Here is a 143,394-nt window from a genome sequence, read left to right as displayed (position 1 = left end):
TACATAGAAGCTTAAAATTTCCACCTTAAAAGACTTTAAGGCCGAGCGGGCTACCATTGCCAGAATTTTTCCAGTGTTGCAGCCTGATAACAAATCTAAAAATGACTGTGAAGTTTACCCGGATCGTGTCTTTTGACCCCCTCCCCACTCCATCCCCTGTTGTGCCGTCCCCCCGATGATACAGCAGTCTGGGGCGGGGGGAGGAAAAATGCCGAGCGGATGGCCTCCTGTACCATCATCAGCAAGTCCAGAGGATTGGAGTCAGACAACTTGCTCAAAGAACCTGTGACAGATGAGAATGCTAAAGTCGTAAACAAGTGTACTATCAGTCCTTTTACCAATTTTACCAATCTGCTTTTACTGTCTTTCAACCCTCTAACTCCTACAAAAGAGCAGAAGGAGTCGCCGGATGAGAGCTGGGCAAAAGAACTCTGTGAAAGGTAACAGCTATAGATCATTTAGGACAGAACTATGCGGATTCTTTGAAAGGGGCAGGTATCCCACAACTCCTGGAAGAGACACTAATTGACACACTGCAACTACAGGCACGATTAGTTTCTGAAATCCTGAGGCAGTCAGCAGATCTTGCATATCAAGCTATGAGAGAGGTGTCTGAAACCAACAAAACAGCCAAATAATTTGCAACTGTTAATCAGGGTCCCAATGAGAATTACATGCAATTTATTGACTATCTTCAAGAGGCCATCAGTAAGCAGGTCGAAAACTTAGAAGCTAAGGAAGCATTGGTGTTTAAATTAGCAGTAGAGAATACTAATGTTTGCTATCAACATGTTATTTGTGAGTTTTACAGTACATATTATGTGCTCCTGTGTATTGCCTCTCTGAAAATCAAGCAGCTTGTCAGGAATGTGAGTTAATTGTTTTCAAGCAGGCCTGTGCGTTCCCCCCCCTTCCCCTCTCTCCCTCTCCCTCCCTCCCTGTTCTCAAGGTTTTTACTTGCAAGATGGGGTCAGGAATAATTGTTTTCAGTTGTGTTCCTAAAAAATCAGTATTGGGAGGTGTTTTAAAACTTGGGAAAGCACTCGGAATTATAAGGAAGGAAGATCTTGTTAAATATTGAAATCAGTGTTGGCTGCTAGGTGTCCGGAGAATAGAATCTTGTTGCAATTAATGTTGTTTTTAGGGCGAGAAGAGTGGAGCAAAGTAAATCCCTACAAGAGATCGTTAAATCATTTCAGACAGCTGAGAGAGTTAACTGATAACACACAGGTCACAGCAAACTTGTTAGATTCTGCAAGATGCTTTCCTTATTAACCTGTTTTCTTTGTGGGTATCTGTTTAAGTATGTTGCAATTTTGGTAGGTCTGTGCTATATGGTACGATAAGTTCACAGTCTGTTAAATCATGAGAATCCGTTCACTCAATATGTGCATTTTGTGATAATTCAGAAGATCATGAGTAATTTAGTTCTTTACTACTTGAATGTGATCGTAAAAACTTTTGCGTGTGGTAGCTGTTATTTTTCTCTCCAGCATGCTAGCTTTACTCCAGCATTCAGACTTGCGCAACTCTCTGACAGGCTGTCTCTCATGTCGGTGCACTAGATTTGGCTTTTTCATCTGCACATCAAGTAAAGAATCCACGTTTTGGAATAACAGTTGTAGCGCACCAGATGAGACACTGAAAACAAAACAAAGCAAAAAATCTCAGTCCGGCGGGGGTGCCGATGGGCTCCGGCGCCCCTGACCTGTTTTGTCAGGGAGACCCAGAGGTATCTCCACCTGGCTGAGCAGTGAGCGGCCCAAAGGTGCAATGCAAAAATTGAGATATTGTCTTAAATTAGTGTGACTGTGATCCATCTGCATTTTTGAACTGGGTATTTGGTTTTCACATCTGAGCTCAGTATTTTGGTTTGCATATTCATATTTGGTACCAAAAGAATCTTTTCTGGGGAGATAATTCCAAAATGGGAACCGGTTCCACTGCTAAAATTCCACCTTGCTCCCCATTAGGATGCATCCTTACATATTAGAGTAATTGCTTATATTGTTAGAAAAGCATTTAAATTGTTAAAATGCTATGATAGATGTGAATTTAGAAGAGGTTGCATTTAAAAGTTGCTAGAATATTAACTGATTTAGATTTAAGAAAATAGAATAATGGATTGATGTTTATTATACTGGTTTATACTGTTTTTTGACATGTCTAAAGTGTAAAAGGTAGATGGAGCTAAGGAATGTAACTATTGTTGAGCTACTTGAAATTGCATATAAAGTGTATTATGGCTGGAATGAAATGGGAAAACAAAAGACCAAAACATCCCAGGCCTGTGTGCAGCTCATTGTAACTGAGAAGTTTCCCGGAGCCTCCCACTTCGTACCAACCATTATGCCAGCTGCGTGACCTTGGTTATCTCTAAACTGCAGCACGAAGAGAAAGAAAAACACAAATGGAAAAACCTGGCTGCCTGCTTTTAAAGCAGTGAAAGGGGGGTTTTCTCTCCCCCCTACTGCAGCAATGTAATACTGAATGGAGCAGTCTGAGGGTGACGTTTAAAGGCATCCTTAGCAGACCCATAGTTCTAATGAAACTGGAAAATTAAACCAAAAATTTGTTGATAGACTTATTCTGTGGTAATTAGTTGTAAGAGACTTCTTAGTAAATTCACCATGCTAGTTTTTGAGGTCATGGGAGAGAACGAAAGAAAGGCCATTTTTTGAGACCAATGGAATGCCAAATTTGGAACTAAGTTTTAATACATGAATTCTTATAGTTGCCAGAAAGTCCTATACCTCTCTTAGGTTAAGATTTGTTAAGTAAATTAAGCTCAAATAACGTTTTCTGAGAATTCTGTTTAGTTGCATGGCCTACAAGAAGCTGCTGGGATGGTGCAGATCTGCTTGCTGCAAGTGAGAAATCTCCAAGGAAATTTCAAATGCTGTATTTCCACTAATATTAACAGCCAATGTTTCGATAAAGCAAATTCTACACTGATAGATCTGAAACAGGACTTCGATTCGGTAAGGGAAAACAATATCCAATAAATATGACAGCCAAAATGGAGTTAGACACTTTGAGGAATGAATTTATGACAACCTTACAGGCTGACTGCATTCGATTGGACTTGCAGATTTGTCTATAGCTACAACATAGAAACAACTTGTGGTTATTTTGGGACAGTATGATGAGATTGATAGCAACCTGATATACCGAATGTTATATACCGATTGTCACTCTGATCAAGAAAATGCAGGAAATGAATTTAAGTCTTAATAGGCCATGATCCTTTTGTCATATATGTACCATTTGTGAAATTTAATTCTGATTTTTTATTTGTAATCTATGTCTTTATAAATTGCACTAGCTGGTTTTCTTAACAGCACAGCTTTTGGCATGCCTAAATGTAAATTGCTGCAGAACCTGCAAGTCTTTAACATCAGGTCATAGGCCATACTTGTATTTGGTCTGATCTTACATACTTGCAAAGTTTTTGTTGATGATTCTGGGAAGTCTCATAAAGCTGTAGTGGTTTGGCATAAAGATAACAATTGGCATCATTCTGTAAAAATTACTGAAGGTTCCACCAATTAGCAGAACTTGGCACAGCTTTAAATTACTTAGAGCTTTTAAGGAGGAACCTCTAAATTTGATTTGTGACTTTGAGTACGTAGTCAAGATCTAACACACGTATCTGGTTCTGAACCTTTTCTTGTTTGTTTGTTTGTTTTAAAAAAAAGAAGGGGGGAAGTAGGGGAAACACCACAATACCAATTGTCAAAAGCATTGTATGTGATGAAATACTTTGCAAGTATGACCCAAAACCATGCTAAATCAGAAAGAACCTACATTAGTTATGGTCAAATCACTAGTCAATGAAAAAGGCCACATCAATCGATAACCTGGGGAAAAGGTTATGTTTGTGTCATTACAGGCCGAGGATTGAAGTGGATTCAACAAAGATTCAACAGATGCACAGGAGGGAGATAAGTTGTGAGGACTGTTTCAGATGTAAACCGTGGGTCCTCATTCAGTGTTACAGATGCTCGCAGACCTGCTGGTCTAGAAGCCTATTAGCAAGCAGGTGGTGTACCTTCTGTGGAGAATGGCAATTTGAACAATCAGCAGGAGATCCAAAAGGGTGATATTATGATTAGATAGTCAATGCATAGATAAGGTAAAATTATGAGATATCTCTACCATAGTAATCTAAGTTTAGCAACTGATAAAGTTTTAGAAGGGATATTAAGGTTAAGCTATCGATCTTTTAAATAGGTTAAGATAACTTTTAAGATATTAATTCAATTATTAGTATATGCTGATGGTATTAAGTATATTACTCTATAAACTGCGCAGTTATAGATATTTAGGAGGTTAAGAGAAAATATTGTATTAACTTGTCTGGTTATTTAGAATCTATTAAAATAGTGTGTTGATAAGGTTGTTATAGTAGAATTAAGGTTTTAAGAATAGGCAGGTAGTAGTTTGATCTTATTAAGTAAGGTTTAACTGCATTATATGTAATTGTAATTATGTTGTTAATCACGTGTTCTATGTTGCAGTATATTTCAAAAATGATGCACTGTGCGGTTCAAGGGGCCTGACTAATTCAGGAAAAGAAAGGGGGAAGTGTGCGGGGGTCTTGATAGATAAAGACCTGTTGCTGAATTAGTCAGGCTCAAAGGAATCTCAAGGCCGCTTGGAGAAGCAGAGTCTGCTGTGAGAAAGAGGGGCGTTCCTCAGTCAGCGGGGTCCTGGCGTGGCGTGAATCATCGGACATATCATCAGTGAGACTCCAGAGCACGGACAGCCCACAATACTCATTTAGCGAATCCATGCTTGGAGCAGGGACGCGTGATTAGAATATAGTTACGTATATAAGGAGACTTGTTTCTGTAATAAATGGCTTAGCGTGATTCACATTGAATCGACTGGTTTGGCTAAGTCCTTATCTCGCTCTAACAGTTGGACATAAGATACTGGTCATGGCTGTGAGTTCAGCCCTCACTGGCAGAATGTCTCACACCCTCACTGAGGAGGGCAGGGGGCTGGGAGATGGGAGCACGTTTCAGTTTCCAGATCCCAGGACAGAGCCCAAACCATCCTGCCCTTGGACTCTGGCATCCCATTTCCTGAGATGCAAAGCTGGTGGGGCTTCTGAGGATAATCATGTTAAAGACATGAATAATCCTTCAAGTGTTTGTGTAATATGTTTAGGAATGTCAGTTGTATATGCTTATATTTAAATATCTGTAAAATAGTACACTGCATCTGTGGCAGCCCCTCTGGCAATGACAATTAAATAGGTATTTGCACTATAAGGCTCCATACCTCGTCCACAAGCACACATCTAAGTGGTTCAGATGAAGGGTGGTGTGGTAAATGTCACCCTTTGTGTCCCCAGGTGATGGAAACTGCTCATGTGCCTCTGCAGAGAGTGGCAGGAGCTGGATCCCCTTCTCAGGACAGACTCCTTCCAGGAGAGACACAGACACAGGGGGAACTCCTCAGGGCTTTACAGCATTTCACTCGGCATCAGTTTTGGCATATTGGGTGCTGTCCTGTGACTGCCCTTTCTGCACAAATGATCATACAAACACAACCATTTAGTAAGACATGGTCATAAAGGGGCTGTTATGGACAAGAAAGCTCACCATGAACTCTTCAGAGAGGGAGGAAGTTTATAACAGGCACCAGGAAGAACCAAGAAGCTCGAGGCCTCTTCTGAAGAGCGGGAGGCCCCGAACAGCCACGATTGGCCATTGTAGGTGTGGGAGAGGGTCAGGGCATGTCAGGGAGAAGCAATGAGATGGCTGATGGCCTCAGTGAACCCCTCCAGCCATGTCTGAGCCCTGAAATGGAAAGCAGTTGATGTCTGCAGGTGGAGGAGGAATAGGAGGAAGATTTTCCTGGGAATATGGAAGGTAGAAAGGCCTCTCTTGGGCTAATCATTTATGGCAGTGATATTTCTATCCTCTGGGCATGGCTGTGCCTGGGAGATGGGGAATGGCTGCTGCTGGGGTGGCTGTGCTCAGTCATGGCCCATGAGCTGACCCTGCAGGTATCAAGTCCAGGGCAGCTTTGGCATATTCTCTTCATCCATGGACAAGGTTTCTAAATTCCTCCTTTGCAGCTTCCCCTGCTTCCACCTCCTGTGTGCTGCCTTTGTGCCCTGCAGCTCCATCGGTTCAGATCAGCAGCCTCATGAGATAAATGCTTCTATTCATGGGGACTTGGAGAGATCATTCTTGTGCTTGGAGCAGCCTGTCCTGTTACCCTGCTCTGTTTCTCTCTCACACTGCCAACACTTGGATGGTCCTCAGGAATCATCCATGAACCTGGTGGATCCATGAGCCTCCTGCAGTGATGGGTATGGATCCAAATAGAGGATTCAAGCAAGTGTGGGACTGGGACATTGAGGTGATCGGTGACCATTGCCGGGTGAAAGAAAGAAGCTGGATGAGTTGTGAGGAGCTCACAGACATTTCCAACTCCACAGAAAACCAGAGCCTTGCAGTTAAAGCAACAGCACTTGACATAAACACCATCCCCAAAACACAAAACACTCACATTGACCACAGGAAAAGCCTTGAAAAACATTGGAGAAAGATCTACCAGGTCCCAGGGGTCAGGGCTCAGCCATTCTGGTGATGAACAAGCATCAGGGGCTGACATGGCATCAGAGCCACCTCCACATGGCCCTCACCACCTGTGACCACTGTCTCCAAGTCTTTCCTTCACCAGCCTCCAGGGACAGGAACCTGCACTGGTTGTTTCCTTCACAGCTGTGTCAGTGATGGCCCTTCATGGGGTCCAAACACCCTCAGAAACTTGAGGTTTTTTCTGCCTTTCACTTCATTGAAGGTTTGTTCATTCTCTCTGTAGCTGCAGATCAGGATCATGGCAGCAGAGAGCTCATTAACATCTAAAATGCTCTTACAAGCCAAGGCTCTGTGCATCATTTTCCTAAAGGCTTCAAGTCTGGTGTGGATGATTAGAGAGATTTCAGGAATAGCCAAACAGAGAGCATTTCCATAACAAATAGCAATAAAGCCAAATTTCTTCTATTTCCTTCCCTGCTCACCCTCCCCTCCCTTTCCAGAACAGGTGGCATCAGCAGCCTCCAGTTCATATTGATGTGTTGCATCTCCTGATAAAGACTGAATATGTCAGAAAAGTGCGTAACTAAATCACCATGTGAGTGAGGAGACAGGCCAGGACACCTCAAGAAGAGTCACACTCCTCTGGACCAAGAGGTGAGTGTTCCTGAGAATCTCAGGTGCCACAGCACAGTGATACTTGTGTTCAGGAGCTGGTCAAGTGACCCATCTCCTGTTCTGTAACGGTGTCTGAGTTTGCTCAGGTCACCCCTGACTTGAGCCCCATCCACTGCTGGGTGTTCTCCAGACTCCTGCCTTCAGGAACCAAGTCCCAGGAGACCTTGCTGGTGAAGATGGAGGCAAAGAAGCCATGAAGAACCTCAGTCCCATCTGATTCTACTCTTATGAAGTTTAGCAGCAGGCCCACGTTCACCCTGTCTATTCTCTTACTGCAAGTGAAGCTCTGTCAGCTCATCTTGCTGCCCTTCCTGTGCAGGTATCTATTCCAGGGAAGCTTTGTCATCATCCCCACATCCATGGACAAGGTTTCTAAATTCCTCCTTTGCATCTTCCCCTGCTCCCACCTCCTGTGTGCTGCATTTTTGCCCTGGAGCTCCATCAGTGCAGAGGAACAGCCTCACGAGATAAATGCTTCTGTTCATGGGTACTTGGAGAGATCATTCTTGTGCTTGGAGCAGCCTGTCCTGTAAGGCTGATCAGATTTCCTGAACTCCTTCACCCTTCAGATCTACTTCCATGTCACCACTTTACCCACCATCCTCCAGTATGTGCAAGTCTTCTCCTCTGGATTCCACCAGCCTGTGCTCTGCTGCTGGCCTTCCTCCCTCCCCTCTGGTTCCTGGGACCCCACTGTGTCCTGGTCATGACAGCCAAGGTGGACACTGATGTTCAGATCCCTCACCAGCTCTTCCTTGTTTCCCAGTTACAGATTCAGGTGAACATCACCCATGTTGGCCCATCAGGCAGCCATGTTAAGCAGTTGGCCCAAGATCCTCTGGAGTGTTGGCACCTGCCACTTTGAATGGTCAATGAATGCCAGCTCAATTACAGTTCCCCACAGGAACCTGCTCATTGACTGGTGACTTCCTTCAGTTGCCCACAGAAGATCTTTTCCATTTCTTCTCCATGATCAAGTAGTTTGCAAGAAATAACACATTGTCACCCTGTACTGGGCTTACATGGCAAAGTCTTGGAACTGGGGATGAGTGTGGCTGTGCTACAGTTGTCACCTCTCTGAGAAGACAACAGGAGTTTGACCAATGTCAGACAGAGCCGATTTCAGCTGCTCCAAGATGGACCCACTCCTTGCCCAATCTGAGCCACTCACTGATGCTGACAGCACCTCTAGGATATTGTATTTGAGAAAGGGTAAAAAACGCTGCACAACAGCAGGTGGGAGGGAGGAGATGTGAGAGAAGAGCTCTGCAGACACCAAGGTCATATCCCATAGGACCCAAGCAGGTCCCTCAGCAGGCCAAAGCTTGCTCTCCTGAAATCCTGCTCTTGGCCTTGTGATCATCTCCCAGGAGCCTCAGCTCCACTTTCCCATCCCTGACTGTTTCATCCTGACCAACTCTTTCTGGTTTGTAAGTGTGAAGTCCCACAGGGCACCTCACCCCACTCTCTCCTCAGTCACCCGTGTTAGGAAGATGTTGTCAATGAGCTCCAAACCCTCCTGGATAGCTGGTACCTTGCAGATATTGGGATATCTCAGGTTTGCCACGAGGACACGGCCCTGGAAACATGAGGCTTCTTTCATTTGTCTGAAGGAGGCCTCATCTCATTCCTCTTCCTCATCAGTGATTCTGTACCTGATGTCCAGTCACCACAACATTGCTCACGTTGTTCTGCCCTCTCATGCTGACTCCTCAAACTTCAGCTGACACTGTCTGTCCCCAGGCAGAGCTCCACACATTCCTGCTACTCTCTCATATGAAGGGAAACTTCCCCTCAAAGTCCAGACCTCTGGCATTATGAGCACTTGACGCCAAAGGCCCCACAGTTTCTCCAGGAGATGGTATTTGTAGTGCCCTTCAACTCCTCATCCTGTTATCTTGGGAGAGAAACCCTTATCAGGATAAGCCGTCTGCATGCAAACATTAAGAGCTGAACAAATGGAGCTTCAGTCAAGGGAGAGTGCAGACCTTGAGAAAAGCTGGTGTTCGTCCATCAGAAAGCTCTAAAGATTTAAAAAAAGAAGTGACCAGTTCTGTATCAGGGTGGGACAATAACCCCGTCCATCAGGACAGAGCAGGACCTGACACGCTGAGCAGTGATCCTGAGGAGAAGGGCCTGGGCACTACAAGGTCCCCACACCAGCCCGTGGTGCACGCTCACCATGAACAAGGCAGCTGCACACGGGGCTGCGTGAGGAGGAGCGTGGGGACCCAGACACCTGCAGTTCTCATCCCAGTCGGTTCAGCGCTGGTGTGACCCACACACACGGGTGTGTGCCAGTGTGCAGCTTCCCAGTTTGGAGAAGCAGGGAGGAGCTGGAGAGTGCAGGGCTGTGCCAAGGCAGGTTCAGCACCTTGTGCACATGGTGTGGGATGCTGAGGGACCTGGGCTGCTTTGGCCCAGCAGCGCTGGGGAGGCTGCAGCAGTGCAGGAGTAACCTGAGAGTGCTTGAAGAGTGTTTTCAGGGATGGTGGAGGTTTTCTGCATAGTGGGAAAGAGCTTGAGAAAGAAATAATGGCCCAAAGTGCAGCTGGGGAGGTCCAGGCTGGACATGAGCAGAAGGAATGTGAGTGGAAGGGCAGTGCTGTGGTGGAACAGGTCAGCAGAGGGAGTCTGCATCAGCCCAAGGCTTTGTGCTTCAAGGACCAGCTGGGGAGGATGGAGAGATGTCAGCAAAGGAAGGAAGATGCTCAGACAAGAGCAAGGTGGGGCAGCAGGGGGGATGTCTCCAGCCTGCAGGGAAAGAGGTGCAGGGGATGCCACAGCACAGGACAGGCTGTCGTGGAGATGATCACGGGATGTAAAGAGGCTGAAAGCCCCACCAGACATGAGCTCCTTCTCCCCTTGGCTATGGCTGTTGTCTGCACCTCTGATGCCTGTGAGGAGACACCTTGTCCTTGCAGCACAGGGGCCTCATGGCCTCCTTGTCCCCAGCCAGGAACCTGGGAGGTGTGGGACCATAGTCCTGCCCTTGGCCTTGCACAGCCCCACATCACACTGTCCCAGGAAGGGCCCTGGACAACGTGGGAGGGACAGGATCTGACTTCCCAGGGTTGGGGGTCAGGGCTCGGCCCTTTGGTTAATGAAACACATCCAGGTTTACTGATCATCAGAGAGAACTTTACTTTGCTTTTCCTGACCTGTCATCACTGCCTCCAGTTTTCTGCTCTACCCAGACCCTGGATATTGTTTCTCAGTAGAGTCCCTCAGTGGGACCCATTAACATTACAAGAAACTCTGAAGTTTGCATCTGATTTTCACTTCTTGAGAGGTTTCTTCAACTGCCTCCAGGGTCTGAAGTTCATGGACTCAGCACCAAACCCACCAGAGGGGTCATTAAAGCGCCTTTGGCTGCTCCTGTGCTGCTGAGCTGGGCTGGGCTCCTGGGACACAGGGAGCTCATGGCAAGCGGCAGCGCTGCAGAGAGACAGCTCTGCCCAGGAGCAGCTCCTCTGCACACACAGCAGGGCTGAGGGCTCTGCCTGGGGATCTCAGGAGACGAGCAAGGCAGAGAGAGATTAAAGGTGCTCAGGACTGGGAGGATGACTGAGAGCTCACTGGACGAGAAACCTTTGCAGCCCTTGCCATGGTAAGTCTCTGGGTGCAGGGCAGTGCAGCTGTAGCTCCTGGAGGCATCTCCTGACACTGGCACAGGCACAGCTTGTGGGATCTGTAAGGACGGGGATCTTGTCAGGCAATGTGGAACACCTGTGGAACTGCCCAGGGCTGTCCTGCAGAGCAGGGTCCCTGCACCCCCGGGCTGTGCCGGGGCAGGGACTCTGCCGCCTGCCAGGGTCAGCGCTCAGCCTGCCCAGGGAGATCCCATGGCAGCAGCTGTGGGTGGAAGGAGCGACCCCCAGCAGAGCTTGTGGGGTTGAAGGGTGCTGTGTGGGTCAGGGCTGCTCTGAGCTCCAGATCACCCCACAGACATTGCAGAGGGTTCTTCTGAACAACAACATCAAGACAGCAACAGCTGTAAGGGAAGGAGTCTGTGCTTTCAGTTTTCCACTTTTCATTGTCTGGGTGTGCAGTGGGAGATGGGGATTTATTTCTCTGCTTTGGAGAAGACACTGAGACCCCAGTTCTCGTTAGGACGTGTCTGAGCTGCTCCTGAGCCCCTGCACACACAGAGCTGCCCCTGGGCAGTGCCAGGAGGTGTGAGCAGGACAGAGCTGAGCACACAGCGGGTGGGACGGGGTCTGTGACACTGACTGGCAGCAGACCCAGGGACAGAGACACAGCTGCTGGCAGCACAGACGTGGGCAGGGAGAGGGACCAGAAATGCTGGGGAGGGGATTCAGGAACCCCCCTGCAGTGCAGACACATTTCCCAGTGAAACCCCCTGGTCTCCTCTCTTCCCCAGCAGACCCTCTGCCCCAAAGCCATGGGGTCCAGGTAATGAGTCTCCACCTCAGCAGCTGGACCTCCAGGTGAAGGGTTCCTGGAACATGGTACCCAAAAATATGCTAAAAGTACTTGATCTATAGTGTCATTATGTGAGGGGCAGCAGAACACCCAGATAAGGAGAAGGTTTCACAGCATGCCTGACTACCTTCACAGTATCACAGTATCACAGTATGTTTGGGATTGGAAGGGACCTCAAAAGATCATGTAGTCCAATCACCCTGCTGGAGCAGGAACGCCTAGGTGAGGTCGCACAGGAACATGTCCAGGCGGGTTTTGAATGTCTCCAGAGAAGGAGACTCCACAACCTCCCTTGGCAGCCTGTTCCAGTGCTCTGTCACCCTTACTGAGAAGAAGTTTTTTCTCAAATTTAAGTGGAACCTCTTGTGTTCCAGCTTGATCCCATTATCCCTTGTCCTATCATTGTTTGCCACCGAGAAGAGCCTGGCTCCATCCTTGTGGCACTTACCCTTTATATGTTTATAAACATTAATAAGGTCACCCCTCAGTCTCCTCTTCTCCAAACTAAAGAGACCCAGGTCCCTCAGCCTTTCTTCGTAAGGGAGGTACTCCATTCCCTTAATCATCTTTGTTGCCCTGCGCTGTACCCTCTCCAGCAGTTCCCTGTCCTTCTTGAACTGAGGGGCCCAGAAGTGGACACAATATTCTAGATGGGGTCTCACCAGGGTGGAGTAGAGGGGAAGGAGGACCTTTCTCAATCTACTAACCACCCCCCTTCTAATACACCCGAGGATGCCATTGACCTTTCTGTCCTTGCTTTATTTTCTGGGAGCACTGAAGTGTTCTTCCCTGTCCCTGATGCTCTTGCTCTCTGAGGTTGGGGTCGGAGTGTGGGTCAGTTTTTGCTCTGACAGCAACACAGGTGGTCTTGTCCCAGAGGTGTGTTCATGGAAACTAGATGGCCAAGCTGCATTTTAAACTGTGATTAACTGTTTTTTCCCACTTGGTAGAGAGAATGACCTGAAATATCCCTCCATCAGGGAGGGGGTTTTCCATGAGAAACAGCATGTTTGTTTTCCTCAGAGAAGTCTCCTCTGACATGTCACTGTCTTTTTCCTTCTTGCACAGAACCTCATGCCCATCGGTAGCAAATGTCCAACAGCAGCTCCATCACCCAGTTCCTCCTCCTACCATTCACAGACACACGGGAGCTGCAGCTCTTGCACTTCTGGCTCTTCCTGGGCATCTACCTGGCTGCCCTCCTGGGCAACGGCCTCATCATCACCACCATAGCCTGGGACCAGCACCTCCACACCCCCATGTACTTCTTCCTGCTCAACCTTGCCCTCCTTGACCTGGGCTCCATCTCCACCACTGTCCCCAGATCTATGGCCACCTCTCTGTGGGATACCAGGGTCATTTCCTATGCAGGATGTGCTACACAACTCTTTCTGTTTTTCTTTTTAGCTTCAGCAGAATTTTACCTTCTCACCATCATGTCGTACGACCGCTATGTTGCCATCTGCAAACCCCTGCACTACGGGACCCTCCTGGGCAGCAGAGCTTGTGTCCACATGGCAGCAGCTGCCTGGGCCACTGGGTTTCTCAATGCTCTGCTGCACACGGCCAATACATTTTCATTGCCCCTGTGCAAGGGCAATGCCCTCGGCCAGTTCTTCTGTGAAATCCCCCAGATCCTCAAGCTCTCCTGCTCACATTCCTACCTCAGGGAAGTCAGACTTCTTGTGGTTTGTGCCTGTTTTTCATTTGGCTGTTTTGTGTTCATTGTGCTGTCCTATGTGCAGATCTTCAGGGCTGTTCTGAGGATCCCCTCTGAGCTGGGACGGCACAAAACTTTTTCCACCTGCCTCCCTCACCTGGCCGTGGTCTCCCTGTTTATTTGCACTGGCATGTTTGCCAACCTGAAGCCCCCCTCTATCTCTTCCCCATGGCTGGACCTGGTGGTGTCTGTTTTGTACTCGGTGGTGCCTCCAGCAGTGAACCCCCTCATCTATAGTATGAGGAACAAAGAGCTCAAAGATGCTCTGTGGAAACTATTTGCATAGTCACTACTTCAGATTAATTAGGTGCCCATTATCCCACTAGAGCACCCACAGTATCTCAGAACTATCCAGGAATGACTGTTCTTCATACATGTCTTTATTTTGCTTTGGTGCTCTTCTTCACCTGTGTTTTTTTAGTTTATACCTATGGTAATATTATTGTCACCCTCCTGCCTGTCTTTTCTTGACACAAAGACTATATGTACATATGGAGCCAGACTCCCTGTTCAGATAAAATCTATTAATAAACCAGGAAAAAATTGTCTGTCTCAGCTCCCATATCTTCACATCTCCTCCCAGATCTTTGCATCTTCTCTAGAGCTGTGGCAGCAACACCAGCATGCAGGTGGTTTTCAGGGGGCAAATGTCCAACTACCCCATGGAGGAGCAGCCCCATTGGCCCTTGGGGTATCCCCTGGCTTTCTCAGTGCTCACTCTCACTCTCTGGCACCTGTGAGTCAAGACTGCTGCTTCCCTAGAGCCATGGCCAAAGGCAGCAGCAGAATGCAGCATTATCAGTGCTGGTCTCTCCCCACATCCACATTGTCCTGCTGGGCCCTTGGATTTGTGCCACCCCTGAGGTCTGGTTTAACTTGTGACAGGCCTGTTTTCCCTACAGTGGCATCCCTGTGGCTGCAGGCAGGAGCAGGCCATGGGAACCACTTTGTCAGATCTCGTCTCCGTGCAAGAACCAACATAACTAAAAGGACTCCTCAGGACAGGCCCAGAAGTCTGGACACCTCTTCCAAAGCTGGTGTCAGGACTACACCCAAGTCCCTCAAAAGGACTTATGCTTTTTTTCTCGTCTTGATAGATTGATGGTGACAACTTGAGAGTTACAAGGTGATGTTTTAGGGACCAAAACCTCCCTTCTTGGTCATATGGCCACTCAGACTGAAACTGCTTATCTGCTTGTTGCTCTCTAACCTTTGGGGGGCTGATGGCAGATGCCACCCTGAACAGGAATCGGGACCTGCCAGGAGAGCTCGTGGGATCTCCAGGGACATTGTCCAAATCTGAGTGGGCAGTGAGTGGCGTCTCCTAAAATGAGTGAACATGCAAGGTAATTTCTCCCAGAGGAAAACGTGAACCTGAAGAGCCCATGGGCTAACAAGGATCTGCAATGTCAGGAGAGGCTGTGAACCAGAACAGACAAAGTGACATTAGACTGGACAATGATTGAGGATATTGTATTTGAAAGCCCACAGGCTGAATCTAGTGCAGCCCTCCCCTGCCCTTTGTGCCATTAGAGTCACCCCATGGTCCTGCCCAGCCTTGTCCTTGGCTCCTGAGCCCTCCGGGAAGATGGAAAGGGCTCAGCAGCAGTGATGCTCATCCAGCTGGGTCTGCTTCCCAGCCCAACCAGCATGAACAGTGCAAAGTCACCCCATGGCCCCAGGACACCACAGCCCCTCGCTCTGCAGAGCAGCATCGCCAGATCAGGGTCCTGTGGGGAGCACAGGGAGGGAACCAGGACCATCCAAAGCAGCCTGGACACCCTCACTTGGGGAAAGGGATGTCCCTGGAGAAGAGCAAGGGACCATTTCTGTGCCTGCAGGGATGAATCCAAGAGAAAGAGAAACTCTTTCTGCAGACACCCTTTTGGGGCCGGCTGCTCTGCTGCTGGACCAGGACTCTTGATCTGGGCTGGGGAGAGGGGCTGGCACTGAGGGGCACATTCCATCTGTGGTGGGGATCTGCTGGAGATGACACCAGGAGTCCTGGATTTTCACTGGTCTCCATGTCCTTGTGCCATGTCCAGATCCAGCCCTGGGGCTGTGGGGGAGTCTGAGACCCGGTCTGTGCCCCCAGCAGCCACTGTGCCCTTCAAAGGGGCTGGGGCTGTGGGGTGAGTGCCCAGAGCTCTGCATTCCCCTGCACTGGGCACGGCTGAACACACAAATATGATGGAGTGGAACATCTCCTGTGTGAGGAAAGGCTGAGGGAGTTGTGGCTCTTGAGCTTGGAGGAGACAGAGGGTCGACATCATTAATGTTTATAAATATGTGAAGGGTCAGTGTCAGGAGGATGGAGCCAGGCTCTTCTTAGTGACAATCAATGATAGGACAGGGGCAGTAGGTGCAAACTGGAACACAACCCAGGGCTGTCCTGCAGAGCAGAGTCTCTGCACCCCAGGTCTGTGCCAGGGCAGGGACTCTGCCGCCTGCCAGGGTCAGCGCTCAGCCTGCCCGGGGAGATCCCAACAACACTGAGGGTAGAAGCTGTGGGGGGAAGGAGCGACCCCCGGCAGGGCAGGGTCCTTCTGCTGCTGGGTTCTCCGTGGGTCAGGGCTGCTCACAGCTCCAGCTCACTCCACACTACTTCCAACAGGAGGTTTTAAGGATAAAGTCTATACGAGTATTACTATAAAGAGCTTTCCCAAGTCTGTCCTTTCAGTTTCCTATTCCAAGACTTTGGGATGGGGGAATGGAGGAAAGGATAAATGAAAAAGGAGCTCTCAGGTTTTAATAAGTCACTGAGACTCCTAAACCGTAACTCTGAGTGATCAGTACAGCTGCCAGAAGCCTCATAACATCCCTTCAACCCCTGCTCTGCCTATGGACAGCAGCAGCATCACCTTGGCTGAAGATATCTGGCTTAGACTGACCTGTTCTTTTTTCCAACCTACAAATCTCTGCTCTCAGCAGTGCCTGGTGGCTTTTCAGGGTAACATGGGAGTGTGATCACCATCTCAGAAAGGTGCCAGCCCAAGGCAGCTAGAGCAAGACAGAGGGACAGACCAGCTGCTCTCACTCTGCACTGACCCACAGGCATTCTCTTGCCTTGCAGGACTCGCTCTCTTCTCCCTGAGTGGAGCAGAAATGATGAGGGCTTCTGACACCCAAGAAGGCTCTCCAGGGGAGTTGCAGGATTGGACTAGGTGATCTTTCAAAGTCCCTTCCAATCCCTAGCATTATGTGATTCTGTGAAGCTGTGAAAAAAAAAAAAAAAAAAACAAACCTTTCAAATTTCATTTTACCGTCCTGTTTCCTTCTGGTGATAGTGCAGATGCTGACAGGCCATTCTTCACTAGCAGCAATTTCAGATGACAACTTTGAACCCCAGGTCTGGCCCCTGCTTCCCGTTCCCATGACCCCACTGCTGCAGAGCAGGGCTGACTCCTCGGCAGCCAGCAGGCACAGGCCCTGCTCCTCACTGCACCTCCAGCCAGCACCACCCAGGGCTCAGACATGGAGCTGAAGGAAGGTCGGGGAAAGGATAAGGAGGTGTGGAGTAGTGTGTGAGAAATGGCTTTGATTTTCCTCAGGGAAATCTCCCATAACTTGTCGCTGTCTTTTCCTTCTTGCACAGGTTTCTCATGCCCAGAGGCAGCCAATGTCCAACAGCAGCTCCATCACCCAGTTCCTCCTCCTGCCGTTCACAGACACACCGGAGCTGCAGCTCTTGCACTTTTGGCTCTTCCTGGGCATCTACCTGGCTGCCCTCCTGGGCAACGGCCTCATCATCACCACCATAGCCTGGGACCAGCACCTCCACACCCCCATGTACTTCTTCCTCCTCAACCTCTCCCTCTTCAACCTAGGATCCATCTCCACCACTGTGCCCAAAGCCATGGCCAATTACCTCTGGAACACCAGGAACAGCTCAAGGATGCCCTGTGGAAACAGATGACTGGATTTCTTCTGAAGCTATAAACTGTCTCTATATTCTTCTACATAAGAGTTATAGTCTAACTCATTGCAGGTTCATCCTGTCTGCAGTATTTTTTGTTTCTACTTGTTTTTGTTTATTATGGTAATATTTTAATTCCCTTTGTAATTCACTGCCTGCTGTTCTTTTCTTACTGAGTGGCTGTGTCAGTGAGGAATTCGTGTTCTCTGTGTTTAAGCAAAATAAAGGGCCCCTCAACATTTTTTTTCTATTGACATCCTAACTCCAAGGCCTTTTTGGAGCTGCAGGGACAGTTCCTGTGTTGGGTGGAAGGGAAAAGATCTCTCTCATGGCAGCACTGCCAGGAAGCACCAGTGCTTGGTCTTCCAGAGCTGTTCTGGTTCCACTCCCACACTCTCCTTCTCATCCCTTGTGTTGGTGCAAGGCCTGAGTGCTCTGGCAGCTTGGTCACCATCCTGCTGTGTGTCAGTCCTGTGAGTGCAGGCAGGGACAGGCAATGGGCACTTGTGTGACAGAGCTGGACTCAGAACAGCCTTTCCAGATAGAAAAGTGATCTTCTCAGGGCAGGGCCTGAAGGTTTAGGTCTTCTTCCAAAGATTCTCTCAAGAACATGCCCATGGAAGTGGCCACGAATGCATACCCCAGTTTGCAGCTGAACAGTGTGTGTGTGCAGGGCTGGCACACAGCAATGTCCTCTCACAGCCAGGCCTCCTGCCAGAGACCTGCAGGACCAGCAGAGGAGGGTCTGGGCTGTGCCCATGTGCACCGGACACCCCACAGCAGCTACTCCAGGGCATCGTCATGGACTCAACCACCATTTCCAGCACTGGACTGTCATACCAAACTGAAGAATTTGTTCCCGAATGAGTAGGTAAGAAATCCATGTTTGTAGTGTTCAGATGAGATGTGGGCATGCACATCATGTACGAGAGGTGAGATGAACCCAAGTGAGCACAAACAATATCAGCTATTCCTAGGAGTTCCATGAAGACCTGAGGGACAGACAGTGTCCCAAGGTCACTTGACCTTGGGAGTAGCAGCCATGGGAAACCACCCACTGGGATCTTCTTCCTTGAACTGAGATCCCCATGTCCATTCCTCATGACATGGGACATCTCAGATGAGTGCAGAGCAGGTGACACACCACAGGGCTGAGGTCCCTCCCAACCCTTGGGAGTGGCAACAGGAGGCCAGAGGGACACTGTGACTCCTGCCTCTGTGTGTAAAAGGGACAGAGTCTGTCTTTGAATATCCCCGGTTGCATAAGAAGTCCATGATGCCAGCTCAGATGTGGATGTCTGATGGAACCCTGACATTTCTGTGTGTGACACCAGGAACAAATCCCTGTGGACCAGTGAGATTAATCTCAGCTGCCTTGGACAGGACCACTACAAGTGTTCTTGGCTGCTGTGTCACCCTTGCCCATGATTCCAGGATTGTACTCTAAAAAGTGCCATAGAAACCGGAATGGTTCTGCAGTCCTTAGGAAACAGAGACCTCAAACCCATCTTCAAGAAGAGCAGGAATAGGAACTGGGAGAATAACAGGCAGGCCACCCTACTTGCCTCCCTGGGAAGGGGATGGGACATTTCCTCCTGCAGACATTTCCAGGAATGTGAAGAACAAGGAAGTGATTGCTGAACCAAACGGACAGGGGAAAGAAAGACGTTGTGTAAGGGCATTTGCAAGGCCTCAGACATGGTCTCCTTCTAGCCAGAGTGGTGCTGATGGAGCTCAAGTAACAGATGCTGGGTGGGAAGCTGGCTGAACCATCATGCTCAAATATCATCAGTGGGACAACATCCTCCATGCAGCCAGTTACTGGTGTCATCTCTCAGTGACCAGCACTTGGACAACACTGTTGAACATCTTTGTTCTCCCCTTCTAAGATGTAACAGACTGCACTTTCAGTGCCTTTGAGGATGATGCAAACCTGGGAGGAGGCCTTGAGCAACCTCCCCTGGTTCACCCGGCCCTGAGCAGGAAAGTGAGATGAGTGATACAACGGCACTCTGTAAACCTGAGTTATTCTGTCATTTGCCTTATAGAGGTTTCTGGAGAGAGAATAGGTAGAAGAATAGTGGGAGGGAAAAAAAAAAAAAAAAAAAAAAAAAAAAGACAGACAGAAGAGGAGCTGTAGAAGCTGTTAACATTAATACAGCAGTTCCAGTGAGGAGCTCTTTTCACTCACATTGATAGTAGGAAAAATATTTGAAAGATTTGAACAAGGTGAGGAAGCAAGATGGGTGTCTACAACCTGCAGGGAAAGAGGGGCAGGTGTAGGATGATGTAGAACACGCTTCAGTCTTGGTCAGGTCCGGGGTGCTAAGGAGGGGAATGGATGGGTGTGGTATTATGAGGTCAGTTGTGTCTCAGAAACTCATAATTGAGTCAGAAATGCGTGGCTATGACGAGTTGTCATGTCCATCCCACCTGAGAACATGACAGGACAGCAGCAGGAACATGGTCGTGTCTGTCAGAGAAACTGAAAGGCCAGCAGCAGTTGTGGGATTTAGAAGATCATGGTGAGGTTATTTGGCTTCTGTAAGGTAAAAGACCACAAGAAGCATAATGGGTTGGGTTCCCTGCTTGAAGAACAATTTTTGAGATGATTGAGTTTTCCTTAGTAGCAGAAAAAAACAAGAGAGATAAAAAATAACTCACAACGTGCAACTTGGATGATGGAGACTGGATATGAGGAGTAAGAAATGTCACTGGAAGGGCAGGGCTGTGGGGCAAGAGGTGACCCAGAGGGAGCTGAATCAGCCCATGGTTTGTGTTCCAAAGAGCAGCCGGTGAGGGTGCAGACACAGCAGTGAAGGTGCAGAAATGCTGGAGTGAGAGCAGGTGGGGAAGCGAGATGGGTGTCTGTAGCCTGCAGGGAAAGAGGGGCAGGGGTAGGACTGTATAGAACAGCCTGTGGTGGAGATGGCAAAGGGCACTGCTGAGGCTGGAAGGGACCCACAGAACCCGGGTCTCTGTCCCCTTGGCCAGGGCAGTTTTCTCTGCCACTGAGGCCCAGGAGAAGACATGTTGTCCTCATGGCACTGGGGCCTCGTTGCCTCCTTGCAGCCCCATAGGGAAGCTGGAAGTTGTTGTCCCAGTGTTGTCCTTCCCTGGGCCTTGCACACCCACATCCCACGGTCCCAGGAAGAGCCCTGAGTTGTGTGTGAGGGACGGGATCCCCCTTCCCATTGCCTGGAGCTCATGGCTTCTCCCTTCTGCTTCAGAAAGCAAACCAAGGGGTTTCTGAGCATCAGAGCTGAATAAAAGACTCAAAGGAGACCTCATGGTGGCTACAGCTTCCTCACAAGGGGAGAAGGAAGGGAAAGTTCTGTGGTCTTTTCTCTGGTGACCAGTGACAGAACATGAGGGAATGGCAGGAAGATGTGCCAGGGGAGGGTTAGTTTTACATGAGGAAAAGGTTCTTCCCCCAGAGGTGCTGGACACTGAACAGGCTCCCCAGGCAGGTGTCACGGCCCCAACCTGACAGTGTTCAAGAAGAGACTGGACAATGTCCTCAGACACATGGGATGAACTGTGGGGTGTCCTGTGCAGGGACAGGAGTTGGACTCCATGATCCTTTCGGTCCTTCCAACTCAGGACATTCTACGATTCTATGAAACACTGGGTCAAAAGTCTCTGTTTTCATTGTGCAGATGAGTTGTAAACATACACATCATGTGCATGTCCACTGTGTGCATGTGGTGAGATGAACCCAAGGGAGCACAAACGCCATCAGCTATTCCTTGGGGTGCCATAAAGGTCAGTGGGACAGAGATGGTGTTCAGGGGTCTCTTCCAACCTGCATTATTGTAGGATTCCATTAATCTTTTCCTTGGAGAGCTCTTTCATGTCAGAATAGACAGAGGAAGAAGAGAAAAAAAAATAAAGAGGCAGAAGCAGAGATGTAAAATGTCCCAGAGTAAATACAGCAGCTCCTCTGAGGAACGTTTCTCCACTCAAACCTTGATAGGAAATCTATCAGATACATTTGATGAAACCAGCTTAGTTTGATCTGCTCACACAGTGGACCACAAGGAGGGTGTTGGTGGGTACGATGTCATGTGGTCACTTGTGTCTCAGGAACTCATAGTCCAGTAGGAAGCCAATGGCTGTGGAGGGCACTGTGAGGTCACTTCTTCCTCTGCAGGGGATTGGCCAACAGCAGGAACATGGCTGGGAAAGGACTGGGAGGTCACACACACGAGACGAGCAATCGGGCCCAATCAGCATGGCTTGATAAAAGGCAGGTCCTGCTTGACCACCCTGATCTCCTTCTGTGACAAGGTGACCGGCTGAGCAGATGAGGGAAAGTATGTCATGGGGAATGAATCTGCCACACGGGCTGTGGGTGTTGTGTCCTTAGACTGCAGTAAAGTCTGTGACACCGTGTCCCACAGCATCTCCTGGAGAAGCTGCAGCTCGTGGCCTGGATGGTGTATGTGCGGTGGAGGGCTGGACCAAAAGAATTGTGGTGAACAGAGCCAAATCCAGTTGGCGTCTGCTCAAAAGTGGTGTCCCCGGGGCTCAGTATTTGACTCAGTTCTATTTAAGCTTTATCAATGATGTGGATGAGGGGATCGAGTGCACCCTCATTAAGTTTGCAGATGACACCAAGTTGGGTGGGAGTGTTGATCTGCTGGAGGGTGGGAAGGCCATGCAGAGGGATCTGGACCCACTGGATCATTGGGCTGAGGCCATTTGTATGAGGTTTGAACAGACCAAGTGCCGGGTCCTGCACTTGGGTCACAACACCCCCATGGTCCGGCGAGAGTGTCTGGAAAATTGCCTGGTGGAAAGGGATCAGGGGGTGTTGATCGACAGCAGCTGAACATGAGCCTGTGTGTGCCCAGGTGGCCAAAAAGGCCACCAGCATCCAGGCTTGTATCAGGAATGGTGTGGCCAGCAGGAGTAGCGTGATTGTGCCACTGTTCTCAGTGCTGATGAGGTCGCATCTTGAATCCTGTGTTCAGGTTTGGGCCCTTCATCATAAGAAGGACATTGAGGCACTAGAGAGAGTGCAGAGGAGGCGACGAAGCTGGTGAGGGTCTGGAGCACAAGTGTGATGAGGAGCAGGTGAGGGAACTGGTGGGTTCAGCCTGGAGAACAGGAGGCTGAGGGGAGACCTTCTCACTGTCCACAACTGCCTGAAAGGAGGTTGAACATGGAGGGGGGTGGTCTCTTCTCCCAAGTAGCAAGTGATAGGACAAGAGGAAATGGCCTCAAATTGTGCCAGGGAAGGTTCAGATTGGATATTAGGAAAAAATTCTTCCTGGAAAGGGTTGTCAGGCATTGGAACAGGCAGCTCAGGGCAGTGCGGGAGTCACCATTCCTGCAGGCGTTTATAAGATGTTTAGACGAGGTTCTTAGGGACATGGTTTAGTTCTAGATTTAGGTTGTGGTTGAACTCAATGGTCCTGAGGGTCTCTTCCAACTGAAATAATTCTATGATTCTCTATTATCAACTGGAATGTTCTCCTATCACATCTTCTAAGTGCTCTTCACATATCTGCCTCTTTACCTACAGTCCTGAAACTTATCTAATTAGATGCACAAGTGTTGAATACTAATTGTAAATGATGAAAGCACCATCACTCTATCAGTCTGGTCTGATACCTGCCAGTCCCAGGCAAACACCTCAGGTACACGGGGCCTCTCAAGGTTTGCACTTGGTGCTTATAGTGAGACCATGGAGCTAAGCCCAAAAACCTGAGAACTCCCCTCAAAACTGCAAACCAAATCCAACCAAATTAAACCAAAGCAACAACAACAAGAAGAACAAGAAACACACACTTTTTAAATCAGATGAAATAATTCAATATTTCCAATAAAATATCTGTGGAATTTCTATCCTGCTCAAATATGAATTTTCAGAATGTGTACGGACTGTGGGAGATGAAACGTTGGCCTTTCCCTGTGCTTGCAGTGCCAGAACTCTGTCTATCACTACGTGTATTTAATCCCCTGGACATCCTGGAGTTTCCACCTGTCCTTACCCAGCTCACCGTGTCTGAACTCATCTCTTCAGAAGCCTGTCTGGACATTTGCACTTTCCATTGCTCCCCAGAGGTTCTTCACCTCTCACTCTTGGCTCATTCAGAGCCTCTCAGCTCTCACTCTGCCTTGAGCTTCAGGCAGGTAAAGTCTTTCAGCAGTTGCTCTTGTACTCCCTACAGGCAACTCTTGAGTTATGGCAATGGACCTCGCTGGAAACTACTTAATTTAACCACAGAACTGAGAAACATCATTAAGTTCTATTGTGTTTTCTTTTTTTTTTTTTCTTTTTTGTTTCCTCTAATTAAAAATTCCCCGGTGCCTGTTTACATCCAGTTCTCTAAGGAAACATGAAGCAATTCCTGCGAAGAAGCTGTAACAATCAGTGCAAACTTCAGTGTGGAATCTGATGTAAAGAAATGTGCTGTAAATCCCAGGGGCAATGAGCAGAACAGGGAGTTTGGGGAGCTGGTTATAGATATCCTGCTAAAAATCTGAGCAGAGAAACATTCTTCACAGAACTGCTCTCTTTATTTGACACCTTTTAGATCTCCTCCTCTGCCTATATTTTTATTTTCTTGTTCCTCCACCTCTTCCTTCTTCCAAAACGTTTCCAAGGGAAAGATTCCTGGAATCACAGAGCAACTCAGGTGTGAACATCTTCTTGTCTCACTGTCCTGCTCAGGGCAGGGTGACCCAGGTGAGGTTGTCCAAGGCCTCTGCCCAGCTTTGCACCATCCACTAAGGAGCTGAAGGTTCACTGTGTCACATCATACAGGGGGAGAATAGAGACGTTCAACAGTGTTGGCCCAAGTGCTGGTCCCTGAGGGATCCCACTGGTAACTGGCTCTGTGGGCACTTTTACCACTGGTGACATTTGGGCTCTACGGGGGACTATAGATGCTATATAAAATGCTATATAAAAAGATGTGCTCATGCTTTTGTGACACTAGTGTATTGAAAAGTTACAATGTCATGAGTTTGCCTGTTTAAGAGTTGGGGTGTTCAGCTGGAGAAGAGAGGCTCCTGGGAGACCTTATTGCAGCGTTTCTGGACTTAAAAGGGGCCGATAAGAACAATGGGGACAGACTTTTGAGCAGGCCTTGTTGTGACAGGACAAAGGGTGATGGTTTAAACTAGAAGAGGGGAGAGTCAAGGAATGAAATGAGGAAGAGATTTTTTACCCTGAAGGTGGTAAAACACTGGGACAGGTTTCCCAGAGAGGGGGTGGATGAACCATCCCGGAGACATCCAGGCCAGGCTGGATGGGGCTCTGAGCAACCTGAGCTGCTGAAGATGTCCCTGATCGCCGAGGGGAGTTGGACCAGATGGGCTGTGAATGTCACTTCCAACTCAAATTACTTTGTGATTCTAGGATTCAGTGACAGGAAAGACTGGATGCATCGATGCTGATAACCAGAAAAGGTCTTGCCTGGCTTGTGCGAGTCAGGCCGGCAGCTTCACCCAGCAGCTCTCCCCACCCGAGTGGAGAGCTGACCCACTTCTATACAACCCACCCTGCCCCTGCCCCACAGTGCCCAGAGGATGCTGCCCAGGGCCCCAGGATGGACATTTGTGGGGGAGTATTGGGAGCACTGGGAGGTTTACTGGAAGCACTGGGGGTTTACTGGGACTTCTTGGAGGTTTACTGGGAACAATGGGGGTTGCTGGGATCACTGGAGAGGATAGTGGGGGTTACTACATACACTAGAACGATTAGTGGGGGAGTACTGGGAATACTGGGAGGGTTACTGGGAGCATGTGGGGTTGCCTGAGTGTTACTGGGAGTACTAGGTGGTTACGGGGAGCACTGGGCGGGCTACTGGGAACACTGGGGGTTTACTGGGAGTCCTTGCAGGATTACTGGGAACAATGGGGGTTGCTGTGAGCACTGGAGGGGTTAGTGGGGGCCACTGGGTGCTCTGGGGAGGTGACTGGGAACACTGGGGGTTGCTGGGGAGTTACTGGGAGCAGTAGGTGGTTACTGGGAGCACTGGGAAGGTTACTGGGAACAGAAGGTTTATTAGTGGGGGGTTTCTGGGAACACTGGGAGGGTTACTGGGCGCACTGGGGGTTTCCTGGGAGTTCTTGCAGGATTACTGGGAACATTGGGGGTTGCTGGGGCTTTACTGGGAGGGTTATTGGGAGTGTAACTGGGAACATTAGAAGGATTAGTGCGGGGTTGTCGGGAACATTGTGGGGGTTACTGGGAACATTCCAGTTGGTGGGGGTTTACTGGGAGCACTAGGTGTTTGCTGGGAGCACTGGGAGGGTTATTGGGAGCACTGAGGGTTTATTGGGAATTTTTGGAGGATTACTGGGAACAATGGGGGTTGCTGGGAGCACTGGAGGGGTTAGTGGGGGGTTACTGGGAGCACTGGGAGGGGTTACTGGGAACAGTGGGGGTTGCTGAGGGCTCACATGAAAGCACTAGGTGGTTACTGAGCACTGTGGGGGCCTGCTGGGAGCACAAGGACAGTTAGTGGGAACACTGGGGGTTAACTGGGAGTTCTTGGAGGATTACTAGGAACAATGGGGGCTGCTGGGAGCACTGAAAAGGTTAGTTGGGGTCTACTGGGAGCACTGGAGGGATTAATGGGAGGGTTACTGGGAGCACTGGAGGGGTTAGTGGGAGGGTTACTGGGAGCACTGGAGGGGTTAGTGGGAGGGTTACTGGGAGCACTGGAGGGGTTGCTGGGAGCACTGGAGGGGTTACTGGGAACACTGGAGGTGTTAGTGGGGGTTACTGGGAGCACTGGAGGGCTACTGGGAGCAGTGGAGGGGTTAGTGGGAGCATTACTGGGAGCACTGGAGGGGTTAGTGGTAGGGTTATTGGGAGCACTGGAGGGGTTAGTGGGGGTTACTGGGGGCTCTGGAGGGGTTACTGGGGGTTACTGGGGGCACTGGAGGGGTGAGTGGTAACATTACTGGGAGCACTGGAGGGGTCAGTGAGAGGGTTACTGGGAGCAGTGGAGGGGTCAGTGGGAGGGTTACTGGGAGCACTGGAAGGGTCAGTGGGAGGGTTACTGGGAGCACTGGAAGCATTAGGGTGATACTGCTGTGGGTGTCCATCACAACCCACCAGCTCAGGGTGGGGACGTTGCCGAGGCCTCTCTAGCAGCTGAGAGTGGCCTCAGTCACAGGCCTTGCTTGTCATGCGGTTTGAACTCCCCTGATGTTTCTGGAAGGACGACTCAGCCAGACACAGTCCAGGAGGTTCACCAAGTGCATCCATGGGAACTTCCTGATGCAAAGGGTGAAGGAGCTGACCAGGAGAGGAGCTGCTGGACCTCATCCTCACTAACAAGGAGGGGCTGGTTGAGGCGGTAGAGGTTGAGGGCTGCCTTGGCTGCAGTGACCATGAGATGGTGGAGTTCAGGATCTCGTGTGGCAGGAGCAGGATAGCAAGCAGAATTGCAACCCTGGATTTCAGCAGGGCAAACTTTGGCCTTTCAGGCAATTGCTGGGGGAAATCCCATGGGCAAGGCTGCTTGAAGGTAAAGGGGCCCAAGAGAGTTGGTCAGTGTTCAGGGACTGTTTCTACCGGGCACAAGATCAGAGCATCCTGACATGTAGGAAGTCAAGGAAGGGAGCCAGGAGACCTGCGTGGTTAAACAGGGAACTGCTGGGTAAGCTCAAGTGGAAGAGAAGAGTTCATAGATAATGGAAGGAGGGGCTGGCCACTTGGGGAGAATATCAGGCTGTTGTCAGAGGGTGTAGAGAGGCAACTGGGAAAGCTGAGGCCTCCTTAGAATGAAACCTGGCAAGAGGGTTCAAGGACAACAGGAAGAGCTTTTACAAATATAAGGCAGATAAAACTAACAGCAGAGGCAATGTAGGCCCATAGATGAACGAGGTGGGTGCCCTGGTGATGGAAGACACAGAGAAGGCAGAGTTACTAAATGTTCTTTGTCTCTGTCTGCTCTCCCATGGCTGTCCTGAGGAGCCCCGTACCGCTGAGGCCCCAGAGGAAGGCAGGACAATGGAGGAGTTTGCCTGGGTTGATGAGGAGCAATTAGGCACTCTGGACATCCATAAATCCATGGGTCCTGATGAGATGCACCCGCAGGTGCTGAGGGAGCTGGCTGAAGTCATTGCTCCATCATCTTTGGTAAGTCATGGGGAACAGGAGAGGTGCCTGAGGACTGGAGGGAAGCAAATGTCACTGTAGTCTTCAAAAAGGGCAAGAAAGAGGACCCGGGGAACTCTAGACCGGTCAGTCTCACCTGCATCCCTGGGAAACTGATGGAACGACTTCACCTTGGTGCCGTCTCAAGGCGTATCAGGGATAAGAGGGTCATGAGGGACAGTCAACATGGCTTCACCAAGGGGAAGTTGTGCTTGACCAACCTCATTGACTTTTATGAAGACATAACGAGGTGGATGGATGATGGCAGAGCGGTGGATGTGGTCTACCTTGACTTCAGTAAAGCCTTTGACACAGTCTCCCACAGCATTCTCACAGCTAAACTGAGGGAGTGCGGTCTGGATGATCGGGTAGTGAGGTGGACTGTGAACTGGCTGAAGGGAAGAAGCCAGAGGGTTGTGGTCAATGGGGCAGAGTCCAGTTGAGGCCTGGATCTAGTGCAGTGCCTCAGGGGGCAGTACTGGGGCCTGTACTATTCAATAAATTCATCAGTGACTTGGATGAGGAACTAGAGTGACTGTCAGCAAGTTTGCTGAAGACACCAAGCTGGGAGGAGTGGCTGACACTGGAAGCTGTGCTGCCCTCCAGAGACCTGGACAGGCTGGAGAGTTGGGTGGGGAAAATGTAACAAAATAGAACAAGGACAAGTGTAGAGTATTACATCTGGGCAAGAAGAACCCCAGGTTCCAGTGTAAGTTGGGGAAGGACCTGTTGGAGAGCAGCGTAGGGAAAGGGACCTGGGGGTCCTGGGCACAGCAGGATGACCATGAGCCAGCACTGGGCCCTTGTGGCCAGGAAGGCCAATGGTACCTGGGGTGGGTGAGAAGGGGGTGGTCAGTAGCTCAGAGAGGTTCTCCTGCCCCTCTGCTCTGCCCTGGGGAGACCACACCTGGAATATTCTCATACCAACTTTTTTTTTACTAGCAAGAATACAATGCTGGCAAGAAGTGTCTCTGCAGAGCAGACACAACTAACATTACTAATTACTTGAGGTTGTCTCAAAGGATGTGCCCCTGGAGCCCCAGGGACACCTGGAGGAGCCAGAGGAGACAGAGAAAGGGACATCAAGGGCTGCTCCTGTGCTGCTGAGCTGGGCTGGGCTCCTGGGACACAGGAAGCTCATGGCAGTGGCAGCACTGCAGAGACACAGCTCTGCCCAGGAGCAGCTCCTCTGCAAAGCGCAGCAGGGCTGAGGGCTCTGCCTGCAGCACCGAGGGCACAGGAGACAGGCAGAGAGAGGGAAATGCAGTCTGGGCTGTGAGGATGCTGAGAGTTCACTGGAAATGAAATCCTCTCAGATATGAAGCCTGTGGCTGCAGGGCATTGAATCTGCAAATCATGGTAGGATCTCAGAAAGCTGTCACATTGCAGGGCCTGCAAGAGATGTAAGTACAGCTCTCAGAGGTTCTCTGATCAGAGGAGAGGATGTGCTGCAGAGCAAGGATTGCCTTCTGCACTGTCAGAGTGACAAGATGTGAATGCTGCGTTCTCCCCAGGGTGGCTGTGGGGTATAAATGTTAATGTGAAGGCAGGGGTGCCCAGGGCTGTCCTGCAGAGCAGGGTCCCTGCACCCCAGGGCTGTGCTGGGTTGGGACTCTGCCGTCTGCCAGGGTCAGCGCTCAGCCTGCCCAGGAGAGCCCAACAACACTGAGGGGAGAAGCTGTGGGGGGAAGGAGCGGCCCCCGGCAGGGCAGGGTCCTTCTGCTGCTGGGTTCTCCGTGGGTCGGGGCTGCTCACAGCTCCAGCTCATTCCAGAATACTGACAAGAGGAGGTTTCAAGGAGAAGAAGAAGACAAAGAGTACTACAAAGATAAGGAACCTCCCTGACTCTGTGTTTTCAGTCTCCTACTCTGGGGAATGGGTGGTGATTAAGGCCGTTTTTAATTTTAAACAAATACTTGAGACACATGAACTGCAGTAGGTCTTCAAGAGAATCCTGACATGCCTTGCCTCTCCTCTGCCTATGCAGAACAAGCATCACCTTTGCTGGACACCTTACACTTAATCTGTAATCTGTTTTCCAGCCTGCAAACAGGAAGATGCCCCCAGGCAGTGCCCTGTGAACAGGCAGGATCTGTAGGGCCAGGGGGAGGGCACAGAGGGTGGGATGGTCTGTGAGCACTGACAGGGAAGAGACATGGACAGGGAAACACCTCCCAGGGGGAGAATCTCCAGGTAGCAGGGAAATGATCAGAAATGAGAGAAAACCAAACCCGGAATTGTTATGGGAGGGAGAACAGAGAAAAGTCCCTGTGATCCCTTGCACTACAGATCCCTCCTGTGAGCAGCCCCCTGGCCTCCTGTCCCACCCAGCAAAGCCTCTGCCCTCAGGGCCGGGGGCTCCAAGGCATGAAGCAGCTCCTGTGCAGCCAGAGCTCCAGTTCCTCTGCAGAGCACAGGGGCTGAGAGCAGCTGCCCGGCAGTGTTGGTGTCTGGGAGGTGGCTGCCCAGCTGGGGAAGGGTGACGCTGTCTGAGTGCCCGGCTGCCTCTGCCCTGGCCTCTCTCACACCCACCCTCACCGCACTTTCCTTCTTGCTCCCCTGCTCTGGGTCACTGCTGTCGGGATCTTGTTCTTGCTGTCAGGCTCTCTGGGGATGGCAGTTTCAGCTGCAGAGTCACAGCCTGATCTTGTGGGTCCTTTCCTGCAGGTGTGTCCATGGGCACACGTGTCCCAGCTTTGCTCTGACCTGTGGGGTGTGGGCAATGCAGTCTGTGGGGCTGGGAAATGAGCTGAGTCTCCCTCAATCAAATGCCATCATTAGGACTCTTGGCTGTCTTGATGTTTCCTTCCAAGCTGTGAGCTTCCCTCCAGGATGCAGACCTGTCCTACGGCATCTCTGTGTTATCTGAAAGGCTCATGGAGAAGCACAGAGATGCTACAACAGATAAAATGCTGTTTGGTTTGTGAAATGAGCCGTGTCTGTCCTGGGCTAAATGTGGAGTGCTGAGACCTTAGGAAAGGGTGAGACCTGTCATGGTCTGAGGTGGGTCCCTCTGCTCTCAGCAGTGCCTGGTGGCTTTTCAGGGTAACATGGCAGTGTGATCAGCATCCATCTCAGAAAGGTGCCAGCCCAGGGCAGCTGGAGCAGGACAGAGGGACAGAGCAGCTGCCCTCACTCTGCACTGACCCACAGGCATCCTCTGGTCTCTCAAGACTCGCTCTGTTCTCCCTGAGTGCAGCAGAAATGCTGAGGGTTTCTGACACCCAACAACACTTCCCAGGGTGGGAGGGGAGATGGAGTTGTAGAAACCCCAAACCTCTCCAAATCAGTTTCTCAGGCCCGGGGGTACAGATGCTGACAGTCCCTTCTGCACCAGGAGTGGTTCCATCTGACAAAGCTGAACCCCAGGACGGGCCCCTGCCCACCCAATCACACAGGGTTAGGCTGACTCCTCCGGAGCCCCTGGGCAAAGACCCTGCTCTTCATTGCACACTCATCAAGCACCGACAAGAGCTCCAGCCAGGACGTTCTCCTGGAAAAAGAAAAGTGTCTCCTTGTGTGACGGCGTGGGAGGGTCTGTGGTAAATGGCTTTGGTTTTTCCCAGAGAAGTCTCAATCTAAACCTTTTCCTCCTTGCACAGGTCCTCATGCCCACGCTGTCTGAGTGCCTGGCTGCCCCCATAGGCAAAATCAGCCAATGTCCAACAGCAGGTCCATCAGCCAGTTCCTCCTCCTGCCGTTCACAGACACATGAGAGCTGCAGCTCTTGCACTTCTGGCTCTTCCTGGGCATCTACCTGGCTGCCCTCCTGGGCAACAGCCTCATCATCACCACCATAGCCTGGGACCAGCACCTCCACACCCCCATGTACTTCTTCCTGCTCAACCTCGCCCTCCTCGACCTGGGCTCCATCTCCATCACTGTCCCCAGATCTATGGCCAACTCTCTGTGGGATACCAGGGTCATTTCCTATGCAGGATGTGCTGCCCAGGTCTTCTTTTTTTGTTTCTTGTTTCGTGCAGAGTATTCTCTTCTCACCATCATGTCCTACGACCGCTACGTTGCCATCTGCAAACCCCTGCACTACGGGACCCTCCTGGGCAGCAGAGCTTGTGTCCACATGGCAGCAGCTGCCTGGGCCACTGGGTTTCTCACTGCTCTGCTGCACACGGCCAATACATTTTCACTGCCCCTGTGCAAGGGCAATGCCCTGGACCAGTTCTTCTGTGAAATCCCCCAGATCCTCAAGCTCTCCTGCTCACACTCCTACCCCAGGGAAGCTGAGCTTCTTGTGGTTAGTCTCTTAGCAGTATTTGGGTGTTTTATTTTCATTCTTTTCTCCTATGTGCAGATCTTGAGGGCCGTGCTGAGGATCCCCTCTGAGCAGGGACGGCGCAAAGCCTTTTCCACCTGCCTCCCTCACCTGGCCGTGGTCTCCCTGTTTGTTAGCACAGGTATGTTTGCCCACCTGAAGCCCCCCTCTATCTCCTCCCCATGGCTGGACCTGGTGGTGTCTGTTCTGTACTCGGTGGTGCCTCCAGCAGTGAACCCCCTCATCTATAGCATGAGGAACCGGGAGCTCAAGGATGCTCTGTGGAAACTCGTATCTTAGTGTTTTCTGAAACAATAAACTGCTCATCTGCTTCTACATAGAAGTTTTAATGGAACTTAGTGCAGCAGATTAGTGCAGCTTGTCATCTGTATTTGCTGTTGTTGTTGGCGTTTTTTATCCTGATAATGTTGTCATCCCCTTTCTAAATCATTGTCTGCTTTTCTTTTATAACCCCTGGTTGTGTAAATGAGGAACCATGATCTGTGTGTATTTAAACAAAGTAACGGGTCCTGTATGACTTGATTTCCACTATATCCTTCCTGCAAGGCCTTTTGGAGCTGCAGGGACAGTTCCTGTCCATGGGAGGAGGGGAAAAGAGTCCAGCATGGCAGCCCTGCCAGGGAGCACCAGCGCTTGTTCTTCCAGAGCTGTTCTGGTTCCACTCCCACGCTCTCCTTCCCATCCCTGTGTTGGTGCAAGGCCTGAGTGCTCTGACAGCTTGGTCACCGTCCTGCTGTGTGTCAGTCCTGTGAGCGCAGGCAGGGACAGGCAATGGGCACTGCTGTCACAGAGCTGGCCCCTGAACAGCCTTTCCATAACGAAAGGTGATCTCCTCAGGGCAGTGCATGATGGTTTATATCTTCTTGCAAAGTTTCTCTCAAGCATATTCCTACAAAAGTCACCCACAGATGAAACCCCAGTGTACAGCTGAACAGTGTGTGTGTGCAGGGCTGGCACACAGCAGTGTCCTCTCACAGCCAGGCTCCTGCCAGAGACCTGCAGGACCAGCAGAGCAGGGGCTGGGCTGTGCCCCTGTGCACTGGACACCCCATAGAAGGAGCCTCAGGTCAGTCACCATGGACTGGCCCTCACAACCACCATTTCCAGCACTGGCTTCTCACCCACAGAGGTTGTTCTTCTCTTCATGGATGGACACTCAATGAATAGTTCAGCAGTCTGTGTTGCTTTGCAGAGATGAGATGTGAGCACGCACATCATGTGTGTGAGGTGACATGAACACGAGTGAGCACAAACATCATTCCTTGGGGTTCCATGAAAACCTGTGGCACACACAAGGTCCTGAGGTCACTTCCTGTTGGAAGTAACACCCCATGGGAAACTGCCTGAATGCAGCACTGGGTTGTGCTTCTTTAATTGTGCTCCCCGTGTCCATTCCTCATGACATGGGACATCTCAGATTAGTGCAGAGCAGGATGACACACCAGAGCTAAGGTGTCCCCTACCCCTTTGGAGTGGCAACGGGAGGCCAGAGGGACAATGTGACTTCTGCCTCTGTGTGTAAAAGGGACAGACTCTGTCTCTGAGCATCCCTGGGTGCATAAGAAGTCCTGAGACCAGCTGAGATATGGATGCCTGATGGAACCCTGGCATTTCTGTGTGTGACTCCAGGAACAACCCTCAGTGGCCCAGTGACATTCACCTCAGCTGCTGGGACAAGCTCATTGCAAGTGCTCCTGTCTGCTCTGTCACCCTTGCCTGTGATTCTGGGTTGTGCTCTCAAAAGTAAGACAAAGTGGTAAGAGGGTTTCCGAGGTCTTTGGAAAAGGCAGATATCGAACCCATCTGCATGAAGAGCATGAAGGAGAATTAATGGCTGATCAACCTGCCACCACACCCAGAATTTTGCAGGGTCACAGACATGGTGTTCCTTGGTGTCCTAGTAGCCAGATCAGGGATCTCTGGGCTGGAGAATTGGAAGCTGGGTGGGAAGCTGGCTGGACAATCAAGCCAAATGTCATCAGCGGTACAAAGCCCTCCGTGCAGCCAGTTACTAGTAGCATCCCTCAGTGGTCAGCACTTGGACCAACACTGTTAAACGTCTTTATTCTCCCTCTGTATGATGTGACAAGTGCACTTTCACCTTCTCTGTGGATGATGCATAGTTGTGAGGAACCCTTGAACAACCTCACCTGGTTAACCCTGCCTGGAGCAGGACAGTGAGACAAGTGAGACAAGGGCTCTCTTCAAACCTGAAGTTATTCTGCGATTCAATGAATCTTTCCCTTGGAGAGGATTTTGAAGGTAGAATAGGCAGAGGAAGAATAAAAAGAATAAAAGACAGAAAAGGAGTTCTAAATGTTGTCAACAAAAATACAGCAGTTCCTCTGAAGAGTGTTTTTCAACTCAAATCTCTAGTAGGGAATATATTTGATAAATTTGATAAAACAAGTATACTTTTATCTGATCGGGTCCTGGGCCATAAAAAAGGTGATGGATAGTTATGGTATTATGAGGTCAGTTGTGTCTCAGACACTCATAATCCAGGCAGAATCATGTGGCTGTGAAGGGGACAGTGAGGCCAGTTCTGTCTCTGGAGGTGACAGCCCAGCAGCAGGGACATGGCTGGGAAAGAACCTCAGCCTAAGTATGACAGATCCTTCCCAGGAAGAGATCTTGGAGACAGGTTGTCACATCCATCCCACCTGAGAACATGATGGGACAGCAGCAGGGACATGGTCATATGTATCAGAGAAGCTGAAAGGCCAGCAGCACTCATGGGATTTAGGAGATCATGGTGGGGTTACTTCTCTCTGGTCAAGTGCAAGACCACATGAAGAATAACAGGTTGGGATCTCTGCTTGATTGACAGTTTCTGAGGTGGTAAAGCTTTCTCAAGTAGTGGGAAAAAGCAGCAGAGAAAAAAAACCAAAGCCACCAAATGCAGATGGGGAAGTGGAGACTGGCTATCAGGAGGAAGAAATGTCACTGGAAGGGCAGTGCTGTGGGGCAAGAGGTGACCCAGAGGGAGCTGGATCAGCCCATGGTTTGTGTGCTAAAGAGCAGCCAGTGAGGGTGCAGACACAGCAGGGAAGGTGCAGAAATGCTGGGCTGAGAGCAGGTGGGGAAGCGAGATGGGTGTCTGCAGCCTGCAGGGAAAGAGGGGCAGAGGTAGACTGGAAGGGACCCACAGAACCCAGGTCTCTGTCCCCTTGGCCATGGCAGTTGTCTCTGCCACTGAGGCCCAGGAGAAGACATGTTGTCCTCATGGCACTGGGGCCTCGCTGCCTCCTTGCAGCCGCTTGGGGAAGCTGGAAGTTGTTGTCCAAGTGTTGTCCTTCCCTGGGCCTTGCACACCCACATCCCACGATCCCAGGAAGAGCACTGAGCCATGTGTGAGGGACAGGATCCCCCTTCCCATTGCCTGGAGGTCATGGCTTCTCCTTTCTGCTTCAGAAAGCAAACCAAGGGGTTTCTGAGCATCAGAGCTGAAGAAAAGACTCAAAGGAGATCTCATGGTGGCTACAACTTCCTCACAAGGGGAGAAGGAAGTGAAAGGACTGATCTCTTCTCTCTGGTGACCAATGACAGAATCCAAGGGAATGGAAGAAGATGTGCCAGGGGAGGTTTAGGTTGGACATGAGGAAAAGGTTCTTCCACCAGAGGTGCTGGACACTGAACAGGCTCCTCAGGGAGGTGTCACGGCCCCAACCTGATGGTGTTCAAGAAGAGACGGGACAACGTCCTCAGACACACGGTGTAACCTGTGGGGTGTCCTGTGCAGGGACAGGAGTTGGACTCCACGATCCTTGTGGGTCCCTTCCAACTCAGGACATTCTATAATTCTATGAAATACTACATCAAAAGTCCATGTTTTCACTGTACGGATGAGTTGTAAACATACACATCATGTGCATGTCCACTGTGTGCATGTGGTGAGATGAACCCAAAGGAACACAAATGCCATCAGCTATTCCTTCGGGTGCCATAAAGGTTAGAGGGACAGAGATGGTGTTCAGGGGTCTCTTCCAACCTGTGTTATTGTAGGATTCCATGAATCTTTTCCTTGGAGAGCTCTTTCACGTCAGAATAGACAGAAGAAGGAGAACAAAAAATCAGAGCTAGAAGCAGAGATATAAAATGTCCCAGTGTAAATACAGCAGCTTCTCTGAGGAACATTTCTACACTCAAACCCTTGATAATAATCTATTAGATAAACTTGATGAAAGCAGCTTAGTTTGATCTGCTCACACAGTGGACCACAAGGAGGGTGATGGTGGGTACGATGTCGTGTGGTCACTTGTGTCTCAGGAACTCATAGATCCAGTAGGGAGCCAATGGCTGTGGAGGGCACTGTGAGGTCACTTCTGCCTCTGCAGGGGATTGGCCAACAGCAGGAACATGGCTGGGAAAGGACTGTGAGGTCACACACACGAGACGAGCAATCGGGCCCAATCAGCATGGCTTGATGAAAGGCATGTCCTGCTTGACCACCCTGATCTCCTTCTATGACAAGGTGACTGGCTGAGCAGATGAGGGGAAATCTGTCGTGGGGAGTGAATCCGCCACACAGGCTGTGGGTGTTGTGTCCTTAGACTGCAGTAAAGCCTTTGACACCGTGTCCCACAGCATCTTCTGGAGAAGCTGCAGCTCATGGCCTGGATGGTGTATCTGCGATGGGCAAAGAACTGGCTGGGAGGCATTTTAGAGCCATTTGTCCCCTTCCTGTTCACATGGGCATCCCATGAATGCATCACTGCTCTACCCCAGTGTAGACAGGCACAAGGCCTTCTCCACCTGGACCTCTCACCAATGCCACTGTTTTCTCCAACACCCTCATCCTTGACTGTGAGATGCCCAGAACAGCCCTCCCAAGACAGTTTGACAAAGCCTTTTTTCTACACCTTCCCCACATCCCTGCTCAATCCCCTCATGTAAAGCTTAAGGACCAGAAAGGTTGGGTACAAGAAGGACATTGAGAAAAATGGTCAGGAAAGCTTTGAGGTGCACAGAGAGCCCATCAACATGTTGGGCTGCTGTTCTCTCTGAACAGGCCCAGAAGACCTGGACAGCATTTGCTGTGTCCCAGAAACTCACCTGGAAGGTTGGGATATGGAGAAAAGGTTTGGTCTGGGAAGGGGCAGACAGGGACTGGTGGAACTGGCTGGTGTGACCGTGAGACATCTCTCCAACACCTCAGAAAAGTCCTGGCTCTCAGGGAGGCTGCATGGTCCTCTGAGAAAGAAAATAGCAAAAATGACTTATCATAGAATAATTGTGGTTGGAAGAGACGCTTAAGATCATCGAGTCCAACCATAACCTAAATCTGGCACTAAACCATGTCCCTAAGAACCTCTTCTGTATGTCTTTTAAACACCTTCAGTGATGGTGACTCCACAACCTCACTGGGCAGTCTGTTCCATTGCTTCAAAACCCTTTCCCTGAAGAATTTTTTCCTCATATCTAATCTAAACCTCCCCGTGTGCAACTTGAGGCCATTTCCTCTTGTCCTATGACTTGTTACTTGGGAGAAGAGACCAACACCCACCATGATAAAACCTCCTTTCAGGTAGTTGTAGACAGCTACAAGGTCTCCCCTCAGCCTCCTGTTCTCAAGGCTGAACAGCCCCAGCTCCCTCAACCGCTCCTCATAAGACTGGTGCTCCAGACACTTCACCAGCCTTGTTACCCTCCTCTGAACTCTCTCCAGCACCTCAATGTCTTCCTTGCCATGAGGGGCCTAAAACTGACCCCAGGATTCAAGGTGCAGCCTCACCAGTGCCCAGTACAAAGGGATGATCACTTCTCTAGTCCTGCTAAAGCTCTGATTGAATCAAGGCTTGAACACCTTGGTGTGACCCAGTTGGTGACAGGCTGGACTGCAGACTCCTGAGGTCCCTTCAGCCTCAGTTCTCTCATGATCCCATTGTGATGTTGGGCTCTGTTTCAGACTGGAGCAGAGCAGGCGATGATGGGGCAGGATCCACCTGTGCTGTAGGTGACCATCTAAACCAACATCTCAGCCAGGGAACCAGCTAACACCTCAGTGTGACTCGCTCTGGGCAAAGTGGTGGAGTCCTGGGCAGGGAAGGTTCAGAGGGCATGGGGTGCTGTGCAAGACACAACATGATCTTGGCTTCATGCCTGCAGGCCCATCAGATGTCAGTTGATGTCAATGAAAGTTAAAATAAGAAGAACTGAAGACAAATATCCAAAGCAAAGGAAGGTGTCAACATTCTCTCTTTCTTTCTTTCTCTTTCTTTCTTTCTTTCTTTCTTTCTTTCTTTCTTTCTTTCTTTCTTTCTGTTTTACTTATTTACTTATTCATTAATATACTTACTGATTTATTTATTTATTTGCTTATTTATTTATTTATTTATTTATTTAAAAGTCTTTGTAGGGGAGTCTCTTTTCTTTGAAAAGGAAAGAGTTCTCCAGAACTGGGCATGGATTTAGGACATAAATGTCTTCAGCTCCAGGGACACAAAGACCTGGTGCCAGTGTAGATGCCCCGGGAACCCCTGCCCAGGCTCCACCTGCACTGCAAGGTGCTCTGGTCTCCCCAGGTCCTGTGTGAGATGCCAATCCCAGGCCAGCACCTCAGGTACACTGGGCCCCTGAAATGGCACTGGCTGTTTATGGTGAGACAGCTGAGGACTGATGTACTACGAGTAGGAGAAGAAATATTGGTCTTCCCTTGTACTTCTATTACCAACACTCTATGATTTCATTTCCCTCGTCATTCAGGAATTCCCACCTCTCCTGATTAAATGTCCCTGTCACAGGACAACTTTCCAGCACTGTCTGGACATTTGCCCTTCCCAGTGCTCTCAGATTTCTCCTCCACTTGCTCTTTGGTCATTCAGTGGCCTCTCAACTGTCTGGTTTCTGCTTTGAGCTTCAGGGAGTTACAAACTTGCCCCGTTCTTCAGAGCTCTAATTGACATGGCAGTCAACACGTTCACTGTGTTTATTTCTATCCTCTCCTATCTCTCTGTCTAAAGCAGTTCTTGTGGGGGTGTCCCTTATGGATGCTGGACCTCATCAGATCCAGCTTACACACACAGCTGAGGAAAGGGTTTTGCTGTTTATTGAACTGTGCAGTGTTTACACAGGAGAGCAGGTGGAGCTGGTGCACAGGAGCTGCAGCATCTCCTGCAGAGCTCAGTGGAGAAGTCTGATGTAGGAAAAGTGATGCATTCTCTGGTGGCCAATGAGGGAACCGGCAGACTGGGGGTGGGAGTGAGGAGCCAGGTTGTCCATACAGTGTCCAGTCTCAAGGGACTGTTCTCCTGCCTGTCCAGATGTCTTCAGGAGACCCTCTGGATCAATGCCCAGTGTAGAATGCTGCTGTCACTTCTTCTATACACTGAAAAATGACAGAAAACAGCCTGTAAAGAAAAACCCTCCTTTATGAAATCTTCTTTGAAATCTTCATCATCAAGTGTCCCATTGAAACGTCTACAGTTAGTTCTACAAGTCTGGAAGGTTTAAAGAAAATTACAGAAAGAAACATCGCTCGTTAGGGCTTTCTGTGTTTTAATGAGCCCCATGGCGTATTTGGTGCTGAGTCCATGAACCTCAGATACCAAGGACAGACTGAAGAGTCTGCTCAAGAAGTCCAAGTCAGGAGCAAACTCCAAAGTACCTTGAAGAATTAATGGGCCCCACTGAGGGCTGTTACTGACAAAGCCTCCCCAGGGACTTGTTAGAGCAGATAATTGGAGGCAGTGATTGCGTCAGGCAAAGGCAAAGTGCAGCAGCTCTGATGCTGAGAAAACCCTTGGTTTGTCTGATGAAGGACAATGGCCAAGCCTTGAGCCCCTGCTCCTGGGAAGGGAGATCCTGTCCCTAACGTGTGGCTCTGGGCTCTTCCTGGGGCTGTGGGGAGTGCGATGCCCAGTGCAGGGCAATGGTGTGACACTCCCTGGGGGTGCAAGGAGGCAATGGGGTGCCATGGCCATGACAACCATGTGTCTCCTCTTAGGCTTCGCTGGCAGGGACATCAGCCATAGCCAAGGGGACAAAGACCTTGGCTCTTTCAGGGACATCCAGCCTTGCCAGCGCCCTTGGCCATGTCCACCACAGTCCATCCTGCACTGTCCCAGGCCTGTGGCTGTTTCCCCACAGGCTTCAGACACCCCATGCGCTTCCCCACCTTGTTCTCACCCCGGTGAGTCCCCACCTGTGCTGCTGTCTCTCCATCCTCACCAGCTGTTCCTGGAAACACAAAGCCATGGCTGATCCAGAGTCCTTCTGAATGACCACAGCACTGTGCTCAGAATGATATTTCTTGATCCTGAGCTCCACTCTGGGCCTCCAGATCTGTGGTTTCTGATGGTTTTCCTTTCTCATGCTGTTTTCCTCCACCAAAAAAAAAAAAAAAACAAAACACAAACAAAAACAAAAACCAAAGCAAAAATCCAAAACTGCCACCATCTTGGAAAGTGATTTTCAAGATTTCTGAAGCTACTACTGCCCTTCCTTGTCATGGTGTTACCACAGCCACCAACTAAGACCCTGATAGCTGCTCACATCCTGCCCCTAATCCCCAAAGTGGGACAAGGGAGAGAACTGAAAGGGAAGAGAATAACTCGTGGGCTTAGAAAATAGAATTCATAAGACAATAAAAGTAATTATAAAATATTACTACTACTACTAGTATACAGATACTAAAATATACATAAAATAAATGATACTCAGTGCAATCCCCCACAGATCTCCAGTCATGTGGAACAGCTAACAGAAAAGAAGGGAGCACCCCAGTCCTGAAGAGATGATCCCAGCAAGAGAAAGCAAAAATGTAAAAGGCAGAAAGGCCCAACGGCCAACTTAAACACAACAAAATGTCATAAAACTGAACTAACACTGACCTCCCAACAGAATGAACAGAACCAAGCAACGTAGCCAGAAAATCTGAACTAACTAGCTGGAAAAGGCATCTCCAGTTTTATACTGAGCATGACACAATGGTAGAGAATAGCTGGTTGTTTGACCTGGATGTCAATCAAGGTGCTGTCCTGTCTGTGCCCCCTCCTACCAATTTGCACCTGCAGCTGGACTCCAGAGAAGTCCTTGGTTTCACTGACAATAGTCCAGGTAAATTAAATAGAGATAGATAAATTAAATTAAGAAAATATACTCAGTGCAATCCCTCATGTAACTCCAGTCATATGGAGCAGCCAGTCCTGCAGAAGGGAGCACCATGGTCCTGAACAGCCCATCCCAGCGAGAGAGAGCAAAAGGGCAACAGGCAGAAAGGCCCAAAGGCCAACTGCAAAATGACAGAATGGCAAAAGGCGGAACTGACATCGAACTCCTGACAGAATGAAACTTCTGAAAGGAACTCACCAAACCAGCTGGAAAACCCAAAGTAACGGATGTAACAAGCCCTAAATCTGGCTCCAGCTTTAGACTGAGCGTGACGCTAATCATAGGGAATATGTCATTGATCAACCTGCATGTCAATCCAGGTGCTGTCCTGTCTGTGTCCCCTCCTGCCAGTCTGCATCTGCAGCTGGATGGCCAAAGAAGTCCTTGGTTTCCCTGACAACAGCCAAGATATCAGTGAGTTCTGACATTCCTTTCATAGCGAATGGCAAACACTGTAAAGCTGCTAAAAGACAAAATGAACTCTATCCCAGGGAAGAAACAGCGTTACCTCATTATTCTCACAGGAAATCTAAACAAAAGACTGTACTGGCTGTGAAGGAGAGAGGTTCAAAATGCATGAAGAAAATTAACTCAATTTCAGTAAAAGCAGCACGTTTCCTCAGGCTCCGCTTCACCAGGCTACACACTGTGTGTAGTACACCAGTAGTACACACTACTACTACTACTCCACACATGACCCAGACTTTCTCTAGCCACATGGCAGCTCCTCCCCGTTCCTCCAGAATGGGGAACCTCACACTGGGACACACGGCTCCAGATGTGACCACACCAGTGCTGAGTCACGATGGACAATAACTGCCCTTGTCTGGGTGGCCACGCTCCTCCCAGTGCAGCCCAATGTGCTCATGGGCATGTTCCTGTTTAGCACCACTGAGAACTGGCTGAACATCCAGGCTCAGAGGGTTGTGACCAGTGGCACAAAGCCCAGCAGGAGGTACCATGAGGAGCACTGAAGGACACCATATGCCCACCCAACATCTCCTCCTACAGTTGTCTCTTGGGTCCCTGGAACCACCTCAGTGCCAAGGGGGAGACCACTGCCTGTATAGGGTGGAGGAGATGGGGTGTGGAATGAGGGTCCAGGGACAGTTTGTCCTGGTTGTTCATGCAGCAACAAGCTGGGCTGGATATTTGGAGAGAGGAACTCTTCCTAAGGGCCTCCAATGGGCATGGGGATGGTGTAGTTTCCTGCACGCTGCCTTTTCTGGTGGAGATCACAGAGGCTGCCAGCCCTTTAGAGGACCCAGGACAGGCCTTGTCCTTCCGCTGGTCACGGCTGGACCCCAGTTCTCCAGCTTGGCCCCAGCTCATGAGCCTTGTCTAGGGGTGACGTTTGGGGTAAGGTTGACAAGAGGGGTGCATAAGTTTGTCTTAAGGACATGCGATGAGCACCAGGACTGAAGTACCAGAGCAAAAAGATGTGGCTTCTGGGTGAATACTTTCTTCAGTGCAAGTCCTGACACAGGGTCCCAGACTTCCTTTCCATGCCACCTTTCACGAGGGATGATGCACTAAGAGATGGCAAGTGGGGGACACCAATCCTTCTCCAGCTACTTCCCAGGCCTGGTAAAGCACCAGGACAGCAAGGACTTCTGGCCCTGCACCCTAAACTCTGGGTGTTATCTTGGGGCAGCTGAACACCAGCATTTTTTTCTGTAGAGCAATTTCCAGCCCAGGTCAGCTCCTGTCTGATCTCCCCCATCCCTCCTCTGATCTGCTCTGGTGCTCCTGGCCCCTTCCCTGTGCTCCCCACAGGGCCCCAACCTGGCACTGATGCTCTGCAGAGCAGGTTGGCTGCAGGACCATGGGGTGACTGCAGACTGGTTGTGCTGCTCAGTGAGGGACACAGATGCAACTGGCTGGGCTGCACTGTCACTGAGCTCATTCCTGGGGCTCTAAAGCTCTGGAATGAGTCCAGAGCATTTCTTAGGACTCATTGGGTTTTCCGCTCATTTCGGTTCAGCAATGCCTTCCTTGTCCTCCAGGTTCCCGGAAACTGGTGCAGGAAGACGCTGCCTATCCGTTTCTCAGGGACAGAGGTAGACTGACCAGCCCTGAATTCTTCAAATCCTCCTTCACGCCCCTCTTGAAGATGGGCTTGACATCTTCCTTTCCTGAGGACTTCAGAACTTGACTCTGATTCTGCTGCCACTCTTGAAAGCACAATCCAGCATCATGGGCGAGGGTGACGGAGCAGACAGGAGCACTTGCAGCGAGCCTGTCCCTGCAGCTGAGATGAATCTCACTGGGCCAGTGGGGATTGTTCCTTGAGTCACACACAGAAATGCCAGGGTTCAGCTGGTCTCAGAAATTCTTATGCACCCAGGGATGCTCAGAAACAGAGACTGTCCCTTTTACACAGAGGCAGGAATCACAGTGTTCCTTTGGCCTCCTGTTGCCACTCCCAAGGATGGGAGACACCTCAGCCCTGTGGTGGGTCACCCTGCTCTGCACTCATCTGAGATGTCCCACGTCATGAGGAATGAACACGGGGACCTCAGTTCAAGGAAGAAGATCCCAGTGGGTGGTTTCCCGTGGGCTGTTACTCCAACGTGAAGTGACCTAGAAACACTGACTGTCCCACAGGCCTTCATGGAACCCCCACGAATAGCTGGTGTCGTTAGTGTTCACCTGGGTTCATCTCACCTCACATCCATGATGTGCGTGCTCACATCTCATCAGAACAATGCAGACATGAATTTCTGACCTACTCATTCCGCGTCCCTCCATGGAGGGAAGAACAACCTCTGTGAGTGGGGGAGAGAGGCCACAGCTAGAAATGGTGGTTAAGAGGGGCCAGTCCATGACAATGTCCTGGGGCAGCTTCTGTGGGGTGTCCAGTGCACAGGGGCACAGCCCAGCCCCTGCTCTGCTGGTCCTGCAGGTCTCTGGCAGGAGCCTGGCTGTGAGAGGACACTGCTGTGTGCCAGCCCTGCACACACACACTGTTTATCTATACAGTGGTGTTTGAATCTGTGGGACACTATCGTAAACATATGCTTGAAGATATAAACCATTGTGTATTGCCCATAGGAGATCACCTTTCTATCTGGAAAGGCTGTTGTGAGGCCAGCTCTGTCACAGCAGTGCCCATTGCTTGTCCCTGCCTGCGCTCACAGGACTGACACACAGCAGAACAGTGACCAAGCTGCCAGAGCACTCAGGCCTTGCACCAACACAAGGGATGAGAAGGAGAGTGTGGGAGTGGAACCAGAACAGCTGTGGAAGAACAAGTGCTGGTGCTCCCTGGCAGGGCTGACATGGCAGAGCTGTTTTCCCCTCCACCCACGCACAGGAACTGTCTCTGCAGCTCCAAAAAGCCCTTGCAGGAAGGATATAGTGAAAAACAAGTCACTAAAGAGACGTTTATTCTGTTTAGAGACAAGGAGAGCACTGCTGCTCATTTAAGCAGCCAACAGTTATAAAAGAAAAGCCAACAGTGAATTAAAAAGGGGATGACAGCATTATCACAATAAGAAAACAACCAACAACACCAGAAAATCCAGTTGACAGGCTGGGCTTGTAGTTAGCTACATTAAAACTCCTGTATAGAAGAAGATGGGCAGTTTATTGCTTCAGAAAACACTAGGATATGAGTTTCCACAGAGCATCCTTGAGCTGCTGGTTCCTCATGCTGTAGATGAGGGGGTTCACTGCTGGAGGAACCAAAGAGTACAGAACAGACACCACCAGGTCCAGGGATGGGGAGGAGATGGAGGGGGGCTTCAGGTGGGCAAACAAGACAGTGCTGAGGAACAGGGAGACCACGGCCAGGTGAGGGAGACAGGTGGAAAAGGCTTTGTGCCGTCCCTGCTCAGAGGGGATGCTCAGCACGGCCCTGAAGATCTGCACATAGGACACCACAATGAACACAAAACACCCAAATCCTAAACAGACACTGACCACAAGAAGCCCAAGTTCCCTGAGGTAGGAGTGTGAGCAGGAGAGCTTGAGGATCTGGGGGATTTCACAGAAGAACTGGCCCAGGGCATTGCCCTTGCACAGGGGCAGTGAAAATGTATTGGCTGTGTGCAGCAGAGCACTGAGAAACCCAGTGGCCCAGGCAGCTGCTGCCATGTGGACAGAAGCTCTGCTGCCGAGGAGGGTCCCGTAGTGCAGGGGTTTGCAGATGGCAACGTAGCGGTCGTACGACATGACTGTGAGAAGAAAATACTCGGTTGAAATGGAAAAGACAAACAAAAATAGCTGTGCAATACATCCTGTGTAGGAGATGGCCCTGGTGTCCCAGAGGGAGTTTGCCATGGACTTGGGGACAATGGTGGAGACAGAGCCCAGGTCAAGGAGGGCGAGGTTGAGCAGGAAGAAGTACATGGGGGTGTGGAGGTGCTGGTCCCAGGCTATGGTGGTGATGATGAGGCCGTTGCCCAGGAGGGCAGCCAGGTAGATGCCCAGGAAGAGCCAGAAGTGCAAGAGCTGCAGCTCCCATGTGTCTGTGAACAGCAGGAGGAGGAACTGGGTGATGGACCTGCTGTTGGACATTGGCTGCCTGTGGGCATGAGGACCTGTGCAAGGAGGAAAAGACAGTGACAAGTTAGGGGAGACTTCTCTTAGGAAAATAAACAGGCTGTTTCTCATGGAAAACCCCCTCCCTGATGATGGGATGTATCCGCTCATTCTCTCTTTCTACCAAGTGAGAAAAACAGTTCATCACAGTTAAAAATGCAGCTTGGGCATCTGGTTTCCATGAACACACCTGTGAGGCAAGATCCACTGAATTGGTGTCAGAACAAAAAGTGACCCACATTCCCATCCCAACCCCAGAGAGCAAGAGCAGCAGGGACAGGTGTAGAAACAGGGAAGGACACTGCAGTGCTACCAGAAAATAAAGCAAGGACAGAAAGGCAGACGGGCATGCTGTGGAACCCTCTGACCCAGCTGTGCTGCTGCTACTCACATAATGACACTGTACAGCAAGTACTTGTAGCACCTTTTTTGTGTACCACGTTGCAGGAACCCTTCACCTGGAGGTCCAGCTGCTGAGGTGGAGACTCGTGACCTGGACCCCATGGCTCTGGGGCAGAGGGTCTGCTGGGGAGGAGAGGAGACCAGGGGTTGCACTGGCAAATGTGTCTGCACTGGAAAGGATGTGAGAGAGGTTCCAGAGTCCCATCCCCAGCATTTCTGGTAGCAGTTAACTCTCGCTGACCATGTCTGTGCTGCCTGCAGCTGTGTCTCTGTCCCTGGTCTGCTCCCTGTCAGTGTCACAGACCCCGTCCCACCCGCTGTGTGCTCAGCTCTGTCCTGCTCACACCTCCTGGCACTGCCCAGGGGCAGCTCTGTGTGTGCGGGGGCTCAGGAGCAGCTCAGACCAGTCCTAACGAGAACTGGGGTCTCAGTGTCTTCTCCAATGAGATAAATAAATCCCCATCTCCCACTGCACACCCAGACAAGCAAGAGTGGAAAACTGAAAGCACAGACTCCTTCCCTTGCAGCTGTTCCTGTCTTGATGTCCTTGTTCAGAAGGACCCTCTGCCATGTCTGTGGGGGGATCTGGAGCTCTGAGCAGCCCTGACCCACACAGCACCGTTCAACCTTACAAGCTCCCTGCCTGCCCTGCCGGGGGTCGCTCCTTCCCCCCACAGCTGCTGCCATGGGATCTCTCGGGCAGGCTGAGCGCTGACCCTGGCAGGCGGCAGAGTCCCTGCCCGGCACAGCCCTGGGGTGCAGGGACCCTGCTCTGCAGGACAGCCCTGGGCACCCCTGTGTGCTCACCCGGCTTCACAGCTGTTCAACATGGCCTGACAAGAGCCCCGTCCTTACAGATCCCACCAGCTGTGCCTGTGCCAGTTTCAGGAGATGCCTTCAGGAGCTACAGTTGCATTGCCCTGCACCAGAGACTTACCATGGCAAGGGCTGCAAAGGTTTCTCGTCCAGTGAGCTCTCAGTCATCCTCCCAGTCCTGAGCACCTTTAATCTCTCTCTGCCTTGCTCGTGTCCTGAGATCCCCAGGCAGAGCCCTCAGCCCTGCTGCGTGTGCAGAGGAGCTGCTCCTGGGCAGAGCTGTCTCTCTGCAGCGCTGGTGCTTACCATGAGCTCCCTGTGTCCCAGGAGCCCAGCCCAGCTCAGCAGCACAGGAGCAGCCCAAGGCGCTTTAATGACCCCTCTGGTGGGTTTGGTGCTGAGTCCATGGACCTCAGACCCTGGAGGAAAGTGAAGAAACTTCTCAAGAAGTCAGATTCAGATTCAAACTCCAAAGTTTCTTGTACTGTTTATGGGTCCCACTGAGGGAACCTACTGAGAAACAATATCCGGGTTTAGTTAGAGAAGAAAACTGGAGGTCAGGAAAAGCAAAGATATCTCTGATGCTGAGGAAACCTGGTTGTGTTTCTTTAACCAAAAGCCAAGCCCTGACCTTGTACCCTGGGAAGTCAGATCCTGTCCCTCCCACATTGCCCGGGCCCTTCCTGGGACAGTGTGGTGTGGAGCTGTGCAAGGCCAAGGGCAGGACTATGGTCCCACACCTCCCAGGTTCCTGGCTGGGGACAAGGAGGCCATGAGGCCCCTGTGCTGCAAGGACAAGGTGTCTCCTCACAGGCATCAGAGGTGCAGACAACAGCCATAGCCAAGGGGAGAAGGAGCTCATGTCTGGTGGGGCTTTCAGCCTCTTTACATCCCGTGATCATCTCCACGACAGCCTGTCCTGTGCTGTGGCACCCCCTGCACCTCTGTCCCTGCAGGCTGGAGACATCCTTCCTGCTGCCCCACCTTGCTCTTGTCTGAGCATCTTCCTTCCTTTGCTGACATCTCTCCATCCTCCCCAGCTGTTCCCTGAAGCACAAAGCCTTGGGCTGATGCAGACTCCCTCTGGTGACCTGTTCCCCCACAGCACTGCCCTTCCATCACATTCCTTTCTGCTCATGTCCAGCCTGGACCTCCCCAGATGCACTTTGGGCCATTATTTCTTTCTCATGCTCTTTCCCACTATGCAGAAAACCTCCACCACCTCTGAAACCGCCCTTCAAGCACTCTCAGGCTACTCCTGCACTGCTGCAGCCTCCCCAGCGCTGCTGGGCCAAAGCAGCCCAGGTCCCTCAGCACCCCACACCATGTGCACAAGGTGCTGAACCTGCCTTGGCACAGCCCTGCACTCTCCAGTTCCTCCCTGCTTCTCCAAACTGGGAAGCTGCACACTGGCACACACCCGTGTGTGTGGGGTCACACCAGTGCTGAACCGACTGGGATGAGAACTGCAGGTGTCTGGGTCCCCACGCTCCTCCTCATGCAGCCCCGTGTGCAGCTGCCTTGTTCATGGTGAGCGTGCACCACGGGCTGGTGTGGGGACCTTGTAGTGCCCAGGCCCCTTCTCCTCAGGTCACTGCTCAGTGTGTCAGGTCCTGCATGCAGACGGCTTATCCTGATAAGGTTGTCTCTCCCAAGAGAACAGGATGAGGAGTTGAAGAGCAGAAACTGTGGGGCCTTGGGCATCTAGTGCTCTAGTGCTCTAGTCTGGACTTTGAGGGGAAGTTTCCCTTCATATGGTAGAGCAGCAGGAATGCGTGGAGTTCTGTCTGGGGACAGACAATGTCAGCTGAAGGTTGAGGAGTCAGCAAGAGATAACAGAACAGCATGGTCAATGTTATGGTGACTGGACATCAGCTACAGGCTCACTGATCAGGAAGAGAAATTAGATGAGGCCTCCTTCAGACAAATGAAAGAAGCCTCATTTTCCAGGGCCGTGTCCTCGTGGCAGACCTAAGATATCCCAATATCTGCAAGGTACCAGCCATCCAGGAGGTTATGGAGCTCATTGACAACATTTCCTGACATGGGTGACTGAGGAGTCAGTGGGGTGAGGTGCCCTGTGGGACTTCACACTTAGAAACCAGAAAGAGTTGGTTGGGATGGAACAGTCAGGGATGGGAAAGTGGAGCTGAGGCTCCTGGGAGATGAGAACAAGGCCAAGAGCAGGATTTCAGGAGAGCAAGCTTTGGCCTGCTGAGGGACCTGCTTGGGTCCTGTGGGATATGACCTTGGTGTCTGCAGAGCTCTTCTCTCACATCTCCTCCCTCCTCTCTCCCACCTGATGTTGTGCAGTTTTTTTATACCCTTTCTCAAATACAATATACCAGAGGTGCTGCCAGCATCACTGAGTGGCTCAGATTGGGCAAGGAGTGGGTCCATCTTGGAGCAGCTGAAATCGGCTCTGTCTGACATTGGTCCAACTCCTGTTGTCTTGTCAGAGAGGTGACAACTGTAGCACAACCACACTCACCCCCAGTTCCAAGACTTTGCCATGTAAGCCCAGTACAGGGTGACAATATGTTATTTCTTGCAAACTACTTGATCATGGAGAAGAAATGGAAAAGATCTTCTGTGGGCAACTGAAGGAAGTCACCAGTCAATGAGCAGGTTCCTATGGGGAACTGTAATTGCCCTGACATTCATTGACCATTCAAAGTGGCAGGTGCCAACAGTCCAGAGGATCTTGGGCCAACTGCTTAACATGGCTGCCTGGTGGGCCAACACGGGTGATGTTCACCTGAATCTGGAACTGGGAAACAAGGAAGAGCTGGTGAGGGATGTGAACATCAGTGTCCACCTTGGCTGTCATGAGCAGGACACAGAGGGGACCCAGGCACCAGAGGGGAGGGAGGAAGGCCAGCAGCAGAGCACAGGCTGGTGGGCTCCAGAGGGAAAGGCTTCGACATACCTGAGGAGCTGATCCAGGTGGTGCCATGGGAAGCAGTTCAGAAGAGTGAAGGAGCTCAGAAATCCGACAAGCCTTAGAGAACAGCCTGCTCCAAAGATAAGAATTATCTATGTAAATTCCCATGAACAGAAGCATTTATCATGTGAGGCTGCTCCTCTGAACAGATGGAGCTCCAGGGCAAAAAGGGGAAGCTGGGGAAGGTGCAAAAGAGGAATTTAGAAACCTTGTCCATGGATGTAGAGATGATGACAAAGCTCCCCTGGATTGATACCTTCAGGGGAAGCTGAGGACAGCAAGATGAGCTGTCACAGCTTCATTTGCAGTAAGAGAATAGACAGGCTGAACGTGGGCCTGCTGCTGAACTTCATAAGAGTAGAATCAGACAGGACTGAGGTTCTTCATGGCTTCTTTGCCTCCATCTTCACCAGCAAGGTCTCCTGGGACTTGGTTCCTGAAGGCAGGAGTCTGGAGGACACCCAGCAGTGGATGGGGCTCAAGTCAGGGGTGACCTGAGCAAACTCAGGCACCGTTACAGAACAGGAGATGGGTCACTTGACCAGCTCCTGAACACAAGTATTCCTGTGCTGTGGCACCTGAGATTCCCAGGGACACTCCTGACTCACATGGTGATTTAGGCACCCAGTTTTCCAATCTATTCAGTCTTTATCAGGAGACGCTCCAGAACAATATGAACAGGAAACTGCTGAGACCACCTGATCTGGAAAGGGTGGGAAGGGCGAGCAGGGAAGGAAATAGAAGAAATTTGGCTTTATTGCTATTTATTATGGAAATGCTCTCTGCTTGGCTCTTCCTGAAATCTCTCTAATCATCCACACCCGACTTGAAGCCTTTAGGATAATGATGCACAGAGCATTGGCATTAAAGAGCATTTTAGATGTTAGTGAGCCCTCTGCTGCCATGGTCCTGAACTGCAGCTACTGAGAGAATGAACAAACCTCTAATGAAGAGAAAGGCAGACACAAATTCAAGTTTCTGAGGGTGTTTGGGACCCCATGAAGGGCCATCACTGACACAGCTGTGAAGGAAACAACCACTGCAGGTCCCTGTCCCTGGAGGCTGGCGAAGGAAAGACTTGGAGACACTGATTCCAGGTGGTGAGGGCCATGTGGAAGTGGCTCTGATACCATGTCAGCCCTTGATGCTTGTTCATCACCAGAATGGCTGAGCCTTGACCCCTGGGATCTGGTAGATCTTTCTCCAATGTTTTTCAAGGCTTTTCCTGTGGTCAGTGTGAGTATTTTGTGTATTGGGGGTGGTGGTTTTATGTCAAGTCCTGTTGCTTTAACGGCAAGGCTCTGGTTTTCTGTGGAGTTGGAAACGCCTGTGAGCTCCTCACAAATCATCCGGCTTCTTTCATACAGCTGGCAATGGTCACCAATCACCTCAATGTCCCAGTCCCACACTTACTTGAATCCTCTATTAGGATCCATACCTATTACTGCAGGAGGTTCATGGATCCACCAGGCTCATGGCTGATTCCTGAGGACCATCCAAGTGTGGGCAGTGTAAGAGAGGAGCAGAGCAGGGTCAGCTCATGGGCCATGACTGAGCACAGCCACCCCAGCAGCAGCCGTTCCCCACCTCCCAGGCACAGCCATGCCCACAGGATGGAAATGGCACTGCCATAAATGATTAGCCCAAGAGAGGCCTTTCTACCTTCCATATTCCCAGGAAAATCTTCCTCCTATTCCTCCTCCACCTGCAGACATCAACTGCTTTCCATTTCAGGGCTCAGACATGGCTGGAGGGGTTCACTGAGGCCATCAGCCATCTCATTGCTTCTCCCTGACATGCCCTGACCCTCTCCCACACCTACAATGGCCAATCATGGCTGCTCAGGGCCTTCTGCTCTTCAGAAGAGGCCTCGAGCTTCTTGGTTCTTCCTGGTGCTTATTGTAAACTTCCTCGGTCTCCTGGTGAGTTCCTGGTGAGCTTTCTTGTCCATAAGACCCTTTATGACCATGTCTTGCTAAATGGTTGTGTTTTTATGATCATTTGTGCAGAAAGGGCAGTCACAGGACAGCACCCAATATGTCAAAACTGATGCCGAGTGAAATGCCGTAAAGCCCTGATGAGTTCCCCTGTGTCTGTGTCTCTCCTGGAAGGAGTCTGTCCCGAGAAGGGGATCCAGCTCCTGCCACTCTCTGCAAAGGCACATGAACAGTGTCCATCACCTGGGGACACAGTGGGTGACGTTTGCCAGACCACCCTTCATTTGAACCACTTAGATGTGTGCTTGTGGATGAAGTATGGAGCCTTATAGTGCAAATGCCTATTTGTCATTGCCAGAGGGGCTACCAGAGATGCAGAGTGTTATTTTACAAATATTTAAATATAAGCATATAAAACTGACATTCCTAGAGAAATTACACAAACACTTGAAGGACTTTTCATGCTTTTTAACATGATTATCCACAGGAGGCCACCAGCTTTACATCTCAGGAAATGGGATGCCAGAGTTGAAGGGCAGGATGGTTTGGGCTCTGTGCTGGGATCTGGAAACTGAAACGTGCTCCCATCTCCCAACCCCCTGCCCTCCTCAGTGAGGGTGTGAGACATTCTGCAGCGAGGGCTGAACTCACAGCCATGACCAGTATCTTATGTCCAACTGCAGCCAATGGTGTCCTGCCAGCTCAGGATTGGAGCTGCCATTGCTGGAGGTGTTTAAAAGACATGGAGATGTGGTGCTTTGGGACATGTTTTAGTGGTGGTGTTGGCAATGTTTGACTTACGGTTGGACTCCATGTTTAAAGGGTCTTTTCCAGCCTAAATGATTCTATGATTCTATGATTTGGGTTGAAACCATTTCAGTTCCATCACCTCCAGCTTCCCTCAGAGGCGGCTGTTGTGTGGCACAACTGTCCTGGCTCTCCAGGCAGGTTGGGCACTGGGTTGGTGCCTGCATTGGCAGTTTTCCCCTTCCTGGGGTAAAAGGCTGTTGAGCAGAGACAGTTGTAGAGATTTGGCTCACAGGGGTTTGCAGCAATCCTGTCAAACTCTGAGCAGGCTGAGCTTTGGAGCCCAGGAAAAATGGAGATGCTCTGAAGGATGTTTGTGAACAGTGGTGCTGTCACTAGTAACAGTAACAGGGAACTCTTTATTCTCACTGATGATGATGATGAACTAAAGCTCTTTAATTTAATTCCTAACAGTCATTCTTGCTTTTCAAAACATCTACCACACCTCAGCAGTTGTGTCTTCAAAGAAGTTCTTATAACAATGATTTTTCTCTCAGATTTTTTTTTTTTTTTTTTAATCATATAAAGAGTACACCTCTTGGACAGAATTAACACAAAGTCATGCATCTTTCATGACTTTTCTCTTTTCTCTTTTCCCTGCTTTGATGTGGAGGTGGTGTAGGAGAATAGTTTCTTTTTGAGACAAAGAAGGCCAAGGAACAGGCCAGGTCAGTGCAAAGGCCCAAAGGAAGCCAGAATCCTTATGTGTGTGCACTAACACACACTGTCACCTGCATTTCCAGTCTCTGCAGTCCCAACAGTGCAGCAGAGTCTGGAGCTCTGAGCTCCCTTCATCTGCCCTGTGTGACACATGTAAAATGGAACTACCCCAGTCCAATGGCTGGTTTGGATTCTCTTCACAGCCTGAAGCACCACATGGGTCAGGAGACAAGCCAGGATACCCAACAAGGACTCACATACCCTTCACGTAGATTTTAGGTGTTTCCTGGCATCTCAGCAGACATGTCACGCTGATATCTGGGTGCAAGGAGCTGGTCAAGTCCCTCATTTTCATTTCTATAATGATGGATTTGTGTCTGGCTGATGTACAGACTCTGCATGGTTGCTGACACCTCTTGAACAACCTGCTCTGAAAGGGTTAACAACACAGGATGTTCTTTCTGGAGAGGCATTAGGACAGAAAAAATTAAGATCTTGGCTCAGGGCAAAAGAAAAAGGATGGAAAATATGTTTGGGGGCTGTTTGGGGGCACTTGTAAAGCAGCCCTGCACCTCATGTGAATTATTCCTGTGGTCAGGGAGAACCTGAGAGCTCTCCCTAAATTGAAAATGTGAAGGGGAAGGAAGGACAGCATCATTGAGGCTCAAAGGGACCTCAGGAGGTGTCTTGACCAACCTCCTGCTCACAGCAGGGTCAGATCAGATTGCTCAGGGCTTTATCCAAACACATCTTGGTCACTTTCTGGGACAGAGTGAGTGCGCACTCCTGGGAAACAGCTTCCAGTGCTTGACTGTCCTCATGACTGGAGAGTTTCTCCCTTTCTGCAGCACCTTTCCAAGCCCAACCATCCAGATTGTTTTCACCCATCTACTCACATACTGACACAGAATATTGTGGGGGATGATGCTGAATGCCTTGCTGACTGCCAGGTAACAGGCAATGGTTGTCCACCTCACATCCACAACCCTGTCTTTTCCTCACAGAAAGCAAAGGGGATGGACAGGCACAACCTGCCCTGGGTAAACCCTGTCACCTTCTCTTCCAGACACCCAGAAATGGGGTCCCAGTGGACATGCTCTGGGGCACAGCCCTTAGTTCCCCTGCTCACCCATTGGCCATTTTGAAAAGTGCACACACTGTGTGAGAGCTGCCAGTGGTCAGGGAGTCCCCCCAGTCTCCATGAGCTTTCCAAGATGGTGGAGAGTGGCCTCACTGTGACATTGTCCTGCTGTCTCAGCTCCTGGGATGCTGCCCCTGCTGTCCCATAGACTGGAAAGGATTGTGTTAGTTCCAGTGACCCCTGACTTGATCCACATCCACTGCTGCTTGTTCTGACTCCAGCCACAGAGATCTGAGAGACCTTGCTGGTGAAGAGGGAGAACAAGAGGACACAGGGATTCTCACCTCTTATTAAATTCATCAGTGGCCACACAGTGTCTTTGTTTCTCCTATAACTGTTCCTGCAGTAGTAACAGCTCATTATGGGGACCTTGAATTGCCTTCCAGGTCTAGACTGAGCTTTGATCTGGACTGTTGCTGTGCTTGGAGGCTGCTGTCCTTGCACACCAGATGAACTCTCTTCTGCCACCCTGCCTGGCAGTTCATTCCACCCGTGTCACAGCTCTGTCTGCAGCACTGACAGCTCCAGCTCCCCCAGTCAGGTCCCTGGCTGAGGACATTGCCTCACATCTGGGCTGAGCCACCCCAGCTGTGGCACCAGGAAAGCTCTGAGTCACCCCATGGAAACCTGATATCAAGCATGGAAAACCCCATGTGTGCAAAGGCTTTGCTTCAGAGCACAGACATGACATATTCAAAAGATTGGTGAGTGTCTTTCTAGCCCTAGGACTGCAAACACAGAATAAAATGCCTGAAGTCATTCAACTGACGATATTCCTCCGCCCAGCTTGGAGAATTTAGATCCTTTGCTGTAACCTTCCTGGTGTCCTGTCTAATGATGGGACAAGAAAAGAGTTTCTCATGCTCAAATTATTTTCTAATATGAAAAAACGAATGCAGGAAAAAAACTGTCTCTGTAGAGGTGAAAGAAGAAACATCACTCACTAATTCAGCCTTTTTCATGGGACATTCCCCTGGAGATCCCGGAACAGCACAAGGAAGCCCAGCGGGGACAGAGAAAGGAATGTCATGGGCTGCTCCTGTGCTGCTGAGCTGGGCTGGGCTCCTGGGACACAGGGAGCTCATGGCAGCAGCAGCGCTGCAGAGAGACAGCTCTGCCCAGGAGCAGCTCCTCTGCACACGCAGCAGGGCTGAGGGCTCTGCCTGCAGCACCAAGGGCACAGGAGCCAGGTACAGAGAGGGGAAAGGCAATGTAGGGTTGTCAGTTGCTGAGGGCTCATTGAGAGACCAGTCTTCACAGTCCTTAGACGGTAAGTCTCTGCATGTAGAACAATGCAGCTGCATTTCCTGGCAGAATCTCCTAAAGCTGGTACATGACACAGTTTGCAGGATCTGTCAGGTCTCTCTCACAGTATCTCTGTTGTAGAGAAGAACACACTCCAGACCAGCGTTTCCCTGCTGCACTGTTGGAGGGACAGGGCATGATGGCAGCTTCTGCTGAGGGTGACTGCAGGGGGAGCACCCAGGGGTGCCCAGGGCTGTCCTGCAGAGCAGGGTCCCTGCACCCCAGGGCTGTGCCAGGGCAGGCACTCTGCTGCCTGCCAGGGTTAGCACTCAGCCTGCCCGGGGAGATCCCAACAAGGAGGGGAGAAACTGTGGGGAAGAAGCAACCCCCAGCAGGGAAGGGTCCTTCTGCTGCTTGTGTACAGGTATTACTTTAAAGATAAGGAGGTTACCTGAGTCTGTCCTTTCAGTTTCCTATTCCAAGACTGGAGTTGGGGGTGGGGGGAGGGGCATGTGTGAAAGGATAAATGCAAAATGAGTTCTCATGCTTTAACAAGTCACTGAGACTCCTGAACTGCAGCTCTGAGTGATCAGTACATCTGCCAGAAGGCTCATGACATCCCTTCACCACCCCTCTGCCTGTGCACAGCACCTGCATCACCTTGGCTGGACCCGTCAGCCTTAGTCTGACCTGTCCTGTTTTCCAGCCTGCAAACAGGAAGATGCCCCCAGGCAGTGCCCTGTGAACAGGCAGGATCTGTAGGGCCAGGGGGAGGGCACAGAGGGTGGGATGGTCTGTGAGCACTGACAGGGAACAGACATGGACAGGGAAACACCTCCCAGGGGCAGAATCTCCAGGCAGCAGGGAAATGATCAGAAATGAGAGGAAACCAAACCCGGAATTGTTATGGGAGGGAGAACAGAGAAAAGTCCCTGTGATCCCCTGCAGTGCAGATCCCTCCTGTGAGCAGCCCCCTGGCCTCCTGTCCCACCCAGCAAAGCCTCTGCCCTCAGGGCCGGGGGCTCCAAGGCATGAAGCAGCTCCTGTGCAGCCAGAGCTCCAGTTCCTCTGCAGAGCACAGGGGCTGAGAGCAGCTGCCCGGCAGTGTTGGTGTCTGGGAGGTGGCTGCACAGCTGGGGAAGGGTGACGCTGTCTGAGTGCCCGGCTGCCTCTGCCCTGGCCTCTCTCACACCCACCCTCACTGCATTTTCCTTCTTGCTCTCCTGCTCTGGGTCACTGCTGTTGGGATCTTGTTCTTGCTGTCAGGCTCTCTGGGGATGGCAGCTTCAGCTGCAGAGTCACAGCCTGATCTTGTGGGTCCATTCACAGTATCACAGTATGTTTGGGATTGGAAGGGACCTCAAAAGATCATCTAGTCCAATCCCCCTGCTGGAGCAGGAACGCCTAGGTGAGGTCGCACAGGAACACGTCCAGGCGGGTTTTGAATGTCTCCAGAGAAGGAGACTCCACAACTTCCCTGGGCAGCCTGTTCTAGTGCTCTGTCACCCTTACTGAGAAGAAGTTTCTTCTCAAATTTAAGTGGAACCTCTTGTGTTCCAGCTTGATCCCATTACCCCTTGTCCTATCATTGTTTGCCACCGAGAAGAGCCTGGCTCCATCCTCATGGCACTCACCCTTTATATATTTATAAACATTAATAAGGTCCCCCCTTAGTCTCCTCTTCTCCAAACTGAAGAGACCCAGCTCCCTCAGTCTTTCTTCATAAGGGAGGTGCTCCACTCCCTTAATCATCTTCATTGACCTACGCTGGACCCTCTCCAGCAGTTCCCTGTCCTTCTTGAACTGAGGGGCCAGGAACTAGACACAATATTCCAGATGGGGTCTCACCAGGGCGGAGTAGAGGGGAAGGAGGACCTCTCTCGATTGACTAACCACCCCCCTTCTAATACACCCCAGGATGCCATTGGCCTTCCTGGCCACAAGGGCACAGTGCTGGTTCATGGTCATCCTGTTGTCCACCAGGACCCCCAGGTCCCTTTCCCCTACACTGCTCTCTAACATGTAATCTCCCAACCTATACTGGAACCTGGGGTTGTTCCTGCCCAGGTGCAGGACTCTACACTTGCCCTTGTTAAATTTCATCAGGTTATTCCCCGCCCAACTCTCCAGCCTGTCCAGGTCTCGCTGGATGGCAGCACAGCCTTCTGGCGTGTCAGCCACTCCTCCCAGCTTAGTGTCATCAGCAAACTTGCTGATAGTACACTCAATTCCCTCGTCTAAATCGTTAATGAATATATTGAATAATATTGGCCCCAGCACTGACCCCTGAGGCACTCCACTAGATACTGGCCTCCAACTAGACTCCGCACCATTGACTACCACTCTCTGGCTTCTCTCCCTAAGCCAGTTTGCAACCCACCTCACAACTCTATTGTCTAGACCACACCTCCTCAACTTAGCTGTGAGGATGCTGTGGGAGACTGTGTCAAAGGCTTTACTGAAGTCAAGGTAGACCACATCCACCGCTCTGCCATCATCCATCCACCTTGTTACATTCTCATAAAAGGCTATGAGGTTGGTCAAGCATGACTTACCCTTGGTAAAGCCATGCTGACTGCCCCTAATAACCCTCTTATCCTTGATATGCCTTGAGATGGCACCAAGGATAAGCTGTTCCATTACTTTCCCAGGGACAGAGGTGAGGCTGACCGGTCTATAATTACCCGGGTGCTCCTTCTTGCCCTTTTTGAAGACTGGAGTGACATTTGCTTTCCTCCAATCCTCGGGCACCTCTCCCGTTTCCCAAGACTTGGCAAAGATGATGGAGAGTGGTCCAGCAATGACTTCAGCCAGCTCCCTCAGCACCCGCGGATGCATCCCATCTGGACCCATGGATTCATGGATGTCCAGACTATTTAATTGCTCCCTAACCCAGTCCTCATCAAGTAAAGCAAACTTCTCCATTGACCTGGCTTCATCCGGGGTCTCAGGGGTACAGGGCTCCCCATGACAGCCTCCGGCAGAGTAGACAGAGACAAAGAAGGCATTCAGTAATTCTGCCTTCTCTGTATCTCTGCCACCAGGGCACCCACCCCATTCATGAGTGGGCCTACGTTGCCTCTGGTATTAGTTTGATCTGCTATGTATTTGAAAAAGTTCTTTTTGCTGTCCTTGACCCCTCTCGCCAGCTGTAATTCTAAGGAGGCCTTGGCTATCCTAGCTGCCTTCCTACATCCTCTAACAGCAGCCTTATATTCTTCCCAAGTGGCCAGCCCCTGCTTCCATGACCTGTAAACTCTCCTCTTCTGCTTGAGCATACCCAACAGACCTGTATTCAATCACACAGGCCTCCTGGCTCCCTTCCTTGACTTCCTATGTGTGGGGATGCTCTGATCCTGAGCGTGGAAGAAGCAATCCCTGAATGCCACCCAGCTATCTTGGGCCCCTTTCCCTTCAAGCAGTCTTGCCCATGGGATTTCCCCCAGCAGTTGCTTGAAAAGGCCCAAGTTAGCCCTGCTGAAGTCCAGGGTTGCAATTCTACTTGCTATTCTGTTCCTGCCACACGAGATGCTGAACTCCACCATCTCGTGGTCACTGCAACCCAGGCAGCCCTCAACCTTTACTGCTTCGACCAGACCCTCCTTGTTAGTGAGGATGAGATCCAGCAGTGCACCTCTCCTAGTCGGCTCCTCCACCATCTGCATGAGGAAGTTCTCATCAATGCACTGGAGGAACCTCCTGGACTGTGGCTGGCTGGCTGAATGGTCCTTCCAGCAAACATCAGGGAAGTTAAAATCACCCACAACAACCAGGGCCTGTGACTGTGAGGCCACTCTCAGCTGCCCATAGAAGGCCTCATCAACTTCCTCAGCCTGATCTGGTGGCCTGTAACAGACACCCACAACAGTGTCAGCCCTGCCAGCCTGCCTCTTGATCCTGACCCATACACTCTCAACTCGCTCATCATCCACTCCTGGGCAGAATTTAGTACATTGTAGTGTCTCTCTCACATAGAGAGCAACTCCACCACCACGCCTGGCTGGCCTGTCTTTCCTGAAAAGGGCATAGCCATCCATGACCACATTCCAGTCATGTGAACTGTCCCACCATGTTTCTGTAATTGCCACCAGATCATAATCTCCCGACCGAACATGGGATTCTAACTCCTCCTGCTTATTCCCCATGCTGCGCGCATTGGTGTACAGGCATTTCAGGGAGCGAGCAGAACACACCCATTTCTCCATAGGGGCATAGGACGCCACTGGTCCTCATCGGTTTTAGAATGCTGCTGCACTGGGACAAGCCCAGCTACAACCCCATCCCCCTTCGAGCCTAGTTTAAAGCTTTCCAAATGAGCCCAGCTAATTCCTGCCCCAGCATCTTTTTGCCCCTATGAGATAAACCCTTCCCATGTGACAGTGTCCGGACTGGTGTCTTATAAAACCAACCATTATCAAAAAATCCAAAGCCCTGCCTGTAGCACCACTCTTGGAGCCAACCATTTAGAGACTGAATTTTCCTATTCCATCCCACATCGTCACTTGAAAATGGAAGGAGTGAAGAGAAGATCACTTGAGCCCCTGAGTCTTTCACCATCCTTCCCAAGACCTTGAAATCGTTCTTCATTCCCCTCAGACTACGGGAAGCAGCTTCCTCCCCAGAGGCAGTCTTAAGTTGTGAAGTCGACTGCCTCTTCCTATGTGATCTTGTAGGCAGGCTTGGCATCACCTCCTCAACTACCTCTTCTTCAAGACCCAGGGCCTCAAACCTATTACGGAGGGGCACCTGGGGAGACAAAGCAGGCAGGGAGGGGGGCTGCCCATGACGCCAAACCGGAATACGCTTCCAACCCTCGTCATCTTTTCGGTCCCCTACCTCTGCCCGAGAGCAACAAGGGTGGGGCCGTCTCAGGACTTCTGCCTCTGTCCGAGAGGGCAGGAGGTCCATCTCCTTTTGGGAGGTACCTCCTTGGGGCCTTTCCGACTGGCACGTCAGGGTGTTACTCCACCAGTCGATCTCCCTTTCGCACTCCCTGATGGTCCTCAGCATCTCAATCTCCTCCTTAAGTTTCACAACCATGTCGAGCAGGTCTTGCACCTGCTCACACCTCACACAGGTGGAGTGCTGGCCTCCCTCCCCCGGCAGCAGCAGGCTCTGGCACTCCCTGCAGCCGGAGACCTGAACAGCCACCGTTCAGGACAGAGCCTCAGTCTGCATAGCCACAGTCTGTTAGAGACAAGCTCTCCTCCTGGAGACGACCATGGTCGTCAGTAGTCTGGGATGCTGGCAATAAGTTAAAGGGGCTGACAAGCAACAAGTGCTCTCTGCACCCTGCTGCACAAGCTACCACACCTGCTGCTGCAGCACAGTGTGGGTGGGACTCACCCGCTACACAAGCTGGTTGCTCCTCCCTGTACCTGGTGACTAGTCCCTGCCCTCCCAAAGACTTTTTCAAGGCAAGGGGAGGGGGTGTCACAGTCACTGTGGGAACACCCCCCGCCACGTCAGCCGCTCTGTCGCAATAGCTGCCGGGGCTGTGGGGATCGGGACCCGCCGGGAATCACGCTGACCCTGTATGTTTCCCTCTGAGCTTCCTAATATTGGCTGAACCTCATGGTTGGCTGAACCCCGCCGGCTCCGGCTCTCGCTGGGCTGGCTCCAATCAGCTGACTGATGACAGCAGGTGACAGCAGGGACAGCAGGCAGTGACAGGCCCGGGGCTGACAGGCTCCCCCTCCCCTAGGGGGCGCTCGGCTGCCACACCCAGCTGACATAGAACCTTTGTCACAATGCCCGCTACCGTGGCGAGGATGCGGTGACACTGCAGGTGACAGGGACACTGCAGGACTTGGTGTCAGCTCAGCAATTTCTCAGTTCCCCAAAGAAGCTGAATTCTGCAAATTGCTGCCTTTGCTGTTGAAATGATGTCATCAGGTGGCTGTTTTGGTGTGATAATCTGAAGACCAGAGCAGAAATGGTGAAATATTCCCATCATATGCATGATCCCTGCACCAAACCACCATGACTCAGCCTAAGGAGATCTGCAGCTTATTTTTTTGCACTGCCAGCAGATTGTGGAAGTACAGTAGAAGAACCATCCTTACAGAGAGATCTTTGGATTTTAGGCTTAGTCTAAGTGCCTCAAGTAGCTGGGGTTTTGGTTTGGGCCTAATCCATAACATCTGATGGCTCTGTATAATATTCCCATCAGTGTCTGTGTCACAAATCGCCCTGGACAGTGAGTGTGTCTAAAACCCCATTGGACAGTGTGTGTGTCACAAACCCCCCTGGACAGCGTGTATGTCACAACCCCATTGGACAGTGGGTGTGTCACAAACGGCCCCAGACAGCGTGTGTGTCACAAACCACATTGGACAGTGTGTGTGTCACAAACAGCCCTGGACAGTGTGTGTGTCAAAAAACCCATTGGACAGTGTGTGTGTCACAACCCCCCCTGTACAGTGTGCGTGTCACAAACCCCATTGGACATTTTGTGTGTCACAAACCCCTTTGGACAGTGTGTGTGTCACAAAAACCCCTGGGCAGCGTGTGTGTCACAAACCCCCCGGAACAGTGTGTGTGTCACAAACACCCCTAGACAGCGTGTGTATCAGAAACTGCATTGGACAGCGTGTGTGTCACAAACCCCATTGGACAGTGTGTGTGTCAGAAACCCCCCTCGACAGCGTGTGTACAACAAACCCCATTGGACAGTGTGTGTGTCACAAACCCACTGAACAGCGTGTGTGTCACAACCCCATTGGAAAGTGCGTGTGTCACAAACCCCTTTGGAAAGCGTGTTTGTCACAAACCACATTGGACAGGGTGTGTGTCACAAACTCCCCTGGACAGCATGTGTGTCACAAACCCCATTAAACACCGTGAGTGTCAAAATATCCCCTGGAAAGTGTGCGTGTGACAAACCCAATTGGACAGTGTGTGTGTCGCTAACACCTTTGGACTGCGTGTGTGTCACAAACCCTATTACACAGTGTGTGTCTCTCAAAGCCCATTGGAGAGTGTGTGTGCACAAACCCCTCTGGAGAGTGTTTGTGTCACAAACCCCCCTGGACAGCGTGTGTATCCGAAACCCAATTGGACAGTGTGTGTATAACAAACCCCATTGGACAGTGTGTGTCACAAACCCCATTGGACACCATTTGTGTCACAAACCCCGTTGGACAGTTTGTGTGTCAAAAACCCCATTAGACAGCCTGTGTGTCACAAACCCCCCTGGACAGTGTGTGTGTAACAAACCGCCCTGGACAGTGTGTGTGTAACAAATCCCATTAGACAGCGTGTGTGTCACAAAGCCCATTGGAGACATTGTGTGTAACAAACCCCATTGGACAGTGTGTGTGTCACAAACCCCTCTGGACAGCGTGTGTGTCACAAAGCTCATTGGGCAGTGTGTGTGTCACAAACCGCGCTGGACAGCGGGTGTGTGGCAAGGTCACAAACCCCATTGGACAGGGTGTCAAAAACCCACCTGGACAGCGTGCGTGTCACAAAACCCATTGGACAGCGTGTGTGTCAGAAACCCGATTGGACAGTGTGTGTGTCACAAACCCCTCTGGACAGCGTGCGTGTTCACAAAGCCCATTGGCCAGCGTGAGTGTAACAAACACCCCTTGACAGCCTGTTTGTCACAAACCCCCCTGGACAGCCTGTGTGTCACAAACCCCATTGTACAGTATGCGTGTCACCAACCCCCCTGGACAGTGTGTGTGTCACAAACCCCATTGGACAGTGTGTGTGTCACAAACCCCATTGGACAGTGTGTGTGTCACAAATCCCGTTTGGACAGTGTGTGTGTCAGAATCCCCATTGGACAGCATGTGTGTCAGAATCCCCATTGGACAGCATGTGTGTCACAAACCCCCCTGAACAGCGTGTGTGTCACAAACCGCTTTGGACAGTGTGTGTGTCACAAACCCCATTGGACAGTGTATGTGTCACAAACCCCATTGGACACCGTGTGTGTCACAATCCCTCCTGGACAGTGTGTGATTCACAAATCACATTGGATAGAGTGTGTGTCAAAAACCCCATTGGACAGTGTGTGTGTCAGAAACCCCACTGGACAGTGTGTGTGTCACAAACCCCATTGGACAGTGTGTGTGTCACAAACCCCCCTGGACATCGTGTGTGTCACAAACCCCATTGGACAGCGTGTGTGTCACAAAACCCATTGGACAGCGTGTGTGTCAAAAACCCACCGGGACAGCGTGTGTGTCACAAACCCCAATGGACAGTGTGTGTGTCACAAACCCACATGGACAGTGTGTGTGTCAGAATCCCCATTGGACAGTGTGTGTGTCACAACCCCCCCTGGACAGCGTTTGTGTCACAAACCCCCCCTGGACAGCATGTGTTTTACAAACCCCATTGGACAGTGTGTGTGTCACAAACCCTCCTGGACAGTGTGTGATTCACAAACCCCCTGGACAGTGTGTGTGTCACAAATGCCCCAATGGACAGTGTGTGTGTCACAAAACCCATTGGACAACGTGTGTGTCACAGACCCCATTGGACTCCGTGTGTGTCACAACCCCTATTACACAGCGTGTGTGTCACAAACCCCACTGGACATTGTGTGTGTCAGAATCCCTATTGGACAGTGTGTGTGTCACGAACCCCTTTAGACATCGTGTTTGTCACAAAACCCATTGGACACCGCTTATGTGACACAAACCCCATTGGACAGTGTGTGTGTCACACTGAAAGAACCCCCATTGGACAGTTTGTGTGTCACAAACCCCACTGGACAGCGTGTGTGCCACAAACCCTCCTGGACAGTGTGTGATTCACAGACCCCATTGGACAGTGTGTTTTTCACACCCCCCCCCCCGGACAGTGTTTGTGTCACAAACCCCACTGGACAGCGTGTGTGTCACACTGAAAGAACCCCCATTGGACAGTTTGTGTGTCAGAACCCCCCCGGGCAGCGTGTGTATCAGAAACTACATTGAAAGGCATGTGTGTCACAGACCCCCCTGGACAGTGTGTGTGTCACAAACCCACCTGGAGAGCGTGTGTGTCACAAATCCCATTGGACAGTATGTGTGTCACAAACCCCATTGGAGAGTGTGTGTGGCACAAACCCCCTGACAGTGTGTGTGTCACAAACCCAATTGGACATTGCATATGTCACAAACCCCAGTGGACACCGTGTGTGCCACAAACCGCCCTGGACAGCGTATGTGTCACAAACCCCACTGGACAGCGTGTGTGCCACAAACCCTCCTGGACAGTGTGTGATTCACAGACCCCATTGGACAGTGTGTTTTTCACACCCCCCCCCCTTGACATTGTGTGTGTCACAAACCCCATTGGACAGGGTGTGTGTCACAAACCCTATTGGACACCATGTGTGTCACAAACCCCTTTGGACAGCGTGTGTGTCAGAATCCCTCCTGGACAGTGTGTGTGTCAAAAACCCCCTGGACAGCGTGTGTGTCACAAACCGTATTGGACAGTGTGTGTATCCAAACCCCATTGGACAGAGTGTGTGTCACAAACCCCACTCGACAGTGTGTGTGTCACAAACCCCATGGGACAGTGTGTGTGTCACAAACCCCATTGGACAGTGTGTGTGTCACAAACCCCATGGGACAGTGTGTGTGTCACAAACCCCACTCGACAGTGTGTGTGTCACAAACCCCATGGGACAGTGTGTGTGTCACAAAACCCTATAAGAAAGTGTGTGTGTCAGAAACCCCCCTGGACAGCGTGTGTGTCACAAACCCCAATGGACAGTGTGTGTGTCAAAAACCCACATGGACAATGTGTGTGTCACAAACCCCATTGGACAGCGTGTGTGTCACAAACTCCCCTGGACAGCGTGTGTGTCACAAACCCCATTGGACAGCGTGTGTGTCACAAACCCCATTGGACAGGGTGGCTGTCACAAACCTCATTGGACAGCATGTGTTTCACAACACCATCCGGACAGCGTGTGTGTCACAAACCCCGTTGGATAGTCTGTGTGTCAAAAACCCAATTGGACAGCATGTGTGTCACAAACCCACCTGGACAGCATGTGTGTTACAAACCCCCCTGTACAGTGTGAGTGTCACAAACCCACCTGGACAGTGTGTGTGTCACAAACCCCGTTGGACAGCGTGTGTGTCACAAACTCCATTGTACAGGGTCTGTGTCACAAACCCCATTGGATAGCGTGTGTGTCACAACCCCCCCTGGACAGCATGTGTTTTACAAACCCCATGGGACAGTGGGTGTTTCCCAAACCCCATTGGACACTGTGTATGTCACAAACCCTGCTGGAAAGTTTTTGTGTAACAAAACCCCCTGGACAGTGTGTGTGACAGAATCCCCATTGGACAGCGTGTGTATCACAAACCCCTTTGGAAAGCATGTGTGTCACAAACCCCCTGGACAGCATGTGAGTCACAAACCACATTGGACAGTGTGTGTGTCACAAACCCCATTGGACACCATTTGTGTCACAAACCCCGTTGGACAGTTTGTGTGTCACAAACCCCCCTGGACAGTGTCTGTGTCACAAACCCCATTGGACAGTGTGTGTGTCCAAATCCCATTGGACAGTGTGTGTGTCACAAACCCCATTGGACAGTGTGTGTGTCAGAAACCCCCCTGGACAGCGTGTGTGTCAGAAACCCCATTGGACAGTGTGTGTGTCACAAAACCGCATTGGATAGTGTGTGTGTCACAAACACTATTGGAAGGTGTGTGTGTCACAAACCCCATTGGACAGTGTGTGTGTGTCGAGGGTTAAGATTGCGGGGTGACAATAAAACCCTGGCAGATGTATTGTTAACCCCCTCTCCCCCCTACTTGCCCCTTTTGCCCCTCCCTCTCCCCCCTTCCCACTCAGCACAGGCGATCGGGAGGGAAAGAAGGACAGAGAGAAGAGAGTTGGAAAAATTAACAATGTTTTACTAATGCTACTAATAAGAATAGAGAAAATAATTGAAAATATACAAAACCAATCTTGAAAGTCTCAGCAACTGCAGAGCCGGCACCCAAAGTCCTGGCTTAGACTCTGCAGCCAACTGGAGCTGGATTCAGTCTCTCACTAGGCCTCAGTTCTCAGGGATGACTGGCAAGATCCTCTCCTAAGGTCGGCCATAAGCAGAAGGGAGGAGATCCTCGTGGTCTCCCACTTTTATATGAAGTATTCACGTGAATGGAATGTTATACACAGTTGGTCAGTTTCTTGGTCAATTGTTTCTCGTCACCCCTCTTGCGAGAGGTCCATCCATGCTTATCAATAAGTTTGCATTCCATTGCTAGGTTTACCAAAACATGTGTCTGGTTCTCCAGGAAAATGCAGTTAATAAGAAGGCTTTAGCTGACAGGCAAAATTCACTGAAAGAGAAACTTGTTTTTAACAAAACCAGGACACCTCTCTTCTTTCCTTTTCTCTCACTCTCCTGCTTCCTGCCTCTTTTCTTTCAAATCCTCCATTTCACTCCTGCAGCCCAACACTACTTTTTATTCTTCCTTCCCTTTCTGCTGCTCCCTTCGCTTTCTCCCTCTGTCCCATATCTTTCTTCTCAACTTGTCTCTTGGAGACCTTGGGCCACTTTGGCCCCAGGTCTGGGCATGGTTTGGCCAGTTTTCAGAGGCTTTGCTGGTGACAGCAGGGACAGCAGGCAGTGACAGGCCCGGGGCTGACAGGCTCCCCCTCCCCTAGGGGGCGCTCGGCTGCCACACCCAGCTGACATAGAGCCTTTGTCACAATGCCCGCTACCGTGGCGAGGATGCGGTGACTCTGCAGGTGACAGGGACACTGCAGGACTTGGTGTCAGCTCAGCAATTTCTCAGTTCCCCAAAGAAGCTGAATTCTGCAAATTGCTGCCTTTGCTGTTGAAATGATGTCATCAGGTTGGTGTTTTGGTGTAATACACAGAAAACCAGAGCAGAAATGGTGAAATATTCCCATGATATGCATGATCCCTGCACCAAACCACCATGACTCAGCCTAAGGAGATCTGCAGCTTATTTTTTTTTACTGCCAGCAGATTGTGGAAGTACAGTATAAAAATCATCTTTATGGAGAGATCTTTGCATTTTAGGCTTAGTCTAAGTGTCTCAAGTAGCTGGGGTTTTTGTTTGGGCCTAATCCATAAGGTCTGATGGCTTTCCTCCTCCTCTGAAGGTGGATGTGGTAGAAAATATAAAGCAAATAAACGTCCTGCAGCCTAGCCTTGCCTTGCCTTGCCTTGCAGCCCTTATGCTTGGCAAAAGGAGAGGATTAAAAGTTTTTGCTAGTTAAAGTAATCAGTGAAATGTCATTGCAAGTGTGGGTCTTACAATGACAGATGTCTGGATTTCTTTTTGTAACAGCACAAATCTTTTTAGCCTGTTCCCAGGAATTGATGGAATAGGAAAGGAGTCCAAAGGAGCGTACGTATTCATTTTCCAAGTAACTGCTTTATATGTCTGTAATGGAGAAGAAGATTGTCTAGGAGAAGCCAGAGGAGTTCCATTCCACATCTCTGTCATTGGGTGGATTGGTTGACTTCAGGGTTTGCAGTGACAGGAGTTTCCTGTGTGATTTACAGCTCAAATATGGTCAGAGAAACTGTCCTCATTTCATTTTTCTTTTCTCTCACATGGATACCCAGAGAGATTTTAACCTGGACTGCAGACTGGTGACTTCCACTAGTCTTTTGCTGACATGGTTAACTTAGGAATTAAAACATCAGACTTGTTTGTAAAGAAATTTTCAATTGGTGAAGGACATTTAGAGGAGGAATGATGCTAATGAACATATGTGGAATAATGTGAAATGACTCTTCAAAAAATAATAAAGGGAAAGCTTGTGAAAAAAAAAAAAAAAAAAAAAAAAAAGAATCAGGGCAGCTGAGGTTTTCTATCCCCCAAACCCCTTGGGCAGGAGTCTGAAGAGCTCTCTATTAGTCATGGTGCCAGGATCTGTCATATTTCTAGAAACTGAGTTTAGAAGCTTTTAGAGGTGATTTGATCAACATGTGGTCACTGTTCCTGGTCAGAGCTCAAAGTATGTGCAAGATTTTGCAGGGACATCTGGCTGGAAGTGTTGATTAAACAGTATGGAGGATTAAATAGTACATAGGATTAAATAGTATATAGGATTGCAGTACAAGTGCTTTGTATCCTCTACAAATTGCCAAATAAGTAGTAAAGTTAAATAGACTAGACTAGCATTTTAAAATCAGGAGTGACTGTCTGCAGGCTAAATCATGTTTTCTTGCTATTTGATACTGCACTATAGCCCTTGCGACTTGCTGTCTGGAAGAGAAAAAAAACCCTAACCAAACCAAATCTGAGAGGAAAAAAATCTGGGGAGAGTGCTTGCTTTGAAATAATGTAATTGTTTTTTTCTGTGTTGTGTTTTTTGAAGGTCCAAGTCTCCCTGTAGTGCTTTGTCTTACCCTAGAAGTTCATATACCCACTGCAAGTCACGATCGGGTTCTTTGGGCCCTGTCAGGCTCTGTGAAACTCTGTCAGGCTCTGTTGGGCCCTGTCGGACTCTGTCAAGCTCTGTCAGGCTTTTTCATGTCCTCTTGGACTCTATTGGGGTCTTCCGGGTGCTTTCAGGCTTTGTTGGGTGCTTTCAGGCTTTGTTGGGTGCTTTCAGGATTTGTTGAGCTCTGTCAGGCCCTGTCAGGACCTGTCGGGCTCTGTTGGGCCCTGTTGGGGTCTGTCAGGCTTTGTCAGGCCTTGTTGAGCTCTCTTAAGCTCTATCAGGCACTGTTGGGCCCTGTCAGGCTCTGTTGGGTTTTTTCAAGCTCTGTCAGGCTCCGTGGGGTTTTGTGGGGCTTTCTGAAGCTTTGTCAGGCCCTGTTGTGCTTTGTCAGGCTCTCTCGGTCTTTATTGGGCTTTGTCGGGCTCTGTCCGGCCCTGTCAGACTTTGCCTGGCTGTCAGGCTCTGATGGTCTCTTTGGGGCTTTGTTGGGCTTTGTTGGGCTCTGTTGGGCTCTGCTGGGCTTTGTCCAGCCCTGTTGGGCTCTGTTGGCCTCTGTCAGCCTCTGTCAGGCTCTGTTTGTCTTGTTTGAGCTTTGTTGGTCTCTGTTGGTCTCTGCTAGGCTTTGTTGGGCTCTCTTCGGCTTTTGGGGGCTCTGTCGGGCTTTAAGGGGCTTTGTTGGGCTTTATTGGGATTTGTCAGGCTTGGTCAAGCCCTGTCGAGCTCTGTCAGACTTTTTTGGGCTCTGTAAGGCTCTATAGGTCTTTGTCAGGCTTTATTGGGCTCTGTTGGGTTTTGTCAGGATCTGTCGGGCTTTGTTGGTCTTTGTCGGGCTCTGGCTCTGTCGGGCTGTGTCGGGCTCTGTCAGGCTCTTTCAAGGTTTGTTGGGCTGTGTTGAGCTTTGCCAAAAGAGACCAAAAGAGATTGACAGGGCCTGACAAAGACTGACAAAGCCCAATAAAGCCCGACAAAGACCTGTAGAGCCCAACAGAGCCCAGAAAAATCTGACAAAGCCCAACAGAGCCTGACAGAGCCCAACAGGGCCTGGTAAAGCCCAACAGAGCTGAAGAAAGCCCAATAAAGCCTGAAAGAGACTAACCGGGCCTGACAGAGCCCAACAGAGTCTGACAGAGCTAGACAAAGTCTGATAAAGCCCAGTAAAGACCGACAGAGACTGACAAAGCCCAGCAGAGCCCAACAAAGCCCAACAGTGACTGACAGAGCACAACAAAGCCCAACAGCAACTGACAGGGCCCAACAAAACCCAACAAAGCCCAACAGAGCCTGACAAAGCCTGACACAGCCAGACAAAGTCTGACAGGGCTGGACAGAGCCCGACAAAACCCCATAGCACCTGACAGGGCCCAAAAAAGCCCAAGAGGATTCAACAGAGCCCGATAGAGCATGAGAGAGCCTGACAACACCTGACAAAGCCTGGCAGGGCCTGTACAAAGCCTCAAACCTGGACAGGGCCCAACAAAGCCGACAGAGCCTGACACAGCCTGACAGAGCCCAACAGAGCCCGACACAGCCTGACAAGGCTTGACAGATCCTGACTAAGCCCAACAGGGCCCAACAGAGCCAGACAGTGCTCGACAGAGCCTGATAGAGCCCAACAAAGACCGAAAGAGCCTGACAAGGCTTGACAGAGCCCAGCAGGGCCCAACAGAGCCCAACAGGTCCTTTCAAAGCCTGACAGAGACCAACAGAGCCCAAACAGACCTGACAGAGCATGAAAAAGCCTGAAAGAGCCTGACAGGCTCTGACAGAGTCAAATAGGGGCTGGAGCTCTTCGGCCAGTTCCTCAGCGATGGGGCTGGCCTCATCTCGCTTCATGTCTTTTAAGAACACCTTGACCATGAGTGGTGATCACCATGCAACTTTGACCTAGAACGATAGTTATGACTCTTCCCTTTGCCTCTTCTTGGAGATGGCAGCAATGGCGAGTAGGAATGGGAACGGGAACGACTCCGTGATCGAGAGCTGGAGCGAGCACAGGAAGAACCTGATCGTGACTTGCAGTGGGTATACGAACTTCTAGGGTAAGACAAAGCACTACAGGGAGACTTGGACCTTAAGAAAGCACAACACAGAAAAATAATTACATTATTTCAAAGCTGTCACTCTCCCCAGCTTTTTCCTCTCAGATTTGGTTTGGTTGGTTTCTTTTCATTTTCTCTTCCAGAAATTATTAAAGTATTTGACAAGAATTTATACCTTATATTCTATTGTAATACCTTAATAAGGTGTGCCAGAGAAAGAGATGCAGGAGAGTCATTGATCTGTTCACAAAAAAATTAGACACATGTTCAATTGTACATTCAAGACAGAGCGTAGTAACAGCGGGACAGCGGGACAGCAGCACAACAAATCTGTAACAAATTCAAATGTTGTTGTCTTACTGTTCCACAATTATGGACAAACTTTCCAGTGATTTATTCCTATCAGACTAACTTCTGCTTTGAAATACATACAGAAACATGGAAAAAAGCCAAATAAACTGTATTTATGAAGACTGATTTTGTGTGGATACACATGCTAGTAAAAAAAAAAAAAAAAACAAAAAAAAGAGAGAGAGAAAAATAACTGTTTTCAAGAAATAAAAACTCATCTGTTTTAGTTGCAACACAATAAATGCAATTTACATTAAAATCAAGACAAAATATAAAAACCAAGTGAGTGACACATAGTATTCGACAAAAGCGGCAAATCCAGATCCAAACCAGTCAAGTGTTTCCTTGTGTTTCGCATTTATACAATATTTTAGTAGCAGAATAACAGTTTTTGCAAACCTGAAGACAAACACCACATCTTTCCCAAATGTAAATTCATAGTTGTGTAGCAATGATATTTAAATTCACAGCAATCTATTAAAGACATTTTTTACTCAGAGGGGCCCCAACAAAATCACTGCAATTACACAGTTTTAGGAACAAATCCCCAAGTACTTAAGGGCACAACAAGGAAGCACGGAGCTGCACAGAGCTGTCCTCACAACAACAGCGTGACTCACTTTTTACCTTGTTGAGTCCAATATTTTAAACATTTACTGGAAAATACATTATGTTAATGCTTGGAAAATTCATACAAGGCTGTGTTGGTTAAAATTCAGCACAGTGTGTAGGAAAAAGGGTGAGATTATGTTTTTACATACTGCTTTTGATGTTCCGCTCACTGGCTCCTTTTGACTTCTAGAAGGAGAAATAAAGGTGATCAGAACTTAAATAAAGCATCCGGAACCAACAACAAGCAGTGAAACCAGATTCTAAAGCTTGAACATCAAACTTTATGTTCTGATTGCCTAAGGAATGTGGAAATTTATTCTTATGCATAAACTCTTCTCTCCAGGTGCATTCAGTGCAACTGAAAAATAAACCACACCAAAATTACATTTGTATTTGGTGACTAATCACTCTAATTAGTCATCTGAGGAAAACACAACTAAAATCTCTTCAGAAGAGTGTTTCTTTGTGGAAGCCCAAGCACTGTGATCAAGTCTTTGCCATGTTTAGCCACGAAAGCACCAAAATACATAATACGTCATAAAATATATGCTGTATTGACTGAAAATAGCAGTAGAAATGTCATTTGAAAGCAGTTACAAGGGTTTTGTGTTATTTTGGAGCCCTGCAACAGACCAAAAAGAAACCAAATAAAAGGTCTTAATTACCAGAAACTGCATTAAGTGCTTTAAAGTAATCTTGAAAGCACTGCGATATTTTAGGAAATATTTACGACACTTGAAAACTTGTTGAGATTCCACATACTCATTGAACTGCCACTTCGTTCTTTCATATTTATTTGGTCTTAATCTTTAGTGTGCAAAAAAACTCAGATTTGAGGCCTACGAATACCTGCTATATCCCCCCCTCACCCAAATGATAGAAACAGTCAAACACTGAGAATGAGACTCTACCCAGATGGGAACAAATTCCAAGTTTATGCTACAATGTTTTTACTATAAAAGCAAAAACATAAACCAAGGAATCTCTCCGTGTTCAGGAAATGGGATCTACAACTTGAGTCTCAGAACAACCAGCCCCAAGAACAAACCCAGTTGAATCATCTGAAGAGTCACCGCTGTTCGAACCTCACCTTCTAAAAAAGTAGGCCTGAAAATGTAGGCTTATAAAATGTAAGCCTAAAAACGTACAGATCACATAGTCACAGTGACAGTCAGAGAGTCACAGTCACAAAGTCACATAGTCACACAGGCACAGTCACTGTGTCACAGAGTCACAGAGGCACAATGTCATAGTCAATGACTCACTGAGTCATAAAGACACAGTGTCACAGTCAAAGAGTCTCAGTCACAGTCACAGTGTCACAAAGTCACAGAGTCACAGTCACAGATTCACAAACTCACAGTGTCACAGAGTCTCAGTGTGACAGTCAAAGAGTCTCAGTCACAGTAACAGCGTGACAAAGTCACAGAGTCACAGAATCAGAGTCACAGAGTCGTATTAGCAGTCACAGAGTCACAGAGTCAGAGTCACAGAGTCACAGTCACAGAATCACAGAGTCACAATCATAGAGTCTCAGTCATAGTTACGTAGTCACAGAGTCACAATAACAGTCACAGAGTCACAGTCACAGACTCAGAAAGACACAGAGACAGTGTCACAAAGTCACAGAGTCACAGAGTCAGAGAGACAGTGTAACAGTCAAGTCTCAGTCACAGTCACAGTGTCACAAAGTCACAGGGTCACAGAGTCAGAGTCACAGAGTCACATTAACAGTCACAGAGTCACAGAGTAACAGAGCCACAGATTCACGGTCACATAATCAGAGTCACAGAGTCAGAGTAACAGAGTCATATTCACAGTGTCACAGAGTCACAGGCTCACTGTGTCAAAGAGTCTCAGTGTGACAGTCAAAGGGTCTCAGTCACAGTCACAGCGTCACAGAGTAAGAATCACAGTCACAGAGTCTCAGTAATAGATTCATAGAGACACAGAGTCAGAGTCACAGAGTCACACAATTGCAGAATCACAGAGATAGAGAGTCACATTAATACTCACAGAGTCAAAGAGTCAGAGTCACAGTCACAGAGTCACAGTCAATATGTCACAGGTTCACAGTCACAGAGTCACAGTCAAGGAGTCTGAGTACAGTCACAGTGTCACAAAATCAGAGGCACAGAGTCACAGATACACATTAACAGTCACAGGGTCACAGAGTCAGAGTCACAGAGTCACGGAGTCACAGTCATAGAGTCAGAGAGTCACAGGCTCATAGATACACAGTGTCACAGTCAAAGTGTCTCAGTCACAGACAGAGTGTCACAGTGTCACAGAGTCACAGAGTCAGAGTCACAGTCACAGTGTCACAGTGTCACAGAGTCACAGGGTCACAGTGTCACAGAGTCTCAGTGTCACAGTCGAAGAGTCTCAGTCACAGTCACAGTGTCACGATATCAGAGTCACAGAGTCACAGTCAGAGTCAAATTCACAGTCACAGTGTCAGAGTCACAGAGTCACAGGCTCACTGTGTCACAGTGTCACAGTCATAGACACACAGTGTCACAGTCAGTGTCTCAGCCACAGTCCATGTCACAAAGTCACAGAGTCACAGAGTTAGAGTCACAGTCACAGAGTCACAGAGTCACATTCACAGTCACAGTGTCACATTCATAAAGTCTTAGTCATGGTTGCTTAGTACACAGAGTCACATCACAGTCACAGAGTCACAGACTCACAAAGAAACAGTCACAGAGTAACAGTCACTGTGCCACAGTGTCAGAGTCACAGAGTCACAGAGTAATAGTCACAGAGTCACAGAGTCACAGAGTCACAGATTCACAGAGTCACAGGGTCACTGTGTCACAGAGTCTCAGTGTGACAGTCAAAGGGTTTCAGTCACAGTGTCACAAAGTCACAGACTCACAGAGTCAGAGTCAGAGTCAGATTTACAGTCACTTAGTCACAGAGTCAGAGTCACAGTCACAGAGTCGCAGTAACAGTCACAGAGTCACAGTCACAGAGTCACAGGGTCACAGAGTCACAGTCACTGTGTCACAGTGTCAGAGTCACAGAATCACAGAGTCACAGAGTAATAGTCACAGAGTCACAGAGTCACAGGGTCACAGAGTCATAGTCACTGTGTCACAGTGTCATAGAGTCATAGAGGCACAGCGTCACAGTCAAAGAGTCTCAGTCACTGTCACAGTGTCACAAAGTCAGAGTCGCAGAGTCACAGAGTCATAGAGTAAAATTCACAGTCACAGAGTCACAGTCATAGTGTCACAGTGTCACAGAGTCATAGAGACACAGTGTCACAGTCAAAGTGTCTCAGTCACAGTCACAGTGTCACAAAGTCACAGAGGCAAAGTCATATTCATGGTCACAGTGTCACAGTCATAGAGTCTTAGTCATAGCTGCTTAGTCACAGAGTCACAATAACAGTCACAGAGTCACAGTCACAGACTCACAAAGACGTAGAGTCAGAGTCACAGAGTCACTGTGTCACAGTGTCACAGAGTCATAGAGAGACAGTGTTACAGTGACAGTCTCGTTCACAATCACAGAGTCACAGGGTCACTGTGTCAGAGTGACAGTCACAGAATCAGAGAGTCACGGAGTCAGAGTAACAGAGTCACAGTGTCACTGAATGACAGAGACACAGTGTCACAGAGTGACAGAGTCACAGTGTCACAGTCACAGGGTCATAGAGCCACAGAATCAAAGTAACAAAGTCATAGTCACAATGTCACAGTGTCACACAGTCACAGAATCAGAGTCACAGAGTCACAGAGTCAGAGTAACAGAGTCACAGGCATAGTGTCACAGTGTCACAGAATCGCAGAGTCACAGAGTCAGAATCACAGAATCAGAGAGTCACAGAGTCAGAGTCACAGTGTCACAGAGTCACAATATCACAGTGACAGTCACAGAGTCACAGACTGACAATAACAGTCACAGCATCACAGTCACAGAGTCACAGGGTCACTGTGTCACAGAGTCTCAGTGTCATAGTCAAAGAGTCTCAGTCACAGTCACAGTGTTTTACAAAGTCACAGACTCACAGATTAAGAGTCAAAGAGTCACATTTACAGTCACTTAGTCACAGAGTCGCAGTAACAGATTCACAAGGACACAGAGTCACAGAGTCACAGTCACTGTGTCACAGTGTCACAGTGTCACAGTGACAGTCTTGTTCACAGTCACAGAGTCACAGGGTCACTGTGTCACAGAGTGACAGTCACAGAATCACAGAGTCACAGGGTCACTGTGTCCCAGAGTGACAGTCACAGAATCGCAGAGTCACAGAGTCAGAGTAACAGAGTCACAGTGTCACTGAGTGACAGAGTCTCAGTCAGTGAGTCACAGATTCTCAGTCAGAGAGTCTCAGTCACGGTCACAGTGTCACAAAATCAGAGTCACAGTCACAGAGTAACAGAGTCAGACTAACAGAGTCACAGTTACAGTGTCAGAGAGTCACGGAGTCACAGCGTCACAGTCACAGAGTAACAGAGTCAGAGTAACAGAGTCACAGTCAGAGTGTCAAAGTGTCAGAGATTCACAATGTGTCACAGTGTCATAGAGACACAGTGTCAGAGTCAAAGAGTCTCAGTCACAGTCACAGTGTCACATAGTCACAGAGTCACAGAATCAGAGTCACAGAGTCAGAGTCACTCAGCCATAATCTCAGAGTAACAGAGTCACAGAGTCACAGTCACATAATCACAGAGTCACAGAGTCACAGGGTCAGAGTAACAGAGTCATAGCCACAGTGTCACGGTGTCACAGAGTCACAGTGTTAGAGTCACAGAGTCACAGTCACAGAGTCACAGAGTCACAGTTTCACAGAGTCACAGTGCCACTATGTCATAGAGTCTCAGTGTGACAGTCAAATAGTCTCAGTCAGAGTCCAGGTCAATGGAGGAGTTTGCTTTAGTCGATGAGGACTGGGTTAGGGAGCAATTAAATAGTCTAGACATCCATGAATCCATGGGTCCAGATGGGATGCATCTGCGGGTGCTGAGGGAGCTGGCTGAAGTCATTGCTGGACTGCTCTCCATCATCTTTGCCAAGTCTTGGGAAACGGGAGAGATGCCTGAGGATTGGAGGAAAGCAAATGTCACTCCAATCTTCAAAAAGGGCAAGAAGGAGGACCCGGGTAATTATAGACCGATCAGCCTCACCTCTGTCCCTGGGAAAGTAATGGAACAGCTTGTCCTTGGTGCCATCTCAAGGCATATCAAGGATAAGAGGGTTATTAGGGGCAGTCAGCATGGCTTTACCAAGGGTAAGTCATGCTTGACCAACCTCATAGCCTTTTATGAGATTGTAACAAGGTGGATGGATGATGGCAGAGCGGTGGGTGTGGTCTACCTTGACTTCAGTAGAGCCTTTGACACAGTCTCCCACAGCATCCTCACAGCTAAGTTGAGGAGGTGTGGTCTAGACAATAGAGTAGTGAGGTGGGTTGCAAACTGGCTTAAGGAGAGAAGCCAGAGAGTGGTAGTCAATGGTGCAGAGTCTAGTTGGAGGCCAGTATCTAGTGCAGTGCCTCAGGGGTCAGTACTGGGGCCAATATTATTCAATATATTCATTAACGATTTAGACGAGGGAATAGAGTGTACTATCAACAAGTTTGCTGATGACACCAAGCTGGGAGGAGTGGCTGACACGCCGGAGGGCTGTGCTGCCATCCAGCGGGACCTGGACAGGCTGGAGAGTTGGGCGGGGAATAACCTGATGAAATTTAACAAGGGCAAGTGTAGAGTCCTGCACCTGGGCAGGAACAACCCCAGGTTCCAGTATAGGTTGGGAGATTACATATTAGAGAGCAGTGTAGGGGAAAGGGACCTGGGGGTCCTGGTGGACAACAGGATGACCATGAGCCAGCACTGTGCCCTTGTGGCCAGGAAGGCCAATGGCATCCTGGGGTGTATTAGAAGGGGGGTGGTTAGTAGATCGAGAGAGGTTCTCCTTCCCCTCTACTCTGCCCTGGTGAGACCACATCTGGAATATTGTGTCCAGTTCTGGGCCCCTCAGTTCCAGCAGGACAGGGAACTGCTGGAGAGGGTCCAGCGTAGGGCAACAAAGATGATTAAGGGAGTGGAGCACCTCCCTTATGAAGAAAGGCTGAGGGAGCTGGGTCTCTTTAGTTTGGAGAAGAGGAGACTAAGGGGGGACCTTATTAATGTCTATAAATATATAAAGGGTGAGTGCCATGGGGATGGAGCCAGGCTCTTCTCGGTGGCAAACAATGATAGGACAAGGGGTAATGGGATCAAGCTGGAACACAAGAGGTTCCACTTAAATTTGAGAAGAAACTTCTTCTCAGTAAGGGTGACAGACACTGGCCCAGGCTGCCCAGGGAGGTTGTGGAGTCTCCTTCTCTGGAGACATTCCAACCCGCCTGGACATGTTCCTGTGTAACCTCATCTGGGTGTTCCTGCTCCAGCAGGGGGATTGGACTAGATGATCTTTTGAGGTCCCTTCCAATCCCAAACATACTGTGAAACTGTGATACCTTAAGACCCTTCCTCTTTATTAGAACTGTCTTAATTTCTCTTTAGTGCTCCAGCAATAACACCACCGATCATGGCATTACTAGGGGATTTTTTAAGTTGTTTGTGCCTTTTTGCTAATCTCTAATAATCTCCTCCTCTTATTCTGTGTGTGTCAGAAAAGATAAACTTGATGCTTGAATGACAGGCTCTTCAGGCAGCAGAATTTGATTCTGTGAAGCCAAAGCAAAATAAATCTTTTCTGGTTTCCATTTTAGCACCAAGTCTGAGGTTTGAGCTTTCCTTGGGAAAAGGAGAGTAGTCCAGAGTTCTTAGGCACATGACATGCCTTTCTGAAGAAGCTCTGTAAACACATGGCCTTTGTGCTAAGGTGTTCATGACCTTCTGTGTATCCATAGACATTTCTTTTTCTTACAGAATGCCACTAAAAGCTTCTAGTCAACTTGCATTCTTTATACTTGAACTGAATCAGCAATTTCTATTCCCCTCAAATGTATCGATCTGTTAGGCACATCTTTGTCCCTTTGCGTAGAAGCATAAATAGCAGTGTTGATTTGAAAACTTTTTTTTTCTTGCAGGAGATGCACAACTGTTACAGAAGGTGTGAGGGTAGGATTTTTTTTTGTGGTGGGCACCAGGGGAGGTATTATAATATAAAATATGTGTAATGAACTCTGGAGGACCTTTGGAAGAAAGTTGTAGGATCATTGTGTGTGTGTTTGTGTGTGTGTGTTTGTGTGTTTGTGTGTGTGTGTGTGTCTTATCCCTCAAAGTTTCAACCTCATCTTATCACTTCCGCCAGCTGCAGTTGCTGTTCTTGGTTACGTTACCTGAGGTGTGTTGCACACTCTGCATTTACCTTAACCATAGATCTTGGATGGGGAGAGGAAGACCTTAGACCTCTTTCCATATAAGTTACTGCTCTCTGTTGCAGTGTTGTCTTTCTAGCCACCTTAGACTTTTTCCTTTGCCACTGTTGCTTTCACAGATGCAAAAGCTGGTTTGGACACCAAAGGACTCACACCGCACGTGGGAAGAACAATTGAAGACAAGATCCCACCTTGAGGAGCGTGTTGCTCAGCTTGGCAGGGAAAAGGCTGAGCTGTTGGAACAGCTGAGCCCAGAAAATTCTCCAGATACCCAGCCAATACCCAGGAGAACCGTGTTCACCTTTTTGTTGAGTTCTTACATACTCGGCTTTTTCCTGGTATCCCTGCCGTTCAGGTTCTGAGAGTCTTGTGATTTGGCTGTCATCCAGGAAGCAAATAAAAGCTAGCTGGGTATCCTTGTGTGAATTCTAGATTGGTTCTGCTGGAAGAGTTCCCAGCATGGTTTGCTACCAGTTGAGCACATCAAGCGAGGCTGCAGTTCCCCAGTTCCTTCTTGATACCTTCTGCTCATCTTCTGACCCCTTGTTTCCTGGGCAGAGATAAAATGCTTCATGTTTGCAGTGCAACGTATGGAGGAGCTGCTGCATGTTTTCAGAGTAGCAAGAGCATGTAAGCCTTGCAGAAAAAAGCACTGAAGGGATTCAGGCACATGAACAAATGAACTAGTGCTTGGGAAACAAGAAATGGCTGACAGTTTCCAAGGGGCAGCCTTTTGCTTTTTCTCCTTTTCTGTAGAGGAAAAATGGAAGCACAAAGTCAAAACAGGTGCCAGCTCTCCTCTGGTTTAACTGTGAAAACACCAAGAGGACCAACATGTGAATAAGTAAATACTTGCAAAAAATATATGAAGGTAAGGGCAGAGGGGAATAAAACATTGTAGAATTCCAAAAGATCGAATACCTCTGCAAGCCCTTGCATGCTGGTTGTTTGAAGATCCTGTGAAAGCTTTAGATTGACCTATGTTCTCCCATGATACCTACGTAATTCCTGCTGTGAGCAGAGGAACTGCCAAAAGCACTCTCCAGCATCTTTTCTACCTTTTTCTCTTGAAACATTAGAAGAGAATGGCCTTTGCTTTGGTGAGGGCATCTGTTTCTGTTGCTATGTATTAACTTGTCTGATGTGAAACCTGAAGTGATTAAATGTTCTCAGGAATTCTGTCCCGTGTTATTCTGTGGAACTTGGCTAACGGGTAGAGATGTACTGCAGCTTCTCTGCAGAGAACGCTGGATGCACATACTGCATACAGAAGCTGTTCCTAATCTTTGTGTGTCATGTATCTTTTCTATTTCGAAAGTGCGAGAGTGAAAAAGTGAAGAAGCTGGTAGAGTCGAACCACCCAGTTTACCAGCGTTTAGACCACGAAATGAAAAGAAACATTGAACCGCAGAATGACTGTGAGAGGTATGGCTTTCTAGTATATTGAAGAGGTATCCATGAGCAGAAGTCAAGCTTTATTGAACTCCAATGGAAAAATAGGTTTACATAACTCTTTGTGAGCAAATAATGCAGGCCTCATGTTAGTTCTTGCAAGGCGCTTCTGTGCATGAGCCCATAGTTTTCAATAGCTGCCAAAAGAACTGCAAATGCAGGTCACTCTGTGTTCTCCTGGGGGAAAGGAAGTCCTTTATTCCTCTTGTCTTGTCAAATTGGGACCCTCCAAGTGATTTCTGGCTCAGTAATGCTGGCTTTTCTCATTAATTCCTGGTGTGTCAAGCACATTAAAGATGAAGCAAGGCCATTGTGCTGGGTTGGCCAAGATAAGGCTATTATTTCCACAGGTAGCTGGGGGCATGACACAGCCAGGACAGCTGACCCCAAAACTAGCCAAAGGGGTATTTGATCCCGTATGAGGTTACACTCAGTAAGGGGAGCTGTTGGGGCGTGGTGGCATTTCTCCTGCTGGTTGCGGGGCTGCGGGTGCTCCGGGCCACTCGGTTCTCTCTGGACCACGCAATTCGGTGCTACTGTGTCTCAAGTGCGACCTGCTGCCCAGGAAGGGGGGAGGTTTTGGCACGGGCTGTGGTTGGGAGTTCACAATTGCTGCTTAAGAGACCTGCACTCCAGGATTACCACATGGTGAGAGATTTGTGCTGTGTGTCCCTTGCTTTGTATATTCTTTCAATATTATTGTTATTGGGGTTTTGTTGTTGTTGTTTGGGTTTCTTGTGTTTTTTATAGTGGTGTGTGTTTGTTTGAGTTTTCTTCTTGCTGTTCCATTAGACATGAGTTTTGCATTTTGTGTCCCAATTCTCCTCCCCGTCCCACTGGGGCAGAGGAGGGGTGAGCGAGCAGCATGTGGCTGTAGCTGCCAGCTGGGGGGTGGGAGGCCTGGGGCTAACTACAACAGACGTGTCTGTGCGGTTTACATGAAGAGTATGTGAAAAAGGCTGGTTGTTCCTGGTTTCATTGTTTTCTTGACTAATTTCCTCTGCAGCCTGAAGAGACTTCTGAGCTGAGCTACGAAGAAACTAAAGGTGTATGAAGGGAGAGAGAAAGAGTCTCAGCTTAATTTGCAGGAAGAAATGAAGAGCAGGTGTTCTGAAATGGCCAGTGAATTTGGCAGATAAAGAGCAAAGGTGAGTCCTGGTTTGGTTGGGTTTTTAGGTGGTGGTGGTTTTCAATTTGAAACCTGTTTTATTATTTCCCTCTACTACTTTTCATGTTCTGGATTTTTTTGTTTTCTTTTGTTATTTCTTGGCTGTATCCTGGAATTTATTGACTTTTCTTGATGCTCCTTCTACTGTTACACAAAACTGCAGAGTTTCTAGAGGTGTTTTTGATGTCACTCGGGCTGTGCAGTAGCGTGTAACCTTATATCTACTTCTCTGTTCATTACTCAGATTTTTTGCTAAAGCAGCCACGTTTCAGAGCTGCATATATTTTGAGAAGCGATTGCTGCAGAATGAGTGAACCGCCTTTGCGGTGGCTCATTTTTAATCCAAAAGTTAGCAGTGGTTTTGTGTTTCTGTTGGAAGGAATCCTATCAGAAATGATGTGAAAGCTGTTTTTGTTTTAAAAGAGCCTGGTTTCACTTTGATATAGTGCTGGATCAGCAGATGATAAACAGAGTCTTGATGGCCAACCCCTTTACTGTTTTTCACAGAACTGACTTCTTTTAGACCCCTCTGAGTTGTTTTTTCCTTTTTTTTTTTTCTTTCTTTTTTGCTGTCTACAGGTTGCAGAACTTTCCCAGCAGTTGGAGGCACAGTCTGAAAAATGCAAGGAGCAGGAAGCTGAAAATAAAGATTTGCAAGAAGAGGTGTCCACCATGCATGAGAACCGCCAGAAACTGGAGAAAAGCAAATGGCAGCTGATAGAAGAGGTGGCTAACCTGAAACATCGTTTGGAGACTAGCATGGTGGATCGCAACCTTATAGAACAATATGAAAAAGAAGTCGAAGAACAAGCAGAACAAGATATAAGACAAAAACTACAAGAAGTCAATCTATTTTTGCAGGTAAGTGAATTTCTTGTGTGTGCCTGTAGTCTCAATTATATCCTTCTCTTGTGGTGATAATTTTGTAGTATGTTATTTTTGGTTCCTGATTCTGTGTGTTAGTGCTGTACTTCTACTGTCCTTCAGCAAAGACAGGAAATACGGCTGGGCAATGGTGCTTTCACGTGTGAGTAACGTGCCTGCAGGGCGCTGAATGCAAAGCTTGCCCAGGGTGGCTTTCTGTTTTGCAGTTCTTGGGCGGTATCACTGTCTGGCCTTGTTCTTACTGTTCATCCTTGAACTCAACATTGACACTTAGAGTTGTCATGGCCAGACATACAGGTCCTGCTTTGTCATTGTCCAGGGGAAAGCGCTCAGAAAAGAAGTCACTGAAGTTGTACAGGGGGTGGAGGTGAGGGACTTATTTTAGACCCCTCTGAGTTCTTTTTTTTTCTTTTTTTGTTTTTTCTTTTTTTGCTGTCTATAGGTTGGTGAACTTTCCCAGCAGTTGGAGGTAGAATCTAAAAAATGCATGCAGCCGGGAGCACAAAATCAGGATTTGCAAGACGGCATGGTAGCTGATCTCAGAGGGGCCACGGAGCAGCATCACAGGCCCTCAGCAAGAAAAGCAGAACAGGTCTGGTGACAGTGAGCAGGGCGGCCATGACCGCAGGTCACCAGGCCAGGCCATAGGGACGGGTACGTCTACAGTTCAACCAGACGTCACGTCCATGGGTGAGGGTCAGGGCTGAGAGCAGTGAGGCTGGCACAGGCCTGGCTGCAGCTTCAGGCCTCGCCAGCTTCTTCTAGGCCTGGCAGATGAATTCCTTCTCAGGAAGAGAGGGAAGTAACACCGCCATAACTCGGAACAACGGTATGAAGTTGGCTTTGCCCAAGATCAGCCCTTGATCCCCATCTTAGGCATGAATTGAGCAGGAGGCAGTTCAGCTTTGGCTTTTCTGAATGGTGTCCTGCTTTGCAGGGCACAATGTGGTAGAGGTGATGCAGAAAAAAAAAAAAATCTGTAACATTTGCCACCAGTAGCTGTCTCTGCCCAACTTTACTTAGTCACCTTGACTCAAAAGCAGAGTTTCCAGAAGTGTTTTTGAGGTTGCTTTGACTGTTCAATAGTGTGTAACCTTTTCACAGAATCACAGAATGTTGGGATAGGAAGGGACTCAAAAGATCATCTAGTCCAATCCCCCTGCTGGAGCAGGAACACCTAGAGGTTAGGGTTACACAGGAAGGCGTCCAGACAGGTTTTGAATGTCTCCAGAGAAGGAGACCCCCCAACCTCCCTGGGCAGCCTGTTCCAGTGTTCTGTCACCCTCAATGTGAAGAAGTTTCTTCTCAAATTTAAATGGAACCTCCTGTGTTCCAGTTTATATCTATTGCCCCTTGTCTTATCATTGGTTGTCACTGAGAAGAGCCTGGCTCCATCCTCGTGACACTCACCCTTTACATATTTATAAAATGAATGAGGTCACCCCTCAGTCTCCTCCAAGCTAAAGAGACCCAGCTCCCTCAGCCTTTCCTCATAAGGGAGATGCTCCACTCCCTTAATCCCTGCTTCTCCACTCATTCCTCAGGTTCCTTGCTAAAGCAGCTGTGTTTCAGAGCTCCTTTCATTTGTAGAAGGTATTACTGTAGAAGAAGTCAACTGCTTTTCCCTATTTTCACAGCTGAAGACACCATTACCAATCAGATGCTGGCAAAGTCCCAACTCCAGAAAACAAGGAGCAGTTCTACTGAGATACGTACAAGTAGGACTGATAAATAAACCAGGACATGAATTGCATTGGAGATTTTGTCCATAAACAGCCTCACACATAAATATGGCGGCCGCCCCTCGGCTACTTAACGGCGCCGCTAACGGCCACCACGCTCTCGAGGCGGCGCACGCGGGGAGCCGGCCGCGCGGCGGGCAGAGCCAGCCGTTCCTCCCGCCACCGCCCAACCGCGCCTGCGCCGTCGCGTGGGGGGCGGTGGCCGTTAGCGCTGTTGCCGTTACCGGGGCAGCGAGACGCTGTTCTCTGGACACCCGCCCCTCGCAGTTCGCCGCGCAGCAGTGGTAGCGGGCGGAGGCCGCTTGCGGGAGCTCCACTCTCCCCGTCCCAGTCCCCGACTCTGCCGGCCGATTGCCTGCCGCCGTTGCTCGCCTGAGGCGGGACCGTGCCCGCGCCCCCGCTGCGCGATGAAGAGGATCTTTGGCTTCGCGTGGAGGAAGAAGGGGCAGCCGCCGTCCGGCGGCGCCTCCCTGCCCTGCCCCGCCGGTGCCTACGACATCCAGTACAAGGAGTTGAGCAAGCTGCACCGCGCGGCTGCCAGCGGAGACCTGGCCAAGCTGCGGCGGCGGCTGAAGAAATTCAGCATCGACGGGCGGGACGAGGAGGCGAGGTAAGGGGGGAGCAGCGCCGCAGGGCGGGGGCGGCAGCGGCGGGAGCCTCGAGGTGCAGCCGCAGCCCCCGGCAGCGACGCGGCGCTGGGGACAAACGGCCGCGTCGCTGCGAGGGGCGGGAGGGCTGGTTCTGTCACCGAGCTCGGCCCTCGTGCTGCCAGAAACACTTCTATTCGACCTAGCATCCCACTGTCGCCTTTTGTCCCGGTCTCGTTTCCCGGAGTCGTATTTCCCTGCGCAGGGGTGGAGGGGAGCTGGCAGCAGGAAGACGGGGTGCACAAGGGACATCACAGCCGTTCTCCAGCCACACTCAAAAGTCAAACTGCAATGGCATGCATCTCCGTGTATCTCTAAGGGCTCGGCGTGCAAGTTTAGCAGTTGAGCCAAAAAAGCTGCCATTCTCTTACCAGGGAGTAACTTGTGGAGAGGTAGGCGCTGCAGTTAGGAAAGAGTTCTAGTGCAAAATGACTGTGTTTTATCTTGGTTCTCCATGCGCAGTTGCCTGATACGTCTTTTATGACTGTGATGTGTCAGCCAAAGCAATAGTCTGATTTTGGGTGGCAGGTACTTAGTTGTTTGTTCTGAGGCTTTCGCACAGCTAATTGGTGCCTTGGCTTGGAAGATCTGGGCAGCAACTTGCAGGAGAAACTGCTTTTTCTGGCGGGTGTTACTCTGTGGGTTTTTGAGTCAAGCATAGCAAGTGCTTGCAATTATATTTTAAGGAGAAGCCCTGGGCTGCAGCATAGCTCTTAGTGATCCATCATAAGCATAAGGGAATCAGCTGAAGTTTTGGGTCATGTATGTGTCAATACTCTAATGCCTTTTTTTTGAAAAGTCTTGGAGTCAAAACCTTTATGACATTCTGAAAACATGCTGATTTTATCAGAGTAGCTCAGCATCTATCGCAAAGACTGGACTTTTGCCAGCCAGCTAGCATACTGCCCTGAAAGCCCTTAAATGGGATGAGTTCAACAAGGTCAAATGCCAGGTCCTGCGCTTTGGCCACAACAACCCCCTGCAGTGCTAGAGAGTGACTGCTGGGCACAGAGTGGCTGGAGAGCAGCCAGGCAGAAAGGGACCTGGGGGGACTAATTGACAGGAAGCTCAACATGAGCCATCAGTGTGCCCAGGTGGCCAAGAAGGCCAATGGTATCCTGTCCTGTATCAAAAATAGCGTGGTCAGCAGGACAAGGGCAGTGATCCTTCCCCTGTGCTCTGCATTGGTGAGGCCACACCTGGAGTATTGTGTTCAGCTCTGGGCCCCTCACTTCAGGAAAGACATTGAAGTGCTGGAGCGGGTCCAGAGAAGAGCAACAAGACTGGTGAAGGGACTTGAGCATAAGACCTATGGGGAGAGGCTGAGGGAGCTGGGCTTGTTTAGTCTGGGCAAGAGGAGGCTCAGAGCTGAGCTCAGCACTCTCTAGAACTACCTGAAGGGCAGTTCTAGCCAGGTGGGGATTGGGCTCTTCTCCCAGGCATCAGCAATAGGACAAGGGGACATGGGCTTCAACTCTGCCAGGGGAAATTGAGGCTGGAGATTAGAAAGAAATTCTTTAGGGAGAGAGTGGTCAGGCCTTGGAATGGCCTGCCCAGGGAGGTGGTGGACTCACCATCCCTGGAGGTTTTTAAACTGAGATTGGACATGGCACTTAGTGCCATGATCTAGTAAATGGACTGAAGTTGGACCAAGGGTTGGACTTGATGATCTGTGAGGTCTTTTCCAACCCAGTCGATTCTGTGATTCTGTGATTAAATACACCTATATTTGTAGGAGAAGCAAGAAAGAGCATGGTAAGCATACACTTCAGTAATGTGTGGTGTGTGCCTTTGTGTTGCCAGTTAGGATTTGTTTATGCAGTTGGCGATGAGGGATGCAGTTTAAGGTGGTCTGAGTGCTTTTTGTGCACACTCCAGCTTCCTGAGTCAAGGTGCCCAATGACATTTGTGGAAATAGCTGCTGAATGTTTATCTTTTTTTCTTACTACCCCTTCTCTTTGACTGTGGCTGATTCAGTCAGTCATCAGGTCTTAGCAGACCCTGTTAGGAAATTTGGCCGGTTTTAGATTTTAAGTTCATCTTGTCTAGAAAGCTTTGTTTCCTCTGGAAAGGTTTCCTTCTGTGTGTCATAGTACTATCAGTGTTATAACTAAGCAAATAAAGTAACACACTGTAAAAAGAAAAAAAAACCAAACAAACACAAGAGAAAGTAGTGTACATACATAGAGCACTGTGATGACTTTGGCATGACAGTGCCCAGTGCTGAAAAGCTCACCTGAGAGGAATTCAGTGGACAGTCTGCCTGGTTGCTGCAACCCCTGTACACTATACCAGCCATGAGGGTTGCAGGCCCAGCTGTGCCCTCTTAAGTGCTTGTGGCTGTGATATGTGTTGTGAGTGACCATCACATGCAGTTGTGTTTCAGAGCTTCACTGTGTCCTCCAGGGACCGGTAGAGTTGACATAGTTGGAAAGTGATGTAAAGAACAAGAAACGTGACTAGTAATGGCTAAGGTGTGCATTGTTCATATGAGTATCTCTGTTCAGCTCCTCAGGATTTCCAAAAACAAAATCTTGTACCAGGGACATGGCAAGTATCAGACCTACAGGCTCCTTGCATAAAGAAGGTCCTGTAGCCCACAGGACCTCCCAAAAACTGCACCTGGAACAGTATCAGTTAGGAGTGGGCAGTTTTTCAGAGGTGGTCTCCTTCTCTGTTGGGACAGGTGTCCTGCAGAGCAGCAGGAGCTTTACCTTCTGCACAGAGTGAAGCTTGTGCTGCTTTCTGCCTGTGATTTAGAGGGAAACACATGCAAGGACCTTCTGGGTGATTGTGTCTTTGGGTACAACTAGGCTGATTAATTGACATCAGACCTAAAATGTTCTGTGGCTTGAAGGAGCTCTTTTCTTTCTGACAAGACTTTAACTTGAAGAAAAAAGTTTCATTTTCTTATGCTGGTCATGTACTGTTGAAATACAATATTCCTTCCTTGAAGAGGACTTCCTCTGTAGTAGGCTTTTTATGACTATGATAGTTTAACATGTCGGGATGGTCAAATATTACTTTCCTGTAGTCAGGATTACAGAGTCTTGCTCTCTGGTTTGCTACATGTTATCAGAGGCACTTAGGTGCATGTGCATCCTTGTGTTTGGTGCAGTAGTAAACATGCTAGGAAAAAAAAAAGAAAGCAGCATAAATTCTCAAAGCGCAGGGAAATACTAATATTCTTGCTGTAAAACCCACCTTCTACATTTCTGATACGCTTCCGGGATGTGAATAATCACGGAAGAACTTAAGAGTTTTACTTGCCATAGCCCTCAGATGCTCAGGCTTTGGTCTCTGTTGTTGTGCCTTGTGTGTTGTCCTGCTGGATGCAGCGACCAACGCCTGGGCCCAGGCATCTGTTTGTGCAGGGTCAGTTTTACAGTGAAGGAAATGTCACCTTACAAAGTGGACTCTCTGGAAGGTTTTTGCTAGCCACCTCAGGCATATGGTGTGCAGCGGCTGCTACTTGTAATCTTTAGCTGTTACAAAATCTTTTCTTAAGCTTACTTTTTACAAAGTGAAGCTCGTGGTCATATCAATTTATCCCAGCCTGAAATATTTCTTTAGTTGTCTGCCTGTGCTAATTTAATATATTTAATTTTTAGGACACCTCTGCATCTCGCCTGCGCAAATGGCCATGTGGATGTTGTTACACATTTGGTAGAAAGCAAGTGTAAGCTAAATCTTCTTGACAGTGATAACAGATCAGCCCTGATGAAGGTATGTGGAATATGTTATGTGCTTGTAAGTGGGGCTTATTGATTATGCACTAAATGATGTATCTGGCAGGACTCTTTACACAGCCCTATGTAGAAACATGCATATTGTGGTGGATTGGCATGGAATAGGCATATGTTACTGTTAGGGAATAGGCTGCATGAGCTAATCTTAGAAGGTGCTCTTATTTTCCAACGTTGGCAAGCTGGGGGAATGGTAACAGAGTGAAATGTAAATTCTGGAAGTTTTTCCTTTGTGTGTTGTTCCCAGGCAGTACAGTGCCAGCAAGAAAAATGTGTGGCTATTCTACTAGAACATGGTGCTGAACCAAACCTGCCAGATGCTGATGGCAACACTGCCCTGCATCTGTCTGTCATCTCTCCTAATACAACTGTGGCAGAGCTGCTACTTGATTATGATGCCGATATTGAGGCCCGGAATAAGGTAAATTTTTGTATTTGTTAAGGAAATTCTTTCAAGAAATTGCATTAACATTAATATTTCTCTTCAAGGTTGTGTGGTTTTTTTTTTTTTTTTTTATTTTGAACTTTATTTATTTATCTGTCCTTTCAGGAGGGATTTACTCCACTTGCTCTTGCTATCTCTGAGCACCAGGAAGAGATAGTAGAATTTCTCCTTGGGCACGGAGCTAACGTGCATGCTCGAGATCAGCGTGAAAGGTGAGGGGTTAGTCAGAACACTACATGAGTCTCCCTAGTACTCTCTAAGCTGGATTGATGAGAGGCATGAGAATGAGCTCTTAAAGAAAAAAATCGGGGACCCACACGGAAAGAGCTATTTCTGTGTGACTTTTGGAAGCAGGTCTGCACTTGACTGCTGTCATACCTCAGTGGATGCTTTCTGCATTGAGTTTGCAAGAAGGCATTGGCTGTGATGGCCCTTCTGGCAGGAAACATGCCATTAGCTCAGCAGCGTTGCCTCAATTTGAAAAAAACATCTCATGTGCAGCAGCATAAGTGTTGTCTGTGTAAAAAGTTATGAAACTTGTTTATGAAGTTATATTGATAGAGGAAACTAACATTTTAAGGGTTAACCAACCACATAAGAAGGGCTTACTAAAGAACCACCACTTTAAGCCACATAATGAATATCTAGTTTAGAGCTGTATGTAACCAGTTGTGTTAAGAAAAAAACAGAACCTCATCGAATGCCAAGATAAGTTTTACAGCACCAGCTGTAACCTTGAGGAGACAAGATAGCCAAGATTTACAGCAAAAAGGGAGTGCCAGTCTGATTTCGGTCGACTTGGCAGCTTGGGTTCCAGCCAATTCACCATAATGAGCCAATGCTGAAAAGTTCACTGTGACAAAGCTGAGGGAGCCTTCATCCAAAGGCCCCCAAAGACCCCTCCTCAAAATCACCAAGTGACACTGCACAGGTGCAAGAGGGGAGGGTCAAGGAGGAGACTATGGAAATGGTTCTCTGAGACTGATTTTAGAAGAGGCAGGGAAAGGTTACGAATATGTATAGGCATTCCTGGGGTTATTATGAATATGTAATACCTTACTGTATTTAAGCACACTTCTTATTGTTTAAAGGTATGCGTGTTGGGTGGAGCGAATCCCCCACGCACCCAGCGCTATTTTGCTTATGCTCTAATGAACATATCAATGTGTTTAAGGAATACAATTAAGGAATTGGATTAAACGTTGTTTATACATAGAAAAATCGTAAGTTATTTATTTCATGAGCAACTAAAGTAACACACTCTAAAAAATAAAAAACACCCAACCAAACAAACAAAAAAACCCAACCGAAAAAAAAACACAAGAGAAAGTAGTGTACATACATAGAGCACTGTGATGACTTTGGCATGACAGTGCCCAGTGCTGAAAAGCTCACCTGAGAGGAATTCAGTGGACAGTCTGCCTGGTTGCTGCAACCCCTGTACACTATACCAGCCATGAGGGTTGCAGGCCCAGCTGTGCCCTCTTAAGTGCTTGTGGCTGTGATATGTGTTGTGAGTGACCATCACATGCAGTTGTGTTTCAGAGCTTCACTGTGTCCTCCAGGGACCGGAAGAGTTGACATAGTTGGAAAGAGATGTAAAGAATAAGAAACGTGACTAGTAATGGCTAAGGCGTGCATTGTTCATATGAGTATCTCTGTTCTGCTCAGGATTTCCAAAACCAAAATCTTGTACCAGGGACATGGCAAGTATCAGACCTACAGGCTCCTTGCATAAAGTAGGTAGGTCCTGTAGCCCACAGGACCTCCCAAAAACTGCACCTGGAACAGTATCAGTTAGGAGCGGGCAGCTTTTCAGAGGTGGTCTAGCAAAGCCTTCAGCCTTACTGAACGAGATGGGCAAAACTTAGCAGGGAGTTGGAAGCACTATAGGCATGATGCCAGCTAGTCATGAATCCTGGGTCGAAGCTAATCGCTAAGAGAGATTTACCTTGTCCGCTGCCTGTCAGAGTGAACTCTAGAGCTTTTCATTGCTTAGCTTGTAGCTGCTGGGTCATGGGCTCAAGTGCTGTTGGAAATGCATGACACCAGCCTGCTGTTTCCCTGTTGTATCCCATTGGGGCGGTTTTGCAGCTGCTCAGGCATCAGCAGTTCTCTTTTACCCCATGGCTGATCAGCATAGGATTGCAGCAGCAGGAGAAGCAGAGTCCGGGCAGGGTCCCCACGGCTGGGTGGCAGAGCAGCTTTGGTGTTACTGGAGGTTTCTTGCAGGTACGTGAAACTGTGATATTCCCTGCCAGCCTGTTCCCTAAAGTGGATCTTCTGTGGAGCTCAGCAGGCCTTGCTGCAAGCAGAGCCATCTCCTTTCCTGTTGGCAGGCTGAGAGGCTTGGTTGAGGAGGGCAGCAACCAGTTGCAGGTTTCCTGAAGGCTTTTCGGTTTGCAGAGCTGATAGTGACTTCTTGAGGTTTGTCATGTTTCATAGTGCTTGCTAGTAGCAGCTTTTCGGTGATGGTGGAATCCTTCATAGCCAGTTATGGTCAGCGCTCCCAGATAATCTTAGTCAGTCATTTCTTCAGATATGGAGGATCCTGTATACTTACATGGGAATTTCTCAAAAAGTGGTGGTAGTCACCATTGAGGGACTCCTCCGTTGATGGTTCTGTCTCTTCCCCATCTGTAGCAAGATATTGCAAGTTCTGTGTTCTGCGTGTTTTTCTTGTCCTCGTCCTTGTTGCCATGGAGGAGGCGCATCAGCTGCACTGTAACGAGAAGTATCTGCATTACAAATTACTGTGTTTCTGCATCACATACCACTGCATTTGTTTACCTCTCCCTTTTCATTCCCACCTAGCCAGTGGGAGAGAGCTGCTGTCCTCTTGCTTCTCAGCAAGGTACCAAAGCAATTGCAATGTTAGTTGGGCATTTCTAAATACAGACAAGGACCTACCCACAGTGTTGCAGTTCAAAACTGGTGCTGCCATCCCCCTCAGTTCTAGAGGAACTGCAGGATTGTTATTGCATCACCTTCAAGGGAGAAAGGTCCTGTGTGTTTTGTGGATTGTCTCCTTCTCTGTTGGGACAGGTGTCCTGCAGAGCAGCAGGAGCTTTACCTTCTGCACAGAGTGAAGCTTGTGCTGCTTTCTGCCTGTGATTTAGAGGGAAACACATGCAAGGACCTTCTGGGTGATTGTGTCTTTGGGTACAACTAGGCTGATTAATTGACATCAGACCTAAAATGTTCTGTGGCTTGAAGGAGCTCTTTTCTTTCTGACAAGACTTTAACTTGAAGAAAAAAGTTTCATTTTCTTATGCTGGTCATGTACTGTTGAAATACAATATTCCTTCCTTGAAGAGGACTTCCTCTGTAGTAGGCTTTTTATGACTATGATAGTTTAACATGTCGGGATGGTCAAATATTACTTTCCTGTAGTCAGGATTACAGAGTCTTGCTCTCTGGTTTGCTACATGTTATCAGAGGCACTTAGGTGCATGTGCATCCTTGTGTTTGGTGCAGTAGTAAACATGCTAGGAAAAAAAAAAGAAAGCAGCATAAATTCTCAAAGCGCAGGGAAATACTAATATTCTTGCTGTAAAACCCACCTTCTACATTTCTGATACGCTTCCGGGATGTGAATAATCACGGAAGAACTTAAGAGTTTTACTTGCCATAGCCCTCAGATGCTCAGGCTTTGGTCTCTGTTGTTGTGCCTTGTGTGTTGTCCTGCTGGATGCAGCGACCAACGCCTGGGCCCAGGCATCTGTTTGTGCAGGGTCAGTTTTACAGTGAAGGAAATGTCACCTTACAAAGTGGACTCTCTGGAAGGTTTTTGCTAGCCACCTCAGGCATATGGTGTGCAGCGGCTGCTACTTGTAATCTTTAGCTGTTACAAAATCTTTTCTTAAGCTTACTTTTTACAAAGTGAAGCTCGTGGTCATATCAATTTATCCCAGCCTGAAATATTTCTTTAGTTGTCTGCCTGTGCTAATTTAATATATTTAATTTTTAGGACACCTCTGCATCTCGCCTGCGCAAATGGCCATGTGGATGTTGTTACACATTTGGTAGAAAGCAAGTGTAAGCTAAATCTTCTTGACAGTGATAACAGATCAGCCCTGATGAAGGTATGTGGAATATGTTATGTGCTTGTAAGTGGGGCTTATTGATTATGCACTAAATGATGTATCTGGCAGGACTCTTTACACAGCCCTATGTAGAAACATGCATATTGTGGTGGATTGGCATGGAATAGGCATATGTTACTGTTAGGGAATAGGCTGCATGAGCTAATCTTAGAAGGTGCTCTTATTTTCCAACGTTGGCAAGCTGGGGGAATGGTAACAGAGTGAAATGTAAATTCTGGAAGTTTTTCCTTTGTGTGTTGTTCCCAGGCAGTACAGTGCCAGCAAGAAAAATGTGTGGCTATTCTACTAGAACATGGTGCTGAACCAAACCTGCCAGATGCTGATGGCAACACTGCCCTGCATCTGTCTGTCATCTCTCCTAATACAACTGTGGCAGAGCTGCTACTTGATTATGATGCCGATATTGAGGCCCGGAATAAGGTAAATTTTTGTATTTGTTAAGGAAATTCTTTCAAGAAATTGCATTAACATTAATATTTCTCTTCAAGGTTGTGTGTTTTTTTTTTTTTTTTTTATTTTGAACTTTATTTATTTATCTGTCCTTTCAGGAGGGATTTACTCCACTTGCTCTTGCTATCTCTGAACACCAGGAAGAGATAGTAGAATTTCTCCTTGGGCACGGAGCTAACATGCATGCTCGAGATCAGCGTGAAAGGTGAGGGGTTAGTCAGAACACTACATGAGTCTCCCTAGTACTCTCTAAGCTGGATTGATGAGAGGCATGAGAATGAGCTCTTAAAGAAAAAAATCGGGGACCCACACGGAAAGAGCTATTTCTGTGTGACTTTTGGAAGCAGGTCTGCACTTGACTGCTGTCATACCTCAGTGGATGCTTTCTGCATTGAGTTTGCAAGAAGGCATTGGCTGTGATGGCCCTTCTGGCAGGAAACGTGCCATTAGCTCAGCAGTGTTGCCTCAGTTTGAAAAAAACATCTCCTGTGCAGCAGCACAGTGTTGTCTATGTGGAAGCTCTGTGTGAAGATTGAACTTTTGTTTTTACTTCCTCTCCCGTTTTGCTGTTGTTTTTAATACTTAATGAAAAACACTTTTTCTTTTGTTCATTTTGAAGTAATTGGACAATACTGTTTTTTGAGAGCAAATAGGAATAAAAATAATTACAGTGTCTGTGTGAAAGGATCTGTTTTTTTATCATATTTTGGATGTTTCAGAACACCACTTATGATTGCTGCTTCTGATGGGGAGCTTAATTTGGTCAAGGTGCTTCTTCGGTATGGTGCTGATGTTTCCCATACAGACCCTCATGAATGGACAGCTGAAGATTATGCTGTTATTCATGGATATTCTAGGTAATTTTTTAACTTTTTCTAATGATAAAGTTGTCAGTTATCAGCGTGGCTTTGGAACATCTTTGGTAACAGCTCAAAGGTTTAATGGTGTGTTGAGACCCGTCTAGATGCTGTGCTCAGTGGCATCTTCCAATACGTATCGTTCCTGTGTCTAGTGTTAATTTGGAAGTTGAGGAAAATTTCCGCCCAGAATTCTCTCTTAGATTTCAAGTTTTGTTGCAAAGCTCCCATTTGACCAATAAAAGCTCTAAAAAGTGTCTGTATCTTACTGTTATCCAGTGGTGGAACTTGGCAAACTGAAATGCATGTAAACCCTCTCTCCAGACCAGCACTACTCTCCAGACCACTTCCATTACAATGCCCACGAACTACCAGCCTTTTATTTTAGAGGAGGTCTAACTGATAGCCCTTTTGTTAAAATGTTAAGCAGTTTTAATCCTGTCTGCATAGCTTTGTTCATGTGGGTGTTCCTTCTCTAAGGTGGTTATGTGTGCTCAAAAACCAGGCTGAAAAAATGTACCAAGCAGGAGTTAATAACTTTGTTGGGATGAATATCCGTCTCTAGAATTAATATGACTGTAAGAAATATTGAAGTATGTAATAGTCATGCCATAAGTTCTGTGTGTATTACCCTGAGCAAATACATACAAGTATATTAATTCATATGGCTATGAATGTGCACAGGATGGATAATAAATGGCTGCTAACTATTCTGTTAGATGGTATAAGCAAGTATATGGTTATTTTTGCCAATATATTTCCTTTCTTTCTCTCTACAGTCTTAGTGAACTACTGGCACAACACGCAGACTCAGAAAACACAGCAGAAGCTTCTGCAGGTGCTGCACCAGGCCTCCCAGTACTTAGCATTCCTCCCTGGGCAGGAACTGCTGGCATTATGTTGGGTGCACCTGCTGTGGACAGAGGTAGGATCCTTAATCATGGAGGAGCTCAGGAGGAAAATCACTATGGCCTTTTCTTTAGGTGTTTTGTATGTTAACACTTGTTGTGTTCACCATTGACTTCAGTGGAGGTGTCAGAGAGAGTAGGACAAGAAGTTTTGTGAATGCACTTACTTGTTGCTAGTTGGAGATGCTTCTCGTCAGACTGTGAATGGGATTTTTGTGTTACGTGTTCACTTACAGCTTGTTCCCTTCCGCCTGTCAGATTGCCCATCTCTAGATTGTTTTTCTAGAGAAAGAGAGAAGTGGGACAGGGAAGAAACTAGGCGGGAGTGGTTTTGTTTTTCAGATGTGTACTTTTACCTGTAGATGGCCATTCAGATTGTGAAAATCCAATCGTAAAAGCAGTAGGTTCATCCTGAGTAGTTCTTCATCTTTCTGTAGTTAGGAAGTAACAGATGAGTTAACAGGAAGATATGGCCTGTTGATTTCCACGGAGTTTGTGTGTCTTTGTGTTGACTTTGTTAACAACAACAATGCACTGTGTATACTGTATCTTCTTGGACATCGTTTGATTTACAATGAAAATAATGGGTTTCTTTCACTTGCAGTAATTTTATGAAATAAACTTAAAAAAATCTGTATTACCTCATGATCCAGAAAAAAATCAGCTAAATTGACCTGTGATAAAAAATAATTAACTCTTTCAGTGAGTTTTTAAAATCCAGTCTATGCTTATGAGCATAACTGTAGAGGAATCTTAGAAAATTAATATTTTCATGTAAACAAAATTGTTTGTCTTGAACTTTATAACTCAGGCCCTACAGTGGGAGGTTTTATTCTTTCTGGTTTTTTAAGGGTGTTATATCAGAACTATGTGGCAAATGGGGATATTTTTCCTCATTGACTTTTCCAAGATATGAGAATATGGGAATTTAATTTAGAGCAGTTGCTTTGATCTAGTTGGAGATTTGTGAAGTTTCTTCATAGACTGAAGGAAGATTTTCATTGTGCGGTGCTTTTTTTGTGGGTGGTGGTGGTGTTGGTGTTGTTTTAAGAGCTTGGTACAGGTAGTTTAATCAGCAAAATATTGCTTTCAGCCAAACAGCACTCTCTGTTACTGCTTCCTGTGAATGTAGATAATTGCTGTGATACCACATTGTAGTGGCTGATAGGCCTGAGTTATTATTTTAAAATATGACTTGAAGAATACTATTGGGTGATTCTGAAACTGACATACCCTCAGTGAAAATAATTTGCCCCATTCCTTGAAAATGATCATACTACTAATACAAGTCCCCAATATTATGGGAAGTCTTTACTTCTTATGTTCATTTGAAGAGGCATAATAAATGCGAAGAGAATGTTATGCAAGTTAAGGACCTGGAAGGAGAAAGTGTGTGCTGTTCTCAGTCTGCTTCTAGTAAAGCTTGGTTTTCTTCTGAGTAGCATGGATCCTTTTGACCTTGTGCTCAGTCTCTTGGAAGATGACCTCAGCATGTTGAGAGACATGAGTAGCATATAGAGGACACTCATTGGCGTTAATTCTGCAGTGTCTGGCTTGCACCTGCAAAGCACATGTCCTGCATCATGATAGTCCCTTTGATAAGCTGCATAACAGGCTTTGAAGCCTGTGTTAGTGGAGAAGCTGGGATGATCTTGACCGACCAGAGAAACACCCACTTCAGAATTACTTTATTTTGCTCTTCTCTATTGTTTTCCTGGCATCTTCAGTGTTGTCCTTATCCCTTTTGCTGGTTTTGTACTTGTCAAACATTCTTCAAAATATTCTCCTCTAATGAGCAAGTCAGCATATTTAAGAAGTTGGCACAAGCTTATTTGATTGTTTACTTCTTGTCAGAACATGAACCTTTCTATTAATCACAGGCGAGTTTGCAAAAACCTCCAAATGAATGGCTTCCAGCCCTAGCATATTGAATGACAGACCTTTTGGATTTGAAGTTGGAATTTCTTTGGCAAAAATAACAATTCTGCAACTTTTCTAAAGGCAAGGATTCAGATTTCCTGTGTGTCTGCAGTGGCAGCTTGTTTTAGCTGCTGCACTGCCTATTAGCATATTGTTCCTTCAGTGTTTCCCTGAGTCCCTTCAGACACTGTTGGTTTTTAATCGTAGAGCTCTTGGAAAATAAGTGAGTGCTTCAGTGTGATTTACATCTCCTGAGGTCAGGAAAAGTTGTCCTGTATCACTTTTGAAGAAAACCAAGAAATGGAGATGGGATGAGAAACCATCTTGAGGTCTTCAAGTGTATGTTTTTTGGTAGGAATCCTTTTGCCACATCCGTTACATGTATTTAGAGTAAAATCAATATCAGCAGGACTCCCTTCTGCTCTGAGACAAATGTTTCCTTACCACAGAGAAATTTGGTGTCAGGTAGCTGCAATAACAGAACCTCACTATTAAAATAAAAAATTTTACTAAATAGGATGGGCGGAGCAGGTGGTTGGTGATTTATATTCTAAAACTTCTGCCGCACAATACACAGACATGCACAGGCACAGAAACACGCATGCGTGACACTCACAACAGTCAACGCACCTGTTTTGGTCCCCTTGTGGCCTGTCCTACAGTGCTGAGGGAACAGGGCATTCATTCAGACTGCTTGTCATGTCTGCATTCTGGTTGGTGGCGTAGGCTGCTGCATGTCAGCAGTTTAGCATGGTCACATCAATGTAAGCAGGACTCTCTTGTCTTCACACTGATGTAGGAGGGGCCTATGTATCAGGCACCAACTGACACAGCTTTTAAGGTGAGCTGGTTTAAGGCAACATGTTTCTGGGCTGCTTTTTGAGTGAGGGATAACAAGCATGCTAAAACTGTAACTTGAATGATTGTAGATAACATAATGGCTGGAAGTTGTGTAGTGGTGGAGCCAAGATTTCCTTCAAAATGTCTGGATAGCGTATGTCCAAAGTTTAGTTGTTGGCACTTAGGGATTTTGGGATGCTTAGAGGGAGTGGGTTTGAGTGTGCTGTATGTATAAAGCACTCTACAAATATGAAGGAATTGCGTTTGCAGTCTATGCTAGATGAGAACTAGTCAAGTTAGCAGTACATTTCTGGTAATCTGTTGCAGTATTTCAAAATGTTGGAATGTAGGTATTTTACATGGAGCTAGTAAATTAAGTTACACTGTTTGACACTGTCCCTTGAGAGTAGAGTTCTGCCGTTTGTGATTGTTTTCATTTCTAGCACCTGAAACTGTAGAGTAGGCTTGTAGTTGCAGTACATTCTCCCATTGCTGTAGCTTTGTTGATGTGCTGCTTATGTTTTCCAAATTTCTGGGAATTGAACTTTATTCTGATGTCACTGTTTCGTCTGTCCTTTTCATGCCTTTTCCTAAATGGATATAACAATGCAACAATCTCCTAACTACACATCAAGAACAGGAAAATCAAGGAAAGGTATTCTGTACAGTAGCATTTCAAATGTGAAACACGTTGTATTATGTACAAATACATCTATGATGTTTTCTATCCTGGAGGACCCTATTTTGATGGGTTTGCTTTTATAAATCAGATTTGCGAGCAGTCTTTGGGCACTTTTTGTTTGTTTGCATGTTTTGCATGAGTCATTTGTTATTGAATCGTTTGCTTTGTGTCATCAGTGACAGTATTTTTTTTTTAAATATGTTCTTTGATTGCTCCAAAATGGAAATAGACTTCAGTTAAAGGGGAAACAAGTAATCCCCAGAGACAGCTTTTCTAGATCCTGTTTCTGTGGTAGGGCATCAAGGTCTGTCTGAAAGCATGCTCATGAACTTCCTCTGTTGCCTTCTAACAGGCAATGTGACCTGGTTTCGATCATTGCTTAAAGTTACTGTACGTTGAAAGCCGAAGTTCAGATAACTTCCTTAGCTGATTTGATTAATTATAACTGTACTAATCAAAAATATATCTGAAGTATTGTGTCAAGAGTTTGTAACTGGCTGTTCCTCCCTATCCCCCCAGTTCTAAGAGGCATGTTTTCATTCAGCTTGGGACGTTAGCAGGTAGATTAGACTGTGAGCACTGGGTTTACAGGAAGCTGCAGAATGTAAAAATAATTACTCTTTTAAAATATTATGTGTTTGTAGTAGGAAACATTAAAAATCGGAGACTATGTTAGTATTTTAGCTAGTTCAGCTTGCACTGGAAGTTTCAGCCTCTAGGTTTTGTCTGTGTGACGCGTCTACACTGAACATGTCTACTGTATTTCATGGTCTGAAAGCCTTGTTCAGGTCAGGAGATGTACTCATCAAAGTTCCCACATAAACCCTGTCTTTCGGACAGACGCAATTTGCATGCTCGTTTGTGGTTTACTGGTAGTAGAAGAGATGTCTTCCAGCATGGTATGCCTTTGTTTTCTTTTGCCTTCAATGGCTTTGCCCAACACCTCAGTTTGGTTGTCAGCATGTGACTTCATGGGAGGTCACCTGTCTCCATCTCCTGTTTATAAACAACTTCATTTTGTTATGATAGTTAACAAGAATTAGTTATTGAGAACTTGAGGAGTGCTGAAATAGCTGCTCTGTGGAGGTTATATTTGTTTGGTTTTCCCTTCCGTCTTGGGACTTGAAGAGCCCTTTTGTTTCATCTTAGTTGTTGATAGTTGAGATGTTAGCACTCTTCAGGCTGGATTCCTTGAGTGCAGATTTCATTAGGACATCAGCGATGTGCTAGAGGGCACTCTCATTGAGTTTGCAGATGGCCCCAAACTGGGGGGATCATTCTATACGCTCCAGGGCAGCGCTGCCATTCAGAGGGACCTTGGCGAGCTGGAGAAAAGGACTGTCAGGCATGTCTTACAAAATTCAGCAAAGACAAATGCCAAGTCCTGCACACAGAGAGGAACAACCTCTTGCTACAAAACATGTTGGGACTGCCTGGCTGGAGAGCTGCTTTGCTGAGAAGGACCAGAGGGTCTTGGCAGGGAGTGAGCTGAGCGTGAGCCAGCAGAGTGCCCTGGCGACTGAGAAGCTCGACAGTGTCCCGGGCTGTATTAAGAGCAGCATAGCCAAGAAACTGAGAAAAGTGATTGTCCATCCTCTTTGGCAACTCACTGGAGTGTGTCCAGCTCCCTGGGTACAATTTTGAGCCCCCAGTGCAAGAGGGACTGGTCTTTCAACAGTGAGCAAATTCAGTGGAGGGCCATCCAGTTTGTCTAGGGCCGGAGTACATGCCCTGTGAGCAGAGGCTGAGGAAACTGGGCTTGTTCAGCCTAGAGAAGAACTGACTTTGAAGGGGACCTAGCTGCAGCTTCCAGTACATATGAGGCGAAGACAAAGCCGCGTTCTTCCCAGTGGTGCATGACAGGAGGTGGAGACACCAGAGGCATAAACGCAAACAAGAGAGTGTCTAACTGAATGTGAGAAGCTGCACTGTGATAAGCACAGTCAAACAGCGAGGCTGTACAGTCTCCTTCCTTGGAGGTGTTCAAGATTGGTCTGGATAAAGCCTTAAACAACCTTATCTGACCTCTTCACTAAGCCTGTCTTGAAGAGGTGTTGGCTAAGAGACTTCCTGAAGTCCCTTCTGACCTGATTTGTCCTATGATCCTATATCCAAGTTGCCTTCATACCGCTGACAAAAGCTTGGTGTGTAGCATAGAATGCCCTGGTTATTATGCCCCTTTTGTCTGTTGAATGCCCTTTTCTGTGCAGCATAGAGAACTGCTGGTGATTCTTCTACCTGAGGATAAGCTTGAGATCTTAACTGTACTTTGTGGTTTTTTTCTTTACATTTTCAGATTAATCTGTAACTGGGTAGAGCATTAGGTAGTGTAGCATGTAGCATAATGTTATACATGTTACATAGAGTAGTAAAATCTCTGCATGTGATGTGTTCTCATGTGTAATATGAGTACTTCAGAGGTTCATGTACTTAGTATTTTGCTAAACCACCAGCATTATGTTAACTGTTAACTAACATAGCGTATTCCTACTATGCTTATTTTTTTTAGTTTAGAGGTGTTTCTTAAACTTGTAGGACATAAGAATCCAAAGGAGAGAGAACTCTGGTAGTTTTGTTGTCTTTTTTAATTCAGTATGGTTTGAAAAATAAGTCGCTTTGGAAATAGATTCATTCATGTTGTCTTGTGTTGAATTGACTGCCCAAAGTTTCATTCTCTTATGACCTTTAGAGTTGTCCATGTGAGATATTTATATGTATTGGTTAATTTTTTGCATGCCAAATCTAATTTCAACATGTCAATGAATTTTTACACAGCAATAGATGACTCTTCCCAAGGAGACTCAATAAGGTGAGACTTTGAAAATACCTAGCACGTACCTGAGGAATCATTTGAGAGACACAGCACTCATTTTGCTTTGCTTTTTAAGAAGCTCTGAGAAAGAGGAGGGTGATGACAGTTGGCATACCTCTGAGGAAGAAGAACTCGATTTTACCCCCAAGGTACGGTGCCTTTACAGGAAAAATGTTCTGCAAAAATAAGTGATTTGAAGGCAAGTTTTCTCTGGGATTGACAGAAGCTGCAGTTCCAGCCAATATTCTTTTCTCCTTAGAAGCAGCCTCTGGCCTGCCAGTCTCTCTTCTGCTGTGAGTTTTTCCCTAAAAGACCTGTAACTGTGGCCAAGCATGCAGTAGATTTGTGGTTTGGGGCAAAAGAGCAATAGGTGACGGGATAAACAACCACATGGTTTTATTTACTCTTGTTCATTTGAGTCAGATTTGCAGACCCTGCAAGTTGATAAGTTACTATGCTAACCTATTCTGTTCTTCTCCAAACATTGTTATTATTTCCTGTAAATTTGCTGACAGAATCCTAACTGCTCAGAAAAAGGGCATTTATTTACCAAGATCTACTGAAATCCTTCATCACCTAGTTCTCCTTTCCTCCTCGTCAGGTTCCTCAAGAGCACTCAATAGATGAGTTATTCAAATGGGTCATCTTTTTTCTGCTATGAGATGGCATTCCATGCTTGCATGTAATCTCACACTGCATGTTTTCCCTCTCTTTTGAATGCTTCGGTAGTATTCTTTCTGTCAGCTACAAGCTCTCATAGCTGTTTTTACTGAAGTTCTGAATGGTTTTCAACTTCTGCAGTGATGTCCGGAGCATCTAATCTGTTGCACTGGGACTCTGCAGTGGTGAGGAACCTGAGTGTACTAGTTGAACCCTCTCTGTGATGGTAGAGATACAAGCATGTTTAGTTTGAAATATGGTTTAATTTTCTTGCACTGATTTAAATAGAAATGATGCATTTTTCTGGCATGATTTTTAAATTTAGGGATATTTTAGTAAGTGTACTTGCAGGTACTAATTTATGCATTCAGTCTAGGGATCTTAACAGTTACTTGTGTTATGTGTATTTGCAAGCAAGCATCCTGAAACTGCAATCGTAAATACAGCTGACTTTTACAAATATTAAAACCAGACGTTTAGAACTCTTATGCATCTCAACATAGTTTCGGAAACAATTTGCAAAAGATGTCTGTGCGGTGTTTTGGGGTGAAATACTTACTGAATTGCATATGTGAGAAGTGTTTGCATAGTTAGAACTATAGGATGGAGCAAGCACCTGAGCACTATCAAAAGGACAAGCCGATTGTATTTATTGTTCAAGATTTGATGTGAACAAAGGATTTGTTTTTGTTACCGTTTTAAAAAAAATTGGTTTGCTTAAATAAATCTTTATTTACAGAAGCCTCAGAAGCCAAACTTGACACTGTTAATGAAAGCTTCCCAGAAGTTCAGGAAAAAGAGTAAGCTATTTGGAAAAGATTGTATGATATCCTGATATATAAAAGTAGACTTGATAAGTAGGGTTTTGGTTTTTGTGGGTGGTTTTTTGTTTTTTTTTTTTTTTCTTTTTTTCTGTTTACATAACTCCTTTTGTTCACATGCATTTTTCCTTTTCTTATGCTTTAAGACGATGGTGATGATTCTAGAATTGAAAGTCCTAAGTCACCAAAGAAAAACCTCAAAGAAGAACAGGAGGAGGAAGATCAGGAAGATGAAGAAACTCAGTCTAAAGACATACAGGTGGAGAAGCAGGGAAAGAAAACAAAACCTAAAGGGGAAATTAATCAGAAATTGAAGTATTTTAGTAATGCTAAGTATGAAGGGGAAGCTTGGTGTGGAACTGGAGATGTCTGTGATGATGATCATAAAATAAGTAAAGAACTTGATGAAAAGGTGGAGGAATCTGTTGATACTCCTGTGTTTTTATAGCTGGGTGTTATGAAAAGGTGCGAGAAAATGTAACTTCTATGTCTCCAAAGATAATGAATAATGAAGTATCTTGCAAGTCAGTGCCAAAACAAGCTGTCTTTCAAAATCTAAATAATTTGCAAGATACACAAGAAAGCCAGAATAGGAAAAGCATGATTCAGGAGAAGTTTCACAGAAATGCAGCAAAAAGCCCAAAGCTTGAAAGCCAAAGACCAAACTCTGTTGTTCTTGAATGTGTGGATGATGAAGATACTGAGGAAGCCCTGAAGCAAGAAAGGGAAAACTTGTGCTTAAATAGCAGTCAAGAAAATTTAAGAGCAGCATTTCACTCAAGCACCAAAGTAAGCATATAGGGATGATCCAATGACAACATTATTTTCTAAGGGTGATACAGGTAAGAAACAAATAGTAAACTGGATTTCTCTTAATACTTATTCTTCACGTATATCCATCTTTCGATCATCCTTTTTGGTATTAGAAAATGTCTCACTGCTAGCCAAATCAGTTTCTTAGGTATAAGAATAATATCAGGCAACATTTTCCATATTTTTTTATATTGGTTGCAGTGGTTTTGCAGTAAAAAGAATAGGCGGTAGACTGTTTCTGGAATCAATTGAATTTTTCTCAGGGGCTTTGCAGAACTGGAGGTGAGACTTAGAACATTAGGCATTGCTTTCTACTCATGTAGATTCCCATGGAAAAACTGAAAGTCTTGTAAAACAAAGCTCAACAAAGTTTCCCTGTTGTCTTACACAAGAAAAGTATTTTTCAAGTTGTCGATGGATGGCAAAAAAGGTGCTTGTTTCGGCTCTTTCCAGCTGCTTTGATCCATTTCTTTTAGGGAGAATCACCTGAATGGGAAGAAAAGGAGGAGGAGCAGGAAAAAGAAGACACAGGTGAAAAGCTACAAACTGCAATTCTTGAGGGAGTGAAGAATTCTATTTGTAATGATAACCATCAAGTCCACAATGCTTCAAAAGAAAATGCTGGTGAGAGAAATGAATTAGTAAATACTAGTCCCAGTTATTCCTCTCTAAATGTTAATGCACACTAAATGAAAGAAAATGGTGATTGACCTCTAAGACAGCAAATGTTTCCCTTGCCTGTGAATGCTAGTGGGCATTGGCAGAGAAGGAAAGCAGCTTTTGTTCCTTTTCATTAATTCTTGAAGAACTGCAATTATGATTTTGGATTCCCAGTAATGCTATACGAAGCAAGTAGCATTCTTGCTTGCATTGCTCTGTTGTCCCTGAAGTAATCTGAACACAACACACACGTGATAAAAAAATGGAGGACTAAGAGTGTCTTGGGTGTGACAGTAGTATTCCCCTTACTGGCCCATATTGTTGGATTGAAAAGCTGAGATTGTTCTTAGCTGAAGGCTAGGAGAGATTTGAGTTAAGCTGAGAGCTGTTTGTTCTAGTGCCTAATCTTCTACAGTTTTAAAATGTAGAGGGTCTCTCCAGTGCCACAGCTGTGTGTGCTTGAAAGCATTACCAGCTTCTTCAGAGTTGAGCACTTTGGTCCTTACCTCAGGTCTCAGAGTAGGAGCAGAAGGCATCTTTTGGATGCAGGGCTTGACCGACGGGGAAAAGCAGAGTGAACTAAAACCACTCAGTGTCTCACTTGTTACCTCATTTATAGGTGCCCTGCCAGCCGAGGGAGCAGAGGAAGATAATGATTCTCCCTGGGATTCCGAGGTACTGTCTGTGGAAGACTCAGGGGTCCCCACAGAAGGGGTGCATGGAGGGGAGGGGTAAGATCCAGAAGCACTTGAGAGCTTGCTGTTGCCTTGAGCCCTAACGCTGATAAGGCTCGTTTCTTCTACTGCTTCTACTCCACGTTTGTAACCAGGGCCTGGCAGGATTGTTGCTTTTTCACCATGCAGCCCTGTTCTGCTGACCTGGTCAGCGATTTTCCTTAGGGTATAACCTAGATGGTTAGCTGCTTCTGATTGGATCCCCTCTAGCTTTTGTAGGTGTGCTCCAGCCCTTTTTGTAAGCTCTGCCTTGCTAGTCTTCATTCAATCCAAATTGGCCTTGTGACTGGGAGTATCGATGTATTCCCTCACCATGCAGGATACGTGCCTAAGAAACATAAGCACAAACTTGAATGTCAGGTACTAGTTCAGTACAGAAGTTGGATCACCACAGACCTGCAGCTATTGGTTCGCAACCCACATCTTGAGTTGCCATGTTAGTTTTCCTTTCTGGCTGTCCAGTTTCTCAGTGTGACAGAACAGTTTAGATGAGTTGTAAGGTTTTTGCCTAAGACCTGAAAACACACACAACTGTTGTGATTTTCCAGTATAGTACATCTTGGTGTGTCCTTTCCTGGGGTCTTATAAAAGGTTTTTGTACCTCTTATATACTTGATACCATGCTGTGCAAGTTGGCTTTTTGCGTAGAAATGAGTTGAAAATGCATTTGTACCAATTGTCATGCATATGTTTTAGATTATAGAGTCGAATTGTGAAGGTCTGAGGGAAGTATCGTCCGGTGTGTTTCTCCCAGCTGCAGACAGACAAGGAATATACTCCAAGATTGTCTCCGAGGAATGCAACAACGGTAACTTCCTGGGGGACTAGATGTTTGTCTGTAGGCATTTATAGACTAAAGTGAACTTTTATGAGTGTCTGTCTTAGCAATGCTGTTCCGATGTGGGTGCATGCTATAGCAATGAAGTGCTTACTTTTTGAATTAACACCAGTAATCATAGCGCTTGCTGGCCCCTTTGTAAAGGAAGTTGTCTTGTTTGCATTCTGTGTGTTCTTTGGACGTGTTTGTAATTTTTTGGATTCAGGTTCTTGTTGCATGATGATGAAAGTGTATGTGTTTTAGGACTGACCTGCCTGAACACTTAAACGTTACTGGATGCTAACGCATCAGAAGAAAGCTGTGATCTGGCTAAACATTTTTACCCCCAGCTTAATTTTTGATAGCTTTCTGTTTCGCTTTGCCTAGGAGCTAAAATGGGACCGAAAGTTCAGGTTTTGTTGCTAAGGGTTTCTGCCTGTGTTTTGTGATACTGTCTCCCTAGCATCTTGAGCATAGGATGGCAGGGAAGTTTTGCTCTTGGGGTAGAACTCTTTCCAGAAGAACTTCTCCTTTACCAGGTGGTTTGTCGATCCTGCTTCTAGGATAGGTACAATAGGACAACTGAAGAAGCTAATCCAGTTTGAGTTTAGTAAGCTAGAAGCAAAACTTGACAAGCTCCTGGGAGCTTCTAAATCGACTTGTTGAGTAGTTGTCATGGAAGTCTGCTTTGTGTGATTCCACTAAGGCAAATTTCAAATCCCTGTGGGAAGGGGGTGAAAGGTCATTATGGTGATCTTTCTAAGGTTTTCCATAGTGCTAGACCACCAAGTGAAGTGAAATGAAATACTGTTTGCTTTTAATTATTTTTTTTTTTTTTTTTTTGATCCAAAAGTTTTGCTGTGGAGCCGTTCTTAGTAACACTTCACAGACTCATTTCATGCGAGGACTCAAACTCAAAGAATTAAGCAGAGGATTTGAGAAACATAGGTGGGCCAGTAGATTGTGTGGGTTTGGAAATGATTTAATGCTGGACAACATTTAAGGAAAAAAAGTATTTGGAACTATACTACAAATGCAGATGACAACCAAACAACATTTGTTTGTTTCCTTGCAAGCTAAACCAGAACAATTTGATGAGAACTAGCTCGATTTTCTTTTTTCTTTTTTTTTCCTTTTGCTGAATGACACGTGTGAGGTTTCTGTGTCTGCAGCCATGCTTGCCGTGTCCCATCAATGGAAAGGAAAATACTCCTTCACACAAAGCACTTGCAGAATTGCAGTCGGAGCGCTGCTGCGCTGTTTTGTGATCATTCGCTATAGCAGACCGGATTTGGCTTTTGAAAGAATCCTTTTAGAAAACAGGATTCAGCTCCTCAAAAGGACTAAGTATTTTGATTTTGTTCGTTCAACAAGCCCGACCTTATTGCTTCACATGAATTGTCCTAGTTTTGTGATTATTGTTTTTTAAATCCAAGGTGCGTGATGGGAAGTGTGTGGTGTCCATTTCTGGTATAGTCATCCAAATGCTATACGATGAGGCAAACTGAATGTTAGGTATCATACTCTTGATGAAAGAATGCTTTCAACTAATACTTAGCTGTAAACCTGGTGATGTTGAATGGAGGAAAAGAGACCTTCAATTAAATAAAATCACTTTTTTTCAAAAGCTTTTTTTTTTTAACCTCCAGGCTTTTCAGAGAAACCCAGCAATTCCCAGGTAAGTATTTGTTCATGTCAGATGGGCTACTTGTTGTCCTCATTGAATAGTATGTGGTTACTTTGAAATTGGCCTATTGTCATTGGATTGTGTCTTTTCTAGCTGAAGACTCCAGAATCAGCTTTGGAAATGAAGGAAACCTCTCCTAAAAAAAGGCAGCAGGAATCAGGTAACGTTTAGTTCATGTGGTTCTGGGTTTAGCTTCATAATCTTTCTGGAGAGGAGTATTTAATAAAGCATCTGATGTATTTGTTTTGCAGATCTGTTGGAGGAATTAGGTTTAGGAGATGCAGATGATATTGAAGGTATTCATAGCAGTCTCTGTAGTGTTTTGGGTTTTTTTATGGCCAGACACATTGTACTGGCATGTTTTTTTCCTAATACTAAATTAATGGTTCTAGCAAGGTGTTCTGGGAAAAGAAGGTCTACTGAAATACGCCTCTATGCATGTGTGTGCTCCTCCTCTGGTCTGCCATTCAACACTGCAAATACCCTTCCATGATGTGGGCTTCCTCCTCTATACCTGCTGTCATCTCCCCTTTGCAGGGGAGTCCTGAAGTTTGCTTTCCTTCCAGTTTCTCAAAAAAACCCTTCCTGATATTTGCGGTTCCCCGAGCATGTGCCGTAGCTGATTCCGGGCTAGGGATCTGCAATTTAAGCTGTCCAGGTGCTGCAGGTGAGACAGAAAGGATCGTTCTTGGGCTCCTCCTGTAGCTGTACGTAGCAGGAATGATTGCTTCCCTGGCTTTTCTCTACCTGTCTGGCAGTTGCTTTGGAACGTGTAGCAAATACATTCCTTTGAGGCTGGAAACTGCCCAGCAGGTTCAGAGGCAGGGGAAGGAAGCGGGGAAGAGAGACAAGGTGGGAGGAAATGACAGTGTCAGCGTGTGGCCAGGAATTCTCTGTCTTTGGAAACAAGGATAAAAGTGACACAGCTAGTTGGTCCACTATAAATTGGAGGGAGGATATATGACTTCAGTGGTTTTTTAGTTTCCTTGTTTTAACGTTTATTGATTTCCATATCTACTATTGAGATGAGTTTTTAAGAGTTGCTACATTCAGCTATTGAAAATAGAAATGAGAGAGAGGTGAACAGATCTGTCAGCAAGTACTTGAACTTGTAACTTTGAAGTATAGAATACAAATGGTTCCAAGCACCTTGGCATCCTCGCTTTAGGGGGATAAAAAAAGTACCGTGTTTCTTTTGGCAATAATAGAGATTAAACTTCTCCCTAGGAAAAATCTCTCTCTCTCCTCTTGCTCTTCCAGTCCTCCTCTCCACCACCTCTTCCTCTCGCTCTTCTCGTCTCTCTCATGTCTTTGCAGTGGGTAAGCAAGAGCAGGTCCTCTTGTGCCCTTTATTTTGTGGTGATAGCGTTTTTATAAGATGCATAGAGGCTTCTTAAAAGTTGTTCAAGCATGAGTGCTGGTTTTGTCTGTATTACACAATAATGTGAGATGTAGCCCCATAGCGGATCATTACGTTATATATACGTTTGTATAATATTACAAACACAGAACAACCACCTTTTCGTAGCTCCCTTGGTGTCAGCTACTTTTCTGGTGTGTCTTTATTCATTTGTGCCATGTTAGTGTTTCCCCAGGTGTTATCGTGAAGATCAAGTGTTAAGAAGTACATGTGACAATTTCCTTCCAACTTTTATGGTTGGCTTTTGGTTTAAGCAATTTAGATTGCTTCAGCAAAGCATCACAGTTCCTGCGGCACAAATCTGTATGACTCTAAAAGGCCTGAATGCCATCCTTCACAAGTTTATTTCATAAATCTGGAAAAAAGGTGCAGTATCTTGCACAACTGAGTGTTCAATGAGAGATTAGATTTCCCGATCTATTTACTTTGTTACTACTCATCAGAACTTATTGAAATGTATTTTTGGGTCAATAGTGTTGAGTCAGCTTGGATCGGTAGTGTTGTTCCTATCTTTTCTGTATAGAAGAGTAGCTGCTTTGCACTGTAATCTGCACAAAATCACTATGGAAGACAATTGATGAGGAGGGAAATCTCAGAGGAGAGAGGAGTGGTAAAGGCTACTTGGAGAGAGCACTAGAAGTCACATGAGTGAATCCTGAGTCAGTTTTACCTAATGGAGTAGCTTAAAAGAGCCAAATGAAGATAGTCGCATCTGGCCAGGAACCCACTGAGACTGAACCTTTTGTTTGTCTGGTAGAGAAGAGATTTGGATGTTAATCCCCTAAGATAGAAACAACTTTTGTGTGTTTGGCGTGTGTTGGAGCTGTGAGCCCATACTCTGTGTTTCAGTGGCAATGCTGAGGTGTTGAGCGTCTGGGAAGGTGCAGGGTAACACCCCTCTGTCCAGGAAGAGCTTTCTTGGTGGCGCTACAAAACGCGCGTTGTTGCTTCATGATTTTAGTGTGAGGATGTTTTGGACAGTGTTTCTACATTAGCTGCTGTGCAGCGGAAAGTAGTAGTAAGTGCCAAATTCTGGAGCTGTAGGCTGGAGAGCAGGTGACCTAAACTCTGTATCTCACCGGACTGCAGCATGCAGGAGTGTCTTCCTGAATTGGGCTGGGTGTTGCTTGTAGCTGTGTCAGCTGTTGTGCATATCCATCTTCTGCTGGAAAGGAGGCAAGAGGAGGTGGCAGTGAAAAGGAAATACCATGATGTGACCAGGCGTGAAGAAACACTCACTTCTTAGGTTGTCCTTAGCAAGAGAAGCACTGCGCATCTTTTGGATGCAGGGCTTGACCGACGGGGAAAAGCAGAGTGAACTAAAACCACTCAGTGTCTCACTTGTTACCTCATTTATAGGTGCCCTGCCAGCCGAGGGAGCAGAGGAAGATAATGATTCTCCCTGGGATTCCGAGGTACTGTCTGTGGAAGACTCAGGGGTCCCCACAGAAGGGGTGCATGGAGGGGAGGGGTAAGATCCAGAAGCACTTGAGAGCTTGCTGTTGCCTTGAGCCCTAACGCTGATAAGGCTCGTTTCTTCTACTGCTTCTACTCCACGTTTGTAACCAGGGCCTGGCAGGATTGTTGCTTTTTCACCATGCAGCCCTGTTCTGCTGACCTGGTCAGCGATTTTCCTTAGGGTATAACCTAGATGGTTAGCTGCTTCTGATTGGATCCCCTCTAGCTTTTGTAGGTGTGCTCCAGCCCTTTTTGTAAGCTCTGCCTTGCTAGTCTTCATTCAATCCAAATTGGCCTTGTGACTGGGAGTATCGATGTATTCCCTCACCATGCAGGATACGTGCCTAAGAAACATAAGCACAAACTTGAATGTCAGGTACTAGTTCAGTACAGAAGTTGGATCACCACAGACCTGCAGCTATTGGTTCGCAACCCACATCTTGAGTTGCCATGTTAGTTTTCCTTTCTGGCTGTCCAGTTTCTCAGTGTGACAGAACAGTTTAGATGAGTTGTAAGGTTTTTGCCTAAGACCTGAAAACACACACAACTGTTGTGATTTTCCAGTATAGTACATCTTGGTGTGTCCTTTCCTGGGGTCTTATAAAAGGTTTTTGTACCTCTTATATACTTGATACCATGCTGTGCAAGTTGGCTTTTTGCGTAGAAATGAGTTGAAAATGCATTTGTACCAATTGTCATGCATATGTTTTAGATTATAGAGTCGAATTGTGAAGGTCTGAGGGAAGTATCGTCCGGTGTGTTTCTCCCAGCTGCAGACAGACAAGGAATATACTCCAAGATTGTCTCCGAGGAATGCAACAACGGTAACTTCCTGGGGGACTAGATGTTTGTCTGTAGGCATTTATAGACTAAAGTGAACTTTTATGAGTGTCTGTCTTAGCAATGCTGTTCCGATGTGGGTGCATGCTATAGCAATGAAGTGCTTACTTTTTGAATTAACACCAGTAATCATAGCGCTTGCTGGCCCCTTTGTAAAGGAAGTTGTCTTGTTTGCATTCTGTGTGTTCTTTGGACGTGTTTGTAATTTTTTGGATTCAGGTTCTTGTTGCATGATGATGAAAGTGTATGTGTTTTAGGACTGACCTGCCTGAACACTTAAACGTTACTGGATGCTAACGCATCAGAAGAAAGCTGTGATCTGGCTAAACATTTTTACCCCCAGCTTAATTTTTGATAGCTTTCTGTTTCGCTTTGCCTAGGAGCTAAAATGGGACCGAAAGTTCAGGTTTTGTTGCTAAGGGTTTCTGCCTGTGTTTTGTGATACTGTCTCCCTAGCATCTTGAGCATAGGATGGCAGGGAAGTTTTGCTCTTGGGGTAGAACTCTTTCCAGAAGAACTTCTCCTTTACCAGGTGGTTTGTCGATCCTGCTTCTAGGATAGGTACAATAGGACAACTGAAGAAGCTAATCCAGTTTGAGTTTAGTAAGCTAGAAGCAAAACTTGACAAGCTCCTGGGAGCTTCTAAATCGACTTGTTGAGTAGTTGTCATGGAAGTCTGCTTTGTGTGATTCCACTAAGGCAAATTTCAAATCCCTGTGGGAAGGGGGTGAAAGGTCATTATGGTGATCTTTCTAAGGTTTTCCATAGTGCTAGACCACCAAGTGAAGTGAAATGAAATACTGTTTGCTTTTAATTATTTTTTTTTTTTTTTTTTGATCCAAAAGTTTTGCTGTGGAGCCGTTCTTAGTAACACTTCACAGACTCATTTCATGCGAGGACTCAAACTCAAAGAATTAAGCAGAGGATTTGAGAAACATAGGTGGGCCAGTAGATTGTGTGGGTTTGGAAATGATTTAATGCTGGACAACATTTAAGGAAAAAAAGTATTTGGAACTATACTACAAATGCAGATGACAACCAAACAACATTTGTTTGTTTCCTTGCAAGCTAAACCAGAACAATTTGATGAGAACTAGCTCGATTTTCTTTTTTCTTTTTTTTTCCTTTTGCTGAATGACACGTGTGAGGTTTCTGTGTCTGCAGCCATGCTTGCCGTGTCCCATCAATGGAAAGGAAAATACTCCTTCACACAAAGCACTTGCAGAATTGCAGTCGGAGCGCTGCTGCGCTGTTTTGTGATCATTCGCTATAGCAGACCGGATTTGGCTTTTGAAAGAATCCTTTTAGAAAACAGGATTCAGCTCCTCAAAAGGACTAAGTATTTTGATTTTGTTCGTTCAACAAGCCCGACCTTATTGCTTCACATGAATTGTCCTAGTTTTGTGATTATTGTTTTTTAAATCCAAGGTGCGTGATGGGAAGTGTGTGGTGTCCATTTCTGGTATAGTCATCCAAATGCTATACGATGAGGCAAACTGAATGTTAGGTATCATACTCTTGATGAAAGAATGCTTTCAACTAATACTTAGCTGTAAACCTGGTGATGTTGAATGGAGGAAAAGAGACCTTCAATTAAATAAAATCACTTTTTTTCAAAACCTTTTTTTTTTTAACCTCCAGGCTTTTCAGAGAAACCCAGCAATTCCCAGGTAAGTATTTGTTCATGTCAGATGGGCTACTTGTTGTCCTCATTGAATAGTATGTGGTTACTTTGAAATTGGCCTATTGTCATTGGATTGTGTCTTTTCTAGCTGAAGACTCCAGAATCAGCTTTGGAAATGAAGGAAACCTCTCCTAAAAAAAGGCAGCAGGAATCAGGTAACGTTTAGTTCATGTGGTTCTGGGTTTAGCTTCATAATCTTTCTGGAGAGGAGTATTTAATAAAGCATCTGATGTATTTGTTTTGCAGATCTGTTGGAGGAATTAGGTTTAGGAGATGCAGATGATATTGAAGGTATTCATAGCAGTCTCTGTAGTGTTTTGGGTTTTTTTATGGCCAGACACATTGTACTGGCATGTTTTTTTCCTAATACTAAATTAATGGTTCTAGCAAGGTGTTCTGGGAAAAGAAGGTCTACTGAAATACGCCTCTATGCATGTGTGTGCTCCTCCTCTGGTCTGCCATTCAACACTGCAAATACCCTTCCATGATGTGGGCTTCCTCCTCTATACCTGCTGTCATCTCCCCTTTGCAGGGGAGTCCTGAAGTTTGCTTTCCTTCCAGTTTCTCAAAAAAACCCTTCCTGATATTTGCGGTTCCCCGAGCATGTGCCGTAGCTGATTCCGGGCTAGGGATCTGCAATTTAAGCTGTCCAGGTGCTGCAGGTGAGACAGAAAGGATCGTTCTTGGGCTCCTCCTGTAGCTGTACGTAGCAGGAATGATTGCTTCCCTGGCTTTTCTCTACCTGTCTGGCAGTTGCTTTGGAACGTGTAGCAAATACATTCCTTTGAGGCTGGAAACTGCCCAGCAGGTTCAGAGGCAGGGGAAGGAAGCGGGGAAGAGAGACAAGGTGGGAGGAAATGACAGTGTCAGCGTGTGGCCAGGAATTCTCTGTCTTTGGAAACAAGGATAAAAGTGACACAGCTAGTTGGTCCACTATAAATTGGAGGGAGGATATATGACTTCAGTGGTTTTTTAGTTTCCTTGTTTTAACGTTTATTGATTTCCATATCTACTATTGAGATGAGTTTTTAAGAGTTGCTACATTCAGCTATTGAAAATAGAAATGAGAGAGAGGTGAACAGATCTGTCAGCAAGTACTTGAACTTGTAACTTTGAAGTATAGAATACAAATGGTTCCAAGCACCTTGGCATCCTCGCTTTAGGGGGATAAAAAAAGTACCGTGTTTCTTTTGGCAATAATAGAGATTAAACTTCTCCCTAGGAAAAATCTCTCTCTCTCCTCTTGCTCTTCCAGTCCTCCTCTCCACCACCTCTTCCTCTCGCTCTTCTCGTCTCTCTCATGTCTTTGCAGTGGGTAAGCAAGAGCAGGTCCTCTTGTGCCCTTTATTTTGTGGTGATAGCGTTTTTATAAGATGCATAGAGGCTTCTTAAAAGTTGTTCAAGCATGAGTGCTGGTTTTGTCTGTATTACACAATAATGTGAGATGTAGCCCCATAGCGGATCATTACGTTATATATACCTTTGTATAATATTACAAACACAGAACAACCACCTTTTCGTAGCTCCTTTGGTGTCAGCTACTTTTCTGGTGTGTCTTTATTCATTTGTGCCATGTTAGTGTTTCCCCAGGTGTTATCGTGAAGATCAAGTGTTAAGAAGTACATGTGACAATTTCCTTCCAACTTTTATGGTTGGCTTTTGGTTTAAGCAATTTAGATTGCTTCAGCAAAGCATCACAGTTCCTGCGGCACAAATCTGTATGACTCTAAAAGGCCTGAATGCCATCCTTCACAAGTTTATTTCATAAATCTGGAAAAAAGGTGCAGTATCTTGCACAACTGAGTGTTCAATGAGAGATTAGATTTCCCGATCTATTTACTTTGTTACTACTCATCAGAACTTATTGAAATGTATTTTTGGGTCAATAGTGTTGAGTCAGCTTGGATCGGTAGTGTTGTTCCTATCTTTTCTGTATAGAAGAGTAGCTGCTTTGCACTGTAATCTGCACAAAATCACTATGGAAGACAATTGATGAGGAGGGAAATCTCAGAGGAGAGAGGAGTGGTAAAGGCTACTTGGAGAGAGCACTAGAAGTCACATGAGTGAATCCTGAGTCAGTTTTACCTAATGGAGTAGCTTAAAAGAGCCAAATGAAGATAGTCGCATCTGGCCAGGAACCCACTGAGACTGAACCTTTTGTTTGTCTGGTAGAGAAGAGATTTGGATGTTAATCCCCTAAGATAGAAACAACTTTTGTGTGTTTGGCGTGTGTTGGAGCTGTGAGCCCATACTCTGTGTTTCAGTGGCAATGCTGAGGTGTTGAGCGTCTGGGAAGGTGCAGGGTAACACCCCTCTGTCCAGGAAGAGCTTTCTTGGTGGCGCTACAAAACGCGCGTTGTTGCTTCATGATTTTAGTGTGAGGATGTTTTGGACAGTGTTTCTACATTAGCTGCTGTGCAGCGGAAAGTAGTAGTAAGTGCCAAATTCTGGAGCTGTAGGCTGGAGAGCAGGTGACCTAAACTCTGTATCTCACCGGACTGCAGCATGCAGGAGTGTCTTCCTGAATTGGGCTGGGTGTTGCTTGTAGCTGTGTCAGCTGTTGTGCATATCCATCTTCTGCTGGAAAGGAGGCAAGAGGAGGTGGCAGTGAAAAGGAAATACCATGATGTGACCAGGCGTGAAGAAACACTCACTTCTTAGGTTGTCCTTAGCAAGAGAAGCACTGCGCATCTTTTGGATGCAGGGCTTGACCGACGGGGAAAAGCAGAGTGAACTAAAACCACTCAGTGTCTCACTTGTTACCTCATTTATAGGTGCCCTGCCAGCCGAGGGAGCAGAGGAAGATAATGATTCTCCCTGGGATTCCGAGGTACTGTCTGTGGAAGACTCAGGGGTCCCCACAGAAGGGGTGCATGGAGGGGAGGGGTAAGATCCAGAAGCACTTGAGAGCTTGCTGTTGCCTTGAGCCCTAACGCTGATAAGGCTCGTTTCTTCTACTGCTTCTACTCCACGTTTGTAACCAGGGCCTGGCAGGATTGTTGCTTTTTCACCATGCAGCCCTGTTCTGCTGACCTGGTCAGCGATTTTCCTTAGGGTATAACCTAGATGGTTAGCTGCTTCTGATTGGATCCCCTCTAGCTTTTGTAGGTGTGCTCCAGCCCTTTTTGTAAGCTCTGCCTTGCTAGTCTTCATTCAATCCAAATTGGCCTTGTGACTGGGAGTATCGATGTATTCCCTCACCATGCAGGATACGTGCCTAAGAAACATAAGCACAAACTTGAATGTCAGGTACTAGTTCAGTACAGAAGTTGGATCACCACAGACCTGCAGCTATTGGTTCGCAACCCACATCTTGAGTTGCCATGTTAGTTTTCCTTTCTGGCTGTCCAGTTTCTCAGTGTGACAGAACAGTTTAGATGAGTTGTAAGGTTTTTGCCTAAGACCTGAAAACACACACAACTGTTGTGATTTTCCAGTATAGTACATCTTGGTGTGTCCTTTCCTGGGGTCTTATAAAAGGTTTTTGTACCTCTTATATACTTGATACCATGCTGTGCAAGTTGGCTTTTTGCGTAGAAATGAGTTGAAAATGCATTTGTACCAATTGTCATGCATATGTTTTAGATTATAGAGTCGAATTGTGAAGGTCTGAGGGAAGTATCGTCCGGTGTGTTTCTCCCAGCTGCAGACAGACAAGGAATATACTCCAAGATTGTCTCCGAGGAATGCAACAACGGTAACTTCCTGGGGGACTAGATGTTTGTCTGTAGGCATTTATAGACTAAAGTGAACTTTTATGAGTGTCTGTCTTAGCAATGCTGTTCCGATGTGGGTGCATGCTATAGCAATGAAGTGCTTACTTTTTGAATTAACACCAGTAATCATAGCGCTTGCTGGCCCCTTTGTAAAGGAAGTTGTCTTGTTTGCATTCTGTGTGTTCTTTGGACGTGTTTGTAATTTTTTGGATTCAGGTTCTTGTTGCATGATGATGAAAGTGTATGTGTTTTAGGACTGACCTGCCTGAACACTTAAACGTTACTGGATGCTAACGCATCAGAAGAAAGCTGTGATCTGGCTGGAGAGGCTTCCAGGTGTGCTAGAAACTCGGAGCACACTGGTGTGTCTAGACTCTTCTCATTCTAGGAGATATTGTTACCACTTAAGATGCTTATGTGCAAATTATCAACATACTGGATGCCTAGTTATGCCTAATCTGTGCCCCATTCTGCTTTCTTGAGTTCTTTTTGTTTTGTTTTCTGAAAGGATGTTACATATCACTGTGATGTTGATGCAGATACCCCTCTTGAATTTCATCGGGTTCCAATGCTTCTGGCCACCCCTCCCAATTAGCACTCCAAAAGCTGTGTGCTCGGTGAGGGAGGGACTTGCTGGGTCCAGTTATCCAGCCATGTTACAATGCTAGTAAGAGGGACAAAGACCCATCTCCACAAACTATGCATAACTGTTGGAGGAAATGAAGATGTTGACCTCCAGATTATAGAGGTTATTTGTATAGAAGCTAAGTGTTTACTTATTCCAAGCGTCCTGGTATTGATAATTTATAACACTCCCTACGGTACCTATCTGCCATCTACAAATGGTCCTTGGCTGCCTGCACTTTTGTCCTTTATTTGTACTGCTGGTTGGAGCCTTCATCTGCACCAGCAAACAGCTTGGTACTGGGATATCTATAAGCATCAGGAAAGGCTAAATCTGACTTTTTCTTGTTTTTCGGGATTGCAGAGTAAAAGTGTCTGTTTTCCTTATGGAATATTATCCTTAGATAATCAAGTATCATTGTTATTATCTTTAATACCTGATAGATTGTCTGAAATACATTATAGTCATCAATAGTTCATCAATAGATCATCATAACAACTCTGACATAAGTGCTATCAGCTCAGTAATGACTAATGTGTGTTGGGAAATGCCTTATGTTAAAATACCCAAAAAATACATTTACAAAAAATCCAGGAAATTGCATCCACCAGTGACTGAGGTGGGAGGAGAAGATTTTTATTTCACACTGTGTAACCTGAGGTTAGGATTGACCTCTGGAAACCTATATGACTGACTGAGGAGCTTAGGTTCCCAATTCAGACATATGAGTTGTGACTCTAAGTTTCTATCTAATGTAATCCCTTTCAAGAAATGAAACTTCCAAAACGAATCACTTAAACAGAAAATGCCAGAAGTGAGTTTGGCCCTGTGAGTTATTAATACTGGATCCTTTTGTATTATTATGACAATACCTATTTTCTCCCTGTCTTGATCACTTTCACTGTAGGAAGAATACTGTGTACCTCTTTAGCAGTGAAGCTTTGTTTATAGAAAGGCTGTTGTATAGAACCCATAGAATTGTGGAGCGGGAAAGGAGGTGCAGAGTGCTCAAGGTGAAAAGCCTCCATCTCTGTTTTTAGGTGCCACACTAAAGCTGCTGGGACTTGTTTCTTTCTGAGTACTTGAGACTTCAGAGTGTTGTGTGCCTTCCACAAAACCAGTGGCAACGAGTTGCTGCTTCTAAATTGTATCTGGGACTGTTTGGAGTCCAATTCTCAGATGTAACAGAGATTCAAGGCAGACACCCCATAATGGGGAGCTCAGACTGAGTGACTGCTTCTGAGGTGTTTGTGACTTGTCCAATATTCCTTAGAGATTCTGGGAGAGGAAAGGTGAATCCTGTTTTCAACAGTACAAGTGAAATGTTTCTCGACATTTCACAGGCCTGTCTTTGATTGTGCCTCACTTGTTTCTTCTGCAAGAGATGAGGCAGCAGTTTGACTGAAATACTCGTTCCAGATCCACATCTAGAGACAGATTTGTTTCATGCGTGGAGAAAAGCTGGGGCCTTACTGATTTCAGGCTGTGATTTCGTTGCGTGTGATTTTCTGTGCACAACACACAGGGAGGTTAAAATTGCTGGTGGAATGTAGCCAGTTGCTGCACAGCACACAGTGTGTCAGAGAGAAAGAGAGAGGGATATCACGCACCTTTAAGAAACAGGAATTTTGTTATTTGTGACCATGTATATCGATTTCTTTGGCACATTTCCTTTATGCATTAAAAACTAAAATGCCCTGGAATAAAGGCATTCACACAGATGCATCTTGAATCTGTATGACGATAGTTTTATCTCTAGGAGCTCCCAGATTTGAGGGGATGTGTTATTTTGCATTAAGATTTTTCTCACAAATGTGATGATTCAAGATGTACTCTTGGTGTAAATAACTAATCTTAACTCATGCTTGTTATAAAAGTGCTTCTATTTTTCGCTGTAGGTGAGCACTCGGGATCTACCTGTCGTATGTCATCAGCAGCTGAAAAAGAAGACCTCAAGGATGCCTTTGAAAATGATGAGATGCCCGTATGTAAAACAAAATATTTTGAATTAGAGTCTGAACTGGTTGATTGTGTTATAGACCAAGGTAAAAAAACAAACCTTACCAGTCAGTAAATAATGCTGAAGAGAGAGGCCTGTAGATGAAAGTTGTCTTACAGTCTGAAGTAAATTTGGATACAATCTTCTAAGGGTGGGGTAAAACCTTTGTCATTATGTTGGATGCTTGCTGTTATACTGACTTGTTTCCAGCTGGTTTGCTTATATTTTGACCGGTATTCTTCCTTTTGTGCAGTGCTGACAAACAGTGCAGTCATGCATTTTTTCCCTATACAAAATGCACATTCAAGTGAAGAGGGAGATTAGTCTATTATATGGTTATCTGCTTGGTTAAACATGCCTGCTCTTCCTCTTTGTGAGAGAAAGATCAAGCAAAACCACTTGAAATATGGTGACCTTTCTGATCCTTTCTCTGCCTCTGCAAAATACGTGCTTGTTTGACCATGGTAATAAGTGTTTGAAAAGGTTGTGGGTTTGTTTTTTTTTCAGAGGACATTCTAGAATAAGGCAGGCATCCTGTTCGTGTTGGGCGTACAGGACAGGGCTGGATAGAGAGGTCTGGAATCTTGTGTACCACCTCGAGGGACAGTGGAGTAAATGATTTCCACCCCACACCCAAGCACCATGAAAGAGGGACATGCTTAATTTTAACAGGCAGAGCAGAGAACTGAAGCCTACTATAAGCTGGTAGTAGTTGGGCAATGAGCTTGGGAATGGAGAGGCTGAGACAGGTGGTGGCTGGTTGAGGTGCTCCTGCCCTTTTCTGAAGGAGGAATTTGTGTAGAGGGGGAAAAGGGCCTGGCTAATGAGAAGAGAGAGCGAGGAGTTGGATGGTCTTAGCCCATGGGGACCCCAAGGCTGCAGGCCCTGTTGCGAAGGCACCAGGAGCTAAGGAGACACATGGGGAGTGAGGATGTTGGGAGGAGGGTGACAGATGACTGGAGTAGTCAGAGCTATTGAGGAACAGAGCGTGGGGTCAGGGAGATGGGCTGGGGTGGACCTGCGACAGCATGGTACGGTTTCCATACAAGCTTGGGTTCCTGATTTTTTGGGGGATGAGGGAAGGAATGGACAGGTTTCCCTAATTAATGCTTCTCTTTGGAGCTTGGAATGGAATTTAATATTTCTGAATCTTGGGTGAAGATCTAGTCCTAACTCTGCCAGTTCTCCATGTGCTGGACAGTGGAAAGCTTGTCATGTTCATCCAGGCTGTATTAGCTTAGCTGGCAGGGGACTGTAAAATGTCAGACAGTGGAGAATGGTGGAGGAAAGAGGGTGAGAAAATGTAGGCAGTTGTGATGAAAAATGGTAATAAAGCAATACAATGTGAAAAAATGAATTGCATTTTGATAACTGCTACCGCATACGGAAAGCAGGCAGGATAAAAGGTAAAAGCAACCTTAATGTCTAAATGAATCTAATCCAAGATCTAAACATATCTAGTCCAAGAGAAACTACAGTAGGTCCTTGCATTTTTAAGAAAATGATGATTCAGTGAACCTTTAATTTAGTGTCACTCAATATTTTTTTATTATAAAAACTGCTTTCAAACTTTCTTATTTCTATTATTTCTGTTGAATGCTGAGTTTGCAACAGAAATTACCTAGATTAACTGTAACTTCCTTTTCCTTGGTAATCTTTCTATCTGTACCTGTTTGCTTAAGGGTAAATATATTTTAGAAACTATCAACTTGACACAGAGAACAGCATGGGAAAATCAGACTGACAAAGCAGAAATTCCACCTCAGGAAGCCCTAGTGGCAAATGAGGAATTGCACAGTGCTGACAAGCAGTTAAGTCCAAAACCCTGGGAAGAAAGATACGAAAGAATGTGAGTTGAAAGTGAGAAAAGGGAATTGAAAACAAATTTTAAAAGTATTACAGCAGAGCTGAAGCAGCTGTTTGGTGAAATTAATGAAACTCGGAAAAGTACTTCCCTTGCGGGAGAAATGTCAGAAGTGAAGAGTTCTTGTGTTGTTTCATCTCGTGCAACAGAATCAGATAGGAAGTTAGAAAATAAAGGTGAATTTGGAGAACTTAAACTTAAGCGAGGTGGAAAAGTACCCAAAATGGAAATTGTCATTCCAAGTCTTGGTGTCCTTCCTGATCAAAATAACTTAAATGCAAATCTGGAAGGTAGCTGGAGTACAGATGAAGACGAGAGCACAAACCATACAGATAAGATAACGGTGCCTCTAGCCAAAGGAGAGGAAGAGAAAAGGCCTGCGATGGAAATGGAGGAGAATGAAAATGGAAGTAGTAGGAATGTAATTAGGAATGTAATGGGAAGACCTGAATATTCCCCAAGACGTAACTTAAACACAAGTATTTTGGATGATGTTTCTACTATTCTTCCTAAAATGCAATGTGTTTCTACAAGTAATGAAAATGCACTTTTTGTAAGAGAAAGGAAACTTGGAAAAGACTCTGGATTTAATGGTGATGTTCCCAGGGAGTGCCTTATCAACAGTAATAAAAGAGGAGAAACAGAAATTGAAAGTCTTCTTGCAAATGCTCAGCCGTTGTGTGGCACACTGAAAAAGAATCTTGATGAAGAACTAAAACAAGATATGGAAAGATTTAAGAGTAAGGTAGGAGTGCTGCAAATAGTATTCCTGGCTTTGCAGAAAGAGAAGGTACAGCTGCAAAAAGAGGTAGAAGTTCACCTGCTACTCCTTATTCTTTAGTCTTTCTCCATATCAATGGTCCTGTTCACTTCAGCTATTCATCATTAAGGGAAGATGCTTTGTGCAAATTGGGTTTTGTTTTAATGGAAATACATTAGTTATGAATAAAGAGAGAAGTGGAGAGTTGTCCTTTTCCCCCTTTTTTGGAAAACAGTCTGTGTTACTGTTGCAGTTCAACAGTAGGTGGCACTCAGTTCCAGTGTCAATAATTCTCACTTCTTTGCCAGAAAAAGAAATGCGCACAGTGCTGTCAATTCTGATTCTGAATCAAAGAATGAAAATAGCTTCTGAACAGGGTCTTGAATGATCTATTGATTTGCTGTGGTTTCGGCACGGTGTGTCTTCCTTGTCCTTGGCCAAAATTCCTGTTTGCTGTGAAACCATTTCTGCCTGTGCATTTGGGATCTGTTTTCTTTTTACCCTCATTAAGGACACAGTAGCCCCGCACACTTCCACGTGATTTTTGTTGTTGTGTTTTTACAGCTAACATTGTGCAGTCCTTCTAGCTCTTTGTCCATCAGTAATGCTTTCACTTTTTGTTGTTCGTGTTTTAAAAAACACTGTTGTTTTCTTTCTAAGGGCTGTGTTTTTGTTATCTCTTTTATCATGAGTGAATTCAAAGTACTTTCAATGGCTTAACACACTTTGTAGTGTAATTTTGTGAAAGTGCTTCTCCGTATGAATTTTATTTTTTTTTCTTTTATGTGATTTCGGAGGTAAACACTGAATTATTCAGTCTTGAGTATGGTGTTTCTTCTAGAAATACTGAGAAATACACGCAGTTTAACTTTCTTTTTGTAGGTTGAGAAGGAAAAAAGCAAACAAAGATGTTTCAAAACTGAGGTGATGGCAAACCAGGAAGATCTTGATAAATTAAATCCACCACCAGGCAACATTACTGATCAGCCAATGAAACAAAAGGTTACTCTAAGGAAGAAGGACTCTTCAAAAATTGAGACTGGAAACACTGCAGAAGTCAAAGACAAAAAGAATTTTTCATCTGAGGAGAGGTCGAGATGCATCAAGATGCCAATGAAAGGGTAAACTAAGGAAATAATGTCTAATTTTTATTTGTAGTACTACTCTAAGTATCTTTTAGGTTTTCAAATATTGTAGTAGTTGAAGTAGTTTCCTCAATGCCGAAAGCCATGCCGAGTAGTCCACTGCTTCTCAAAAATTTAAGAAAAAACAAAAGAAAATTAAAAGCCCTAAGCTCATAATGGAGGTTCAAGGGTATTGATTTATTGCGTGCTCAAAAAAAAAAAAAAAACAAACAGACAAATTCCTGCAGATTTCCTTGTCAATACCGAGGCAAAATGCGCCTTCAAAACCAGAGCTGAAGACTGAAAAACTCCCTACTTATTTTTGTAGGAAATGGCCAACCAGGAAATAGGAACTTACAGTTTACTTCGCGTTCTCCCTTTTCTAGATTATTTTGAGTGATCTTCATGCAGTTGGTGTTTTCATAAAGTCCAGATGTTCTTTGTCAGGAAAAGGGAAAAGATATTACCAAACCAAGCTCAAAAGTTTGACGAAGGCACAGATAATTTTACGCAACCCTAAGCAGGAGTTTTTTTCCTGTCTGTCCTTCAAAGGCATCTCTGCTCTAGGTACTTCCTCTAATGGGGATATGAAATATGTTTCAGCTTAGCTGAATCTAGCTCAGATTCCACATTTCTTGCTCATTCCTAGGGGAACATTATTAAAATACTTGAGTGTCTTCCAGGGTCTTTGGAGTCAACTCTGTATTTTGTCATAGGTATTCTTCATCTCCGTTGTTTCTGGGCAGCATCTTAAGTACATCTGTTACACAGGGCTTTTTTAAGTAAAGCTACTCAGCTGATGATCTCCCTTTCTATCCCTTTCTTTCTATCCCTTTCTTTCTATCCCTTTCTTTCTATCCCTTTCTTTCTATCCCTTTCTTTCTATCCCTTTCTTTCTATCCCTTTCTTTCTATCCCTTTCTTTCTATCCCTTTCTTTCTATCCCTTTCTTTCTATCCCTTTCTTTCTATCCCTTTCTTTCTATCCCTTTCTTTCTATCCCTTTCTTTCTATCCCTTTCTTTCTATCCCTTTCTTTCTATCCCTTTCTTTCTATCCCTTTCTTTCTATCCCTTTCTTTCTATCCCTTTCTTTCTATCCCTTTCTTTCTATCCCTTTCTTTCTATCCCTTTCTTTCTATCCCTTTCTTTCTATCCCTTTCTTTCTATCCCTTTCTTTCTATCCCTTTCTTTCTATCCCTTTCTTTCTATCCCTTTCTTTCTATCCCTTTCTTTCTATCCCTTTCTTTCTATCCCTTTCTTTCTATCCCTTTCTTTCTATCCCTTTCTTTCTATCCCTTTCTTTCTATCCCTTTCTTTCTATCCCTTTCTTTCTATCCCTTTCTTTCTATCCCTTTCTTTCTATCCCTTTCTTTCTATCCCTTTCTTTCTATCCCTTTCTTTCTATCCCTTTCTTTCTATCCCTTTCTTTCTATCCCTTTCTTTCTATCCCTTTCTTTCTATCCCTTTCTTTCTATCCCTTTCTTTCTATCCCTTTCTTTCTATCCCTTTCTTTCTATCCCTTTCTTTCTATCCCTTTCTTTCTATCCCTTTCTTTCTTTCCCTTTCTTTTGTAGTAAACTTTCCCCAAATGCCAAAGTTTCAAAGAAAAATAAAAGACAGGCTTCAAAGAAGAAGGCTGATCAGCAGATGAGTTCTTCTACTGGGAATCATTTTCAAGTACTGGATGACAGCACTTTCAGTGAAACATCTCAAGATGGAAGAAGGTACTGAATAGAAGGAATATTGTAAATAAAACTTTTTCATGATAAAGGTTGACCTAAAAGCTAACGGGAAGTTTTGTAAACCAGAGTGCACAATGATTCTTATTCTTTCATATGACAATACTACCTGATGCCCTTTGTATTCAAAACTACTTGTTTTTAGCTTGGAGTGCTTTGAGCATACCAGCCAAGTTAATGATAAGGTCAAACGTGCACAAATTCTGAATAATTACCTGAGTGTGAGTGTGTGTGTGTGCATAAATATATATATTTTATCTTTTCCAACAGAGAGAGGAGAGACTAAAATTACTCTTCCACTGCAGGCATCTTAGTTCTTTCTGCCTTTTGAATTATTTTTTTTTCCAGCTCTATCCCCTCCCGACTTCTTGCTTGCCCCAAAGTTACTGTTGCGGGAGACAAAGTGAGAAACAGTAGGTGCTGATGCTGTCCAAGCACTGTCCAGCAACAGCTCAAGCATTGGTGTGTTATCAACACTGCCCTGGTCAGAAATCTAACACGCAGCAATGTGCGAGCTGCTATGAAGAAAATTAACTCCATCCCAGCCAGACCCAGTACACCAGAGAATCCAACATTAGGTTGCTTTGACCTGTAAGAGAAGGATTCTCAATACTGAAAAGAGCTGAACCTCTAGATTTAAATAGCAAATGCACATAACTCTGTATCTGCATCTCTCTCTATATATATCTATAGCTGTAAGATTCCTGTCACCTTGGGTGAAGTGCAGAGAATAGTAATTTCAGCTATTTGCTTAATACCTCCTGGCAAAAATACCTTTCCAATAGACATAATGCTACACAAATTTTTTTCAGTCTTCAACTCCATCTAACAAAATTCTCATACTAATTTTTACTTTAATTCACTACTGACGTTAAGTTGCAGAGCAACCTTAGATATTGTTCATAATGCAATATAAATATTCCAGTACTGAAATATGTTTCTGTTTTCCAGACCTGCAGCAAAACTAGGGAGTGAAAAGAACAAGGTAATGTAAAATTAATGTCTTGATAAATAGCTTGTGTCAGCCTTCAGTCACTTAGATGGGAACAGTGTTTATGTAGTGATCAACCAGATGCACAAATTACTGCTAGTATGCAGCTTTGTAATATTTGAGCCAAATCTATGGACTGTGAATGAGGGAAATGCATCATTCATGCATTTGTAATGATGTGTAATAGTATATAGCTGTATACAGAAAAGCCAGTTTATCTAGTGGAAGAGAGAAACAAGGAATTAAATGCCAAGTGTACCGATTTAAGAGAACAAGTCTTTAAATATGAGACTGACAAAGTAGAAAGAGAGGTAAAGTATACGCTTACAAAGAACAATTTAAAGTTTGTCAGTTCTTGAAATTCTTTTATGTTTCTAAAATGTATCAGGTATAAGTTATGTGCATGGGCTCAAATAATGCTGTTTTATTCTGGTTTGCCTTGTTTCTCTTGGAATTATGGAAGGTTTTGGCGAACAGGATGTTACTGCTCAGATCTGAGCAGTGAACAGAACACAGGTATCTAGGTCTAAGCTTTGATCAAGAAAGGTGATTCTTCTCTAGAACTTTTTTCACCTTTTCTTTAGTCCATTTTTGCCCTCTGGAATGATTTTAATTATTTAATGGGTTTTATCTATGTATCACACTGATGACACAAGTAAGAGTGGTATAAAGGGAAGAACAAGCCAAAATGCAAGGGTTGTGAAATGAAGATGCAGACAAGTGAAGCGGTGGGGGATGAATTTATATTAAGCTCCTACATCAAAAAAAAAAAAAAATTGCTTTTCCATAAGTTGCTATCGAAATTGAAGAGTATTAGTAGTGGCCAGTATTAATTTATGGATGTTTTTGGGGGTTCTAAGGGTCCTGCCTGGTCCTCAAGAAGTTCATTTCAGACACTGACCTAAGCTTCCTATTCTCTGTTTTATGATGTGTGGCCATATTTAAATGTGTTCTTTCTTTGTGACTCTGTGAAAGACTAATTAACTGGACAGAAGACTCATTAGGACATCCGTTAAACTGTCTTTCTGCAAATTCACACAGTACATGAATATGAAACATGCTCCTATGCAGAGCACTAGCATAAAATTATGTCCCTTAAACATGCAGGACCCATGTGTTGCTCCCATTTCTGCATGCAGATGTTTTTTGTTGAGAAAAGTGGTGGAAAAGAATAAAGGCAGGGAGATATAGGGGGTAGGAAGGGAGGTAGGGGAGCTGTAGGTAATGGGAGAGTGCATCCAGACTTTTGTAAATCTAATCTGCCAGTATAAAGGCAGTTGTTATTTTTAAATAAACTCAGTAAGAAGACTGCAAAAGGATGTGCTTGAACATGTACTTAAAGTGTATCTCAAAAGAGCTTTCAGCTAGATGTATTCATTTAATTATAGAATCAAAGAATCATTTCAGTTGGAAGAGACCCTCAGGATCATCGAGTCGAACCGTAACCTAGCCGAACTCTAGCACTATATTTGTGTAATGGACAAACAGAACAAAGGACAATCTAATACAAAGTCCTGCCTTTGGTCATCAGAGTAATATCTGCAGTCGAACTATCGCTCTTGTATTGCAACAGATTTCGTTGCCTTTTGTTAGAAAAAAAAATACATTATTGCAGCATGTGCTGGTGTATTGTTCCAAGAAGATTAGTACTTGAGCCTTTTGTATGTATTAGGAAACACAAGTCCTCATGAACAGCTGCTGATAGTTTGGAGGTGCTCAGCTGAGTAGGATGAAGAGAGGTCACCATCTGTGCAGATGCCTGCTGGTGGCAGGCAAGAGTTCCTACCTTTGAGTTCAATCTGAAGGCAGGTCTAATTGTATAATCAAATAAGTGAAGGCATATTTCAGGTTCTTGTAACCTTCTTCATGCTCATTTACCTGTTTCACTAGGGCATGATCAGACGGCTGCAGCAGGAACTTGCTGATGCTCTTAGAAAGCAATCTATGTCAGAGGCTTAATGAGGTTACTGTCCAAGTCTTTGACATGGGAATGCTCTGTCCTTACTTGGAAAAAGGTTTCTGTTTCCTAAGTTGCTTTGCAAAATAAACTGATGTGTCCATAGGTTATTGTGTTTGGTTTGGCCAAGCAGGTTGTCTGGTTTCTGATGAACACTAGGAATCCTGGACTGCTGCATTTGGGCTTCTCTATGCTGTCTCTGCTTTTTTTTACCTCCCCTGCCACCAGATGCTGTCAATTCTGAATGCTCTTGTAGCTTATTCTGCATATAATTTGTTTGGGTTTGGTTTGGGGGTTTTGTTGTTGGTGGTGGTTGGTTGCTTTTGTTTTGTTTGGGGGGTTTGTTTGCTTTTCTTTATTTTTTTATCTCTTATTCTCTCCCTTCTTTGGCCCTGCTCTAATTTGCCATCCTTGAGCAGCCTTCTTGCAAATGCACTGTAAGCTACTTTCTGAGGCAGGGGCCACCTTTGGCAGTGTTCTTACGACCACTGAAGTATAGAGGCCTGATCTAATCAGAAGTCATGTTAATCTATTATGCGGGAGTTGTGAAGTCACTTTAGGAGACGGATGAACTTTTCAATTCATACTTTTAGTGGAGGAGCAAACAAGCAGGTACAATAAAAAGAGTGTTACAAGTCACTGAAAGGCTTGGAAGAGCAGTGTTGGTGCTTAGAAATGTGCTGTAAGAAATCAGTGCAGGGATGGGAGAGGCCAGTTTGAAGATGCTGCAGTAAGACAGTTTGTGGTCATTTGCCAGTAGAAGCCAAGGTTTGAATGTACTTGAAATGATGATGGTTCTTGGAGGAGAGGGTGTGCATACACACACGCAGTACTTGTATTCTTCAGCAGTAGTTGACTCCTCTCCATACAAGCTCACCTGACTACTGTGGATTCTTGCTGTGATTTTGCAGTTGTGGAAGATTGCCTTGGAAAATAAAGCAAAAGAAGTCGAGGGCTTCCTCTTGGCATCTTCTGAGGCTAATATAACCGTAAAACAGCTGGAAGAACGTGTGCAACGGTAAGAGAATAACTCAGTGAAGCCAGATGTCTCTTGCTTTCTCGGACTTTGTGAAAACTACAGGACAGTCTTGTTGCATCACAACAAGTTCATACGCTATTTTCAAGGATGCTTTTGGTTTCGATCATGTTATTTCACGCTGCTCTTTCACAAGTGGTGCTCTGGATTTCCATAACCAACCTTTATTTCTTTTTAAGCCTCGAAATGGAAAATGCCAAGTTGGAAGCCACACTCCAGCAGCAGGGCAATAAGATCGAAGCCCTTCAGCGAGACCAGCAAACGTCTGCATCAGTAAGCTGGTCACAAACTTCCCTTTTTGTGAGCTCCCAAGCCTAGTTAACTCTTTCTGTGGGGAACTTTTAGGATGAGGTTTTCCTGGAGAGCCTAGGGGAGTTCAGTCCCTGTGTTCTTCCGAATACAGGCTTCTTACCTCTGAGAGGTAAGGATTTGGCACAAATATGCTGGTGTCACTATTGTCTGCATTAGACCTGTTGTGACATCAGATGCTGCTCCAGGCACTTGTGGCAATGTGTATTATTAAAGGTATTCATCAAGTTAACTCACAGAAATCCCACAGGGGATATTGCTGCCAAGCACTTTGTGCCAGGGGCCTGACTGGCATCATCAGACTGGGACAAAAAATTATACTCCAGGACATCTGCTGTGCTGGATTTCTTTTCCTTTGGCCACTTGGTATGTGTTTCCATGAAGCAGTGAAGAGGAATGCCTGTGGTATCATTTGCAGAACTCAGTGTGAGCCTTGGCATTTCCCAGTGCCTCTATGCAGTGGTTAATTTTAGCTCAGATAAGGTGCTTTCATCAGTGACCTTTATGAAGCAAATGATTTTTGTATTGTAACCAGTGAACTCGGCTTCTTGCTATGACTCCAGCTGTTAGTGCTGAAGAGATTTTGAAAATAACTAGGTGTGAAAGTTGACCTTTGTACTGATACTGTCAAAGGAGGGAAGGGAGTCACAGTGCTGGTCCTTCCCCTTTGATTAACAGGGCATGATTTTCAAACGTACTGTGGGTGGGAAAAGCTTAATACTTGTTTTCATTGAAGATTCATCATATCCCACATGATGTTCTCTTTCCATAAAGCAAAAGGCAGAGGTGATGATTGCTAACAATTTTACAGCGGCATCAAACTAAGGCTGTTTTGATCGTTGGTGCTGGTTGTAAATGCTATAGGAATAAAGGTGTGAAGAGGTATATGTAATATTCATTTTTGGTAATGAGGTGTAAACTTCAGCCTGGAAAGTCATGGTGTGTCATCTTTTTACAATGCTTCCGTAGATTCATAACCGCCTGGAAGAGTTAATAACTAGCTTACGGACAACACAGGCAGCTGCAGAGGACCACCACCATCAGCAGGTACCTGACTGGCTTTGATGAATGACTGGTTTAGTCTTTGAATTTTTTGTGTGCAGCTAATTGATGAAAGCAAGACACATTCCTGTGTGATCTACTCTAGGTGTACCTGCTTTAGCAGGTGGCTTGGACTGGATGATCTCCAGAGGTCCCCTCCAGCTGCAGCCACTCTGTGATATCAGGTGGGCTGTGTAGGCACAGTGCAGCTGACAAATACCCTTCTGGTTTTAGGGCAAGGCAAAAGGGAAAAGGCTGTGAATTTCTTCATTCCCCTGCTGCTGTGTTTTGTATCTGTGTTGTGGTGTGCAAGATAGTTGTGTTCATCAGCATGATTTGCCTGATGAATTATTTCTCCCATGCCACGAGTGGGGAATGAGCAAGTGGCTGTGTGCTTCTTAGCTGCCTACTGGAGTTAAACCATGGCAGATGATGGACAGAATGAATGTTGTGGGCAGCAGGGAGATCTGTGGTTGAAAACTGAGAGGAGACTGAACTTAGGAGGCCAATCTTTTCTTGGCAGTTTTGTCAGAGGTTGCCCATGAGACCATGTCAGCTTCTGTCATGAGACCCAGTGTTTCACCTACTCTGTAAGGACACTTGAGAAAGTTGTACACCCTGAGGATTTTTTAATCTAAGCCTTTGTGCTAAGGTTTTCATGACCTTCTGTGTATCAGTAGACTTTTTTTTTTTTTCTTAGAGAATGCCACTAAAAGCTTCATGTCTATTTGCATTCTTTATACTTGAACGGAATCAGCAAGTTCTATTCCACTCAAATGTATTGACCTGTTTGGTTTTTCTGATTTTGGTTGGTTGGTTTTCTTTGGTTTTGTTTTGGTTTGGTTTGGTTTTTTTTATCTTTTTTTCTTTTTTTTTCTTTTTTTGCTGTCTACAGGTTGCAAAACTTTCCCAGCAGTTGGAGGCAGAGTCTGAAAAATGCAAGCAGCTGGAAGCTGAGAATCAGGATTTGCGAGAAGAGTTGTCCACCATGCATGAGAACCATCAAAAACTGGAGACAAGCAAATGGCAGCTGATAGAAGAGGTGGCTAACCTGAAACATCGTTTGGAGACTAGCATGGTGGATCACAACCTTATAGAACAATATAAAAAAGAAGTGGAAGAACGAGCCGAACAAGAAATAAGACAAAAACTACAAGAAGTCAATCTATTTTTGCAGGTAAGTGAATTTCTTGTATGTGCCTGTAGTCTCAATTATATCCTTCTCTTGTGGTGATAATTTTGTAGTATGTTATTTTTGGTTCCTGATTCTGTGTGTTAGTGCTGTACTTCTACTGTCCTTCAGCAAAGACAGGAAATACGGCTGGGCAATGGTGCTTTCACGTGTGAGTAACGTGCCTGCAGGGCGCTGAATGCAAAGCTTGCCCAGGGTGGCTTTCTGTTTTGCAGTTCTTGGGCGGTATCACTGTCTGGCCTTGTTCTTACTGTTCATCCTTGAACTCACTATTGACACTTAGAGTTGTCATGGCCAGACATACAGGTCCTGCTTTGTCATTGTCCAGGGGAAGGCGCTCAGAAAAGAAGTCACTGAAGTTGTACAGGGGGTGGAGGTGAGGGATCCTCATAATTTCTTGGAGGAATCCTTTTCTATATGCCCTGTCCTACAGAGACAGTGTTCTTTTGATTAGTAGCTTTGATAAGTAATGGTTCTAAGAAGGGGTTTCTTTTGGAATGAAAAAAGCAATGTAACGTGGTAGTTCCAGAGTTCTGCCTTGATTGCTGATGGTAGTGAGGAGGCACAGTTGCCTCACTGAGTAAAGGTGGGCCCTCAAAATTTCGTACAAGAAACTGACTGGTGGGGACTCTTCTGTTTTCTTTGCGGTGGTTCAAAGTGCATTATCTCCTTCAGACGCAGGCAGCCTCCCAGGACAGATTAGAACAGATCAGAGCCAGTCATCACGCTTCCCTGCAAAAACAACTGAAACACAGGATTAGAGAACTTGAATTTGAATTGGACAAGATACAAAATATTCAACAAGACAATATATTTGAAAAAGATTTCACGCAGGCGGAAGTGAAAAGGTACAAAGAGCTGTATCTGGAGGAGGTAAAAATTAGAAGATGCCTGGCAAATAAACTGGAAAGGTAAGTCCACGCTTTTTTGGAGTGGTAGTAAGATACTTTTTCCTCATACATTTTCCTCCTAAAATCCTTTTTCTATATCTGGTTAGTATTAGATATGTACACATAAGATGGTGTATTGTGAGGAAAGTACCTTAAGACCCTTCCCCTTTATTAGAACTGTCTCAATTTCTCTTTAGTGTTCCAGCAATAACACCACTGATCATGGCATTACTAGGGGATTTTTTAAGTTGTTTGTGCTTTAACAGGCAGCCTTTTTGCTAATCTCTAATAATCTCCTCCTCTTATTCTGTGTATGTCAGAAAAGATAAACTTGATGCTTGAATGACAGGCTCTTCAGGCAGCAGAATTTGATTCTGTGAAGCAAAAGCAAAATAAATCTTTTCTGGATTCCATTTTAGCACCATGTCTGAGGTTTGAGCTCAGAGAGAGAGCCCAGAGTTCTTAGGCACATGACATGCCTTTTCTGAAGAAGCGCTGTAAACACACGGCATTCACAGGTTGCTTTGAAGCCCTAATGCTGACAAGTCCAAAGTGTTGGTAACTTGCTGGTCCTTCTAGGTAATGTGACTTCTTAGAAATAGGTTCTCCAAAAAACCTCGGATCAAATTATATTCTTGTTTTGGACGGTCTTAATCCCTTCTACTTTCAGAAGTCAAATAATAGTCAAAGACCTGGAGGTTAACTTTGTGGAAGGGTTACTCCCACAGGTCATTCTTTGTATGCTTCTGAATGTTTCAGAGCTAATGAGAAACTCGCAGAAGCCAACGCGCATCTCCTTCAGGAACGCCATCGAAACAAATCAGTCATCGGAAGCAGCATCGTCAGTGGAGGTGTGGCTGCAAGTCCAATTCTGTATTCAACCGAATGGGAACATCTTGGCAACAATTTGGCACTTAACGGAAGGCTGAGTCTAGGAGAAAGCTTCCTAAGCCTAGCTGGGAGCACATTATCATCAAGAAACAGGGTTGAAGCCTATGTGGCTAAGGTAAGCATTTTGAAATACTGTTCTCAACTGCTGCTCGAGAGTATCTGTAAGCAAGGTTATTCTGCCTTTTAGCCTAAAGCTAGAATCCATTTGTAGTCAAGATGACAGTGTGTGGATTTCATCTGTTATAATGGAACTTCTTTAAACCATAGGAGTAGTCTGGTTTACCCTTCTTGCCAGCTCTGATATTCAAAAAGTTCTTGGTAGTAACAGCGGTTGTGTCTGAAGTACCAGGACTGTGCTGAAATTGAGTTCCTAGGCTCCGAGTATCATCTTATGGAGTCTCAGACGATCCAGCCTACTCTGTGCTCAGGTAACCCATGTGGGTAAGTAGTCAGTCAACACCGGTGTATGAAGAACAATTATTGAGAAGGTGACTGCTGCAGGGGAACCCGGGATGTTACTGCCTGAAGAGAGGTGCAGTGAGGTGAGAAGTGCCCGCTCAGGAGGCTTGGGATAGTCAGAGATGGTGCCTTTTCCAGGGACTGGGGGGAAGGAGAACAGTGGAGACATTTAGCTGACACTCTGCTCATGTGTTTGATGACAGACTTTAGCCAGACCTTCATTGTAATAATTCCCCTGTGCTTTCTTCCTGTATATTTTTTAAATGCCCAGTTATAATCCAGCAGGTGAGCTACAGATTGTTTTGTGCTAGTTAATGTTGCTCAGTAATGGGAATGTTACAACCTGGCTGACCAAGAGTTTCTCTTCATTAAAAAATCAGACCCCAAACCAAGACGTCTCTATTTGTTAGGATCTTTTAAGGCTTTTTCATGTTATGTTTGGGTTTTAAGAATATTCTAGAGCTCTAGTGTTACAAAAATGTAGCTGTTAAAATATTAACTATATATTTTCTGTATAATTCTAGGTATGGCAGGAACTGGATGAAAGAATCACTAAAGAAATTGAACAGGGTAATGTGTCATTATGTCAGGCATGTTTTTAAGGAAAAAGATGACTGTTCCTAACTCTTGAAAAGAATGGCTTGGAAGCTGTGAAGTTCCTGTTCTAAGCACAGATTTTCTTACTTTTTTTCTCCTAGCTTTCCAGTTTAGACTTGAATGTGAGACCTTCCTGCTCACCAGAATATTGTGCAGGAAGTTATGCGGTTGCCTGAAAAAAAGGCACAAAGACAACTAACTCATTTGCCCCACACAGATCCACTCAGCTTAAGCTAAAATCACCTTTCACGAGCGTTAATCTTCAAGCACAAACATCAAACATAAAAACAGCCCCGGGATAAGATTTGTATAACTTCAGCCATCACTACTTCTTCCCTGCACCTCAACTGCATTCAGCTCTAAACCACACCATACACGTTCCCTGCTGTTAGTTCTTAATGTTTGCTGTCTACTATTCATTGCTTCTATTTGTAGCTTATGTCTTGCAGTCTTTTTTGAAGAATATAATCAGTGACAAAATATACCCTTTCTTTAGGAAAAGTTAATTCCGTAGTGTTTAGGCACACACAAGTTTCAATACTTGTAATGCATAGCATAAAATACATGCTCTATAATATGAGGCCAGGTGTCCAAAGAGGAATTTCACCTCTTCATGATAAGTGGTCCCCCAGAGTCACCACTTTGCAGTGACTGGTGCTATTTGAAAGCAAGTAGGCCCTGAGAACATTTCCTTCTGTTTCTGTGTGCTCTGAATCACACAGAGAGTGTTCAGCTGTGGCCTCAGAGCTCTTTCCATGTGTCTGAATGGACACAAAGTCATTGCATCGTGTCCGCGTGCGTTTTGAACGTAGTTGTGCGTCTGACAGGAGTCATAGAGTGTGCTTGGTTTGGGCACCTTGTCTAAAAAATGTGGCTGGAGAAAGATGGCAAAGGTGTCTTTGCTTTCATGGATTATGTGTTTTCATGGAGGAAAGAGGGTTTTGCCAGGGTGAGTTACAGAAATGCCCCTCAGAGAAGGTGCCAGGCTGGGAGACTTGTCCTGACCTGGCTGCACTGGACAAGCGTTGGTGTTTTCACAGCCAGATTCTTTCCAGTTTGTCACAGTGAATGCAGAAGCTGGTTTTTAGGAGTAGCGTTCCAGTAAATTACTGGTTTGAACATTTAAGGAAAACAGACACTTGAGGCTCAAGAGGCCTGCAGGGGGCTGAATTCAGCACTGGTGTAATCAGGTGCATTCCCTGAAGATGTTCAGCGTGGAACCTCTGGAATTGCTTTCACCAGCTTTAGAAATACTGCTGACTGATAAGCACATGAGGGGAAAAAACTAACAAAAAGTATTTCTTCCTTTGTGCCTGGCCCTTTCATTGTTACGTTCCCTTGGAAGTTTTCAAACCTCTTTCTGGACTGTAGTTTCTTCAGTTACCCCTAATGTTTTTACAGTGATTTATTTGGCTGTGTCTATTGGAAAAGTAACACCAGCAATCTTGTCTCTTTTCTCCCCAGCCACTGCTGAACTTGAAACTGGATCTACTGGAGCTTCTCCTGTGGGATCCACTGATAGATCTTCAAAAAATGTCCATGTTGACCAGGATCCACTTTGCAGGGCAATACGGGAGGACTGTGATGTTTTAACCAAAAGTTATCTGATCTGAGTAAAATGCTAGGGAAAGGCTCTGGAAATTCTCTCTGGTTTCCCATCCCTTGTTTCAGATGTGAAAACATGTTTATTGCAGTTTGAATATAAATGTATTTATTGCAGTTTGAATGTGAAATAAATAACTTACACTTTTTCTATGGATAAACAACGTTTAATCCAATTCCTTGTATTCCTTAAACATGTGTTCATTAGAGCATAAGCAAAACAGTGCTGGGTGCGTGGGGGATTCGCTCCGCCCAACACGCACACCTTTAAACAATAAGAAGTGTGCTTAAATACAGTAAGGTATTACATATTCATAATGACCCCAGGAATGCCTATACATATTCATAACCTTTCCCCGCTTCTTATTAAAATGAGTCTCAGATAACCATTTCCATAGTCTCCACCCTGACCCTCCTCTGTTGCGCCTGCACAGTGTCACTTGGTGATTTTGAGGAGGGGTCTTTGGGGTCTTTGGATGAAGGCTCCTTCAGCTTCGTCACAGTGAACTTTTTACCCTTGGCTCATTATGTTGAATTGGCTGGGACCCAAGCTGCCAAGTCAATTGAAACCAGACTGGTGCCCCTTTTGCTGTAAATCTTCGTTATCTTGTCTCCTCAAGTTTACGGCTAGGTGCAGTAAAACTTCTTATCTTGGCATTCAATGGGGTTCTGTTTTCTTAACATAAATTTACATGAAGCTCTAAACTAAGCGTTTATTGTGTGGCTAAGCCTTAAAATGTTAGTTTGTTAGTAGGCACCCACTATATGTTTAGTTAACCCTTAAAATGTTAGTTCCCTCTGTCAATATAACTTCATAAGCAAGTTTCATAACTTTTTACATAGAACTTAACCACCTTTTCCCTTTTCCAGGTTCAGAGCCCGTGCCTCATTTGGTTATATCTGTAAACATTAAACATCTTAGCACAAATCACAACTGCATTTCTCACAATTCCCCCTTTTTCTTTTTATCCTATTGATTCGTGCTTTAGCTTCCAAGTTAGCTAGCACTTGCCTAGCAGCGGCTAGGTCCAGTTTGGTGTTATCTTTTAAAATCATTAATTTATACCCCGTTCCTTTTGTTGCCATTTCAGGATCTATAGGCATGCCCGAGATTTGCATGCCTTGGACTACTGAATGTATTAACCGAATAAAGCACGGGATCATACATGGCACAAACAGTAAACCCAGAAATGCACATACTATCATGAACCCTATTTTCTTCCACCAGGCTACCATTTCGAGACCAATATCCATTAGGTGGACCTGGGTACCAAGTGGGAGGAATAGAGGTATTTGATGAATTTGCCCACAACACTAACTTTCAGTCATTTGAGACCCCCGACATATCCAGCATGAGGTGACATTTAATTCCTGGGCTATTTTTCCATAAGATCTATAAACAGGTTTTTCCCTACTGTTGGTAATTGTAATCCCTTGTCTTTTTGCCTTATTTCTTCATACCAATCACTGCTTTTCTGTACCAATTTCTGTTTCTCTTGCTTTTTTTTTTTAATTCCTGAGTGGCACTCTTAACTATCTCCTCCTTATACTGATCTTGCACTCCCCCTCCATCTGAATAGCCCCACATACCAGCTTGTGTAAAACAGATACGCTGTTCTCCCCTAGGGCAGGAGACAGAGCCTACACCGAGTCCACCCTTCCCTAGGTTAGTTGCTACCCATAATTTCTGCCCTTGGATTTCACACTCCTCCAATTTCATTCTATCATAACATTCAGAGTTAATATGAGCGTGATAATTTAGAACATATTGGGTTAGTCTTCCTATTCTCACACGCTCGTAGCACTTGATACAGGGATTAGCCAGGCTAACTTGGGAACAATAAGTCACCACTCCTAGCAAGAGGATCAGGTCCAGGTTTCTACACCCTCTGCCTCTCTGGCCTACCAGGTTGCAGCCGGCAGCCGAGTTCGTCATCTTCTCGGCAGCAAGGGTAGTGTTCCCAACTTTCCTATTTTTGCCGTTAGCATGGCGACTATCATTTCCCAACTCTCAGCCTTCACTTCCCAGGAACAACAGGAGCAACATGGAATTTGATTTCTCTTTCTTCTCTATTCTTCTCATCACTGCTGGACTCTCTAAATTCCCATTCACACCTTTAGTAAATACCTCCCACCATTCTTCGCTATTCTTTTTCTGTTCTTCCAGTGACGACTAGAATCCTCAACCTAGCTTTGGTTTCCTTATGTTCTGTTCTTAGACATTTATTACACAATCCTGTTGATAAGTTCCCTTTGTGGATATGCTTATACCACAGTCCATTTACAACCTAAACATCAAATATAAATAGAGAATTACATATACAACTTGGTTCAACATATTTAACTATTAAACCATTCTCATTTTCATTTATACTGGGCATTCACATTAATAATACTAACAGTAGTTACACCACCGATCCCGTGTCAATTTCAATTTCAATTCCCCCTGTTCTTGAGTTGCTTTCCAGGTTCTTTCTTCCATCAGTGATCCTTTAACTCAAGAGACGCGTGTCCATCCTTTCTCTGCAGTCCGAACAGTTGTTTCTGTAGTTAACAAAACAAGAAAAGGCCCCTCCCATCATGGGTTGGAGTTTCTTCTTTCCGGGTTTTAATTAGTATTGCCCCCATATCTACCAAAAATTCTACTTGTTTTGTTCTTTTGGGTTTCTTCTCACCAATGCGGTAAGCACCACCCAGGCTGGTCACCCAGAAGAACTAAAAGGTGATCGTGAAAAATATAGTTTTCCAGGTTGCACCCGGGTTACCTTCCATGGTGTTTCACAGGCTTTCTTCCATCTAGAATGATGAATCCAGGCATTTTGCTCTTTAATATTGGTAGCAGTGGAGGATATCAGGAGGTCTTGAAACGGACCTTCCTATTATGGTTCCAAAGTTTTCTGCAAAAGACTTCACATATGCGTAAATAAAATGTGGCCCTCTATCAGAGGATATAACAGCTGGAACTCCAAACCTTGGTGGTATTTCGTGTATCAATGTTCTAGTCACCTCCTAAACTTTTGCTGTCCTGGTAGGGAATGCTTCTGGCCAACCTGAAAAAATATCAGTTAATACCAACAAATATCGGTACCCCCCTTTTCCTGGGAGTTCTGAAAACTCAATTTGCCATTGTGGTCCAGGCCCATTCCCCTTCCCCATCTGACCCATTTCTAGCTTGGGCATATTTTTGGGATTAGTCTGGAGGCAAAGATCACACTGCTGTCACCTGTTTTACAGCGATATACAAATTTCTAGCTCCAGTTTCCCTAATCAAATGTTTGCATAGTGGTTCTACTCCCCAAAATCCTTTCTTATGTTCTTCCCTTACTAAAGGCCAAACTACATGAAAGGGGACAATAAGTTTACCCTGAGGGGTGTGAACCCACCCTTCCTTAGTATATGATTCCTCTAAATCTATGATGAGTTTCGATTCTCTTTAGTATACTCTGGCTTACCTTTTAAAGAGACCCGCCCGCCAAGGACCAGAGCACTTTCTGTTTTTACCTTTTTGCTTAGTCCTTTGTTTTGCCTCTCTGTCTGCCAGCCTTTTCTGATTCCGAGCTCACTTTCTGCTGTGCCTTATTATGCATGATTGCCATTTTCATAGGAAGTTGAACTGCTTCCGGTAGTTTCAATATCTCCTCCGCACGTTTGATATGTTTGCCTTGAGAGTTCAAAAGTCCCTTTTCTTTCCAAATTGCTCTGTGCACATGCACAACCCTCACAGTTAGCTGCTTCCGTCCATAAACCAGTTTTCAGCGTTTTCAATAGGAATGTCTTTTAGGTCTGGTCGATTGGATTATGTTGCTTTGATGGTCTCCAGGCAGTCATGATGAACTGTTTCTCCAAAGTTACCACTGAGGAAAGAAGCTGGGTTGACAATGTTAGTGACGATAATTTCTACACCATTTTGTTAGACACTGTGTGGGATACTAGCACAGTCATTTTCTGACCCATGGTAAATCTCCAGGCCTCCTGTATATTCAGTACCACTGCAGCAACTGCCCGCAGGCATCCAGGCCACCCCTTTGCAGTTGCGTCTAACTGTTCGGAGAAATAGGCCACTGCTCGTCAATATGGGCCAAGATCCCGTGCCAATATACCCATGGCTATTCCCTCTTTCTTGTGAAAGTATAGGAAAAATGGTTTACTCACATCTGGGAGTCCTAGAGCAGGGGCTGACATCAAAGCCTTTTTAAGTTCTTTAAAGGCTCATGTGGCTTCCTTATTCCATTGCAGGTGTTCCTGGTCAATAGGATCCAGGTCACGCACGTCTCCTTGGTTCTAGTAGCGATTAAAATGTCATCCACATATTGTAGCATCTGTCCCTCATCAGACGAGGCTTCCCAGCATTTAAAATCTTTAGCAAGCTGATTTCCAAATATTGTCGGGCTATTTGTGAATCTTTGTGGCAACACCGTCTATGTGAGCTGGGTTTTAAAGTTATTTTTAGGGTTCTCTCATTCAAATGCAAATGTTGTCTGGCTAGCTTCATGGAGAGGGAGGCAAAAGAAAGCATCTTTTAAATCTAAAACGATAAACCAAGTCAAATTAGGTGTTAATACTCTCAGAAGGGTGTATGGGTCTGCTACCACTGGGTAGAGGTCCTCAGCTACTTTGTTTATAGCTCATGAGTCCTGAACCACCCAATATGACCCATCTGGCTTGCGGACAGGCAACACAGGGGTGTTAGAACTGGACTCACATTCCTTTAATAACCCTATTTGCAGGAATTTCTCTATTACTGGCCGAATTCCTACTTCTGAACCTGGGTCAGAAGGTGTATATGTTATGTATATGTTATGGATTGACAGCAGCAGATGGTGTTCACTGTTTGCACCCGCAAATCAAGTTGATAACTGTATTTCTTGACACACTGCCAACTGTGAATATGCAAATTGCTTTTCATTGATAGCACCACCGTTCCCTACCCTTAAGCACTGCTTTAGCTGAGGGTGCTGTTATAGCTGACCTTTCGACTACCTATTAATAATTAATTACTATTGATCACTGCTACAAGCACAATTAGCACAGTTACTGTTACACAGGCAAGAGCGCAGTCCATGCTTTACTCAGGATAATTTGGACCACATACCAGTTAGGCCTTATGGGCACAGCGGTGGATCACAAATGACAAGCACAATTTTCACTTTTGATCTTCCCTTGCCACTTAAGGGAGCGCAAATTCTGCTCCCACCTCGTAGGGCCATTCCCAGACATCTACTGCGGAGTCTGCATGTAGAATGGAGCTCTAGGCATCTTTGTAAACAAAAAGAAACCTCCCCTTCACATTTATAAACACTGGTGGCCTCTACATGAATTCTAATGCCAGTCACTTTTTCTCTCAGTTGTATTATCAAAACGCTGTGCATACAACCACATTCCTGTTGCAGGAATGAACAGACAGTTCTTATACAACCCAAATGCTCCTCTTTAATGGCTTTTCACAAAAAAGCATCAATCATGCTGGAATATTTCTGTATTTCCCAGTACAAAGCCAGCAGGCCTTTCACAGCAGCTAGGCAGCCACAGCAGAAATCACTTACCAAGGAACCCTGAACCACACAGGCCCAATCCAGCTCCCTTTTCCATACAATTCTTCAGATAAACTCCATCAACAATGTGCCTTTGTATTTAGTGTTTTTACCGTTCTGAAACACAAAAAATCCACATCAACATGTTTACAATTTCATGTCAAAATTGCTAAAATTCCAGTTGAAATTTTTTCAAAGTCCCTTAAAAATTTTCCAATATTCGTCCCAATTCTTCCCATTCCCATTGAAACTTTTCAAATCCCTCTCAAAACTGTTGAAATCCTATTGAAAGTTTGACACTTCTCTCTAGAATTTTCAAAATCCATGTCCACATGTTTACAATTTCACGTCAAAAAATTGCTAAAATTCCAGTTGAAATTTTTTCAAAGTCCCTTAAAAATTTTCCAATTTTCGTCCCAACTCTTCCCATTCCCATTGAAACTTTTCAAATCCCTCTCAAAACTGTTGAAATCCTATTGAAAGTTTGACACTTCTCTCTAGAATTTTCAAAATCCATGGCCACATGTTTACAATTTCACGTAAAAAAATTGCTAAAATTCCAGTTGAAATTTTTTCAAAGTCCTTTAAAAATGTTGAAGTGGATTTTGAAAATTCTAGAGAGAATTTTAAAAGCTTCAAGAGAATTCCAACAGTTTTGAGAGGGATTTGAAAAGTTTCAATGGGAATGGGAAGAATTGGGACGAAAATTGGAAAATTTTTAAGGGACTTTGAAAAAATTTCAACTGGAATTTTAGCAATTTTTTGACGTGAAATTGTGAACATGTTGAGGTGGATTTTGAAAATTCTAGAGAGAATTTTAAAAGCTTCAACAGAATTTCAACAATTTTGAGAGGGATTTGAAAAGTTTCAATGGGAATGGGAAGAATTGGGACAAAAATTGGAAAATTTTTAAGGGACTTTGAAAAAATTTCAACTGGAATTTTAGCCATTTTTTGACGTGAAATTGTAAACATGTGGACATGGATTTTGAAAATTCTAGAGAGAATTTTAAAAGCTTCAACAGAATTTCAACGATTTTGAGAGGGATTTGAAAAGTTTCAATGGGAATGGGGAGAATTGGGACAAAAATTGGAAAATTTTTAAGGGACTTTGAAAAAATTTCAACTGGAATTTTAGCAATTTTGACGTGAAATTGTAAACATGTGGACATGGATTTTGAAAATTCTAGAGAGAATTTTAAAAGCTTCAACAGAATTTCAACAATTTTGAGAGGGATTTGAAAAGTTTCATTGGAAATGGGAAGAATTGGGACAAAAATTGGAAAATTTTTAAGGGACTTTGAAAAAATTTCAACTGGAATTTTAGCAATTTTTTGACGTGAAATTGTAAACATGTGGACATGGATTTTGAAAATTCTAGAGAGAATTTTAAAAGCTTCAACAGAATTTCAACAATTTGGAGAGGGATTTGAAAAGTTTCAATGGGAATGGGAAGAATTGGGACAAAAATTGGAAAATTTTGAAGGGACTTTGAAAAAATTTCAACTGGAATTTTAGCAATTTTTTGACGAGAAATTGTAAACATGTGGACATGGATTTTGAAAATTCTAGAGAGAATTTTAAAAGCTTCAACAGAATTTCAACAATTTTGAGAGGGGTTTGAAAGGTTTCAATGGGAATGGGAAGAATTGGGACAAAAATTGGAAAATTTTTAAGGGACTTTGAAAAAATTTCAACTGGAATTTTAGCAATTTTGACGTGAAATTGTAA

At 46.2% G+C, this 143,394-nt stretch overlaps 3 protein-coding genes and 1 long non-coding RNA gene across 4 annotated transcripts; 3 read left to right on the top strand and 1 right to left on the bottom strand.

Annotated features, from left to right (window-relative positions):
• Positions 1-12,772: 12,772 nt before the first annotated feature.
• Positions 12,773-13,687, top strand: LOC309452988 (olfactory receptor 14J1-like; the record flags this gene model as incomplete). Its single annotated transcript, XM_082077636.1, has 1 exon — positions 12,773-13,687. The coding sequence occupies one exon, from the start codon at positions 12,773-12,775 to the stop codon at positions 13,685-13,687; it is 915 nt and encodes a 304-aa protein (XP_081933762.1).
• A 30,767-nt stretch (positions 13,688-44,454) lies between these two features.
• Positions 44,455-45,369, bottom strand: LOC309452986 (olfactory receptor 14C36-like; the record flags this gene model as incomplete). Its single annotated transcript, XM_082077635.1, has 1 exon — positions 44,455-45,369. The coding sequence occupies one exon, from the start codon at positions 45,367-45,369 to the stop codon at positions 44,455-44,457; it is 915 nt and encodes a 304-aa protein (XP_081933761.1).
• A 39,342-nt stretch (positions 45,370-84,711) lies between these two features.
• Positions 84,712-136,666, top strand: LOC309452983 (uncharacterized protein). Its single transcript, XM_082077634.1, is given in 25 exon segments — positions 84,712-84,945; positions 93,144-93,258; positions 93,526-93,699; positions 93,828-93,934; positions 94,449-94,586; positions 95,366-95,511; positions 98,856-98,909; positions 101,712-101,745; positions 101,825-101,897; positions 103,148-103,208; positions 105,322-105,377; positions 106,133-106,244; positions 107,903-107,931; positions 108,034-108,100; positions 119,582-119,667; positions 121,365-121,532; positions 121,536-122,354; positions 123,189-123,427; positions 125,004-125,153; positions 126,120-126,153; positions 131,260-131,679; positions 132,370-132,605; positions 133,344-133,590; positions 134,459-134,504; positions 135,996-136,666. Coding segments are annotated over 25 exon segments (3,963 nt in total). The 5' UTR covers positions 84,712-84,742; the 3' UTR covers positions 136,145-136,666.
• LOC309452984 lies at positions 111,548-113,475 on the top strand. Its single transcript, XR_014186669.1, has 3 exons — positions 111,548-111,642; positions 113,300-113,328; positions 113,431-113,475. It is a non-coding gene; the product is annotated as an uncharacterized lncRNA (long non-coding RNA).
• Positions 136,667-143,394: the final 6,728 nt, after the last annotated feature.

The sequence above is a fragment of the Streptopelia decaocto genome, assembly GCF_964273445.1.
Source record: "Streptopelia decaocto genome assembly, contig: HAP1_SCAFFOLD_122, whole genome shotgun sequence".
NCBI classification, from domain to species: domain Eukaryota; kingdom Metazoa; phylum Chordata; class Aves; order Columbiformes; family Columbidae; genus Streptopelia; species Streptopelia decaocto.
This window is presented reverse-complemented; position numbering and strand designations above follow the sequence as displayed.